This window comes from Homo sapiens, chromosome 11, assembly GCF_000001405.40.
Source record: "Homo sapiens chromosome 11, GRCh38.p14 Primary Assembly".
In the NCBI taxonomy this organism is placed as follows: domain Eukaryota; kingdom Metazoa; phylum Chordata; class Mammalia; order Primates; family Hominidae; genus Homo; species Homo sapiens.
The window spans coordinates 119,762,447-119,896,975 of NC_000011.10; the positions used below are offsets into that span (position 1 = coordinate 119,762,447).

Here is a 134,529-nt window from a genome sequence, read left to right on the forward strand (position 1 = left end):
GTGTCACACTGCATCAAGTGGGCACTCAGGGCTTACTCCCTCTAGCTAAGAGATCCAGCCCCACTTTCCCTTCCCCCTGCTTGAGACCACTCAGAAGCATTCTCTATCCCTGGGGATGCAGTCAGGGCCTCCTGGATGTCCAGCCTTTGGGAGGTGCCACTCCAAAGGGACTGAGTGTTCAATGTTGGGGGTGGGGTGGGAAGGCTTTTCCCTCAATAGTTTCATCTGGCCTCCCCGGGGGGCCATGCTTCTATTTCATGGTTTGGTGGGGAAGAGTCCAAGCTTTGAGGACCCCTGTCCATGGGCTCATCTCAAAGGTGGTGCTCGGCAGAAGCCCAGATGCAAGGGTGGGCTGCAATGGGGAGAACCTCAGATCTTGCTTCTGAAAGGAGACCCTCCTAGGCCTGCAGGGAGACCCGGCAGCCCATTCCTACCACGGTGGCCACTGCTGTACCTTGCTCATGTCCTGTTTTGTCTCTGCAGCTCTTCCCATTTCCTCCATACACAGCATTAAGTTGAGGCTGGAGGTCGGGGCAGTAAAGGGAGGGCAGAAAGGACTTAACGTTCATACCCCTGAGGGAAGGATGTTTTGGGCTCTGTGGGGTGCCCAGCATGCAGAGTGAAGGGTGGGAGCAGAGAGCATGAGCTGGGCACAAGCTGAGCCCCAGAGTGCAGGGGCCAGAGCTGCCTCACAGGGTCTGCCCAGCGCCCTCCCTTCCAGCTCCATTGCTCTGGACTTCACGGTTGCCCATCAGGACACAGGTCTCCTCAGTGCCCCCGCCTCCCACCTTACACTCTGGACCCCATTGCATCCACCAGGCTGCCGACACCCTAAAATGCTGTCCAGGTCTCCTCCTGGACACTAGCTCCCCATTGCTGACAGAACGACATATGAACATTTGAGCACAGCACTCGCTGCCTGTCTGGCGTCATGTTCCCTGTGTTCCTCTGCAGCCCACCTCTCCCTCCCCACATCGAGGGCGGTTCTCTGGTCATGAACTTGTGCTGCCGCTGATGTACCATGCTCCCTTGGTTCTTGAGACCTTGGCCTGTGCTGACCCCTCTGTTGGGATTGGCTGTACCCCTTAGCCACTGAGAGAGATTCCACGCATTCTTTGCATCTTCTCTGAGATCCACCTCCACTGAGAGGTCTCCCAGGCTTCTGCTCCACTGAGAAGTCTCCCAGGCTTCTGCCTCACTGAGCTGGCCACACAGTTAGGCACATCTCTTTGTTTTAACAATTAACTGCTTATGGTTTGGCTTTTTTTATTGATGTTTCTCTCTGACCTTTGATAGTGAGCAACTGAGAGTGGAGGCCATGTCCTAACCACCCAGCCCCTCAGCAGTAGCACTGTGCTTGACCTGCCCTGTGGATATTTAAATGTTTGGAAAATACATTTTTTCAATTAATTATTTTTTCTCTTTCTTTCTTTCTTTCTTTCTTTCTTTCTTTCTTTCTTTCTTTCTTTCTTTCTTTCTTTCTTTCTTTCTTTTTCTTTCTTTTCTTTCTTTCTTTCTTTCTTTCTTTCTTTCTTTCTTTCTTTCTTTCTTTCTTTCTTTCTTTCTTTCCTTTCTTTCTTTTTTTCTTTCTCTTTCTCTCTCTCTCTCTCTTTTTCTTTTGCTTTTTTCTTTTGTAGAGACAGGGTGTTTCGATTTTGCCCAGGCAAGTCTTGAACTCCTGGCCTCAAGTGATCCTCCTTCCTCAGCCATTGTGTGAGCCACCACACCTGGCCAGAAAATGTTTGAATTCACAAACTCATTAATGACTGAAGTCATTGGAGAGGTACTTGAGGAGCTCTTCACATCTGCCTGGTCCTTCCCCAGTGTTCCTGACACCTCCCCACAGGACTTGGGAGACAGGCCTCACAGCGCACAATCCAGGCTGCCCTTAAAAGGGCTTGAAAACCAGATCCAGGTGCCCAGAAGAGAATAGTCTCTCCAAGGTGCTACTAGTCCTGCCCTTAGTCCTGCCCCCATCTTTCTCTGATATCCCTGTGGACAGCATGCTATCCAAATTTCTGGCATTTAAGCTGAATCCAGCCTCAGAGCCAGCTTGCTAAGCCTCAGTCTGAGGAGCTGCATTCTCTGTGACATCATCCTCCTCGGCTGGCTCTCAAACTAGGTCAGGGCCTGCTGGCAGGAGCCGGCTAGCACTGACTGCCCAGCAGCCTGCCACGCGGTTGCAGCTTCTGGGTAGACAGAACAGCAGGGCTGCTGAAGTTGATGGGGAGGTAACTGGGGGTGGGGCAGGGCAGGAGAAGGTCTAATACTGAGGCCAGAGCAGGTGGGAATGTCTTCCTTACCTCCCTTGCTCCCATGAGTTAATTATTAATAGCTCATCAGCCATTCGTCCTTTCACTTGCTTATTCCACAAACAGGTGTTGGATGCATGCCTTGTGTCAGGCACTGTACTAGGTGCTGGGGTAGGAAGAAGAGATCTTTGTCCAGAGAGGGAGGAAGACATAACCAACCACAGGTGGCTAAGCCAGAGGGTTCTGGGTATGTCCCAGGTTCTCTGGGCTGCCCAGGGGAGGGAATGATGGAGAGGGTCTATGGAGGTCAGAAGGCAGCCACGTCCTGAGGACCAGCTGCACACACATATGCAGGACCAGCCTCGAAGCCCCCTTTTTCCACCACGCCCCTCTCACCAGTATGTGCTCTAGACCCTATCTCAAAACCAGATTTCAGAGGCCCCCTCCCACCTCCACTGCCACCACTCTGGCCCCAGCCTCCTTCTCCTGCCTGGTGACTGCAGTAGCCTTTCCACGGAGCTTCCTGCTTCTACTCTCATGCATTTGCAATCTATTCTCCATATGACAGTGAGAACGATCTTGTTTTAAATATGTATTTTATTTTTAGTAGGTAATACATGCCTTTTATACAAAATAATATTTTAATAGGTAATACATGCCTTTTATACAAAATAAAATGATTTTTTAAAACTCCGAATAATCAGGAACAGATCATGTCACTCTTCTATTTAGGATCCACCCAGTGGTTTCTCACCTACTTAGAACGTAAACCAAATCTCCTGCCTAGTCTGCAAAGCCCCACTGTCCTGGGTTCGTCTGCCTTTCTGACCCCGCCTTGCACCACTTGCCCCTCCCTGGAAATGAACCTGTCTCTTCCTCAAACAGGCCAGTCTCCTTCTCACCTCCTATGGCCTTGCCTGTGCTGTTCCTGCTGCCTGGAATGCTCTTCCCCAGACCCCCGCTTGGCTGTTACTTCTTGTCAATCAGAGCTCAGCTTAATGTCATCGCCTCAGGGAGGCCTTCCCTGATGAATAATCTAAAATGGCCACCAGATGCTCTATCCTATCACTGCATTTGTAAAAATAGCTTTATTGAGGTATAACTGACACACAGTAAACAGATGTATAACACTCAATTGGAGACATTTTGACATATGCATATACCTGTGGCCATCACCACGATCAAGATAGTAAGCATAGCCATCACCCTCAAATGTTTCTTCATCCACCTTTGTAATCCCTCCCCTTCTCTCCACCCACTGCCCCCCACAACCACTGGTCTGCCTTCTGTCACTATCGATTAGTTTGCATTTAATAGAATTTCATATAAATGGAATTATACAAGATGGACTCTTATTTTGGAGGGTCTGGCTTTTTTCACTCAGCTCAGTAGAGATTTATCCATGCTGCATGTGTCAATGGTTTATTCATTTATGTCTCTGAGTAGCACTCCATTATATGGACTTACCACCATTTTGTTTGTCCATATTCACTGGCTGATGAACATTTGGGTTGTTTCCAGGTTTGGCTATTATATATAAGGCTGCATGAACATTTGTGTACAAGTTGGTTCTCTTTGATAAATACCTAGGAGTGGAAGGGCTGTATTATACTTAACTTTTTTTTTTAATTGTATTTTTTGAGACAGGGTCTCCCTCTGTTTTCCAGGCTGGAGTGCAGTGGCGCCATCTCAGCTCACTACAACCTCCGCCTCCCTGGCTCAAGCGATTCTCCTGCCTCAGCCTCCTGAGTAGCTGGTACTACAGGCATGCACCACCATATCCGGCTAATTTTTGTATTTTTGGTAAGACAGGGTTTTGCCATGTTGGCCAGGCTGGTCTTGAACCCCTGACCTCAAGTGATCTGCCTGCCTTGGCCTCCGAAAGTGCTGGGATTACAGGTGTGAGCCACCACACCCGGCCCATACTTAACTTTTTAAGAAACTTGCCTGTACTGTTTTCCAAAGTGGTTGTACTATTTTACATTCCCTCCAGCATCCTTGTATGTATGAGAATTCCCATTCCTCCACATCCTTGACAAAAATTGGTATGGTCAGTCTTTTTATCTTTAGCTATTCTAATAGCTATGTAGTGATTGCTCATTGTGGTTTTAATTTGCATTTCCCTAATGACTAATAATGTTAAGGATCTTTTCATTTGCTTCTTTGCCATTTGTATATCTTCTTTAGTGAACTATCTATTTATATATCTTGCCTGCCTGTTTGAAATTGTTTGATTTCTTACTATTGAGTTGTAGGACATACTTTTAATATCTAGATACAAGTCTTTGATCAGATATGTGATTTGCAAATATTTTCTTCAGTATCTGGTGTGTCTTTTCATTCTCTTAATAGTGTCTTTCAAAGAATCGAAGTTCTTAATTTTCTTGAAGTCTAATTTATCAATTTCTTCCTTTATAAATTGTGCTTTTTGGTGTTGTGTCTGAAAAATCTTTGCCTAACTCATGGTCATGAAGATTTTCTTCTAGAAATTATATAGTTTTAGTTTTAGGCTTTACATTTACACATATGATCCATTTTGAGTTAACTTTTGTATTTTGCATTTATCGTACAAAACAATTTTGCATTATGAATATATGGCATGCTGTGCGGATAGTTCTCCTTTGCATATGATAGCCAATTATTCCAGCACAATTTGTTGAAAGGTTGTCCTTTCTTTACTGCATTGCCTTTGTACCTTTGTAAAACAGCAATTGACCAGACAGGTATGAGTCTATTTCTGGTCTTTCTATTCTGTTCCATGAACCTGTCTGTCTGTCTTGATGCCAATACCACGATACTGTAGTTACCTTAGCTTTATAACAAGCCTTGAAGTCAGGTAGTATGAGTCCTCTAACTTTGTTCTTTTTCAAAGTTGTTTTGGTTCCTCTAGGTTTTTTGCATTTCCATATGAATTTTAGAATCAGACTGTTAATTTCAATTAAAAATCCTGCTGGGATTTTGGTTGGGATTGCATTGAATTTATAGATCAATTTGGATAGAATTGATATTCTCACAATATTGAGTCTTTTGATCCATTAACACAGTATATCTCTGTTTTTATTTAGGTTTTCTTTAATTTCTGCAATGTTTTGTAATTTTCAGTGTACCTGTTTTGCACATCTTTGGTCAGATTTATCCCTAAGTATTTCATATTTCATGATGCTATTGTAAAAGATATTTTTTAAAGTTTCAATTTCCAAATGATTGGTGATGAGATACAATTGATATGTGTATTACTGAGCATATATCCTGCAACCTTGCTAAACTTGCTTATTAGTTTTTGTGGATTTTATTGGATTTTCTTTTCTTTCTTTCTTTTTTGTTGTAGCCCCACTCTCACCCACTATTGGATTTTCTACACAGATTATCCTGCCAACTGTGAATAAACATAATTTTACTTCTTTCTTTCTAATCTGGATACCTTTTATTTCTTTTTATTGCCTTATTGCACTGGCTAAAATCTCTAGCACATTGTTAAACAGAAGTGGTGAGAGCAGATATCCTTGCCTTGTTCCGGATCTTAGGGGGAAAGCAGTCAGTCTTTCACCATTAGATATGATGTTAACTGTATTTTAAAAAAGACATAGGTGCATTTTATTGGTCTGAGGAAATTTCTTTCTATTCCTAGTTTGCTCAGAGTTTTTTTTTTAATCAGAAATGGATTTTGGATTTTGTCAAATGCTGTTTCTGCATCTATTGAGGTGATAATATGGTTTTTCTTTTGTAATCTATTAAAATAGCAAGTTATGTTACTGACTTTTTTAAAAGAGATGGGTCTTGCTGTGTTGCCTAGGCTGGAGTGCAGTGGCCATTCACAGGCACAGTCATAGTGCATTACAGCCCTAAACTCCTGGGCTCAAGTGATCCTCCTGTCTCAGCCTCCTGAGTAGCTGGTATTACAGGCATGCAACACCACACCCAGTTAAATGATTGATTTTTGAATGTTAAATCAATTTTGTATTCCTGGTATATACCCCATTTGGTTATGATATATTGTCTTTTTATATACTGTTGAGTTGTATTTGATAGAATTTGGATTAGAATTTTTGCATCTATGTTTATAAGGGATATCAGTCCATCATCTTCTTGTAACCTTTGTCTGGTTTTGTATCAGAGTAATGCTGGTCTCATAAAATGAGTTTTTAAGTAGTTCCTCCTCTTTAATTTTTTGGAAGTGTTTGTGTAGATTTGGTATTATTTCTTCCTCAAATGTTTGTTAGAATTCACTAGTGAAACCATCTAGGTCTGAGGTTTTCTTCATGGAAAGGTTTTAAACTACAACTTCAATTTGTTTAATAAATATAGGACAATTCAGCTTATTTTTTCTTCTTGAGTGAACTTCAGTAGTTTACCATCACACTATTATAAATTATTTGCACAGCCCTTTGTATTATCTGACAAATTCTTGTTTTCTTAATTAATTACTTTTTAAGTGTTTCTCTCCTACAAGATTGAATTCCAGGACAGGGACTGTCAGGTTCATCTTTGCATCTAGCACAGAGTATGAGCTCAATGTATAATAGTGGAGTGAATAGATGCTATTTTAATCTTTCTGAAAATACAGAAACATGGATGTTCTCAGGTTATGCCTGTGAAAGCTGAGGCTTCGAGAGAGAGGTTAAGTAAATTGCCCAGTACCGGATAACCTACAAAGTGGGTCAAACCCATGATATTGCTCGTACATGGTTTTCCCTCTTGCTCAGTATTTACTTGGTAGCAAAGTATGAGAGTGATGGCTGCAGAGAAACTAGACAGGGCTCTCAAGCTTTAGTGTGCATGAGGCTTACTTGGGGCATTTATTAAATGAGCCAGGAATCTGTATCTTTGACATGGCCCCCAGGAGAGTTTGATCTACATCATCAAGAGACCGCAATTTAGGAAGCTCTGACCCAGCCTGTGCAAAATGCAGGGGAAGGGAAAATGCTACTCTGTTCAGAGAGGGAGGGGACATGGTATGGGTGGGCCTAGGGTCACTTTTTAGGGGGTGGCTATGAATTCAGGACCTCAGCCTGAGGTGGGGCATTTGCAGACATGTGCAAACAAGCCCCAAGGGCACTAAATCAGCCCCAGGAAGTTCTTTTTCAGGGTCAGTGGCTTATGAACCAATTCCTTTCCCCTGTACCCCTGTTTCTCAAGTGGCCAGAGGTAAGGCCAGTGCAGTTTCTCTGCTTTTAATAAAAGGATAAACTGTAGGGATCTTTCAAGCTGTCTTTGGTTAAGCTTTCAGAAACCTCACTGCCCCATCTAGTCCCATTCCTTACTTCTCATCTGGCTTCATGGGGAGGTGGGACCAGGATTGAAAGAAGGAAGGCAGGGAAACAGAGAAGTCCTGGGCTACTTACTAGAGGAAGGTGTAATTAGCAGATGTCTCTCTCAGGGGCTTGGGGACAGCAGCCCTCTTGCCATATTCAGGGGACGGGGGAGTGGGTAGGTGAAGAGACTCCGGGCCCTGGGAACTGTGCATAGGTTTCCTCACCTCCAGAAGTTCGCCCTGCTCACCCTCAGCCTGTGTGAATCAGTGAAGGAGTTGGGCTCCACATAGGAGGAAAGGCAGGGGCTGGGGGAGGTGCTTGGATAAGGGGATAGGTCACGTGCTCCACCTGCACACCCTCATGTGCTCTACCCACAGGAGGTTTCTTTTTTGGAAGCCTAACCAAAGAGAGCTTCCCAGGGCCTCCGTACAGGACATTCCAAAGCCTCTGCCGGTTTTCTGCCCCCTGCCCTCCAGTGTCACATTGGCTGAGACTCCTGATGTGCTAGGGCAGAAGTGGCAGGCAGAGGCAGAGAGGGCTTGTGTTCCAAAGGGCAGGCAGACAGGGAGGGCAGGAGGGAGGACACAGAGGAGGAAGGGCAGAGGGCAGGCCTCTGAACTGGGTGCTAAGGTGCTCCACTGTGGAAGGTGGGAGTGGGACACCCTCCTGGAGGCAGTTGACATAATGCCTGGCTTGGCTGTCAGTTGGCCTGGAAGCTAATGGAGCCATTTGCCTGCCATCACCACACTGGCTGGGAGAAGTGGAAGGGCACTTGTCCCCTGGGGTAGTCTCTGCCATCCTGTGTTGGCACTGGGCTGGACAGATGTCATTGCCTTCATGTGGGAAAAGGCAGCTGTCCTGGGTAGAGGAGCCACTGTCTTTGTGGCCTAGTCTCAGCAATTAGGGTTGGAGGGAGGGGTCCTGGTCAGCTCCCAAACAGCAGGCACGGCAGAGCACTTGTACTTGGCATCAGAGAGGATCCAGACAAACTCCTATTGGAAGATGCTATTTGGGTGGTGTTTTATTTGATTAGATATTAGTGTTTATTTTCTATGCCTGAGTAAGGAATGACCACAAACACAGCAGCTTAAAATGACATCCATTTTATCACCTCACAGTTTCTGTGGGTCAGGAGTCCAAGCTCAGGTCAGCAGGGTTCTCGCTCAGGATCTCCTAAAGCTGCCGTTCAGGTGTCGGCTGGTCTGTACTCCTCTCTGGAGCTGGGGGTCCTCTTTCAAGCTCATGTGGTTGTTGGTAATATTCAGTTTCTTGTGGTTATAGGAATGAGGTCCCATTCTCTTGCTGGCTGTCATCCCATCTCTCTTGGCTTCTAGAAGCTTCTCAGAGTTTCCCGCCATGTAGCTCTCACAGGCTTCCTCGCCTGGCAGCTCACTTCTTTAAGGCCGCCAGGAGACTCTGTCTGTCTCCATTCAGGAAGGGCCAGTTCCTCTTTTAAGGGCTTTCACCTGTTTAAGCCAGGCCCACCCAGGATATTATTCCTTTTAAGTGACTCAAAACAAACTAATCTGAGACCTTAATTACCTCACCCCATCATACGCATGAGGCCCACCCACACCACAAAAAAGGGGATTGTGGTAGAGCATCTACACAAGGAGGCAGGAATCCTGAAGCCATCTTAGATTTCTGCCTTTCACAATATTCAACTTCATTCGTTCACTCATTCATTCATTTATTTTGAAAGACGAAAGGGGAGAGAGAGAATATAGACAGAGAGTATGCGAGAGAGAGATAGAGAGAGAGAGAGAATGTGTTTGGATGTTTAAAGATGAGAGGGAGTGGCCAGGCGCGGTGGCTTATGCCTGTAATCCCAGCACTTTGGGAGGCCAAGGCGGGTGGATCACGAGGTCAGGAGATCGAGACCACCCTGGCTAACACGGTGAAATCCTATCTCTACTAAAAACACACAAAAAAATAGCCAGGCATCGTGGCGGGCGCCTGTAGTCCCAGCTACTCGGGAGGCTGAGGCAGGAGAATGGCGTGAACCCGGGAGGCGGAGCTTGCAGTGAGCAGAGATCGCACCACTGCACTCCAGCCTGGGCGACAGAGCGAGAATCCATCTCAAAAAAAAAAAAAAAAAAAAAAAAAAAAAAAAAAAGATGAGAGGGAGTGGTAGGTACTTGCTCCTTGTTAGCAGAACAGAATAGCTTTAAAGAGTCCACCTGCAATTCTGTGCTGCTCTGCTCTCCCCTTCCTTGCTTATAATGAAAACAGTTGATAAATCAGAATTTTTATTATAAACTGTTGCATGGATAGGAGCCAAAAAGAGCATTTGCTGTATGTGCTCATTTCTTACAGGGAATTGGTGGGAACCAACTCAACCAATGACTATTGCTGGTGGCCATCTGCTGGGACATGCAAATAGCTTATAGAACCAGAGAATCACAGACTCTTAGAACCAGAAAGGGCTCTGGGGATCTTGTAATCCAACCTAGTCACTGCACAGATGATGGAACTGAGGCCCAGAGAGGAGATGTGAGTTGGGCAAGGTCACACAGCTAGTGGGCAGCAAGTTTTACTGGGAACAAATCAATGCCTACTCATTCAGCAAGCAGGTCTTGGGTGAGGATTAGGAGGGGGCACACATGTCCTAGGCCAGCTCATGTACTTTCCACTACAACAGTTTGCCTCATTACACAGTCTCTGCTTCTCTAATGGGACTGGCTTCATAGAATTCTTAATGTGTAAAATATTAATCAGCAGTTGCCTTCCTTGTCCTCCTGGCCATGGGGAGTAGACAGAGGGGGCTGCAGCCTGAGCACAGATGGGGTGGCAGCAGGAGGAGGGGGCTCTGCAGCCTGTGGAATGGCAATGTTTGTGCGTGCGTGCGTGCGTGCATGTGTGTGTGTATCCAACTGAGATTAAGCCCTGAAAGCAGGACTCAACCTTGCCTCCCCCTCCCCCATGCAATCACATCCTGCCTGTGACTGTGTCACCTCCATCCCTCCAGCAGCCTCTATCAGTATCACAGATGCTGATTCACAAGATGCAGGTTGCGATGGAAGGTGATTAATGATGGCAGCTATAGTCCCTCTTACTCTCCCAGCCTCCCTGACCTTGTTCTTCCCCTCCTCTTTCCACTTCCCCTGTCCCCATCATCCCATAAGAAAAGAGATAAACATTCAAGACATGAGGGGAGTTGGGTCTTTCTGGAGCAGCTGCTATGAGCCAGGCACTGTGCCAGGCTCTTTTGTTTGTTCTCATTTAACAATGGACATAGAGAGATGCTGTGGGATGTCATGGGATGGGAGGAAGGCAGTGTTCTTCCCGTGTCTCCATAGAGGGCAGTGGCAGGCTGATTTCCAGCAGACAGGTTTGGCATCCTTTGGCACACATGTTGTTCATGTTGTTTCTGATGTGTATGTTGTCAGCGTGCCAGGTTTCAGGGTTACACATGGACTTGCCCTCTGAAGCTGGGCATGCTGACAACGTGCACATCAGAACCAACATGAATGGCATGTGCCAAAGAATGAAGCTGTCAGGAACCCTAGCAATCATTCACTTTACTAGCAGGGTGAGATGGAGGCCCACAGGAAACTTGACTTGCTCAAGGTCATGCAGAGCTGGCCTCTCCTGATTCCCATTCTAGAAGCCATTCTTATATCCAGCTTCCATTTCTCCTGCTGCACTTTTACTCTACTCTGGAAGCAGGGGCATGGTCACTGAGCATCTCAGAGCTTGCGGGTGATAAGGGCACAAGTCTTTAGCGAAGGAGATTTAAGCCACAAGGACAGCCTCTCCCAATACCATCTCTGAGCAGCTTTGCCCAGTTTTCTGTCTAAGTGATGGGCCTTGTTGTCATCATGACTGGAATGGATTGCTAGCCTATTGACTGGGTCAGGGATGTGGCAGAGCCTCTGACACTTAGGCAACCTCTATACGATGGGCTGTTTCCTCTGTCCCTTTCATTGTGTCCATGTGTGCCCATGTGAGTGGAGTGGGGTGGGGTGCAGAGTGTGTATGGCTGAATTACTAGTATACATGCAGAACTCCAAGCCCAATTTCTGATTTGTAAGATATGACAGTGGGGTCTTCCCTTCCTCTTATATTTTTGAGATGTCCAAGGAATCATGTAAATGAGTGACAGACTCTAACTCAGGAGGACCCAGGGGTGCTTTTTCCTGCCTCTGTTGGCTTCCTCTGGGTCAGGCTGGGAAGCTGGGGAAGAGGGCTGAGCCCAGCTCCTGTCATCCTGCCATCTGTTGCTTGGTCCTTCAGTGAGTTTGGTTGAGGGAGAAATTAGGTCAGAGGAGATAGGTCTGGGAACCCAGATCTGGCAGATGTGAGAATGTGGGCTAAGGTCTGTGGGCTCTGTTTTCTTGAGGCATATTGGGTTGGGTAGCAGAGTCAAGCAGTATTTCTTTCCTTTGGAGAAACCAGTCAGCTCAGTGAATTCAGCACCCTGGACAGAGCCTAAGAAGGCAGGGAGGCTCTTCATGCCCTTTGATGCCCCCACCAGGCTGCAGGCCTGGTGGTCATGGGTGCCAAGGCCCAGAGTTCCCAGGTGTGGGCCCCCAGACTACAGAGAGTATTGGGCTTTCCAGACTAGACTCTCAGAAAACTTGACTGGCTAGGACTTATCTGCAGGCAGGAGGGGGTATTGGGGGTTGGGCTGTTCCTTTGAGGAAGACTCATTGACTTGATGCCAGGGCTGAAATGGCTGGTCCTGGGTCTGGAAAGGTCAGTGCACAAGCACAGAAGTCTTCTGTCTGTTTGACTATCCCACTGTGAGCCCCTTGAGGACAGGAACCCAGTAGATCTCACTGCTGTTCTCCGCACAACTAGCAGATAGCCTGGCTGGGGGTAGGTGCTCTTCAATGACTAATTACTGACTGAATGTTGAGGAAACAGGCCACAGAGAGTGAAGTTTGGATGGAGCTGGATGGGAAGAAAGCCAGGCCCTTTGATGGGCCCCCATTGGGAGCTATCCCCCCATTCCTTTTCTCCTGTTCTCACCTGCCAACTCCTTCCCCACCCAGCCCTGTTTTCTCAGTGCACTTCACTCCCCCCACCATGAATGGCCGCCTTTTGACATTTCCCATCTCTGCCCTTGCCTTCAATGCTTTCCCCAAGGCCATCGCCCCACCCCTTCCTCACACTGCAGTGGGCCATCTCTCTCCTAAACGTCTGGTTGCTGACTCTCTGACCCCTTAGCACTAACAGGGATTTTGTCTTTGTTCCACAATTGGGATGCCATAGTTAAAATGGTTTTCTAAAAATTTAATAATATATTTTATTTAACCCAATGTATCCAAAATAGTGTCATTTCAGTGTGTGCTCAATATGAAAAATGTATTAGTGAGCCAGTTTACATTATTCTTCTCAGAATCCACGGTGTATTTGGTACTTGCCGCCTATCTTATTTCACAGTGCTCCAGGAGCCCCAGGTAGGGTGGAGGGCGTGTTTAGATAGCTTTTGGCTCTGGGAACTTGCCATCTGAGTGCATGGCACAGAAAGGTTTACCCCTGGCCTCTTTTCTGGGTGTCAACAGGTTAGAAAGCCCCAAGAGGCAGAATCTTGGATTCCTGCTTCATCTTTGCTGTTCCTCACTCTATAGCTATCTGCTGGGACTGGTCCTCATTGCTTCTGTCACCTGCTCCTGAGAAGGGGGTGAGGCGATCATTTCTGCTTCCTCTCTGTAGCACCAGAAGGCTCTAACCTGCTATCTCAGGATTCCCACAAATAGGAAGTGCTATATTTTCTTTTGCATAAAAGATTTTAGCCTATATGGCCCCACCTTCTACTTGCGTCACCCTTCTCTCCTCCCATACCATCCCCCTCGACAAGCTGTCCTAGAATATCGAGACGCTCTCATTCTAATTGGAATTGTACACCCACCGATGGGTGCCCTGAGTGGTACTGAGCTCTCCATTACTGGAGGTGACCAAAGTTAATACACTCTTGTAGCTGCCCTGACACAAAGGGGAATCCTGCATGGTTGAGAAGTTGAGCAGGAGAACTTGAGGAAGTCACTTCCCACCTTTAGATTCCATGATTCCTTCAAGTACCTAGCATGGAGCTAGACAATGGGAGAGACTTTGGAGAGAATTGAAGTGCAGTCTCTGGCCTCAGAGTATATGCAGTTCAGTTGGGGAGATAAAACAAATGCATAAGAGATCCCTAGAAAAATCTGGGGCCGGCACAATTGCCCTAGGACACAAAGAAGAAACCTGGACAGTGGGAAGGCATGGGAACCCTGGAAATAGCACAGAGTAGAGGTGAAAATGAGTCAGACCTCTCCTTCCTCATACAGAGTTGAATCTGGCCTCCCCAAACACTTCCCAGTGCCCTAGGCTGCTGCCTTGGGTCACTCAGAACAGAATCTGCACATTACATCTGCAATGGGCTGCCCCAGCTCTTGCCACTCTGCCTCTTCCCGCTGTAGGGTGAAGACTCCCTGTTGTCTGCTAAGCTCTTCTTATGAGGGTGGCAGCAGAGCGTGGGTTTAGGAGCATGTTTCTGGAGCCAGATCTCCCAGATTGGAATCTTGACTGCACAACTTCCTAGCAGGATGACCTTGAGCAAGTTATTTCAGCTTGCTGTGCTTCAGCCTCTCATCCCCCAAAGTGGGCTGATAATGGTGCCTGCCTCACAAGGGCAGAGTGAGTTAATAGTTGTGCTGGGGACTTGAAAGAGTGCTCAGGATACAGCGTCACATGTTTGTAAAATTAAATACAGGACATGACTTTAGCCCCTTCCCCCACATGCTTTCATTGTTCTCCTGCGGAGGTGCTGGGGGTGTCAGTGCCTCCTTTATGGTGGGAGAGCCGGGACTGAGCATGGAACTTCAGAGGCAAAAGACCTTGACCTCACTCAGTCTGGCCAATATTTTATCAGTGCAGCCCCACCCAAGATTCTCATGTTTAGATGATAGTGACCTCATCATGTTCTTACCGTGTCTCAAGCTGGCTTTCAACCAAAACTTGAGTCTATTTTCCACGTGTTGCAGAGAAACGGGCTCCACCCCTTCTTGTACCTGTACAGCCAAACATTTTTTCCCTGCTTTATTTTTATTTTTTAACCTTTGTTTTAGGTTCAGGGGTTATAACAAATGTGAAGGTTTGTTGTATAGGTAAACAACACGGGGGTTTGTTGTATGGATTATTTCATCACCCAGGTACTAAGCCTGGTACCCAATAGTTCTTTTTTTCTGCTCCTCTCCCTCCTCACATCCTCCACCCTTAAGGAGACCCTAGTGTATTTTGTTCCCCTCTATGTGTCCATGAGTTTTCATCAGTTAGCTCTCACTTATAAGTAAGAACATGCAGTATTTGGTTTTCTGTTCCTGTGTTAGTTTACTAAGGATAATGGCCTCCAGCTCCATCCGTGTCCCCGCAAAAGACATGATCTCATTCTTTTTCATGGTGCAGCCTAACTTTGTAAGAATAGAATTGTCCCTTTCCCACTCTCTGCTACTATGGGACATGTGAACTGCTACCCCAGCCTGTCAAGGTCTTTTTGGGGTCCAGGTCCTCCTGTTGGCCATACGGATGGGGTCTTCATGCCCAGGAGCATCTGAGAGTCTACAGACAGTGGGCCACTGTGCTATCCTGCTGTGCTCACCATGGTCTTAGACAGAGAGAGGCCTCTGGGCTGGGGTGGTGCTGAGAGAACAGACCCGGTTTTTCAGGTCTTCTCTTTGGTCCTGGTGGTCTGGAAACTTCCTTTGCCTTTACCAGAAAGCTTTACATCACTCACAGATCTTGTTCCAGTGAGGGACAGCCCTCGGAATGTTCTTGTTCCCTTGAGGTCTTTCTGGCAGGTGATGACATGGCCTGCATGCTTGCCACCTTCCCTGTTCCCAGCTGCTGGGCCTCGACTCTGGGCTGATACAAGTCTACCCTCTTCAGTCCCAACCAGCTCCTCTCTTGATCCTCCAGCAGCTTTTGGGGGGCTTTGAGCCCTTGGCAGAGAGCCTCCCCAAATTCAGAGGACCATGACCAAGCTCATCACTGCCCAACAGGGCAGGCCAGGCATGGTGGGGGTAAAAAGCTCAGCTCTTCTCTTGCTGCTTCCAGGAGGTGGACATTGCTGGATCTCCCAGGCCGAGCAGCATTGAGCGTGCCCGTTGTACCCCTGTCTGCTCCTCCAGCCCTCACTTAGCCCAGCCATCTGCAGTGCTAGGTGTGCAGCTCAGCCTTCAGCAGGCTGTGGGGCCCGAGGCTGTCAGACAGCGGATTCTCATCCCGCCTTCAGAGGTGCTGAGGAAACACGAGATGCACCACCCACCCACGCCACGGTGACATATGTGGCTCTTCCACATGCCAGCCTTGGGATTCTCTAGTCTGGACACCCTGGGTGTGGGTACCGATATAGTGACTTCCCTACCTTCCAAGTGGAAGGATCTGGTGCCTGTAGGGTAGCCAGAAGACAAGCAGGGTGAACTGGAGTTTTCTTCTGCCACTGGCTTCAGGATCACAGGCTCAACTTGACCTCAGCGGGGAAGGCAATAGCGGGCTTGTCATGCTCAGCAGGGAGACTTCCAGCTGCTGAACATCTGCAGGGCCCACCAGATACAGAGCACATTTGTGCAGGGCATGTCCTTAAGAAGACCCTGACTTGGCACGGTTGTGGCCAGGGGAGTGACGCCAGGGGATGAAAGGAATGACCTCTCAAGGCGCCTCCTCACATGAGGTGCTCAGGTGGTGCCCGGGCAGATTCACACCTGAATCTGTCTTGCCGGGGGAGTAGAAAGGTTCTGGGACAGACAGGGACACATGCTTCCCAAGATAGCACATCTGTCGTCTGAGCACCGTTCTGAGGCAGGTCGACACAGATTTATGCTGGTACACAAATTCAATAAACACCACCAGCCTCCTCCTTCCTGCAGGCAGCCTGCCTGGGAGGCTGAGGGCTCCACTGGGGTGAATTGGGACCCTGAGGCCTCTGTGGGAAGGGCACTTGAAGGATCCAGGTTCCAAGGGTAGGATCAAAAAAGCTGATGTGGCTCCTGCCTTCAGAAGTCCTGTGCGTGCCTCCGAGCAGGCCCAGATCTGGCTGGGTCACCTTGTGCCCTGTCTGCTCTACTGTAGCTCCAGCGCTTGTAAAATGAGGCTCGGCATTTCCAGTCCCTTCCTCTGTGGTCACTCAGTGTCCTGGAGTGATCCCTACCCATTTTCTTGTCCTCTTTTCACCCCACAGAGCCCTCTCAGCTCCTGGAAGGGCTGGGTGATGAAGACAGAACCATCCCATCCCGTCCCTCCTCTGGAGATTGTCCAGGGGCTCCTGCTCTGGAAGGGGGCAGTGAGGGCAGACCCCCTTGCAGGCCCAAGCTCTGCCCATCACTGGACGTTCTCTGTTGTGGGCTGGTGGGGTGGGCTGTGAGCAGGCCTCAGAAGTATCTGTCACCCTGCACTCAGCTTGCTGTTGGCGCAGAGAATCGGTCATGTCTGTGCTGCACTTCAGCCTTGTCATTTTACAGATAACATGATGGAGGCCAGAGAGGGAAAGTGACTTGCCTGAGGCCCCAGAGCTGTCACAGAGTGGCAGAAATGGCTCAAAACCCGGGCCTCCTGGGTCTTAGCGTGATAAGCTTGCTGGTGTCCTGGGACGCTGACTGTGCCTTCCTGCCCCGGGAGGGACATAGTTCTGGCAGGGGCACTCAGGGCAGCTCTGCTTCCCACCAGAACAGGGAAGTGGGGTCTCACTCTATCCAGCCCCCGCCGCACTCCATCCTGACATCACTGGCCTGTGCTCCCTCCCCCTCTCACCCGAGGCACCCGAGCTCTGGAGTTGACTATCTCAGAGAGGTCTGCGGGGAAAGGGTGGGTGTGCATTGCAAGGGGTGGGAACTCTGGCAGTGTAAAGGGCAGGGGTAGAAGCAGTGCCAGGGCATCAGGGCTATGGAAGCCCAGCATGCTATGCAGAGGCTGCTCCCCCAAGTCCCCTCCAGACTCCAGGGCCAAGAGCTTCAGATGCCACAGCTGCTGCCCTGCCGGGTGCCCCTCGCCTGCCACCACTGATTGCAGTATGTGCCGTTCCATTTTTAACAGTCCTGCCCGGCCCCGACTGCCTGAGCCGATCCAGAGGCGGGCCCTGCTCTTGATTGCGGCACTAAAAATACCGGCGAAGCCTCTGATGAGAGCAGGGGCTTGGTCTCCCCTTTGCCTGCACATCAGCTCTTTGCTGCCTCCCTGCAGAGTGGCATGGGGGGACCCTGGAGGCAGGGGCTGGGGGGCAAGGAAGCTCCATTACTCCCATGACCTTTGCAAGCATCTAGATAAAAAGCAGAATGGCTATCCCGATATTTGGAGACATGGCATCTGGGGCCTTTCTGAATGTTGGGATTCCCAGGTGTTTTGTGTTGGGTAGACACAGTCTCATGGTGTTTTGAGACTCCATGTGTGTGGTTTCCTGAGTCTGTGCTGGGGAGGGAAAGCTGGAAACTTTTCCAGGCCTCCAAGCTTTTTCCTCCTCCTCACTTCTCATTTCTGGTCAGTGGCCAAAATCTGAGGGTTCCACCTCCCGCATAATCCCTCCCACCTACTGCCTCCTTTCCAGTCCTGCTGCCTCCGCCTGGCTCTGACCTCTGGCTGAGCTTTCCCCTAGCTGCTAGGAGCCCCTCCAATTGCCCATACCTGTGCATGTCACCTGCTGCTGTCAGGATGATTTTCTAAAGCCCAGCTCCCATCAGCCACTGCTCCAGTCCAAAACCTAACCCCTTGGCCCAGCATATAAGACCCTCTATGATCTGAACTTGACAGATTGCTCTAGTCTGATTTCTTTTCTCTCTCTTTCCTTTTTCCTTCCTTCCTTCCCTCCCTCCCTTTCTTTTTCTTTCTTTGTTTTCTTTCTTTCATCTTTCTTTCCTTTTTCTTTCCTTTCTTTTTCTCTCTTTTTCTTTTCTCTTTCTTTTTCTTTCATCTTTCTTTCCTTTCTTTCTTTCCTTTTTCTTTTTCTCTTTTTCTTCTTTCTTTTCTTTCTTTCTTTTCTTTCTTTCTTTCTTTCTTTCTTTTCTTTCTTTCTTACAGGGTCTCTCTCTCTCTTTCTTTCTGACAGGGTCTCACTCTGTCACCCCAGCTGGAGTTCCTTAAAACTCATTGAGTGACCTCCCTGGGCCGGTTGGAAACAAGCTGTTCTCCCCGCGGGTGTCCAGGCCCTTGCCAAGGTATCTCAGGTTTGCCATCACTGGGCATGGGGGTGCTTCAAGGGAATGGGACCCAGGATCCACCCCTTGTTGGATTAACATGTTCACAGAAAGGGAGATGAGTGAATCTTACCAGATGGGGCTGCCTGGTCTGGGGATAGTTGCTCGTCTGACCCAGGCATGGTGTTTGGGAAGCCGCTGGACAATATTCTACTATGTAAGCACTCCACTCCCCAGCCCTCCCCTCCCCACCTGCGAGCACGGACCCTAGAATGCCAGAGCTGCCAAGGCAGCTCCCTCTTGTTGACATATGAGAAAGTGAGGCCCAGAGGGGAAAGGGGATTTTCCTTTCTTTCTTTCTTTTTTTTTGGAGTCTCACTCTGTCACCCAGGCTAGATTGCAGTGGCACAATCTCGGCTCATTGCAACCTCTGCCTCCTGGGTTCAAGCGATTCTCCTACCTCAGCCTCCCAATTAGCTGGGATTACAGGCGTGCGCCACCACACCCAGCTAATTTTTTTATTTTTAGTAGAGATGGGGTTTTGCCATGTTGGCCAGGCTAGTCTCGAACTCCTGACATCAGGTGATCTGCCCCCCCTTGGCCTCCCAAAGTGCTGGGATTACAGGCGTGAGGGGGCTAGAAAGGGGATTTTCTGAGTCAAAGAACTAGAGCTACAGCGAAGGCCTCCCAGGTGCTTGTGAAGTGGATCTCCCAGCCCCACCCTCCACCATGGCCTCCTGCCTCCTTCATTCCCTTATCTAGAATCTCCTTCTCTCCCACTGAAATCCTGCCCATTCCTTAAGGGTTTGTCTGTCCCGTGAGCTACTAAAGCCCCTTTCTGTGTATCCTTTGGTAAGGGCTCTCCACTTCCCATCTCCCCTGCTGGACTGTGAGCTCCTGAGGACAGGGACTGCATTGGTTTCAAGTGTGTAACCAGTTCAGTGTCTCCATGCATGTTTCCAGGGCTGCGTGCATGTTTCTGGAAGGAATCAATGAATGATCCAAAAGTCTGTTCCACTGAACTTGCATTTGATGGCGGGTGTGGTTCCTCCTGTAGGAATTCACCCCACTTTAAGACCAGATGATGCAAACGCAGGCAGTAAGAGCCGCGGATGCCTCCCATCCCCTTCCACTGGCTGTTAGCATCGCTGCCCGGACACTGCAAACACCAGCCCATAGAGGGCTGCCCTTTCTGTGAACGTGTTGTCTTTCCTGCTCACCTCTGCCCCGAGGGACGGGGAGGGTAATTATCTGCCGTGGTGTCAGAACTTTTATTTCTTGCTGCTGCTGGGCTTCCGCCACAGGGAGAGTAAGACGGAACAGAGATACCAGAAGAAAACATCAGCACGACAGTTAAGTGCCACATTTTATTTCTTTGGATTCGCTGGGTGTAAAGAGTATGTGTATGAATGTAGCACTTTTAGCAGAAGGTCCTCCCTGGTGGTGTTGAGAAGAGGCCGTGGTTCCTGCCATCTCTTCTGCCTCCTTCAGGTCTTAGGCGGGGAGGGTCTGGCAGCCTGGAGAGAGCAGCAGAAGCCCTCTTAAGCTTGCTGAAGGCCTGGGGGATTTATCAGAAGGATGCGGGAGTGCCTTGTGGGACCCACAGCCAGAAAAACATCCAGGTCTCAGGGGAGCTGAGAGGCTCCCAAACCCAGTGAGCTGCCTTCCCTCGCTATTTTCCCTCTCCGAGGCCACATTGGGTCTCGTCCCTGCTGCTCCCTCTGCTCCATTTTCCTGCCGTGCTCTGCAGATCTGCTTTCTTTGCTTACTCATCAACACACGGTCCTAAAATAGCTGCATGGGCCTCCCCCGGTCTACCCTGGCTGCCTGATCTCAGCTTCGGGCCTAGCCACAGACTGACTCCCCAGCCCTGAGCCCCTTAGTTCTAAGATCTTAAGACAGAGTATCTGATTGGCTGTTGGTCACCAAGAGGCTGTCTCCTGCTGGAGCAGGTATCCATTGGTCCAATTGTCTGAAGCCAGCAGGCAGGGGCAGGTGGCCCTGGGGCTGCCTCCTTGGGATGGATTTGTTGGAAGGAGAGGCTAGGCAGGCAGGCCTCCCCTCTGCAGCTCTAGTGTCACCCAGGCCCACTAGGATCCAGTGAAAGACAGCATCTTACTCTCTTTTGTGCTGCTATAAGAGAATACCTGAGACTGGGCAGTTTATAACGAACAGAAATGTACTTCTCACAGCTCTGGAGGCTGGGAAGTCCAGGATTGAGGGGCCGGCATCTGGTGAGGGCCTTCTTTCTGCATCATCCCATGGCAGAAGGGCAAGAGAAGGAGCCTATGCCTGAAAGCCCTTTTAGTAAGCCCTCCCGTGAGGGTGGGGCCCTCACAGCCTAATGACCTCTTAAAGGCCCCAGCTGTTAACACTGTTACATGGAAATTAAATCCCAACATGAGTTTTGGAGGGGACAAGCATTTAAACCACAGAAGGCAGTTTCCTTTTCAGACCCAAGAGTATTGGCAAGGGTACACCTCAACATGTTCCTGCAACTCATACCCGGGCAGACATGGAGCCCTCCTCCCCCTGAGCTATAGGCAGGGTGGCCCCGTGGCTGGGAGTGTGCAGTACCCCAATTCCTCCCCAACCCCATGCTCAGGCTCGAGTGAAGGCAGCCTCCTGGGATACTTGGCCCCTGATCCAGGGTAGCACAAGTGGCGTGATGATGAAGGCAGGAGTCAGGGACTCTAGCTGGGGTGAAGAGCCCTCCCAGGTGCTGTTGGGAGGGCCTCTAACATGCTGGTCTTGACCTGCAGGCTGTCTCCTGGGTCTGTTCTGAGCTCACCCATCTGAGGGTGTTTAATCCTTTTGCGGTGATTTAAAATATGTATGCAATTATTTGATGTTCCCTTTAAAAGATGGAGCCAATTCTCCTCCCTTGAGTGTGGGCTGGACTTTGAGGCTCAGTTTTCACAAATAGAATATGGCAGAAGTTATGCCATGTGACTTCTGAGACTAGGTCATAAAAAGTATTGTGGTTTTCTCCTGGCTCTGTGGGAAGCAGCTGCCCTGTTATGAAGACACTCACACAACCTCTTTATGAAACCTCCCCGTGGTGGGGAACTGAGGCGTCCTGCCCAGCACCATGCAAGTGAGCCACCTGGGAGGTGGATCTTCCAACCCCGGTTCTGCCTTCAGATGCCTGAAGCTTTGGCCAACTTCTTGACTGTGGCCACATGAGAGGACTTGAGCCAGAACCACCCAGCCAACATTCTCTCACAGCCTGTGACTCACACAAACTGAGATGATAAACATTTCTTTGTTTAAGCCAATAAGTTTGGGGATAATTTGTTACACAGCAATAGATAATGAATGTATCCCAAACTTGTTTGTTTTCCTCAGGTGTTTGGCAATTTGCAGGAAGGATTTTAACTCACTTTCCATTTTCTGCTAGGGGGAAATCAATGCCCATGGTGGCTGGGGCCCACCCACCTGTTTCATAAGGACCTGGGAGGCTGAGAGGGGGGCCGTGTTACCACTTCCTCCTCCAGCGGGTGTCATCCTCCACCTTTCTGGCCCTGCGAAGCAGGGAAAATTCTCTGTCCTAACCCTAATGCCAGCCGCAGCCTCAGCCCTATCTCCTAGGCACATGTGTTATCTGAAGGCCTTCAGCCGTGTTCACCCCAAACCCTTTTCTTTAGTTGAAAGAAAAGGGCCTCAGCTCTTAAAGCCTCCACAAAGCCTCAGAGGTTCCTTGGACTGCTGGGTTACATGCTGAACCCGATGGATCCCAGCAGGCAGGGGTGTACATGGCAGAGTGGAAGTCCAGTGGGGGAAAAATACAGATAGAAGTCAGAGAGCTTTAGTTATGCTGCTCGTGAGGTCCCGTAGAAATTGCACAATTTCTTTTACCCTTTTGGGCCTCTGTTATCTCATCTGTAAAATGGGGCCTATAGTATTTGTCCTGTGTACTTACAAGATTGCTGTGGGATCAAATGAGAAAATAAATGTAAAAGTGTTTCATAAACTATAAAACACTTGACAAATGTGAGGATCAAAAACAAACGATTACAGAATTGCAGGTTTAGTCATCATTTGATCTAGCATTTTGTGAATACTTGCTATGCACCAGGGCTTCACATGCATTGCCTTATTTAATCTTGACAAGCTATTGCTGACAAGGTGCTATTATTTCCATCTCCCACTTTTGGATTAGGAAACCAGGGCTCAGTGAGGTGAACTGACTTGCTTGAAGCCCATGCACCCATTGCCACATTTCCTAACCTGGGCCCTGACATGAATGACCACTCCTTGAAGAATTCAGAGAAATGGTGAGGCCCGTGAATAGCCCTGGGCTCTGGCCCCTTAGTTCCTCTCCCTGCTTCCTCCATCTGTCTGGCAGCTCCTCACCATCCTAAGTGTTTCCTTGGAGGCAAGACCCAGCCGAACATGCTTTATCTTGGGTGTGTCCTGGGGGAGCAGGAGCAAGATGTCTGCATAGCAAGCAGCAAACTGGCTCAGATTCTCTCAGGAACCATAAACCAAGCCCTGGTTTAGATGTGGTTTAGAACTACAGGAGGAGGCTGGGTGGGGTGGCTCATGCCTGTAATCCCAGCACTTTGGGAGGCTGAGGTGGGTGGATCACCTAAGGTCAGGAGTTCGAGACCAGCCTGGCCAACATGGTGAAACCCCGTTTCTACTAAAAATGCAAAAAAATTAGGCAGGCATGGTGGTGCATGCCTGTAATCCCAGTTGCTCGGGAAGCTGAGGCAGCCGAGATTACGCCACTGCACTCCAGCCTGGGTGACAGAGCCAGACTCTGTCTCAAACAAACAAACAAACAAAAACTATAGGGGGAGATTTGGTCTGTGAGAAGTTAAAAGCTCAGTTTGCAGCAGATAAGTTCTGGGAGATGGTCCCAGAGAGAGGTGGGTATCCATTAGCACTTGCGGCTTTGAAATCAGTGGTTTCCTGGGGTGGGGGATGGGGAAGGATATAAGGGAACTCTCTCAGGTGACGGAAATATTATGATGGGCTGGTGGTTACACAGGTGTACATGTTTGTCAGAATTCATTTTCTATACTCTTAAAATGGGTACACTTTATGTAAAGTATATGTCAATAAAAGTAATTTTTTAAAAAGGCACTTTTTCTCTTCTGAAATGAAGATAGTTTCTATTACTCAAATAAACAGACCTATCATTTGAACACGCACACACAAAATAAGACAAAAATGGGTGTGATTAGATATGTGTGTGTGTTTTCTTTTCTTTCTTTCTTTTTTTTTTTTTAAGAAAACCCCCCTGGCCTCCATCTGGAGACAAAATTGAATGGGAACAGGTGTTCCCATTCACTCGTGTGAGAAATTATCACACGAGTCCAGGCAAGCCAGGATGTCGGTGTGGACTCCAGTGATGGTGTGGATGGAGAAAGGGAGACAGAGGAACTGCTGGGACATGGAGCTTCCTTCCCTCTGGTCTAGGGACTATCCTTGGCCTTCCGCTGGGCTCAAGGTTGGAGACTGGTCCCAGGTGAGACCAGGGGCTGCAAGGGAAGGACTCACATTCTGCCAAGCGCACATTTGTGGGTAGACACGCTTCCAGGCCTCTGCCCTTGCACTCCTTGAGCCCAGGCAGCCGACAGGCACATGGGCCTTGCCTTCCCTCCTGCTGCCATGCTTGCTGGCTCCCTAGCCCAGCCACACCTCAGGCTTTTGCAGCCTAGAGGACTCGGGTGTGAATCTGACCCCCTCCCTTGTCAGCTGTGTGGCCTCAGTCAGTGGCAGTCCCTTGAGCCTCATTTTTCTCATCTGTAAAATGGCAACAACAGCCACAGTGCCTGCAGGGTGCTATGTAGATTGGCCGAGCCTAAAGGCAGAGGTAATTCATACCATTCCTGCATGTCACAAATGCTTGGCCTGATGATTTGCATTTCACATTCGCTCTCTCTTTCACTTACACTCCAAAATTAGCAGAAGGTGCAGCAGGGAAGGGTAATTCATTTCTCTACAGAATCGGTCACTTGCCCGGAGCACCCCTTCCTGTCCTGGGGTCCCCGCACCTGCTCTAGCCCCACCTCCCTTCTGGCCGGACCCTCCTGGGTTTGCCCAGGAGCCCCACTCACCTTGCTCGAGTGGGCATCAGCCCACCCTTCATCCTGTGCTCGTGCAGGTGGGCAGGGCTGGAGGCGCAGAGCACAGCCCACCCATGGAGGGCCTGACTCCCTCATCAGCCCATCCTGTAGGATTGCACCTGGTCCCCAGGAGCCAGGCCCGCTCCCAGCCCTCCTGGGAGGCCAAGGTAATTGGCTCAATTAATCAGCTCAATTAGCACCTTCTGGGTGAGCGAGCAGCTCAAAGCCTGCCCAGCCTCAGTCAAGGGTGCCCAGCCTGCCATCAGCTGCTGTGTGCCAGACCCAGTGCTGGGCATGACAGTAGGGGCAGAGGGCTCCCTGCCCCTCCCTAGCCCCCACCAGCCACTGGGGTAGGGGTCAAGCTACCAACAAGAGAGCACCTCAGGCCTCTGTCCTTGGAGAGGGCTCCCCACCACTGCCTGTCCTCGTCCCCACCACTCCCCTGCCAGTCCCTGCCAGCTCCTTTGTCCTTGTTGGGTCCAGCAGCCTCCCATGCTGAATCCCCAGTCTCTGCTGGTCTCTGCTCTGGGACCCTCGTTGTGCATTCAGAGCTCAGCTGTGGTGGGAAAGGTAAACTGCTCATCCCTGATTCCTGTTCCCTGCCCCCTGCCAGATGGATATACAGATTTTTTTTTTTTTTTTTGAGACGGAGTTTTGCTTTTGTTGCCCAGCCTGGAGTGCAATGGCGAGATCTCGGCTCACTGCAAACCTCCACCTCCCTGGTTCAAGCAATTCTCCTGTCCCAGCCTCCCAAGTATCTGGGATTACAGGCGCATGCCACCACGCCCAGCTAATTTTTGTTTTTGTTTTTTTTTTTCAGTAGAGACAGGGTTTTCACCATGTTGGCCAGGCTGGTCTTGAACTCCTAACTTCAGGTGGTCCATTTCACAGATAAGGAAATAGACTCACAGACATTTGACATCTCACATCACAGCACACAGCAAATAGGTGGGGGCTGGGAGGTTGTGGGGGCCTACTGGGGTCTGGAGTGCCCCAGCCCCAGGGGAAGCTGCCTGGGCCTCTGGTCAGCACCCTACATAGAGCGCTCCCCACCATCCTCACTGGGTTGGCTGAAGATAGAGAGGAGGAGCCAGGGCCTCTGCTTGGGGTGAGATGGGAGATGGGGGAACAAAGGGCAGAGGAGATACTTTCTCCTCCGGACACTTTTGCTGAACGTGGCAGCCAGGGGCCCTCTGTGGCTTTCGCATCGATGACTTATGACTGGCTGCACAGGTGACCCGTTAGCAAGGCCTTCTCTCCCCTCTGAGTGGGACACAGACCCCAAGTCTGGCCACCCCTGTATCTGATTCCGGTTTCCCTATCCAAAGAGGCCCAGATGGCCCCTCAGCCTCCTCTCCTGAATCTCTAACATGCAGCTGAGTCTTGGAGGTCTAGGTACACAGCCAGGGAGATGAGGTGGGCTGCCCCATGTGCTGGCCTTGGTCCCCGACTCTCCCCACTCCTTGGCCATGTCTCCTTTATCCAGAAGAGGGACCCTGGACCCCAGTCTGTGGAGAGACTCTGACCTCCCCGGATGCTGGCTGCCTGGGCAGAGTGGAGCAGAGAGCAGGCAGTCCCCAGGGAAGGAGCAGGCAGACCCTGCAGGGCGAGAGCCAACATGGGCGGGGGTGATGACGTGGGCCCTGGAGGTGAGGTCCCCTGGGGTGCCCACAGAAATGGTCCCCATGTGTTCCTGCTCTCCCAGGTGTATTCTCTACCCTCAAACTGCTGCTTCTTCCCAAACTTCAGAGATCTACCCTAGCGTCAGGACAAGGAAGCAGAGTGGCGAGGATTGTTTGGTTTCTTTTTTTTTTTCTTTTTTCTTGGGGGCTGGTTGGGTGAGTTATTTCTCATCTCCTCATGTCCCCAGGAGTCCTGTGCCCCGGGCCGGTGGGATGTTGACAGCTCCTTTGGTTGTCGAGGCGGCTGGGCTGAGCACATGGCGGCATTGGGAGGGCCTGCAGGAAGACTCATTTCCTGACTGACTGACAAACAGAGGTGATACAATCTCTCTCATCCCTTCCCCGGGGAGCCCGCTTACAGAGGAGTTCAGCCTGAGCCATCTCTGCCGTCAAACGCACCTCTCTGTCCCATGGAGATAAACTCATCACACTCGAAGGCAGGCAGGGAGGCCTGGGAGGGCTGTCGAGGCTGGCGTGTAGGGGGCACCACCACCCACGCACCTGCCCGCCTCTTGGCCCTGCTCTGGGTGCCTGGCGGCTGTCAGGGTGGAGGTCTTACCAAGAGCACTTCTCTCCTCTCCTCTGTCCTTCACGAAGGTCGTGGGAGGATGGCTGATGGTGGGGCTCCTCGCCCGTACTGGAGGAGTGGAGGGGCAGGTAGGAAGAGGAGGGGGTGAGCTGTCACCCCGGGAAGGGAGACAGAGACAGACAGCAGCTCAGCGTGCATGGGTCCACATGGCAGGCCCCTCTCTGGTCCTCTCTGGATCCCTAGCTGAGGGTCCAAGTCTGTCCCCGGGAACTGGACTGAGAGTTGGCCTTTCTGGGCCTCTACTTACCTCAACTGAAACATGAATGGAAAAGTAGGATGGCAACTTTGAGCTTTTGGGGGTCATGGATCCTTCTGGAATGAATGTGACAAAGGCGACAGACCCCTCCCTGTCCAGAGGCTCACGGTGCATGTGCGGACACGGGCGTGTGTGCACACAGGCACTTTGGCCTCCTATCTGTGGGTATGCAAAGACCCCCCAAAGGCCCACCACAGTCTCCAGCTCAGTAGTGCTAGACTCCATGGCTTCTGGTCTTGCCGAACATGTGTGCGCTGTGTGTGTGCAGCAAGACTGCTAAGGAAGCTGGGAGGCCTGGGCTGGCTGGGAGTCTCAGGTTGGCCTGGCCCAGCCTTGCTTTTGCTGATGGCATATGTGTGTGCACAGGCTGGGGTTGGCATGACTCCAACCCCAGTGTTGACACTGACACTTGCCATCAGGGCTTGTCCCCTCTTTCTAGCCACAAATCCTTCCAGCCCCCTCACACTCATTCCTGGTGGCCACACTAAATGTCCCACGGGCCATAGATATGCATTTGGGAGGTTGAGGCAGCTGGGGGCCTGTTGGAGCTGTGCAGGAGGCGGGGCTCTCTGTGGGAGCTAGAGCAAGCTAGCATGGGGGCTGTCACCATCCTGGGTGTGTCCCCGGCCCCGGCAAGACAGAGCTTGCCTGGGCTCCCCCTGTCTTGCCCTGAATTAGAAGATGACATTGCCGGAGAGACTGGACACTTTGAAAAAGCTCCTTGCTTTCTGAGCTGAAATCTGTCCTCATCTACATCATCTCTCTAATCTTTTATGAAGGGACAGTAATGGAAATACTGTTAGAGAACGCCTGCTGGGTACCATGTTTTTGTTTAATTCTTACAGTGACACTACAAGGGAAGCCGACCCGGAGCCCAGGCACAGAGGCAGGGAGGGGCTTGCCTGACACCATTTGGGACAAGAGTCAAACCAGGTCCATCTGATCACAGACTAGTGTCGTTAGCCGTGCACTGTCCCAGGAGCTTCTGTGGGGACACCAGGGAATGACTGAGGCCACACTCGGTCACCCCACAAGCTAGTACCATCACACAGATGCCGACAGGACAGCAGAATGATGGCATCAGACTGAAGCTGGAACATGAAGGCAGAGGCCCAGCACCGTGTGTGCATGTGGTGGGGGGTGTGCACACTTGCATACACACACACACACGCATAAGTGCATATCTGCATCTATTCTTGCGTTTGCATATGTGTGTATTGTGTGTGTGCAAATCTCACTTGAATACTAAAGAAAATGTTAATACCCAATTCTACAACCATATATGGTACTGCAGCTATGCCCCCTTAAGAGGAGGGAGAGAGGGCTGCCTGGACAAATTCTGGGGAGGCTTCTGGGAGGAGGGAGTGCTTAGGCAGGGCGTCAGGAATTGGTGAGGATCAGGGCTGCAGCTAAGAGTCTTTTTGTGCACGACAGAAAGCGCGTCCAGCAAAGCCCAGCTCAGGGCCCTTCTGGCTTTCATTTCAAGCTTGGGCTTTTTGTTTGGCTAATCCAGATCCTCCTCTTCCTGGGCCTTGTGTGTGTGCACATGTGGGCAGGGGCTGGGGTGAGGACAGGCGTGCTTCCAAGTTGAATGGAGGTTCCTCCCTTGGGGTGCTGCAGTGGTTGAGGCTCCCTGCCTGGTCCTGTCCAGACCCTCCTGTCCTCTGACAGCCAGAGAGTCTGCACATCCCTCACTGGTGCAGGACGGCTGGGGCAGGAGGGATGCACGGAGCTCCAGGAGTGCAGGCTACTGCCCTGACACTTGCCCCACTCACTGTCTGGGCACCCTTAACCAGCTTCCTGCTGTGAGGACCCTGCTGCTCACTGTGTGTGAGGGTGAGTGTGAGTGAGTGAGAGAGAGAAAGAAAGAGAGAAACGGAAATAGCTTGAGGGCATCTTGGTGTGGGGACCCTGGATGCGAGAAGTGGCTGACATGGAAGCTGGACGGTGGCCCCCTGCCCTTTCCATCCCTTTCTCTGGTCTGGACTGAGTGAGCGTTGTGTGGGGCCCCCCTTGCTTGGTTGTACCTCCAGAGGCAGCCTGGACCCAAGAAGGCAGCTCATGCAACCCCAGCCACAAAGCAGGAGGGCCCTTTAACCAGCCTCCCGTGTCCCTGCTCCCCCTCCCCTCCTACTGATACTCCATAACCTCTGCGTACAGCAAACCGAGGGGACAGGAGGCCTCCCGTGGAGCTGAACTAAATCCCACATGCCACAGCCCAGGAAGGCTTTTCCTCGGAAGGCACCGAGGCCCCAGGACTAGGAGCAAGATTGCAAGTCTCCTGTCTCCCCCATCTCCTGTGGCTGTGTGGAGGCTGGGCTGGGCTAGCTTCCCAGCTCAGTGGGTGGCTGAGAGTTACTCAGCTTCATCTCTATGAGCAAACAGCAGTGGCTCAGCAGGGAGGGCAGAGTGGGGCTGGCCCACCCTGAGCTTGTGTTGCCAAATTTGTTTGTGTTTATTTTGGTTCCTCTGCATGACATGGAAACAAATGTGCTAGGTCCCCCTTGCTCTGTCGGCTCCTCAGTGGGTGGTGACAAGGGAGCTCAGGCCTACCCCTTTCTTCATAGAGAGATTCCCTCACTTCTGCCCTGTTTCCAGTTCCCTAAGGAAAGGTTGGGGCTGGCGGGGTGTGGTGGCTCATGCCTGTAATCCCAGCACTTTGAGAGGCCGAGGTGGGCGAATCACGAGGTCAGGAGTTCAAGACCAGCCTGGCCAACGTGGTGAAACCCTGTCTCTACAAAAATACAAAAATTAGCTGGTGTGGTGGCGTGTGCCTGTAATCCCAGCCACTCGGAAGGCTGAGGTGGGAGAATCACTTGAACCCAGGAGGCAGACGTTGCAGTGAGCCAAGATTGTGCCACTGCACTCCAGCCTGGGTGACAGAGTGAGACTCTATCTCAAAAAAAAAAAAAAAAAAAAGGTTGGGGCTGCGGTGCAGGGATGGGGAGAAGCCATGCGGGTGGGGCAGGAGTCAGGAGGCCAGGGTTTCTTGCTAGCTCCCTAGGATTTTGAATAACAGGGGCTCCCATTTAATAAGCACCTACTAAGTGCTTTGCATTCATTCACTGAGACAGACTTACTATTACAAATACCTACTGTCAAGCTTGGTCCTGGGAGTACAGCAGTAGCAAAAAAGAAAAAAATCCTTGCTCTCATGAAGTGTATCTTTTATTGACCCTATGATAGACAGGGATTCTCTCCTCATTTTACAGATAAGGAAACTGAGGCTCAGAAAGATACCTGGTTTACTGGAAATCACTCACCATGGTCCTCTCTGGGCCTTGAACCCTCTTCAGCCTCCGTTTCCTCCCCCTGTAAAAATGAGGAGTCAGGTGAGAGGAGCTCCTGGCTCCCTTCCACCTCTAATTGTCTATGTGGAGGGGCTGAAATTTGGAGGGAGCATTTTCAAGGGGTACAGATGTGTGCCAGTGCTTGAAGAAAATGGAGGAAATGGCTTGGCACTGGTTTGGAGTGGGCGTTGAGCCTGGGACACAGCTTAGTGGCTTGTGCTTTTGGGGGCCAGGCCCTACTGCTCTGAGAAAGTCCTCTCATCCTTGAATCAACAACAAAATTCTCCCAGAGAAGAGGCTCTACCTTTGTTCTGGCCCCCTGCATTCCATGCTGTGCACCACGTCACCCCTTAGCTAGGAGGTCCCAGGCCCCTGGTTCTTAAAGAGAGAAGCTACAGGAAGAATGTCTGCCTGGGCCGTCTCTGCTTCTTATCCCCAGCCTCCAGCTCCAAATCCAAGGGCCTCTCCTTCCTGAATTGACCTGGTGTGGGGCAACTGGCAGTGAAAGGCCTTGCTTGGAACCCCCATGGGAATGGGTGTGTTCTGCTCCCAGGGTTCTTCCAGCCCGCAGAGGCATTAAGGACATGTGGGGAGGCCCACACCCTGACTCACTTGCATCCACCGGGCCCACAGCTGAGCAGTTAATTAGGAGCACAAGGGCTTGGGGAGCTCATAGACATGACTTGGAGGCTGTGGGGAGCCGAGGAGAAAGGTGCGGCTTTTCCACCTGAGGGATGAGAAGGCTGGGACACTGAGTGGGGTGAGTGTGTGGGGTGGCAGGGGGCCGGCAAAGGGAAGGCTCAGTGCTGCCCTGTTCTGGTGGCCCCAAGGTTAGCACAGAGCAGATGATCTGAGCTCCACAGTGTCAGGGTCAGACCGGAGCAAGGGCTCCCTGGCTAGAGAGCTCCTCGTGCTGAGCTGGGTGGAGCTGTTCCTGGAAGGTCTTTAACATTGGCTAAGCCCCGAACACCTGTGGCTATGAAAGCGCAGCTCAGCTGGGGGAAGAGGGCTGGAATTAGTGACCCCTGCTCCTTTCTGACCTCAGTTTCCAGGATTTTACCTCAAAACAGCATTGCCCACTTATTAGGAAGGACCAGTATTGGGCAGCTACTCCCATGGTGATGGGGTTCAATGACCTCTGACTCCCTCCTGTGCAGAGAGGGTCAGAGGGTCATTTCACCCACTCCTCTGCCTCTGCCTCCACTGCCCTCCAAGGCAGCCCAGAAACTCACCCGCTTTTCCAGAACCGCCCCCCACCCCCAGCCTTGCCACAGCTCTTCTCCTACCAGCTCTTCCATTGGGCAGTTCTTCTTTGGGTCTGCCCTGCAGCAACACCAACTAGTGGGGAATCCCCTGGTGAGCCCAGCCCTCCCCGCCGTTGGGGGTCTCGGGAAATGTATTGCTTGTGGCAGCGTGTCAGTGGGTTTGGAGTGGCACGGCTGGGCGGGCCTGACAGCAGAAATTGGAAGCCGGCTGCGTTTGACAGGTATATTATTCCCGCTGCCCTCGATTTATTTACCAAACAGCATGCGGAGCCCCAGAAAGCTCCCGGAAAGAAGGAGGGAGTGGAAGTGGAGGGGCTCTGCAAGGGAGGTCAGGTGGCCTCCGTGCTCCAACATTGGCACTGTGTAGGGAAGAGGAACGGGGAGCCGGGTGGGTGTGGGAGGCTGGGGCCCCCAAGAGAGCTCACCCCAAGTTTCTCCATCTGGCTTAGAGCTGCCTGTGGGACTTTCCTTCCAGGCCTCAGGAAGAGGGGCTTCCCAAGCATTTTGGGTCCAGGGCCAGGGGTTCTCGGTCAAAGTCAAGTGAGGGGCTATGTCTCAGAGGTGGTTTAGGGCAGGACCCTGCCATGCCTAGTGCACAGGGAAAGAGATGGAGATGCTGAGGAGGGCAGGGACCCCTCAGCAGGTGCCTGGGAAGAGCAGAGCGGCTATGCGTGCTGTACAGGTGCAGGTGCCCATGGGCACAGCCAAGGGGTGAGTGAGGTCTGAGCTTGAGCCCATGCTCTGGTTGCCAAGTAGGGCACATGGCACAGAGCTGTGTTGACCTGAAGAGAATGCCTCTTTCCAGTTGGTACAAACATGCTGTGTAGGCCGGTGACCAGCTATGAGGATAAGCAGAATATTTGAAGCCACACAGACAGGCATCCCTGCCCACCTTGGTTCATACAACCCATGGGACCCTGGAAAGGGCCCCCGGCATCTCTGAGCTTTCCTTTCCTCACAGTAAATGATAATAACCAAAATGCCACTTCTTGGGGCTATTGAGAGGAATAAATAAGATAATCTGCATAAGAATGCTTTGTAAGCAGTAAAACATATAGCTTTTTAAAGGGCATGTAAATGAGTATTGAGAAAAGGCAGCGTGAGCATTGCCGCGCGCATTCAGTGCTGGATGGTGTGAGTCACCGGCTGTGAGGCTGGGAATGTCTGAGTGTGTTTGGCAGGTCAGGTGGGGTGTATGTTGGAACGTGGGTGTGGGACTGTGTCTGCCCAGATGTGGATTTGCTCTGAGTAAGATGAGGAAACTCATCAGAAAAGTCCTTGGCTGCTGCGGACGGATCTGAGAGTGTGCGGCTGGTATCTGAGTGTGACCGCAGGCTGGTGTGCACGTGTGTACCAGTGAGGGTGTGAGGATGGGTGCCTGACTTTGCAATGGGCATGGCGAGATTGTGATTGGGCATTAGGAAGGCACAGGCCCATGGATGCAAGTGAGTCAGGGTGTTGGAGTCAGTGTGCAAGACCATCTGCAGGGTCAGGGGTGTTTAGTGTGCACATATATGGCATGCACACACGTGCACACATGCACACATGCACAGTGAAAGCAGGCTTGGCAGTGTCAGCAGTATACCTCCTACCTCTGAACCTGATGCAAAATTCATGGAGCATAGGATTCTAGAAATGCAGAGAAGGAGGGGGAGGCAGGCCCCTCCGGAACAGTGAGTCACAGGACAGCGAGGGGCTGAATGTAGAATCCCTTCCTCCCCTCATGAGCTCTGAGGCTCAGAGAGGCTGCCTGCCCATCTATTTCTTCCCAGCTTCTGCTCTGGGGCCTTCCTTGGGATGTCATAATGATCCATATTCTGTAACACATCAACGCTGGAAGTCTAGCTGCCCTTGGCCAGCGCAGATGCTGGGGAGTGGAGGCAGGGGAGAGAGGGAAGCATTGGGACCCCCCAATGGTCCCAATTCATACAGGCCTCTGGGCCCCATCAGATGAGCAGGTGATGGTACCAGGGCAGTGAGGCACCAAGGCATCTCTGGAATAGTGAGTACCCCCATGGTACTGGGGATCACAGTGGTAATTGGGGAGCAGCACCTTGAGTTGGGCAGTTTCCAGGGACCTCAGACAAACCTCTGTAGGCTCAGCACCTTCTTCTCTATGGTGGTCAGGCTGGAACGGAGACTCGGTGGAAGGTTCATCTATACCTGCCATTGGCCACTTTCCTATGATGGGGCAGGGCTCCTGGGCCTGACAGGGCAGGAGGACTTCCGGCCCCACACCCCATCCTTGCTCTAATGCTGGCATCCAGTCTCTGACTGTGGATCTGGCTGGGTTGTGGGGTGGGGCTGGAAGGGCTCCAAGATGAGCCAGGCGTGCTGACCCCCTTGGAGGAAGGCGCTGCAGAGGCCAGCAGGGGCACGCAGCACACCAGCTGGGAAGGAGACAGGAGCCCAGAGGGGCAGGGGCCCTGTCACGTCCATTTACACTCCATGTGCTGGAACTCGGCCCTCTAGGGAAGAGGAATGTGATGCCAGAGAGGCTGGGGGACATCTGTCTCCCCAGTTCAGGCCAAGACACACTCACTCATTGCTTGAAGCCCCATGGCCCTGTTCCTCCTGGGTCTCTAGACCCAATGGTTCCCTGTGTCCTCTCCCTCTGCCTGGCTGCTTGGCCATAGAGGCCATCTGCAAGCTTCCTGTTGGGCTCGGCCTGGGCAGTGCTGTATTTGTGTCTCTCCTGCCTGTCTCTGAACCAGCCTGCCTTCCCCCACCTCTGTCGCTGCCTTTCCCTCTGTTTCTCAGCCTTCATCCCTGCCTCTCTGTCCCTGCCCTCATCCTCCCCTCTCTTCTCTCTTCCCCTCCCCTTTCCTTTCTCCCTCCTTTTCTAATCTTGTCTCTCTCTGAACCTGAAGTGCTTTGGCATTAAATCCCATTCCCCATCCTCTCTTTAGATCCTCCCTGTGCCTCGGAAGGGTGGTAAATAAAGCGAGAGAGAGGCCGGGGAGCCAAGAGCCTTAAATGCTCCTCTCTGCACTGCCTGCAGCCCTTGTCTCCTGATGGGGACGTCACAGCCCCAGAGAAAAAGGGGGCTCCTGGGCCTCATGCCATCGTGTGCACAGGCACACACATGCACACACACGCCATGCTTTTGTGAGGAGGGGGAGGAGGCCTTCAAGTGGGAAAGAAAAGAAATCAAAGCACTCCCGGTGCTTCGTTTACATCAGGCTCTAAGTAGGTGGAGGGGAAGCAGAGGAGGGAGGAGCTGGGGGCAATAGGTCACACACGTGGCAGGAGGACTCAGCAGGGCAGGCACCTCGAGAGATCAGCCCCCAAGCTCCTGATCCTGAGGCTGTCAGCCTGAGATGGAGGGGTTGGGACCAGCCAGGCTGACCTGAGCACTGCCCGCGCCAGCCCCCAGACCCCTTAGCTGAGAGCTCAGAACCCTTCAGAACAGGCCCTGCCTTCCTCATCACTCCTGCCGTCCCCAGCCTGTATGCATGCCCCGTCTATGCGCCTGTCTTTTTATTGCACCTCACTGACATAGGATGCAGAGTTTCTAAAAACCCAAAATACACAAATAAACCTCCCCCGACCAAACACACACAGCTTGGGAGTCGGACAGCCAGGTTGGACCTGGGATGGGCTGCCATAAGCATACCTGGGCAGCCCGGTGGACAGCTCCACTCCCCTCTTTGTTTCTGGCCACCCAGCCATCTTCCCTTTGGGAAGTCAGCTCTCTGGCTGTCCCTTTTCCCATCCTGTCCTAGCCTTTTCTCAGCTGTGTTGGCCCTACTTTCCTGTTCCAGGGAGCAGGGGAGGTGCTTGACCCAGCCTGGCCAATGAGAGCTTTCATCGCCTGGACATGCAGATTGGTCCAGAGTCAGGGAAGTCAGCTTTAGAACATTTGCTGGGAATTTGGGGAAGGGGCTCTCTTTCCCCTGGCATTGCTAAACTGGTGGAAATATACCTGAAGCTGCTTTTTCACCACTCAGGAATACTCTTCCTGAGAATAAAGCCAGCACAGGACAGCAGGGCGAAGCAATAGAGAAAACAGATACTCAGTAACCTTGATCGAATGAATGCCTGGATACAACCATGTCTGAAACAATAAAACCATATTGTTTTCCTGGACTGCTCACTTATGAGAGCCAATTACTTTTTTCTTCTTGCTGAAGCCAGTTTGACTTGGGTTTCTGTCTCTTGCAAAGTAAGGGGTTAACTAATATAGAGAGGCAACTAAATTTCTTTGAACTTGAGTTTTCTCATCTGTAAAATTATCTCCCTTATGAATTCTAAAAGGACCGACTGAAGGCACTGAAGGATGCCTCGCAGGCCTGCTGTAAGGAGCACAGATTACTTTTGTGCAAAGCCTTTGGCCATTTCTATCTCACATGATCCTTTCACGAACTCTGGTAAGGTCTTAGGACTGTGATCATGCTGTCCCACTTTCAGAGGAAGAACCTCGGGGTCAGGATTGTTATAGGTGCCAGGGAACTTCTGTTAACCCCCAGATCCATGGCCATCCTCTGTCCCTGGTCTCTGCCCCAGGGAGCTGATCTGCTAGGACTGAGTCCACCAGACCCTGTGTCTCTGGATTCCCACTGGGTTCTGCCAATGGGAAGCCCCAGCAGGGGATCCAAAGGTTGGAGGAGAAGTCAAAGCATTTCTTCCCCCATATCCCTCTCCTGTGGTCACCTCAGGCTGGCCAGGTCCATTGACTGGAGGTCAGTGCTACTCACGTGGTGGCCTCTCTTTCTGGGTTCTGGTAACCACTCCCTTCCTTCGGACCTTGAGGTGTTAACAGCCCTGCTTCTGCCTACACCCTGCCAACACATTTATAAAATGTCGTGTATTAAACTCTTCCTGATTGTGAGCCATTGATATCCCTCGGAGACTGACTGACATTGGGTCGCCCAATGTCATCAGCTATTTGAATTCAAGTATGTAGGTTTTGTATCCTGTGTTTTTTGAACTCCCCGGCATTACCCACTGCTCCTGGGACCTCTCACAGTCCCATCTTCCGCTAAGGCCCAGGTGAGCCACACTCTCTCCCTGAAGCTTTCCCAAGTCCCCATCCTCCTGCCTCGTCCTTGTCCAAACCATCCTCTCCCGTCCCTCTTTCCCTCTGTACTCTGTTCATATCTCTATCTATGGGTGTGGGTGCCTGCCAGATGCCTGTCTAATCTTCCCCAGGTGCAGGGGCCATGAGTCATTCCATCTGTCTCTCCAGTGCCCAGCACCATTTCCCTCAGCCTCTCAGTGCCCAGTCTAGGAGCTGGCACATAGTAGATGCTCAATCTACCATGAGCATCTATTCATAGTAGATGAGTTGGCTGAATTCAATAATAGAACCTAGAGTCACTCTCTGTGATGGGGCCACAGGAGCCTCTGCATTAGTGGTGGTCTCTGCCCAGAACACCTTTCCTTCCTGTGGCTGCCCAGGGAACCCCTCCTCATCCTTCAAAACTCAGCTCAAGCAATCCCTCCTCTGGGAAGTCTTTCCTCACTCAGAGGTCTGGCACCAGTGGTGCATTGTATGGTTCTCCAGCTACTCTTGCCTGGCTCTCTCCTGTGTGTCCAGGCACCCCAAGAGCAGGCTAACTCACATCAGAGCTTCACACGGCACTGACGTGAGTTAGCCCTGCTCAATTCATGTCACCGCTTCTTTGCTAGGGGAGCGGTGTGGCTCGTGGAAAAGTGGCATGTGGATCTGGCCACAACTCTGACCAGAAGTCTGACCTCGCCTGACCTTTCTGAGCCTCAGTTTGCAGGTATTGCCTAACACTGTGCTTGGTGCATGAGGGTGATCAGTGGATGGTCACACAATGAACAGCTGTGGCCATTTCTTTTACTTAAAAAGATCTCCTTGTCAGGGTATATGGCAACCCCTAATGTATCCATCTGTGGTAGCTCCTGCTTGAATGCTGGGCTCACTGGGAAGTGGTCTGCCATGATAGTGTGGCCTTGGAGAGCAGCCAGCATTTCCCCTAAGAGCAGGAGACACTGCTCTTGTATCCAAAAAGGAAGGTCTGGGACAGATAATTGGAACAAGGAAGTCCCACTTGATGAGTAAGACTGACAGCTTGGCCTGCCTCTGCAGGTGCTTGGGTATCTGGAAGGTGTTCCTTGATGGCAGGGGTGGAGCTGGCGCCTGCCTTGTGAATGGCCCTAAGAGCCACCACTAATTGAGCGTGTCATGTGTGAGCCCTGTGCTTGGGGTTTAGCTCTCATGGCACTGTTATGAGTAAGTATTTTTGTCTCCACTTTCCAGAGGAGGAACTGCATTTTAGAGTGATGAAGTAGCTTACTGAGAGCCAGGGTCCAAATTCCAGCCTGGCTCTAATGCTTATGACCACAGCTGAAGTGGAAACAGAGGAGACCAGAGGGGGAGACCCTGTAGGCACCCCCAGCCCCGACAATGAGCCACTGTGGTTTGTAAATCCAATCACCTGGCTACCTGTGGTTCAGTTGTGAGTTTGTCTATGGGCCCCTGTGTGGCTGAGCTATAGGGACCCAATGGGAGGCTCATGTGGCTGGGCGTGGGCCAGAGTTACAGTGAAGCAGGCCCAGCATGAAGCCTGAGTGTGGGTCAGCTACAGACCCCAAGGGAAATGTGAGACTGGGGCACAGAGCTGTGATCTCTTCTCCCCCCAGGGCCAGGTGGCACAGGGCTAGTGGCCCCGGCGCCCATGTGGTCCTTCTTTCCTCACAATGCACAGCCTCGTGCAGGGCTGGGCTGGAAAGGGAAGACCCTCAGAGCATGTGGGCTCAGTGTGGAGCTGTAGACCTGACCTGAAATGTTCTAATCACAGAAAAACCACACCTTGGACCCCACCAGCCCTCCCGGCCCCCTGCCCTGGTAGCACTAGAGAAATGCCAACACATGCCCGCATGAAGTACAATGAGGGCAAATGGCCTGTTCTTTGCTCCCAGATCCATGTCAAACTATACAATTATAAACCAAACGAAAGTACATTTCTAAATGATGTGCTATTTTAGTTCTTCTGTTCCACATTGAGCTCCAAGTTGGTTCTGGAGGAGGGAGGAGTAATGAAGAAGTCCAGGGCTGGGGAGGCAGAGGCTGGGGCTGTGCCTTGGGTTCCCATCCACGTGCTCCCCTAAGACCCTGCAAAAGCACCTTGGGCAGCACAGAAGCATCTCCCTCTCTCCTGGGTAGCCCAAGGGAGAGGCTCTGCATCCCATGGGTAATGCAGTATCGACAACTTGCTTCTCTCTTCTCAACAACCAGCTCAGTGCATAACCGATCAATCTGCAATCACAGCTGCTTTCCAGCCTTAACACCATCGCCAGCACTCAAGGGCTGGTGTGAGGATGGTGGCGCCTGTTTTCCCACCTGCCTTCCACGACGAGAGCTAAAAGTGGGAGAAGGTGGAGCTGGGAGCAGTTGAGCTATCCAGGGGTGCTCCAGATCCACTGGGTAAGAATCTCAGTAGGGGCACCCGGGTGTTTGAATGGTTCACAAAGCTTCTGGGTGATTCTAATGAAATGCATGGGTATGACAGGTGGGGAAATTGAGGTTCTGAGAGAAGCAAACTGCCAAAGCCCCTGAGCTCAGTGGTGGGCCATTACATGAGTGATGGGGATTAGGTGGATTCCTGGAGGAAGGGTACTTGAGCAGGGATTGCAGGTAGGGAGAGGGGAGGCTTGCAGAGGGAGAGGGCAGGGTGTTCCTGCAGGGAGAAGGTCCGGAGTGAAGGCTTTGAAGTGGAACTGAGCACATTTAATTCTCTTCTGGAGAGGAACTGAATCCATGGAGAGAAAGATGCCCCAGTACCATCCTTGGTTTGTGCTCCAGAGAGGAGCAGAGAGGCTGAGGGAAGCTGCCACTCTGTGTTATGCCAAGTTCAGGAGGGCTTCCTGGAGGAGGAGGAGGAGGAGGAGGAGGAGGAGGAGGAGGAGGAGGAGGAGGGTAGATTTCAGGGGCTGGATGAATGGCAGACAAGGTGCAGAGCAGCAGGCAGATGGGAAGCAGCAGTTTAGTCTAAGGAGAGGCCACTGGGGGTTGGGTTTGGCATAAAAGCATCAGGAGTCAGCAGATATTCCCAGGAGTTCTGGTTCTGCCATCGTCAGCTACTTAATCATACCATGCCTCAGTTTCCCTATTTATAAAATGGGGATAAAAATACCAGTTCTCTGCCAGGCGTGGTGGCTCATGCCTGTAATCCCAGCACTTTGGGAGCCTGAGGCAGGCAGAATGTCTGAGGTCAGGAGTTTGAGACCAGCCTGGCCAACATGGTGAAACCCCATCTCTACTAAAAATACAAAAATTAGCCTGGTGTGGTGGGTGGTGTCTGTAGTCCCAGCTACTTGGGAGGCTGAGGCCAAAGAACCGGTTGAACCCGGGAGGCAGAGGTTGTAGCGAGCCAAGATGGCGCCATTGCACTCCAGCCTAGGCGACAGAGGGAGACTCCATCTCAAAAAACAAAAACAACAGCAACAAAAAAACCAAAAACCAGTTCTCTGTCAGGGTGAGTGTGAAGAGAAAATGAGACAGTGTAGGTGAAACTGCTCTTGAACTGGCAATTGTCATGTAAACATAAGGGGCTTGGGTCCGGAGTCCCACAGATAAGGATTTGAATCCCGGTCCTGCCTCTTCCTAGCTGTACAACCTGCAGACAAGTTACTGAAGTGTTGTCATCTGTAGCATGAGGATAATGAGCCTCTGCATCACAAGATAAATATGTGTGTTCAGTGAGAGAAAGTGTCCCTGGCACTTAGCAGCTCAATTCACGTCGCTGCTCCTTTGCTAGGGGAGCAGTGTGACTGGTGGAAAAGTGGCATGTGGACCTGGACACAACCCTGACCAGCAGCATGACCTCGCTTGACTTCTCTGAGCCTCAGTTTCTGTGTGTGGAAAATTGGAGTGCTAATGAGAACCTCAATGGATTGCTGTGAGAATTTAAAACCCTGAGCCATCCTAGCCTGCTGGAGGTGTTTAATAAATGATAGGGGCAGCTATCAGCCCATATGGCCAGATACAGGTAGTGATGGATCAATGGACCATGGAGCAAAGGAGCAAGAGACGCGGGATTAGAAGTGGGTACACCTCTGACCACCAGGGGCTGACCCTGGCCTGCCCCTACTCCCACCCTAGAGAGCAGCCCAGGGTACACTCCGGTCTGGACCAAGGCCCTGGGCCCAGCCCCGAGGCCAGTTTCTGGCCTCCCCACCTGGCACTGATGGATGCCCAGGCGGGTGACTGCAAGGGCTGCAGCCAGGATCAATACTCTAATCAACACCACATGGACCCTGCCAGTGTTTTTCCCTCCACCCCAAACTAGAGGGTAGGGACAGGTGCAGGGAGCTGCTGAGAGGAGAGATGAGCCCCAATGCCGATTTCTTCACTCAGTGAATAATGGAATCAGTGGGCGAGCAGGAGGAATGGGCTGGGGAGGACACAGGCAGGGTTGCTGAGGAGCCTCTCCAGTGGCAGATGGGAGCCTGAGGTGCCCCCCCGACCCTGAATGCTGCCCAGTCCTGAGGAAGAGGCATCTGATAAGAGCACAGGCTTAGATGGGGGACGATGACTGCTTCTCAGACCTTCTGCCAACAGCAAGTCTCCGCTGCATGCCCTGCCCCTTGGCTCTGATAGCTCAGTGTCCTCGTCCTGTCACCTTCCTCCTTCAAAGTCTTGCCCCAGACCTTATATCCAGGGCTCCCATGCAGACTCCAGAAACACCTTTCCTTCCCTGTAGCCCTGCAGCATGAGGGGTAGGTGGGCTGGCCCTGGGCCGTGGCTGGGGGCTTCTGTTTGAGTTTGCTTCTGTATGGGGTTCCAGTTCTTCCTCCACCCAAGGTCGAGAGCCTTCTGTCTTGGAGCTGACTGCTCTGTTTCCGGCCTTGCCAAGTTGGTGTCTAGGTCCTGCTGGCACACCTGCAGCCATTGCTCCATCTTCCTGCTGGCTTGCTTGCCAGGTGCCAAATGTCACTCTTCCAAGTGGCCACCACAGTGCTGTGTGCCCAAGGAAGAGCCACGGCCCCTTCCACTTTTCCTTAGCAGGTGCAAGGAGAGGTGGAAGGGGCCTTGGCTGCCCTCCTGCCCTGCCCCATGACCTCTTTGGAGGCAGCCTCTATTGCTAACTGGGCTCTGTATACACTCTACCACATCCCCAAAAGGAGGTCTGGGCATCTCCCTCCCCAAGCTGTCCCTGGTGCTGAGAGGTTCTCAGGCTGGGAATCCTGCCCTGCAGGAGTCACACCACAGGAAAGGCCTGGTCCTAGTTATGGCTCTACCACGGTTAAGCTGCGTGACCTCGGCTAAGTCACTTTATCTCACTGAGCCTCACATCCTAGATATACATGGGAAGGAACCCTCTCTGCTCTCCTGGCCCCACAGGGTTTCTAAGGGCAGAAAATGTGATGTTTCCTAATGGCCTGCAAAGACACAGCCAGGCAGTGGGGACTGGGCTCTAGCTCTGGCTGCTGACTCCAACCTCTTGATAGCAACCCACCAAACCCCATGGCCTCTTCACGTGGAAATATAGGAGTAAGAGACTGGAAGGATATGGGGAGACTTTGGGAGAGGTCAGGAGATCAGGAGTACCCTTGAATCGGGACTCCAGGAACCAGACTTCATCTTCTTTTGCCATCTGTCATCCGGTTCTTGCACACCAATTCCAGGTGTCCATGGAGGCCTGTGTGGTGCTGAGGTCAGGACTCAGGGGTAAGGGAAGTGTGGCCACAGAGCCAGGCTAGACAGGGAGGTGTGTCAGCGGCTCTCATGGGCTGCCCGGCTCAAAACAGCTCCTCACTCGGCAGTAAAGGCCACTCCTGGCCAACCTCCTTTACTTCTCTCCCCACTTACCTAGACTGTCATAGCCAGGAGAGGCCCCTTAGAGAACTTACAGGTAAGATTGCTTAAGCCCAGAGAGGGGAAGGGACCAGCTCAATGTCACACAGCAAGTGGATCCCAGGACCCTGACTCCAGGGCCATTACTCTTTATAGTAGACTTGTGGTTTGCAAACTGGGTTTCTGGGGGCCCCAAGGCTCTAGGGATGCCGTACGTGGGAGGGTAATCGGGGCTTGAGTGATTAGGGCTTTGTTCCCTCCACCGCATCTCCATCAGCCAGAGCTGCTCTCTCCTCTTCAATCAGTATTTCACTTCCAGGGAAAATGTAGGAAAAACAGAATTGTGTTGCAGAAAAACAGTGGGAAAATGGCTGTGTTGTACCCTACCACATCCCCCCGATTGACACCCAGTGCCGTCTCTGGAGCTCCCAACCTTACCTGACTCGGCCCTTCCCCCATCAACTGTCCCTGGCAGCCTGTCCTCCTCTGCTTTGAATGGTTCTGAGCTCTTCTTCCAGGCCACATTTCTGTCTATGCCTCTGTCTAAAATCAAAGTCAACCTTCTAACTAACCAACGCTAATGACTAATCTCTGCTGAAGAGCTCGCAGGCGAAGGCCTTCTTAGGTATCGATTGTCTTTTAACAGTGACCTTCTGGAGATAGTGCCTACATTTGTTTTAAAGGCCTGGGGGAAGCCAGCTGGGGAGATACTTCTGGACAAGAGGACTTTTGGGGTTTCTTCCCCCTACACTGTGAACCCCAATGCCTGCTGCCGTCACTGAGCCTCGGTGCCGTGAGGAGAGGGGTAGGGTGGTGGGTAGGATAGTGAGAGGGGCCCAGGCCTCGGGGCCCACTGCCTGGCTTCTCAGCCTGGCTCACTCTGATCTTCAGCAAGTGCTATGCCTTAATTCTCTACTTGGAAATGGGCCTGATTATAGCACCGCATCCACCTTCTAGGGTGGGCTTGAGGATCAATGATGTCATTCATGCGAAGTGCAGAGAACAACGCTCAGCAGATTTCGTGCCCAGCTGTGTTGGCTGTGATTGGTGGGGTGGGAGCAGAGGCAGGTGATTGACTCTCAGCATCCCCCCATTTCACAGATGGAGGAAAGGAGGCTCAGAGCAGGTCTGTAAACATTCCCTGGGGCCAACCCTCCAATCGCCACCGGGTCCCACCTCTCTGAGCCATCTCTAAAGGTGCCACAGGGCTGCCTGAGTCCAGCCTGTTCCAATGTCGGACTCACACCCAGGCTTCCCTGCAGAAAGCATCCGCTGTCTCCCCAGGTGTGCCCACTCTTCCTAGGCAGATGACACCCTCCCCAGTTCCCTCTCCTGTCTCTTCTCTAAGCCCTCTTCTTCTGGAACTTTGTTGCTGAGACGCTGCATCCCTCCATCTGTTCCGTTCCTCCTCATTTTGGCTAGAGGGCCTGACCTAGTTTAGGGGTGGCTGGTTAGGGAAGGCTGTGTGTGTGTGTGCACACTCATGCTTATGTGAAAGTGGCAGTGCACAGACAGGAGCAGGAGTGTGTGTAGATGTGTGTGTGTGTGTAAGTGTGTGTGCACATGGATGCCTTTCTGGGAGTGTGTATAACAGGGAACACATAGTGGGCTGTAAACAGTACCAGACCTGGAGGCAGAGCTGGGGCATCTTTGCCAGGCTCTGCTGATTACTAGCCATGTGCCTTTAAACTAGCACAGAATCTGGCAGGACTAGGCGCTCAGTGAGTGCCTCCTGCAGAGCCAAATGTGCTCCCAGTGTGGGCTCATGAGTGCAGTGTCCTGGGCAGGCCAGGGCGGGGCTCTTTTCTCCTCCCAGGGCAAAGTGTCCTTGTCAGCCTGGCTGTCTGCATGGGCTGCTCTCTGTGACAGTGGGAGTGGGCACCTGAAGCTTTCCTGACCAGTGCCCAGTGTGTGGACTTGTCCTGGACATGGAAGTGCCCTTCTGCCTGCCTCTGGTACCCTCTGTGGGAGCCACGGTGGAAATGGCTCAGGCCTCGGGCTCTTACGGGGCTGGAGACTTCCAAAGCCCCACACTGAGCAGCTGGGGGAGCCTGAAGTTGCCTAACTTCTCTGGGCCTTACCCTCCTCTCTAGCAAAAGGAGGCTCATGCTCTCTGTCATGATGGTCTCTTGAGGTTTTTAAGAGGATGCAATATAAAGAAAAAGGCCTTAATAAGTGGGGACTGTTCATTCATGTGATCTGTCATAGACCTGATGTGCTGCTTCCATGAGATGATGCATGTCAGCTCCTTGCACAGCGCATGACATGCAGCAGGAGCACCACAAAAGCAACAGCTTCTAGTAACTACATGGCCAGCTCTCCTCCTGGGGAGGGGGGCGCCACCCACCATGCGGCTGAACTTGGCTGACTGCTCTGTAGCCCATTAGCCATGCCCAGGAGCTATCTGGGGTGTTTTGTCTTCTAGGGTCCCTTCGTCCCAAGCAAATCGGACCCTGATTAACTTCCCATCAGGAGTGAGGTCAGCCTGTCTTTGGGACAAACTTGTCCCCAGTACTGTCTGGGGCATTGGTGGGGCTGGGCACCTGGGCTGGGGGAGGAACCATGTGGCATTTGGCTTTGGGGGATTAAAGTCAGCCTTTGGCCTTCACCTGCCACCTGGTGTGACAGAGGAAACTGGGTTTTGGAGGCCAAGGGGCTTGGTGGGAAGCACGTGCTGCTGTTGGCTCCTGGCTGGGGGTGCTGGTCTGGAAGGGAAGAGCAGCTTGGCCTCAGGAAGCCTTGTCTTTTTTCCATCCTAGAGTGGGGAGCTGGAGCCCGAGGTTGCGGGAGTCTGTGAGTCAGGAGACCTGAACTCCATCACTGACACACACCGGTGTCCACAGGCAAGGATGAGGTTAACTGGGCACCAGTTTCCCCACCTGTGGAAGGGGGTGAGCCCCAGCATTCTTGTTAGGCTCCTCAAGGGCTGAGAAGATATCAGGCACAGCAGACTCCTCTCCAAATGGCAGGTGCAACGGCCCTGGTCATCCTCTGGGCAGTGTTCCAGTCTCTTGCCTTGACATCCATATCCCCTGTGGTGCCTTCCACCCTCCTTCCCTTGTCCCATCCTGATGAGGGTCCTGGGCCACCAGCCTGTGGCAGGGAGTGGCAATAGGTGCAGACCCTCTCGGCACTCCCTGTGGCCACTGCCAGCCCTCCCCAGATAACCCATTTCTGCTCCATTAGGCCATCCTGTGACATGTGTGCGAGGGTTCCTGGTGGGAGCAGGAGCCCTTACCACAGAAAACATGCACAAAAGGAAACACTCAGTTTCCGCCTAGCCCAGGTAATGGCCGTTATGTTCTGTATTATCAGCCATCAGAGCACGGGGCTGGGATGGAGCAAGAGCCCGTTCCTCTCACGGCCTGTGGATAAACAACCCGGCTTGTGGCAAATAAAATGGGAAAGTTGAAATATTGAAATACAGTTGCCATTTCGTTCAAGTTGGATATTAATAGCTGCAGGGACAGGCTCATAAAGAAGGGGCGGGGGAGGAGAAGGAAGAAAGGGAACTGTGAACACTGTTAACATCCAATTTCCTCAGAGGATTGGAACCCTTTGAGGCTCTGGTCTCAGGAGCCGGCAGGCGGGGCGAGGCGTTGCTGTCAGAAGGTGCTGACATGGCAGCTTCCTTTTCCAGGAGGCAGCTCCTACTCATGGAGTGAGTGGAGTGAGGATGCTGCTGGGACAGGGAGGCCTGGGCATCATGGGGGCACCTAAACCCTCCCTGGCACCTCACAGTGCCTGGACATGTGTCCCTGGCACCAGCCACTGCTCCATGACATGCTGATGGCACATTGCTCCCTGACCATCCCACAGATACTCCTGGCCACAGGCATGACCACACTTGTGTAGAACGATGTCACCTGCCCATGTCCTCTTTAGCAGGCTGGTGTGCTCCTCCGCAGCTTCCCCTTGTGCAGAGACCTGTGCTAGCCTGGGAGGTTACCTCCAAACCCTCCTCACCGCAGCCATCACCCAACGACTGGCCAACTCGAGGCTACAAAGGGCTGAGCCCCTTGCTGGAGAGGGGATAACTTTCTCAGCTGATTAATGCCCCAGAGTGACACAGGCATCAGGCTAAGGGCTGACTGCCCTGAGCCTCCATATGCTGCTTCCCTCACTCCTTTATAGGTTTTGCTGAAGAGAGCTCCTTCAAGAAGCCACACGCCCCCAAATCTCTGCCTCAAGTGCTGCTTCTGAGGAGCCCAGCCCTGAGAGCAGCTGGGTGGCCTGGGGCAAGCCACTCCACCCTCTGAGCCTCAGTGCCTTCATCTGTGAAACGGGAAATAACACCAGATCATGGGATTGCTGAGACCATCCAAGGAGACGTTGTCAGCAAACTTCTTTGCCCTCTGTTAGGGACTTGGATGAGTGTCCCCTCGCTGCTGCAACAAACTACCACAAACTTAGTGGCTTAAACAATGCACATTTATGATCTTCTAGTTCTGGGAGTCAGAAGTCCAAATGGGCCTCGCTGGGCTCAAACAAACGTGTTGGCGGGGCTGCATTCCTTCCGGAGGCTCTGAAGGGGAGTCTGTTTCTTGCCTTTGCCAGCTTCCAGAGTCTGCGTTCCTTGGCCCTGTGGCCTCTTCCTCCCTCTTCAAAGCCTGTGAAGTCCGCCCCAGGCTGCATCACTTTGATTCTGACCCCCTACCCTTTCCTTCACTTATTAGGGCCCTTGTGACTACCCTGGGTCCACCTGGCTAATCCAGGATAATCTCCTCATCTCAAGATCCTTAACTTAATCATATCTGCAAAGTCGATTTTGCTGTGGAAAGTCACATATTCCCAGGCTCTGGGGAACAGGAGGTGGATGCTTTGGGAGGGACTTTCTTCTGCCTACCACAGAATGCAGTAAGCCCAGGTCAATGTCTATTTATTTCCTCTCCTCAGGCATGCTATCGCACCCCTTTGAGACTATTTCTACCTCTTTAAAGACCATTGTGAGGATTGCTGTGTATAATGGGTGTGAGGGGATTTGCAAATGGGGCTATGGAAGGAGAGAGTCTTCCAGCTTCTCAATCCCCCCATAGGGCTTCCTCTACTGATTCTGCACCCAGCTGTGCCCTCCTCTCTCCTGAAGCTCTTCTCCTTGCTGTCCTGTGACCAACGTTTCCTGGAAATGCCTTTGTAGGAGAAGCAGCTTGATCTGCTCTTGGCAATGGGGTCAAGAAGTCAGGGCTTCCAGGCCTGATTGTGGAGAGGACTGAGGGGTCCAAGCCCATTTCTCACCCACCGCTTGCCCAGATCTTGTCCGCCTGGTGCTACATTTTAGGAAGGGATGGGCATCAGAATGGAGAGGAAGGAATTGCTGCAGAATAACTGGGTTCTGTGGGATAAGGAAGCACTCGGGACTGAGTTGCTGGTCTTGGCAGGATCAGAAATTTGGCCTGTGGCAGCCAGACTTCTGGTATCTTCTTTGTTTAATCTCTATAAAGTTCCATATAAATGTGCAGCCTGTGTTCATTGTGCTGATGGGAAGAAAAGGAAGGGGACTGGGTTTGGGAACACGTGGGGCCAGAGAGACGGGTGGCAAGGGAAGGGTCCAGGGGAGTGGGACAGCAGAATTACAAGTGGGGTGAGCTGGGCAGGGTGTCCCCTCTTCCAGACAGTCGTGCCCTGTCTGGGTGAGCCTCCCCTACTTGTGTCAGCCTATCGTGGTGATCTGGGCAGGCCTCTGCACGCCCTGTTGGATGGGGAGTCCCCGGAGAACAACGGCGCTGTCCTATTCCTCCTGCGTCTCAGCACCCAGCATGGGCCAGGCACAGCGGGGTGCTCAGTATCCACTATGAGGAGCACTGAACCCATGAGGAAGTGAGGGGCTGTCCATGCCTTCACCGTACCTGCTGCCCTGGTGGGTCCGTCATGGCCAAGTCTCTGTAACTCCCTGGGGACAGAGCTCAGCCTACTCTAGGGCCAGTCATATACTTTTTCTAAAAAGCTTCTTGGAACTTTCCATTTGTCTTGAAAAGCACAGCGCGAGTACTGGCCAGGGAGATGGGATATTTAAAGTCAAGACTGTACTCTCAGAATCCTCTGACAGACCTTGTGTGAGTCACTTCCTCTTTCTGGACTTTATTTTCATCATCAATTAAATGACACTTTGGTCTGAATCAGTGGTTCTCAAATTGTAGCTAGCTTCAGAATCACCTGGAGGGCTTGTTAACCCAAAGACTACTGGGGCCCACCCAGAGTGTCTGACTCAATAGGTCAAGGATGTGCATTTCTATTAAGGCTCCCAGTGATGCTGATGCTGCTTGTCCAGGACCACACTGAGGATCATTGGTTTTAAGTGCATCAGGTGTACCTGAGAAGTTTGCTGAGAAAACCTTGATTCCCAGGCTCCACCCCTAATGACTTGGACTCCATTCTTTTGTGGGTAAATCTGCATCTTCTTAACGAACTCCCTGGGTAATTCTGACGTGAAACACCATTTGGGAACACCAGGCTGCATGCTCTCCAAAGTTACTCCTGTTTTTTCTTTTGGTTGTTTTTGTAAAACAGTTTTATTGAGGCATAATTGACATAGTGCACATGGCACATACTCAGTGTGTTCAATTGGATAGGTTTTGACTTATGGATACTGTTGTGAAGTGTCAGCACAACTAAGATACTGAACACATCCATCACTCCCCAAAAGTTTCTTCATGCCCCTTGGCTATCTTTCCTGTCTGCTCCTCCCCTCTCTAAAGTTTTTAACCACATGTGGTTCTAAATTGGGCTGATGATTTCCATTCTGAAGGTAGGAGTGAGGGTATGAATGGGGAGGCTTCCCTTCTCAGGCCCTGTGCACAGCTTGGAAGCCTCTCCATAGGGAGAGGGTGGTGGTGGGTTTGGGGAAGGAGGCCTGGAGAAGATGCTTGATTGGCAAGGCTGGGAGTTTGGTCCAGTGATCAAGCTGTGGAGGACAATGAAGGCGAGAATTACCTTATATTGAGAAAGGGGCCACTGTCCCCAGGTGAAGGTGAGGAAAGGGAGGGAGTGGTGCTGAGCTTCAATGGGAGCAGAGAAAAGGGGCCCAGGAAGGGGAGGAGGCACAGTGAGGAGAGGGAGGTGGTGACAGGGTCCAGGCAAGAACAGGCCCAGTAGACTAGAAAGTAAAATTATCCTGGCAAGGGTGGGGACTCTCAGCTTTGCTTCCTTCCATTCAGGCAAATTAAAAAACATATATGAAGTACCTACAAGGTGCCAGGCACTGGGCTAAGCCCTGGGGAATGCAGTCTCCTATAGGAGACAATATAGATATGGACACTGTCAATCAATGCCGTAATTGCCTTGGTAGGAATAGGCACAGAAGAGCTGGGGCACTGCTGGGCTATGTACCCACAGCCTGGAAGTTCTGCAAAGATGTCCTTGTCATGAGTTTTGTGCAGGTATGAATATCCAATCTGAAGATGTTGAGAGATAGCTCCTCCATTGCAATAACCACCGCCCCAGAGTCTGATGGTGATGGGAAGGCAGTTTGAACCCTCGGGGGTTGAGACCAAAACCATATTATCTGGTGGAGGTGATGAGTAGCACAACTATTCAGGAGAGGTGGAGATACTTGGGCATCATCATACAACCAGGAGACTAGGGACATCCCTGGGAAGAAATGGAGAAAGACTCCTAGAGGGGATGAAACCTCCTGAATGAAGATCCTTCCTTCAGGTCCTCCCTGCATGGGATTTGACAATCCTCTGCATCATGCTTAGTGTGTTTGTGTGTGTGTGTACATCCATGTGCATGTGTGTGTATGCGTGTGTGTATGTGTGATAAACCATATTTCAATCTTTCAGACATTCATGTTTCGTTCAATGAGTCAGCTAATTCATTTACCTGTTGCAAGCGAAACACTCTGCTGGGTCGGGTACGATAGTGAACAAGACAGGCAAGTTCCTTACCCATGGTATTCCTACTATTCTAGTAGGAACCTGACTCTTAAAAACTCTCTTTAAAGAGCCAAAGAAAGGTGCCTCTGGTGGACAGATTTCGGGCCCCACATTATATACCCTCAGGTAGAGGCAAAGGGAGAATTTGAAACGATGGTTGTACTACAATATTCCCTCACTCCCATGCTGTCACTACATACACATGAATTGCATTGTTATTAAAAATGAAATGGGTTGCCAATGTTTCTCCAAGTGTGACCCAGAACAAGGAGACTCACTTGGTAGCTTGTTCCAAAGGTAGGTTTTGGGACAATTCACCTCTACTTACCCCACCTTCACTCATTGATTTGGGATTTTGAGAGGGGCCATAAGTGATTCTAGAATCTGAACTTAACAAGTCTCCAGATTATTCTTGTTAATGGAGGCTTTTAATTGAAGGCCGTGTACATGAAGGTGCATGTTTGTAAATGTGCAGCTGAATGGATTTTTGCAAGGTGAGCACACCTGGAAAATCAGCATCTGATCTACAAACAGAAACATCTCTAGACCTCAGAAATTCCCTTTTGCCTTCTTCTAGCCTGTCTACCTCCCTCCACCAAGGACAACCGCCATTATGACTTCTAACTTCATTTTATCCCCCTTTTTAAAAACTTTATATAAATGAAACTATACACTATGTAGTCACTTGTGTCTGGCAAAATTTCCCTAAACACTGTTTTTGAGATTTATTTATATTGCATGTACTTGTAGTTTGCGTGTTCTCATTGATGTGTAGTATTCCTTTGTATGACTATACACAATTTATTTTTCCATTCTTCTGTAGATGGGTATTTGGACTGTTTCCAGTTGGGCTATTATGAATAGTGCTGCCATGAACATTCTTGTATAATATTTTGGTGCTCATATGCACTCAGTTCTGCCGGAGTGGGGTTGCTAGGTCGAGCATATGCTTGTGTTCAGCTTTAAAGATGTTGTCTGTGGTAGCAGCCTCTACGATGGCCCCCAGTGCGCCTCTCCTTTTTGTCTTCACATCTTTGTGTAATCTCCTCCCCTCAAGTGTAGGCTGAACTTACTGACTCATCTCTGACAATAGAATATGGCAGAAATAATGGGACGTCACTTCTGAAATTAGTTAGGAAAACGCTGTGGCTTCTGTCTTGTGTGCTGTCTCTTGCTTGCCCACTCTGAAGAAAGCCAGCTCCTATAGTGTGAGCTGCCCCATGTAGAGAGAGGCCCACATAGTAAGGAACTGAGGGAGACTTCCAGCTAACAGCTTAAGAGGAACTGAATCCTCCCACCAACTATGTGAGTGAACTTAGAAGCTGACCTTTTCCCAGTCGTGCCTTCAGATAAGACCACAGTTCTGGCTCACAGTTTTGACAGCAACCTCATGAGAAACTTCGAACCAGAGGTACCATGCTTGGCCTGCTGCATTCCTCACCCACAGCAACTGTGAGATAATAGATGTTTGTCGTTTTGAGCCATGTGGTTTTGGGGTCATTTGGTACATGGCAATAGATAACTAATATACAGCAAAACTATCTTTTTTTTTTTTCTGAGATGGGGTCTCACGTCGCCCAGGCTGGAGTGCAGTGGTGCAATCACAGCCCACTGCAGCCTTGACCTCCTGGGCTCAAGTGATCCTCCCACCTCAGCCTCCTGAGTAGCTGAGACCACAGGTGTGTGCACCACTGTGCCTGACTATTTCTTTTTTTTTTTTTTTATACTTTAAGTTCTAGGGTACATGTGCACAATATGCAGGTAAAACTGGCTAGCCATATGCAGAAAGCTGAAACTGGATCCCTTCGTTACACCTTATATAAAAATTAATTCAAGATGGATTAAAGACTTAAATGTTAGACCTAAAACCATAAAAACCCTAGAAGAAAATCTAGGCAATACCATTCAGGACATAGGCATGGGCAAGAACTTCATGTATTTTTGTTTTATGTTTAGTAGAGACAGGGTTTCACTATGTTGCCTAGGCTGATCTCAAACTCTGGGCTCAAGCAATCCTCTTGCCTTGGCCTTCCAAAGTGCTGTGATTACAAGTGTGAACCACTGTGTCCAGCCCATAGACTCTTTTCTGAATGGCTTGTGCTAATTTATAGCCCCACCAGAAATGACAAGTTCCAATTTCTCTATTTACTTGACCACACATGGAATTGCCTGCCTTTTAAATTTTAACCATTATGATGGGTGTATGGCAATATTGTGTCTTGGTTTTCATTTGCCTTTCTTTGATGGCTAATGAAGTTGAGCACCTTGTGTTAATTAGCCATTCAAATATCCTCTTTGGTGAAGTGCTCCTTCAAGTCTTTTGCCCATTTTTTTTTTAGTGGATAATTTATCTTTTTCTTGTTTGTAGGAATTCTTTTTATATTCTGATTATGAATTCCTTGTTGGACATCTGTATTGCAAATATTTTATTCCATTTTTTGCTCTCTGGAGCAAATACTCCAGAGAGTATTTGCTGTTTCACTCTCTATTTTTAAAGTTATTTTGGAATATTTTCAAATTCACTGACAAGTTACGAGAATAAAAGTAGTACAAGAGTTCTATAATAGCCTTAACTCAGATTCACCTTTTGTTACCATTTTACACCATTTGCTTTATTATTTGTACCCTCTTTCCATACCTGTCTCTCTATACACACACACACAAACACACACACACACACACTCACGTTTTTCTGAACCATTGCAGAGTAAGTTGCATACATGGCAACTCTTTACTCCCAAATAGGTCAGCATGTAAATATACATTTCTTAGGAATATTTTCTTATGTGACCATACTACAGTTATCAGCTTCAGTCAATTTCACATTGATACAATACTTTGATCTGATCTTCTGTGTTCCAATTTTTTTCAGTTGATCTAATAATGTACTTTATCATTTTCCCTTCCAATACAGAATCCTATCTAGGATCAGGTATTGGACTTAGTTGTCATGCCTCCTTAGTCTCCTTTAATTGGGAACACATCATAGCCTTTCTTTGTCTTTTATGACATTGACATTTTGAAGAATGCAGTCTCTCCCCCACTTCCCTTTTAAATAGAACATTCCTCTTTTTGTTTGTCTGATATTTTATTATGATTAGAGGTAATACTGCATTGCTGAATGGAATAATATATAAATGATATGTCCTTCTTAGGGTCGGACACCTGGAGCCACACAATGTCCCTCATGACTGATGTTAATTTTAATCAGCCTGTCAAGGTGGTGTCGTTTTTCCATTGTATAGTTACAATTTTTTTCCCTTGAAACTAATAAGCAACCAGTGGGGATGTGCAGGTTGAGGCCATGCAAATATTCTGCTTCTCATCAAAATGTCCTCTGGATTTAGCATCCACTGATGATTCTTGCCTGAACCGATCTTTACTGCGATCGTTCCAGAACGATGATTTTCCAACTCTGGCTCTCCTCCCACGGTTGCCAGTCGGCCATCAGCTTTACACTGGGAGTAGGAATCTTCTCTTTGAAGATTTCTTAATTTTAACATAATCTAACTTATTGGCTTTTTTCTTTCTAGTTAATGCTTTTTAGATCCTGTTCAAATTTTTTTTTCCCTACCACCACCTCTTGAAAACATTCCGTTTCCTTCTAAAAGCTTCATTATTAGGCCTTTGACACTTAAGTCTGTGATCCATCTGGGATTTTTTGTTGTTGTTGATGATGTGGGATAGGGGATGAAGATAAACATCTTTCCATGTGGAAACTCAATTTACCTAAGTGTCTTTATTAACAATTACTATTTATACAAGAAATGGATGAATGCCTTCCCCCTTTTAAAAATTCAAAGAATTACAGAGAATGCTAAAAATCCCTTTGACCCTCTCTGCCCATCTTGATCATTTCCCCTTCCCTGCAGGGGGTAACTCAGAAGTAACCGCTGTTATCAGCTTTTTACATCCTTTCAGACTTTCTTTAAGCATTTGCAGACATGCATGCACTGTGTTCTGTTTCTCCCCATCCCTCACAGTGTATGAGTCATTCTGCAACTTGCTTTTCCACCCAGCAATATGACTTGGTGGACTTTTTGTGTCGGTACATATAGACCTCCATGTAAATGGTTGCACTGGATTACATGTTATGCATGTCATATGTGATAAACTGGGTCAGACCACATGTTTGCAGCTTGCTTAGTCATTTGTGGATTTTAAAGTTGGTTCTAATTTTCTGTTTTGCTACTCTGATGATTTTTTATGCACACTGTATGAACCACTTGCTGAGTTGCACCGTTATGAAAATTGGGGTGAGTGAGGGATGAGAACTTGAGTCTGGAAGGCACTGGGCTCTTCCTAGATTAAGGACAAACAAAACGGCTCAAAGAGTCTGGGTGACTTACCCAGGCTCACACAGTTAATTAGTGGCAAAGCCGATCACGACACGTGCCTTGGGATGCCAAGTCCAGGCCTCTGCTCTCAACACAACCCTGCCCATGGCCCAACTGACCTCCCCAGCCACCCAAATTCTGAAGCTTTCCTGTCCTCTTCTGGCTTCTCCTCCCCGTGGAGATGGGCCTCCGATATGGGATACCAGGGGTGTCTGTTCACTGCTCCTTCCTTACCGCCAGGGACAGGGCACTTACTCACCTCCCAAGGCCCTGTGGTCTCCTCTCAAGAAGGCAAGATGGCACTTCAGTTCCAGAGCCTGCTCCTAAGCCTCCCCTCCTCTCAACCTCCATTTATCTAAAACTCGTCCAGCTTCCAAGATCCCCCTGTAGGACAGACAAGAACAAATTTGGAAGCCAAAGAAGCTGCAGCCCTTAAATCACATGTTGGGCCAAATAATCAAAGAATCTTCCCCATATTTGTCAACGGTGGTGCTGGGCCTAGCTGCTCAGTAATGACTCTCACTTGATGACAGATCTCAAGAAAATGCGTTTTGGAAGCAATCAGTATATGCTGAATAGGACCCTATTTTACAAGCATTTTATCTACTCTTAAGGACATAGGAGATGAGGAAAACAGATAAGCCTCTCTATTAATATTGATTAGACCATTATATATCTGAGAAAGAGATTTTAGTCAGAGACGATTGCATCTCACCAGAGCAGCCTGTCTTCTTGAATCGAATCGTTTAATTTGCCACTCAGAGCTTGGGGGTGTTGGGAGGGGGACACATGCAGGCTTTGCTCCACCACGCTGGGCAGAAGAGGCAAGAGAGGGATGCCGAATGACAGGGCATTTATGTGCTTTCTCGCCAGCCCCACAAGGAGCTCAATAAGAGGAAGCTAAAAAAGGAAACAGCAGCAGGAAGGATTGAGGTTAGACTTCAGGAATAAATGCTTACTTCTAGAAGAGTTCAGAAGCTGAGGCCCTTTTCTGGAACAGCTTTAAGAATGAGGTCATGAACAGGCCTTTTTATTATTGATCACGAAAGAAGACTGGTAAACATTAAAAATGTTCAACCTCACTAATAGTCAAAATAATGCAAATCTAAATAGTCAGCTATTATTTTTGCCATCAGATTAGCAAAGATTGCTTTTAAAGCATCATGCCTGATGCTGGTGAGGATTTAGTGAAACTGCATTCTCATGCATTCCTGGCGGAAGGGTAGGTGAGTGCAACCTTTTTAGAAGACAATTGGATGATGTTTTCTGAGAACCTACTTTTTGCCAAGCACTAGGTTAGAACCTGGGAGGATAGCATCGACTGAAACTAAGTCCTTGCCCCCACAGATTGTACCATTTATCAGGGGAAACTTGAAATTAACACATCAAAATGCAACTAAATATTTACAAAATGTAAAGAGCCTTAAGAAGGAGCTGGGCATCGTGGCTCACGCCTGTAATCCCAGCACTTTGGGAGGTCAAGGCAGGCAGATTGTCTGATGTCAGAAGTTCGAGACCAGCCTGGCCAGTGTGGTGAAACTCTGTCTCTATTGGAAATACAAAAATTAGCTGGGCCTAGTGGCACGCAACTGTAGTCCCAGCCACTCAGGAGGTTGAGGCAGGAAAATCGCTTGAACCTGGGAGGTGGAGGTTGTGCCACTGCACTCCATCCTAAGTGACAGAGCAAGACTCCATCTCAAAAAAAAAAAATGCCTTAAACATTCACTCTCTCTCTCTCTCACACACACACACACACACACACACACACACACACACACACACACGCGGAGCTGAGGGGAGAGGGTGAGTGAAGGGAGGTCAGCGAAGGCTTTTCCAAGGAGGCAGCTTTGAGCTGAGTCACAAATACTAGAGAAGAAACAAGCCACAGGAAGAGAATAAGATGTCACTGGCAGATGGAACAGCATGTGCAAAGGTCCTGCAGTGGCAGAGATTTTTGGTGAGCTGAGAAGAGGCCAGAGAGGCAGAGCGGGTGAGGGGAGCATGACGGGAAGCAGTAGGAGAAATTGGCAGGTGGGCGATGCATTGCAAATGCTGACTTGCCTCGGGTGTTGGGGGCCCTCCTGGGTTTTCAGCAGGGGCAGCACACACAATCTGCCCTTACTGCTTTTTTTTTTGAAAACTGCCGCCGTTTTGTAAAATTATTATTTATTGTTATTTTAAAAACATATAACATGAGATCTACCCTCTTTAAAAATTTTAAGTATACAGTATAGTATTGTTAACTGCACAATGTTGTACAGTAGATCTCTAGAACCTTTAAATCTTTTTTTAAAAATTATTATTTTTTTAAGTTCCAGAGTACATGCACAGGATGTGCAGGTTCATGACATAGGTAAACGTGTGCCATGGTGGTTTGCTGCACCTATCAACCCATCACTTAGGTATTAAGCCCCACATGCATTAGCTCTTTTCCCTAATGCTCTCCCCTGACCCCACTCTTTTTTTTTTTTGAGACAGAGTCTCACTGTGTCGCCCAGGTGTGCAGTGGTGCAATCTCCGCTTACTGTAACCTCTGCTTTCTGTGCTCAAGCAATCCTCATACCTCAGCCTCCCAAGTAGCTGGGACTATAGGTGTGTGCCACCATGCTTGGCTAGTTTTTGTATTTTTTGTAGAGACAGGGTTTTGCCATGTTGCTCAGTCTAGTCTTGAACTTCCTGAGCTCAAGGAGTCCTCTTGCCATGACTTGCCAGGGGCGGTTAATAGAGGAAGCAGGAAGGACAGGTGGGTGCCTATGGCAGCAGGGAAGGTGAGAGGTGACAGGGGCTGGGATGAGGGCTTTGGCAAGGGACGTGCATCAAACACCTTACAAAAGTCAGGATGAGCAAGGCCACTCCAGGAGATAATCAAATGCATGCAGCAGTTTACATACACACGGAATTCATTACGGGCTTAGTTATAAAGACAAAACCCTGGAAACAACATAAATGTTCACCACGAGAGGGCTGGTTAAATGATGGCGCCCACAGACCAGGGGTGCCATGTAGTTATGCGAATTGTTGTTTTAGAAGAATATTGAACAACACAGGAAGATGTTTACATTGTATCTTAAGTGAAAAAAATCAGGACACAAAACTCAATGTATATTATGATGCTGGTTGAAAAAAGTGGTGTTTTTCTATCTAAAATAAACACGGAAATGTCAGCGGCAACTCTCTGGGTGAACTGTGGGTTATTTGAATTTTTTCCTACATTTCAGTGTTTCTCAAATGTCTAACAAGCATCTACTTTTATAATTAAGAAAACAGTTATTTTTTATGCCTATCATCTCAGCTACTTGGGAGGTTGAGGTAGGAGAATCACTTGAACCTGGGAAGCAGAGGTTACAGTGAGCTGAGATCACACCACTGCACTCCAGCCTGGGCGACAGAGTGAGGCTCCATCAAAAAAAAAAGCATAGTTATTTTTTAATTAATAAAGTAAATCTCTCTCAAAGAGGCAAGGGGCAGGTGTGTGAGTGAGAAAGGAAGGCATGTGGAGGAGGAAAGGGTTAGACAAAGTGAGTGTTAAATCTGCATCTCTGTGTAGACAGAGCTCCCCGTCTCAGCTTAAGACCCTCCTGCCCTTGAAGAAGCTTCCTAAAACCAGCTCAGATCTTCCTCTTCTGTTCCCCTGCCTCTTTGCATGTTTCTGGAAGCCCTCAATAGTATGAGTATTATGCACACCCTGCCTGTGGTTAGGCCACTGGGAGGCTGAAGAATGCAGATGCCTGGGCCCCGACCCTGGGGGTTCCCACCCTGGGACCACCCCCCTCCACCCCTAGTCTTCTCCATCTCACTAAGTGCTCAAACCTTTCAATAGAGGCCATTAGTGTCGCTACGGGGAGTGTGGATTCTGGAGCCAGACCCCCAGGGTTGGAATTCTGGCTCTGGCACGGCCTTGCTGGGCTCAGTGCCCTCAACTATGAAATATTTACCGTATATAATATGAGTCTAATATATATATATGTATATTATATAGCATATAATAAATAAGTATAATATATAATATTATCTATATATATTTTTTGTTTTTAGTTTTGTTAAAAAACCATTCTGACAAATCAGAAATGGGGGTTCAGGAGTGGTGGTGATGCAAAAGAAGGAAGCCATGGGGTGGGGGCTGTCAGGGGTGGGGGCACTGGTGTCTCCTTCACCCCCACCCTGATGTGTCCTCTCCTGAAGGACAGACGGTCATATTCTGCAATGTGTCCTCTACCATGTCCTTTACCATGTCTTTTCAAAGCAGGAGAAGATGTCTCTCTCATCAGGCAGATCACTACGATTGACCTCAAAGCGATCCTGCATGTCATTGAGGATCTTGGCATCATTCTCGTCAGACACAAATGTGATAGCCAAGCTCTTGGTGCCAAACCGGCTGGCTCTGGCCACCCAATGCAGGTAGGTGTCAGAATCCTCAGGCATGTCATAATTAAAAGCAATGTTCACCCGCTCAATGTCCATTCCTTGGCCAAATAGGTTGGTAGCCACAATAATTCACCATTGAAAATCTTTAAACTGCTGATACTGAGACAGCCTCTGCCCTGGGGCATCCCGCGGTGGATGGCAATGGCTGGGATGTTCTGCTCCACCCAGTAGCTGGGCTGAGGCAATGCGCCGCTGCACAGACTTCAAAAAGATCATCACCTGGTTGAACTCAAGGACATTCAGAAGGTCATAGCGCTTCCAGTTCTTCTGGTTGTCCTTCAGTTTCATGTAGTACTGCTGCAACCCATGCAGCATCAACTTCATCTCATTATCCATGAAGATCTCCACTGGATCTTGCATGAACTTGTGGCAGACTGGACGGATCTCTTTGCTCAAGGTAGCCCTGAACATCATGACCGGCTTTTCACGGTGGGGTCATGCGAAAAATTCCCTGGACATCCCGACACATGTTGAGCTGTTCAAACGTCTTATCACATTCATTTGAAATAAAGTGTTTTATGTGTTTGAGGTTGAGGCTCTTATTTCCAGCCAGGGCTAGGATACGGCCTGGAGTCCCCACGACGATATGCAGGCAGTTCTTCTTCAGCACCTCTTCATCCTTCTTGATAGACCACCAAAAAATACAGCAACCTTGACATTGGGCATATATTTAGAGAACCGACCATGGCTTGGGAAGCCAACAGCGCCTGTTCCCCAGAGTGGAGGAGCAGAAGTGGATGAAAACATGCATAACCCGTGCAGCAGCATCTGATGCACGGCCATCCCCTGTAAGTGGTAGCTGTTACTACTTTTCCGGTTACTAAGGCTGAAAACCCAAGGGTCATCCCTGATTCCCCCTCCCCTCATTCCAGCACCCTCGCTGCCATCCCATGCAGGTCCCTCCGTTTCTCAGCCTTGCACTGCCTCCCCAGCCCATGCGACTCTCCTCTCTTGCCGGCACTGCTGTCCTTGTCTCCTTTCAGTCCAGCCTCCTCTCGCCAGCCAGAGGGACTTGTGAAGATGAAAATTGAATTATGCGACTCCTCTGTTGGAGTTCTGAAGAAAGCCCAAACTTTTTGCCATGGCCTACAGCAAGGCCCTAGCGAGTCATCCTACAGGAAAGAAATAGAAATTTAAACAACAAAACAGTATTTTGCCTTCAGATTAGCAAAGATTTTTAAAAATAAAAATAAGATGCAGTGTTGGTGAGGATGTGGTAAAACTGCAGTTAGCCTGAGAACCTCCCGTTCCAGCATTTTGAGGTCAGGGAAAGATGTCTGACAACGGGACTGAGAAGGAGTTGGAGAGGGGAGAACCAGGCCAGTGGAGGTTAGGGAAGCCCAGAGGAGAGAGTGTTTCCAGAAGGAAGGGGGTTCTCTTGGGTCAAAGGCCACTGAGAGGTCAGAGAAGATAAGGACAGAGAACTGACCATGGCTTGGGCCATAGTGGTTCCAGTGGAAGGGAAGAGGGAAGCCATATTGCCACAAAGGCAGAGAGAGAACCCCACGAGTGGCGAACGCAGAGTGTGTGTGCATGCACGTATGTGTGTGCCTGTGTGTGTGCACGTGTGTGCGTGCACGTGTGTGCGTGCACATGTGTGTGCGCACGTGTGTGCACGTGTGTGCATGCACATGTGTGTGTGCACGTGTGTGTGTGCACGTGTGTGTGTGTGCATGTTGGTGGTGGCAGCTGAAGCAGTCGAGGAGATGGTAAGGAGACAGCAGCCCAAGGAGAAGTCTGGAAGGTGAGGGGAGCTCTCTGGGAGGTGCAGGGAGAGGGTGGGTTGACTGAGAGGGTCCTGAGAGCCTGGCTGAAGAGTGGTAGGAAGTGGGAAGGAAGGAACTTCAGGAAGCGGCAGGCTTTGCTCGGTGTCCCAAGGGGAGCCCAGCTTAAAACTCATTAGAAAAAAACAAAGGAAAGCACCTGAGTTTGATGAGTTTGGTTCTAGATGGCAATTCCTCCTGGAGCCTTCTTAATTTCCTTGGTAAATAAGATCGCTTTGATCACTGCCTCAGAGAAAACTTAATTCTGATATGGAATGTCTTGAGTTTGTATCAGTTTGCGGATTCTCCACTGGAAAAATGAGCTGGTGGTGAAAGGGTCCCACAAGAGGAGAAGACAAACATCTCTCTCTCTCTCTCTGTGTGTGTGTGTGTGTGTGTGTGTGTGTGTGTGTGTGTGTGTCTGTCTGTCTGTCTCCTAGTTCTAGTTAGAACTAGGAGAGCAGGTAAGGGTATTTTGAGTCCATTTGTTGGGACAGGGCAGTTGGGTAAGGATGGGGTTAGGGACTATTGTTTGGAGCTCAAAGACAGTAAAATGCTTTCAGTTTTGGTGACTCAAAATGTGGGTTATGGGGAGCAGCATATAAGAAAACCCCTTTCCTTGCCAATCTGAGTTCCACATTTCCTTCCAAATCCTGCTTAGAGTTCGCCACCTCCAGGAAGCCTTCCTTCCTACCTCACCTCAGTCCTGGCTGTGATTGGTCCCTTCTTTGAGCCTAAGTTGGCCTGGACAGATTCGTATCTTTGGACCAAGGGTGGATGCTCACACTGCAGCATCTAGGGGAACCTCCCTCTCTCTGGGCCTTGATTTCATCATTTATACATCAAAGAGGATGATGGTGACTCTGGCCCTTGCAGTCTCTGATACTGAGGGCACCCAGGGAGGGTGAGAGTAGGCAGGGTGGGGAGAAGCAGCAGACATCCCTGTTATCTATGGGATGTTATGCTAGGGCTTTTTCATCCATTACCTCATTGAACTTCACAACAATCCTATGGATCTGGAACTATGACCATTCTCATTTTACAGATGAGGAAATAGAGGCTTAGAGACGTTAAATGATTTGCCCAAGGTTGGTCTCACAGGAAATGGCCAGGCTGCATTAGACACAGTCACCTGGCCTAGGCAGGGAGGCCTTGCCAGGAACCTGGGGAGGGGCCGGGCGGACCCTGTGGCACATTCCCCCAGGGTCAGCAGGAGCCTCTGAGATTTCCCCTGCCTCTCTGATCTCTTGCTCTACTGACTGTGTGCTGTCTGTCTCAGTCTTGGAAACTCCTAGGGATCGGAATTACACACTGTCTTTTCTCTAGGTCAAGGACTGAAAAATTAAATTCTTACAGGGCTAGGCAGTAATTAAGTGAAGTGGGCAGAATAAGTGCAAATTTGTTTGTTGCCTGAGTGGTGGTAAATGCAGCTCCTGAAGAGCACTTGCTTCTCAGGGATGGCTGCTTCTCAGCTCCAGCCAATTGTTACCTCCTGGTATCAGGGCTCAGTGTTATCAGAACCTCTGATCTTTAAAGAGAAGCTACATTTCCTGATTTCTAAAAGTTGGTCTAAATCTGCTGGTTCTGAGCAGTACTTTAAAACAACAAATGAATACATGAATAAAATACATTAACAGACTGAATGTTACTCTGCCAGGTGACAGTTTTGCAACCTCTGAAGCCTGATTTCATCCTTGCCTTGTCCAGGCAAGCTTGGTTGAAAGTCTCCTCTTCTATGGTTGCTCAGGAGGTGATGCTGATGCCTTTGGGTGGGACCATGGTTTGGTGTTTGTGATGAAGTGGGAAGAAGTCTCCCAGAAGTCTCTTACCTTACCGCTCCTCCATCCCCACTGCCCCCACAACCCTCAAGCACACTTCAGTACTTTCCAAGAGTGGGACAGGTATTGACAAGAGTGGGTCCCAGTTTCAGACCTCTTTGAGTAGTTTTCCAACTGGACTTGGAACAACAATGTGAAATGGCATCCTGACAGGAATAGCAGCCCGTTGAAGTTATGTCCTCCATCCTCAAAGTTCTCTGAGGAGATTAGGGACATAGTAGCTGGGGTGAGGTGAACGTCATACACACATTCTAAGATGACCAACACATAAGGGAACAAGACACTTTGACCAAGTACCAGTAGAAACAATAGACAATAGAAACAGAGTCATGCAGGCTTCAGATATTGGAATTATCAGACATAGACTATAAAATAACTATGCTTACTATGTTCAAAGAAATAAAAAACACCAGCTTGAAAACTTCAGCAGGGAACTGAAAACTATTAAATACATAACAAATTTTTAAAAAAGGAATTCTAGAACTAAAATGCAATAGCTAAAATTAAGAAATTGATGGGTGAGTTTTAAAGCAGATTAAACACAGCTAAAGAGAAAATTACTGAATTGGAATTAAGGTCAGATGAAACTGTTCAGTGTAGCACTGAGAAAAAAAGATGGAAAATACAGAAAAGAGGGTAAAAGACAAGGAGGACAAAATGAGAAAGCCTAGCGTATATTTAATTGAAGTCTCAGATGAAAGGAGAAAGAAGAGAGAGAGAAAACCAGGTGGAAGAAATATTTAAATTTTCTATTACAGAGGAAAGACATCAGTTTATTGTTCAAGAAGGGTTCAGTGGTGGATTGATCTGTACCAGACACAGGAGGGTTCAGCCATTCACTGGCTCAGAGGGGTCAGAAATGACTCGCAAATCACTGGGCCTATATGGGAATTGAGCCAGAGGTCTCTAGCCTAGGAGAAATGGGATTTGGGAGAGTAACAGAAGTGAAGCTTTCATTCATTTACTTCACTAATTTACAAATTGATTCATTTGTTCACTTACTTATCAATTCAATATCTATTTTTTGAGCACCTAAGAGGCTTGAGTCACTGTAATTGGCATTTGATCAGAAAATGAAGAGTCTTCATTTTTTTTTTTTTAATTTTTAGAGACAGGGTCTTGCTATGTTGCTTAAGCTGGTCTTGACCTCCTGGGCTCAAGCTATCCTTCCACCCCATAGTCCCAAGTAGCTGGGATTACAGGCATGCACCACTGTACCCAGGTGAAAGTCTTAGTTTTAAAGAAAATGTTTGCCCTTGAATGAGGCAAGATGTTTAGGGAGTTTAGTGTCTGGGTGCCCAGAGGCAACATGGCACCTGGAGCCTATGATGATGGGAATTAGAGGCTGGTTTGGGGACAAAGGTCGTTTGATGGGAAATGACCAAAACTAGTGCCTATGAAGATGTTGGCCCATCTGTGAAGATAGCAGTCACTCTAGGAAGAGGTAATTTGGACTCCAACTCAGCAGCTTTGCTACTTTGAGTGGAATTGGTAGGATTTTTGAGAACCTGACCAACTTAATGTTATTTTTGTTTTATTCATTTTCAATAAGATTTATTGTAATAAAAGGAGCCTGCCTAAACTATACTAAAAGGAAGAGTATGCTGGTATCAGCTGCAGAGAAAGGTGACACAGCAGTCCTGTAAAGGTGACACGTGGGCATTAAGGAGGGCATTCCAAGGTACATCTTCAGGGTACAAAGCCAGGACTCTGAGCAGCTATCCCACCTGGGGATTTGGGAAGGCTTAGAACACTTGAGCCACATGTAAACTTGGCCACTAGCACCCTCTATGGCTCTCTCTCAACTTTTTGGGCTCTTAGACCCCTTTGAGGTTGCAATGAAGCCTGTTACCAGAAAAGCACACTTACAAACAACAGTGCAAATTCAGGGGATCCCTGGATCCTAGCCTAAAATCCTTTGATCTATTCACCCCTTTATTGTAATTTGGGAAAACTGAGGTCTTCATTGGTAGTGGTTGTTTAAATTCATGCAGTTGGTGGTAGAGTTAGGGCTCTGTTTCAGGTGTCTTGCCCTCTGGTTTGCTGCTTCTCCCCACTTGCTCCTCCCCTCTCCCCCTAGAGCTCTCCTGGGTGGAGTCCTGCCGCTGTGTTTTGTGTGAGAGGCAGCACTCTCACAGGACATGGTGTGGGGGAAGGTCAGCTCATTAAGTTGCACGGGGTAGAATAAGGTTCCTGAGAGGTTTTGGGGGAATATCAGTAGGTGGAAGGCCCAGAAGGGGATACCCTTCTGGAGGAAGGGATCCTTCTCCTGCAGGACCTGGGAGTACTAGCTGCTTTTTAATCCAAAAGGCACTGGAGAGTATGCGAAAGCACTTGGATAGACTAGGGATGTGATAAAAGTGTTGTTAAAGGAAGCTGATTCCTATAGTCATGTTCTTCCCTCTCTCATAGCAAACAGGACTCCAGGGCGACCCAGTGCTTGGGAGACAGCCCAGATTCCCAGTGTGACCTTAGCCTCAGTTCATCCTTCCTGAAATCCACCATACCAAAGCTTTGGGGGCAGGTGGAAGGCTCTTGGAGACCCCAGTTTTGTAGGACAAATTCCCCTCTGATTTGCTCTCCTCTCTTTTCTGTGTTGCTCTTTCCTCTTGTCTTCCCTGTCTGTTGCAGGGAGAGCACAAAGAGGAGGTAGGGCACAAGCACCACCCATCAAACTCTCATTTTCTTTCAAGAAAAAATTACAATTATGAAAGATTTCACCATTGGGTCTAAAAACACCACAATGCAAATGCCTCTGTTCCCCCAGTCCTCTTCCCTCTCTCCTCATCATCGTGTCCCTTTCTTCATCAGCACCGCTGATCGACTACACTCTGGGGGAAGGGGGTTCGTGCGGAAGCCATTGGGATCTTCAGCAGCAGAGAGGAGAAGTGAGGACGGGGAGGGGAGAGGCGAGGTGTGGTCAGAGCCAGGTGCAGCTGGGAAAGAGGGAGGCTGGAGTACTAGGAGTCCACAGCTTGCTCAGACCAATGTGCACTGTGGGAGGGGCAGTGAAGCAGCCTCCAGCTCTTGCTGCTGAATGGTGAGCAGTTTCCTGGCGCACTTAGCTGGAGGTAGCCTTCTCCCTCTTCCTGGTGAAAGTGTGATGTGGAGTTTATTGATTCCATTTACCACAGTATTTTCCTTAAATATTTTTTTGAGTCTAATGCACACCGTATGCACCCATAATGGCTCTAGCTAGCCTTGTTTTTCTGTAGAACCAATAAAGCAATTTGGAGGAGATGAAATTGAACTCAGAGGCATCAGGAGAGGGTGGCTGGAGATGTGCGCAGGGAGGGAAGGATGAGCCTGAGATAAAAGACCCAGGCGGTGGAGACATTCAGGATTGAGGGGCAATACAGCACTGTGATGACAGAGAGATGGGAAGGAATGGAAAAAAGAAAAGAAGTCAGGCAAGCCAGGGGATAAGGAAACACTAGAGGGGGAAAAGGGAGGGAAAAGAGAGATTGAAGAGAAAAAGGAAAGAGAAGGAAAGATGAAAGAATATATTATAGCCAACCCACAATTTTGTGTGACCTTGGGGATATGGGAGAGTTAAGTCTATGGGTGGCCTTCAAATTACTCTCCACAGTCTAAGTCTAATTCTAATCTCTTCTCTCGCTCACCCAGCCTTTCATGAGAAAAGCAAAATAGACATCTGTGTTGGACTGCAGTGTTGTCTACTTCCCCAGCATCCATTCACCCCTCTCTCACTGCAGAGCAGCCATGTTACCTGAGCAGGACTCAACTTCTGGGTTGGTCCCTAATGGGCTAAGCCAATGACAGTATTCTTACCTTCCCTGGCCTCAGTGATTGGGTAAGGAAAAGGCATATAACCCAGCACCAAGCCAATCAATGCATAGGATTCTCTTGGCCATGGTGATTGGCTTGAGAGCTACCTTGTGATGTAAGTTGGTCCAATCAGAGAGAAAGTTGGGATTTGTGGTAAAAGTTGGGAGTAAGAAAAGCCTTTTAAACCTCCGTGGTTATGAAAAAGGAAGCATGTGACCCCGGAGGTGCTAGCACACATTTTGCTATTGTGAGGGAATTCAATCTGAGAATGGGCCTGATACATTAGAAAAGGAGAGTGGAGAGAATCACAAAGCAATGTAGCCAAGGATTATGAGACATTACCAACCTCTGGGTGAAACTCCTCCTGAAGCTGACATTTCCCCTGGGGATTCCAATTTCATGAGTCAATAGATTTCCTATTGGTTAAGTAATTTTGAGTTTGATTTTCTGTTATATACAGTGGACAGTATAATATCTTTACATTTGATTCCTTCTGTTCTTTCAGCTACAGGCCTCGTGAAAGCTTTTGCAGAGTGTATCTGCAGGCCTGCGTTGGGCAGGGTTCCAGGGGAAGACTGGGCTTCAGATGAACTCCTCTCCCAGAAGCTTAACTCAGTCCCCAGGGTCAGGCTGGTAGGGGGAGGGAAGGAGGGAGGAGTAAAAGGCCAGAGAATCCACATTCTGGAAGGTCAGGCCCTTTCCACTCAGCTGGGCAAACTCTCCCTGCTCAGCCCCGAGTCAGTCTTCAGAGCACCTTTCAGCTCCAGGTACAGATTCCCCAGACTGGGATCCAAGACCGACCCTCCTGGACTCATCTTCCACTGCTCCCCTCTGTGTACCCCACTGCCAGCCAGACTCCAGCACACCACCCCTCTCCTCCCCTGCCCATCTACTTACTGGGGGTCCCTTTGCCTGGAAACTCCCACTCCTATCTGTTTGGATGTCACTCATCTCTCAAGCCCTGCCTCAACACCACCCCTGAAGCCTCCCCTGACTTTAATAATCCACCCAAAACCCTCTTCCTCCTGCGGGAGCTTCATCTGAATCTGTGTGAATTGTGGTTGGGTGGGTGGCATGAGAAAATGTGTAGTTTGAAAAGTCATACTCAACATGTCTATTGTTTTTGTCCATAAACTGCCAAAAGTTAGGTTAACAAACTGCTCTGGATTAATGGAATTATACTTCAGACAGCAAGAGAAAGCATTGCTGGGGTCATAGGCTAAAAAAAAAATGTTGAGAACTCACACTCTAATTGATGAATCCTCTTCTCTGTTCGACTTCTAAGGGCCCTTGCACCTTTCTGTAGCACTCGATGGGCCCTGCCTTACACTGCAGTTGTTTGTATATTGATCTTGCTCCTTTGCTAGGTCATAACCACCACTGACTGGCAGAACTGGGAGGGCCTTGGGATATCACCGGATTCAGGGATCCACCACCTCTTCTTCACGAGTTGCACGTGAGCAATGGTTCACCTTTGCAGTGAGCTGCTAAGGTTATTTTAAAAACTGAGTTTGAAAGCTGTCACCCCTCACCTTTCTTTCATATTCAAGAAAGCATAAAAGAAACTGAGTGATTCTGGAACAAAGAGGTCACTGCGTGGCTTTTAAAAGGCCTTCGTGAAACCATGGTCTTGACAGCTTAATTTGTAGAGATAAAATGCTTTTTGTTACATTTATGAAACAACTCTTTGCATCAGCAGCACCAAGCTTGGAGGCCTGGGCATAGCTTTAAGCTAGGGCTTTGTGTTTGTCCGTTTGCATTGCTATAAAGTGATACCTGAGGCTGGGTAATTTATTTAAAAAAGGAGGTATATTTGGGCTCAGGGTTCTGCAAGCTGTACAGGAAGCATTTTGGGAAACCCAAAGGGATCCCCCAACAGCAGGAATGGGACAGCTCTTCCTGGCTTCTTGGGAGGTAGGGGAGGCTGTGAGCCTCCTTCTTCCTCCATGTCACCCTCACTGGGTCAAACTTCAGAGCAGGGACAGGTGAGAAATAAATATTCCCAGGTAGGTGTGGGGGACCTGAGAATATTGGGGCTTGTGGACTGCCTTCTGTGTGTGGCCTGAGATGAAGACAAACCTCCCAGAGAAGGTCCGGGTTTGGCGTGGCCCTGGGTCAGACGTGGTGCAGCCCTGGTTGAGGGAGCTGTGCAGGGCGGTTCTTAATCAGTGTTCCTGGCTGCCAATGCCCTGTATCCAACACAGCAGAGGATCTGGGAGTTCCGTGTGTCTCAGAGGGGAGATTGCAGAAGTGTGAAAGAATTGTGGACATACAGGCCTGGAGTTAGGATGAGGAGGACACGTGAGGGCAGATGGTGGGAGAGGCTGGGACCTCATCTGGGAGTGCTATCCGATGTCAGAAAAGATCAGCTGCAGCCAGAGGGCAACAGGTTGGACACCCAGAGATAGGTGGCCCAGGGGAATAGCTCATGGAGGCTGACAATAACCCAGAGGACAGCAGGTGGGCTGGGGGCCCTGCCCTGGCCACCACAAGGAGACACAAACTTCCCCCATCCCAAGGCCATCCAAGGAAGGAGGATGGAAGAAATAGTGCTAAAAGGGACTTTTAAATGGAATTACTGTTTAATGGTAAGTTGATCACCACCCCCTCCATCCCTTAAGACCCCCACACCCACCAAACTGTGAGCAGGGATGGACAACCTGGATCAAGAAGTGGTCAGCGATGGAAAATAAAGTAACTTTGTCCTACCAATCTGAGTTATTGTGTGTACATTCCATCCCTTATTGCAGTAATTGTAATTTTGATGAGTGAGAAGAAAGGGAAGCTCAAGGTGCTGTGAGAATATGTACTGGGACATCTGACTTCGTTTGGGACATCAGAGAGGTCTGCCCAGAGGAGGAGAAGTTTAAGACAAATTCTGGAAGATGTATATGTATAGGGGTTCATGGGAGTGCAGAGGGAGAGCAGTGTTCCAGGAGTGGGTGACCCTTGCTTCTTTATCCTATATGAGAACCCCCTCAGAGTCCCTGGGCTGGGCTACCCTAGCCGATCTCCCCATCTCCTATCCAGGGCCAGGAGCAAGGGGACTCTTCCCAGAGGCCCTCGGGGTCTGCTGGAAGGGATACATGTGAATACAGCCTGGGCTGAGCCTCTGGCAGGAAGTCTGACAGTTGGTTGTCCCTGACCTCTCAGCCAGCCACAGCCCCTGATGCCTTTGCTAACTGAGCAGGGTTGGGGTAGGAGAACTCCCAGCCCCCATGTCCCCTGCTGGTCCACATGCCCTGCTGCTCAGCCAGGAGCTGTGTGTGGTGTTGGCTGCTCCGCTTAATGGTCGGGAAAGGAGGCAATCATGTCCCTTCCTTCTGCCGGCTGAGAGCCCGTGCAGAGGAAGCCCATTGGCAGCCCCTACTCATGTGCCAGCCTCAATTAGCCTAAGCGGGAGCAGAGGGCAGCACGGGTAATAAAACCTGCAGCCAGGCAGCATGGGGCTGGGGATCCCTGGAAAGGCTGGGAACCCAGGAGAGACCTGGGTGGGGGCAAAGATAGCATTTGGAGGGATCTGTGAGGGTAGACAAAGAGAAAGGCAGGTATCAGCTATTTCCTTGCTCCTGCTTTGAAAGAAAATGTTCCAGATTGGAATCAAAACCGCAGGACCAGAAGTTCTCATTCATTGAAAGCATCTGGACCCAGGCTGAGTGAAAGCAAATGGACTCCAGTTCAAGAGGGCAGAGGAAAGCGTACCAGGAAGTGGATTCTCAGACTGGAGGAGCAGGGATGGGGGTGGAGACAGGGCTGAAGCCTGGATTGGCTGCAACTCTCCAGGAGCAGCGCTGCTAGTGAGCTGGCCAAGGACAGTGGGCGTGGGGGAGCTCCGGCAGTGGTGCTTCATATGGGGTGGGTGGGAGCTGAGGCCACAGCCTGGGGTTTCCAGGGAGCACAGGGACCCCCTAAATAGACCTTGCAGAGCACCGGGTGGACGTGAGGAGCTGTAGGCTGGGCCCTGGCTATTGGGGAATTAATTTCTCCATGATTCCCCCCATCCTTTTCCAGGATTCCCAACCCTCATAGAACAGCCAAGGAGCGGGTCACCGGCTGCCTCGTTAAAGTTGAATTTCAGGTAAGCAACAAATAAATGGATTAATATAGGTATGTCCCACACAATATGTGAGATATATTTACACTAAACAATGATCCATTACTTACCTGAAATTCTAATGTAACTGGGCACTTTGGGTTTTTTCCAGAGAGTGATGGGGGACCTCCTCCCAGCGTGGGGTCTGCATCTCTCCTGGAGGAAGGAGGGTGTCCTGTGCTGACCGCTGGCTCTCTACCCCAGGCCCATCCCGGGGGTGTGCAGGCCACTGTGAGAGGTCACTGGATTCCCTGGCTGACTCTGGTGGGGCCCTCCTTATACAGGCAACGGAGGGGAGACTGCTTCATGAGGGCCACCCAGACCTCTGGTGGGCAAGACAGACAGACAGACAGAGGAGGTCTGGGGAGAGGGGATCCTGTAGGAAAGAGTGGAGGGCCCAGGCCCATGGGAGGCCCGTTCTCACCAGCAGGGCCCGCAGTGTCTCTGGGTTCCTGCGGCTCCTTGCTCCGCTGTGCTGCCCTTGGTTAGCCGACCAGACTCAGTGATGAATTTTCAGAGCACAAATCTGACCATGCCATTTTCTTTCACAAAACCCTTTGGCGACTCCCTTTACCTTTAAGTCAGTCAAAATTTCTTAGCATTCTGGCCCCCTGCCTGGCTCTCCATCCTTATCTCCGTCCACACTGTGTGCCATTCTACCCTAGCGAAGTTCGGCCACTTGCAGTTCTGTAAACAAACCTTGCTCCTTCATGCTACAGGCGTCTGCCTAAGCTGTGGCCCTTCCATGGAATTCTTGACTATACTCCTTCCTCACCCTTCCATGCTATTTGCCATTCAAGATCAAGCTTAATGAGTATCTCTTCTTAGAATCCTTCCTTGGCTCCTCTTCATCCTGTCCTCAGGAGAACTCAGACCTGGGACAGGCTGGATATGCCCAAATCATACTCATGCATTGTGCTCCAAAGTACTCTGGCTCCTACATTCCCCACCTCAGTGAACAGCTTCCCCATGTACCTGGCATCCAAAGTAGAAACCCCATACTTCTCATTCACCCTCCCCAGTTACCCTTGGTCCCCACCCCATTCAAGTAGCCATCAAGTCTGGTCATTCTCACTCCTAAGGATGGCCCAGGTGGGGCCATCTATTTTGTCTGCACCCTGCAATTTTCCTCACGAGCACTTTACTGACCACCCTGAAGTTTCATGACATTTCCAGCTGTCTGCCTCCCATTCTAGACTGAAAACTGAAGGATCAGGAGGGCTGGGCTGTCTATCTGGGACACCACGTGTCTCCAGTGCCCTGCAGCACCTGACATGTGTGTAGGAGCTCCATGTTTCTTGGGTGAACCACGCATGCCCTTCACAGGGAGATTGTATCTTTCAGACCTCCAAAGTGCAGGCTCGGTCTTGTCACCTGATTACCCATCCTTCATCCTTCAGATCCCAACTCAAATGTCACCTCCTCCAGGAAGTCCTCCTTGAGCCCCGGGTTAAGTCAGCTCCCTGGGTTACACACTCCACAGCACTAAATGACTTTCCATTGCTGGACTCACCTGAGAGTACTGTAGGTGCACACTTACACCTAGGTGATTGTTTACGAGTGTCTGCCTTCTCCACCAGGCTGTGAGCTTCATGTGAGCTTCCAGGAAACATGTCTGTTTTGAGTCACTCTTGTACTCTCAGTGCCCAAAGACAGTAGGTACTGCATAAATCTTTGGTGAATGAATGGACAATCCAAGAGTAATGGATGAGAGAGGGATTTGCAAACTGTAAAGTTCCAGTGTTCTCCACCTTTCTGAGGCTCCTCTCATGTAACATTGGCCCTCCATGTGGGTGCGTTCTTAAATGTTGTGTGGTGGGGCAGGGGAGCATGGCAGACTCTCAGTGGGCAAGGAAAGGGCATGTGTAGTTTAGAGACAGCCCAGAGTAAATTTGATACTTTCCCCTCCCCTGCATACATGTTCTCTCTCTTCTTTTCTCTGTCTCTCACATCCAGGGACATTGAATTGATACAGGTTTGTGTTGCTGTTGTTGGCAGTGTGTTTTACACCTGTTAGTTTCAGCAGGTCTATCTTAGAGTATAAACTCCCAGAAAGAAGGAACTGGGTCTACAAGAGTCTCTGTAAAAGGTCTGAGTACTTAAACGGAGTTGGAAAATGAATCCGTGTCTAGCTAGTAAATTGTATGTAAAACCCTTTTCATGTGGGAGGTGGGAAGGGTATGTGTTACTGTGGCAGAGGCTGGGGGAGAGCATTCAAAGACTTCCCCCTCCAGATGGATCGCAGCAGGAAGGCCTAATGGAGGAGGTGAAACTCCCCCCAGCCCTCCCCATGTTGTCTCTGCTTTGGGGAACAAGTGCAGACATAGATGCAGGGGTCTGATTCTTCCCAGAGTCCTGATGTTGGACGAGACTTTGGACATTGTGACTTAGTTTCTCTTTTATAGCAGGAATTCTTCCAGCAGCCTCCCTGGCAGATACCACAGAGTCAGCATTGGAAGGGGCTTTGGACATCGAGGTTTGGAAAGAACCAGCTTAGTTCCAACACTCCCAGAGTCGGGGAGCTCACTACTTTGTCCAGTAGTTCATCCCACAGTTGAATATCTCATCGTTAGCTCTTTCTTTTTCTGAGCTAGTTGTACTTACTTGTTCATGTCCCTCCTGCTTCTGCTTGAAGAATAATGAGCCTGATGGCTCTCCCGGGGCAGCTCTTCAAGGCTGGGATGCCTCTCCGGCATCGTCCTGGTGCAATCTGCACTCCTGTGGCTGGGCCCTCCTGGATCCTGGATCTATCTCCCTCTTTGGAGGACAGGGTGGGATGAATCAGTGGGTCTGGCTGGGGGCTGAAGGTTCCTGTGTTGATCCTCCCCTCATTGTGTCCTCCCCCCAGATCAGGAGACTTTCTCCTGTGGGCTCTCCTCCCGCTGCCCCAGGCCCGCGAGTCTGTCACACAGCTATGACTTACCTAAATGTGTGTCACCCAGAGGACAGGAACATTTGATTGCTGGGGAAAAATACTTATTTTTTCCTAACGCCTTTCAAAAAATGAGTCATGATTGGTCTAAAAATAGTCCGTGGAAATCAGAAGAAACAAACACACACACAAAATGATACTAAAATTCAGAGTACCTAATTATAGGAGAAAGGAAATGGTTTGGCAAATTGGGATTCCAGTAATGTTTTCATATTTTCTTTGAATCAAACATCATGCAGGGAGAGTGAAATACATTCGGCATTGTTAATAAATTTTCTAACCCAGAGACTCATCGTCCCTCTATCAAGCTGTTTACAACCTCCATGGGCATTTCTGAGTTTGTGGTTTTTGGACTTACTCCCCTCTCTGCTTTTCCCCGGGCAGCTCCTGTTGACTAGCATAAACCTCACAACCGGCATGATCAATCAGGCCGCCTGTCATCATTGCTCAGTCCAGACACTGAGCAAGCACCTTGGGTGAGAAAAGCACTGTAGAGGGCACTAAACAAAGATTATTTCTAACATTAAGTCTTTAATCCGTCTTGAATTAATTTTTGTATAAGGTGTAAGGAAGGGATCCAGTTTCAGCTTTCTACATATGACTAGCCTGTTTTCCCAGCACCATTTATTAAATAGGGAATCCTTTCCCCATTTCTTGTTTTTGTCAGGTTTGTCAAAGATCAGATAGTTGTAGATGTGTGGTGTTATTTCTGAGGCCTCTGTTCTGTTCCATTGGTCTATATCTCTGTTTTGGTAACAGTACCATGCTGTTTTGGTTACTGTAGCCTTGTAGTATAGTTTGAAGTCAGGTAGCGTGATGCCTCCAGCTTTGTTCTTTTTGCTTAGGATTGACTTGGCAATGTGGGCTCTTTTTTGGTTCCATATGAACTTTAAAGAAGCTAGAAACCATCATTCTGAGCAAACTATCAGAAGGACAGAAAACCAAACACTGTATGTTCTAATTCATAGGTGGGAATTGAACAATGAGAACACTTGGTCACAGGGTAGGGAACATCACACACTGGGGCCTGTCATGGGATGCGGGGCCAGGGGAGGGATAGTATTGGGAGAAATATCTAATGTAAATGACAGGTTGATGGGTGCAGTGGGCCAACATGGCACATGTATACTTATGTAATGAGCCTGCACGTTGTGCACATGTACCCTAGAACTTAAAGTATAATAAAAAAAAAAAGAAAAAAGAAAGATTATTGAGTGGATCGTTCATGAACCCGTAGGAAGAAAAGGAGCGATCACTAGGAAGCATCTTGGGTTCACCAAGTGGAAGTCCCGCCACAATAAACTCCTTTCTCCGGCTGCTGGGTTTTCTAGACTGGTAGACGTGCAGGGCACGATGAACATGGCATATCTGGATTTCAGCAAGGCATTTTGTAAGGACTCTGATGTAATCCTCAGGGACGAGATGGAGAATTGTGGATTAGACAGTAATAGAGTTAGATGGATTAGCAAACCAAGAGCAATGTGAGCCAACAGTGGGGTGAGGCTGCCAGGAAAGCAATGCAATCTTGGACTATATTAATCAAAGCACAGAGTGCAGAAGATGGGAGATAATGGTGTGGCCCTCTGTGCTTGGCAGTGGTCAGACCACATCTGGAGACTTGCGTTTCATTCTGGGAGCCACAATTGAGCAAGGACATTGACGAATGGGATAGCATTTGGAGGAGGGGGCCTGGGATGCCCCAGGGTCTTGCTGTCATGCCAGACAAGGAGTGGTTGAGGGAGCTTGGGACTTTAACCTGGAAGAGAGAACACGGAAATGGATCCTGACAGCTGTTTTCAAATATTTAAAGGTCTGCCCTGGAAGACTGAGTGGAAATATCAGATGCAGTGTTAGAAACTCAGCACTTGACAGCCAGGCAGATTTTGGTTCGGTCCATAGTACCCTAGCAAGAAGTGGGAGGCTCTGAACCCTGCAAGAGCCCTGGAGGAAGAATTCAATGTGGTCTTGGCCTGATGCATCCTGTTCTACACTTTTCTGTCTTACCAAAAGTAAACCAATAAACCCTGTGCTAAGCCTGGAGGAGGATGGAGGGGTACAGTGGCGCATGGGACCCTGGCCTCAAGGAGCTTCTGTTTGAGTCAGAGTTGGATAAACAAACAACTGTTATTCATGGAAGGATCTAACTGTTTATAGGAGGAAGAGCACTTGATTGTAGGAAAAGAGGCCTGTTTACTGGTTCCTGTTCAGCTGCCAATTAGCTGTGTGACCTTGGGCAAATTATTGCATCTTTCTGTGTCTCCAGTTTCTTGTGTGTCAAAACAAATTTCTGGGGTGTGGCCCTCGACCTTTGCAGTGCACACTAACCAGCTAGGAAACATGTAACATGCAGCCCCTGCCTCACAGCATCAGTAGTCCTGGGGCAGGGTGGCCAGGTGATTCTAATACAGGAGGCTCACGGATCACTGGAAGACACTGATAGAGTGAAGAAATAACATGGCCTTTATGAGAAGTTTTTCATTTGTTCTTGAGAGTGAGGAGGTGGGCTGGCAGAGAGACTGACCAGTTAGGAGGTGTCCTAGTCCATTTGGGCTGGGCAGGTTATAAACAACAATTTATTTCTCATGGTCCTGGAGGCTGGGAAGTCCAAGATCAAGGTGCCAGTAGATTCAGGGTCTGACACTTGCCCACTTCCTGGTTCATGGACAGTGGACTTCTGTGTCCTCACATGCTGGAAGGGCCAAGGGAGCTCTGAGGTCTCTTTTATAAGAGCACTAATCCCATCTATGTGGCCTCCACCCTCATAACCTAATCACCCGTACCTCCTAATACCATCACCTTGGGGGTAAGGATGCCATCATATGGATTTTGTCGGGGGAAATAAACATTCAGTCCATTGCAGGAGGCTACAGCCCCGAGCTGAGGAGGAAGGAATGTCAGTCAGACCTAGGGCAGTGGAAACCAAAGCACAGGGAAGGGTCTCATTGGAAAGCTAGAAGTAGCACGTCGTGGCATGTGGGAAGAGGAAGGGGACACATGAAAGATGACTTTGCATGATGAAGCTTTACAACTGGCCTGGCAGATAGGCTTTCTTCCTTAGAGGTGGGAATGATGAAGGACCACAGCCGATGACCTGGGACTGGAAATTCTGACCACTGATCTGGTACCCTCTGGGGAGGACAGTCCCTGCTCACAAACTTCCTGGCAGAGGGGATAGGTTTTTCTCTCACCATGAGCTCAGGGAAGTGGGGACCTCCGGGGAAGAACCCTAGCTGAGTAGGTTCTTGCCCAAGCTGGTTCCACTGTCTGGAGTCTCTCCTCTCCCACCACCCTCCCACCCCCACCTCACTCCCTTTCTTTCTCTCTCCCTCCACCTTCTTTCTCTTCTTTCTCTCTCCTCCATTCCTTCTCCTTCTCTTTCTTCCTCCCCTGCCTCCTCCAGGCAGCAGCAGCAGGGAAATAATGAGGTTGCCCAACTGGCGGTGCACGCACCATCAGGGTGTAGAATGAAGACGGATGACTGTAGCTAAGAGACAATTTGAAAAGGGATAAATACAGGCAACAAGTTATTCACCACGGCAATTTGTAAAGAGCGTTAAAAACCTGCAGATGGGTTGTTTCACATCATCTCCTTTTCCATTTGCAGGCTGACAGGCCCGGGTAAACGACAGTGATGGATGGCTTTGAGCTGGGCCCCTTAATCTACCACTCTGCCATTGATTAGTTTGGCTCGCACTGCACCCCGGGGTGGTGGACATGACCTGTCTCCTGGAATCGAGAGCCTGAGCTGGGCCTTGGACTTGGAGGGGTCTCCGTGGGGAGAGGGGGTGCAGGGCTGGTGGGAAGAATGGAGTGAGGAGCCAAGGGGCTGCCAAGGGTTTGGCACCAGAGACCCAGAGGCTGGCACAGAGCAGCAGGAGGTTTCTGCAGCTGAGGATTTAGTTGATCAGGCAGAGATATCGGGACAGAGGAATAGCAGAGGTTGGGGATCAGAGTACAGCCCTCCAGCCCCAGCTTCCAGGAGACGCCTTGCCCCACTCCATTGTGGCCTCGTCATGCTGCCCAGCAAGGGCTGGTGCTGAGCCCTCAAGGGCCCTTTTACAGACTACTTTTTGACTCTGTTTCCCAAGTTCCTTGCTGTGAATGAATCAGAAGGTAACATTGCACCAGTGTTATAAATGAGAGGAAAGAGTCCCACGGAGGAGGGGGTTATCATCTTCTGGGTGGGGGCTCGTTCCAGGCTGAATTTAGGATGTCCAAAGTAAAGAGAGTATAGACAGAAAGCCCCTTGAGATGATATAGAGGCGGGAAGGGCACAGGATAGCAGGCTGCTGCAGAAGGGATCAAAAGATTACGAGCCATCAAAGACTACAAATTTAGGGCAAGGTGAGAATGCACAATTCCCTGTAGTGCCTAAGAAATTAGAGAGAGAAGAAAGATTTGAGGAATAGATATGCTGCTATATTGGAAAAAGCATTACAGTAGGATTTGGGGGAATTTGGTCTTGCCTCTGCTCCCCATATAGCTTACTGTAGGGTGCTGAGCAATGGCAGAAACCTCCCTGGGCTTCTGCATCCCAAGTTTCAAAAGATAAATGTGGAAAATAGTAGCAGCTCTCACTTGTAGTGTGCTTTGACATTTACAGAAGTGCTTTTTTTTTTTTTTTTTTTTTTTTTTGAGATCATGACCCCATTTGATCCTCTTAACAATCCAGAGAGGGAAGAAGGTAAGTATCACTGTTTCCATTTTAAGGTTGAACAAATAGAGGCTCAGAGAAGTTAAGTAACTTGACCAAGGTCACACAGCTTATAAGTGGTAGAGCCTGAGCTCCACCTCAACCACACCATGTGACCACATGGCTGTGCAACTCCAGTGCTTAAGAGAAATGGGGCTAATGAAGTGCAGGTTAATCAAACTTCAAGCAAACCCTTACCTAAGTTTTAATCTTTAGAACAAAATATGTTTTTGTAAAACCTGGGAAATTATTGCCCACTGGTCCATGAGTCTGAGTGCTCCTGAAATCCCCGGTCTTGCCAGAAGGATGATGAGAATACAGATCAGGATTAGTTTCCTTAGAAACGGATTGAACACAGAATGAGGTGACCAGTCCTGGGGTCTGGCATCCTTACAGCTTGCTCCCTATTTGAAGCCTCACTGTTCTCTAAAATCTGGTTCAGGGCTCACCTCCTCCTTGAAGACCTCCCTGACTACCACAGCCACAATGAGGACTCCTCCTCTGGGAGCTCACAGCCTGCACTAGTGAAAGCAATGGTTGATCACATACTGCTTGTATTGCTGGTTAGGCCAAATGTTCTGGGATCTGCTTAATAAATGCAGCTGCCTGTGCTTATGTTGGAGAGAGTTGGGATCAGGGGCTTTTATAGCACCCCCCACCACACACACAACCCAAGCATTGACCCTGAGAGAATCAGGATTAATGAGTTGAACCCTCTCTGGGCAACTAAGTACCTGTCTGCCCTTGAACAGGTCACTTTGCCCTGCATGGGTTTGTGGTTCTTGCCTTTAAATTATAGGGGTGATGGTGGTATAGAAAAATGACCCAGGTCATTGGCTGTCGGCCCTGGCTGTCCATCAGAAACACCTGTGGGGTTTCTAAAATACAGAACACTGGGTCTGATTTCAGCCCTCCTGAATCAGTGTCTCAGGAAAAAATTGGCCTTTTAAAAAAAAGCTTCACAGCTGATTTCAATGTTCATCAGGGTTCAGAAACAGCGACCTCCAAGGAGAATCCCAGCAGCCGTCATCAATTGAGTTCTCCTGTGAGTTGGGCACTGCACTAAGCCTTTATACACGCCTTATCATATTTCACTGACTACAGCCTGGCTACTTTCTGAGGTCGGGTCCCCCCAGGAAACAGACTCTGAGACAGAGTGTTGTGGGCAGGAAGATTTCTGGGGAGCCCTCCCAGAGAACAACATCTGTACGGGAGCGAGGGATGCAAGATTGGCCAGAGGAAGCAGGTGAACTGTGTTTAGAGCTGTGTTGTAATTAAGCATAGTTAAAGGCCTTATCCCATCCCAGTGCTGAGGCTGGGATAGTCTTTCAGTAAAACAGAGGCAGCAGAGCCAAGCCTCTGTGTCTCACATGGACCAGTCTTCTGGGACAGGCTGCTTTTGGGTGCCTACCCTGAGGGAGGATGCCTACTGCTGGGGAGGGCAGCTTCTTTCTGCCAAGGCCTTCCTGCAGAGGATTCCACTGCGAGCCAGCAGCAGGTAGTGCCAGGCAGCTGCAGGAGGCACCTGAGAAGGCATCTGCATGGCTGACCACAACATCCGCTAGGTTATGACACCTATGGATGGAAGTGAAGGTGCAGAGATGAACTTGTCTAAGCTCACAGCATTCATATGGGGCGGAATTGAGATCTCAGCCTAGGTCAACTCCGAATCCTATATTCTTTTCTCATGGTTCAAAGCCACACAATTATATCAGAAACATTTGCATAAAAATTGAAACACTAGTTCCCTATCCCTCCATCCTTCACACACACACACACACACACACACTCTCACACACGCCATGTTAAAGGGAAGCTAGAAGGGCCAAGACTAAAGTTGCAGGAATAAGGGACTAAAGAGATTAAACGAAGCTATGGCAGCAATGGTAGGACAAGCCTAGGTCTGTCAAACTCAATTTTGTTCCAATATTAAGTGTATCTTAATAAAAAGTATTTGCGACTTTGCCTTAGCTCACACACCACAGCAGGATTGACTGTTATTCTTCAGAATAACATGCTTTAACATTTGTGTATTTGCTGGGCCATCTCCAAGGGCATTTGATGGAGCCCTCTGAAGGCTGCCAGGGCCTTTGGTCCCACTGATGGGGGCACATGGCCTGATTCCTTCTTCTCCAGGTCCCCCTCTCCATGCCCTGGCCTGAGGGGTGATTGGGGAGTTTAGGATGGTTGGCAGCCCGCTCAGGTCCCCTTGCTGGGCCACTGATGGGGGCTTGCTGGCCCCCTATGTGCAGGCCTGAGCAGGCTGGGTCTCAGCCCAAGATGGCGGTAACAGGGCTGCACTGGGCGTTTCCATTTGATTCAAGGCCGCTGAAGGCAGAATGGGAGAGGAAGCAGCTGGGAGCAGGGGGAGGCAATCAGCTGGCCTAGTGCAGACACCAAAATAGATGTGGGGGTTGGTGGAGAAGGCAGGGGCAGAGGTGTGAACACACCTTGGTGAAAGCCAGCTCCAGGGGAGCCAGGAGAGGGAGAGCAGGCCTGGGGGTGGTCTAGACAAGGCCTGAACCCCCTCAGCCAGGGGGACACTGTTGGGGTCCCCAAAGGCCTGTGCATTCGAGCACTGTCTGGTCCCTGCTCATTCTCATCTCCCCTGTTCCCTCACCCTTCTTTATTTACTCACTTGTCCCAGCATGATGAGGGGCCCTGAGTGCAGGGGCAGGTCTGTTGGAATCCTCTGAGTCCTCATCACCCAGCCCATGCCTGGCATACAGTACTTAGGAAGTATTTCTTAAATGAGTGGATTTCCTCATTTATTCATCCACTTTTATTCATTCAACTATTCATTCATTCATTCATGAAGCACTTGAGTCTTCTAAAGGCACACTGGCAGCTCCCAAAGGCATTTAGAGCATGAATATTGGCCCCTTGGGGTTAAAATCTGGTTGGGGAGTTTAGGATGGGCTTGGGCGTGAGGGGCTCAGAGGTGAAGTGAGTGAGCTGCTCAGCCTGAGAGTCCAGGCAGGGGTGAGGGGCAATCACTGCCAGCTGGCCTGGCCTGGGAAATTCTCCTGCATGAAGCTGGACACAGCAGCATGCAGGATTTGGGGAGGAGGAGGGGGAAAGGGCAGCCCAGGTAGGAGTCAGGAATGAGTGGGAAGAGGCCATAGATCAGGTGAGGCCAGGAGGGGAGGATGCAGCATCTTCCCTGGCTGTCCTAGCAGACGGCAGCCTTGATCTCTGCAGACTGCCTGGCGAACTGCTTTCTCGAGTCTGCCTGGGCGTGGACTAGAATTGGGTGTGCTCACCCGGAAGCAGCACACACCAAGCAGGGTCTGTTCTGAGGGCCTCAAAATGACCTAGAAAGTGATTTTGAAGAATATGCATCCCAGAATGAGCAGGCCCGTGGAGAGCCAGGTGTCACTGGCAACCAGTCATCACACTGGGCTGTGACTGCCTGAGAATGACTCATGGGTGACCAATCAGAAGGCAGCTTTGGAGTGGATAAAAATGACCTCCTCCCAAAATGGAAGAGAAAGCATCTGGTCACTCAGACCCCCCTGCCCCTCCACCCCCTGCCCCTGCCCCACCCTGTCCTCAACTATCAGGCAGGCATGAGCCTTTACATCCACATAGTCACTGAGGTTCTAGGAGTGCCAGGCACCCATGCTGCTGTGCTGTGGAGATCTAATCCTCTCGGTGTCTTCCCACCTCCTGCCTGGGGGGATTCTAGCCAGCCACCTACTTCTCATGGAGGAGGGTCTGTGGGGTCCCTGACTGAGCCTGCTGGAACGCGCCTGTGTCTAGGTGAATTCTAACTGTGCAGGTGAGGGGCTGTGCAGCTCATGTCCTCACCCCCTTCTCATCTCTTCCACCTTCTCGGGAAGCCAAGTCACAGGGAAGAGGGTGGGAGATTCAGACCCCTTCACCCCCACTAGTTGGCAACCCTCAGAAAAGGGCAGGTTTCTTCATTGACCTCTGGGGAAATGACTGCTTATCCCCAGTGAATAGGAGAAGCAACTGGGCGTGAGCTCCAATTCCAGGCTCCCAGGTAGGGGTTTGCAAAGGGCTATTCTCTATCCCGGGCCCCTGTTTCGGTCTTGCCAGGATGCATGGACAGGGTGGCCCAGGGAAGGAGGAAGCCTGAAATTCTTAGGGCACCATACTGCAGAAGCACCTGCCCAGGAGGAAAGGGGTACTGCTATTCTCTCTCCACCAGAGTCAACCCCATCCCCCACTGCCATTTCTCTTCCCTCCAACCCTATCCACTGGCCGAGACCCAAGTTTCCAGCAAGGGCTGAGCTTGCCTGGTCCCCTGAGCAGTCAGGATCGTTGCCTGGCTGTGTTTCTTCCATAGGAGGCAATCTTGTCATCGGGCACACTTAGCACCCCCAGGGAACTCCCTGAGCCCTTAGCCTGAGGGGGAGGTGGAGAATTTTATCACCAGAGCAAAGGCCACCCACAGCAGGAGGGGAGAGAAGGGGAAAGGTTTCTGGGACACACCACTCCGAATAGCTTTGGCAGTTTTGAAGGTCACTTTTTTCCCCTTCCACCAAAGAATTTAATTAGGCTTCCATAAAGCAGTTAGATTTCGGAGCAGAACATTTTTAGCTCCCCTGCTAGGTGTGCTCATGAATATTGAAGACCAGGAAAGAAGGCAAGAGGCAGGAGCGGCCAGCTCACACCCCTGCCTTGATTCCCTGGGGACCGGGACGCTTGGGCACAGGAAGGGGGCAGCTGGGTTCCTGGGTTGGGGGGCCCATGCAGCCTCCAGCAGCCCCGTGTCATTGAGCATTGGAGGTCACATCTTATTCCATCAGTCAGGACCTAGGGAGGTGCACCCCGCAGTGCCGCATGGCTGGTGAAGGCAGGGTGGTGCGGGCCTGTGGGCACAGGTGGCAGCAGAGTGTGCCGGGCCTGGAAAGGCCACTGAGGACTTGCTCCAGGCCATCGCCTATTGATCCCACCATCCTGGGAAGACAGGGCTGTTTGCCGTTAGCAGTACCAAATGCCAAGGGCAGGCTTTGGTGGGGGTTCCTGCAGCAAAGAGAACCCCCCTTCTCCAAATGGGGCATGGCTGGGTCACTTCAGAGAGCAGAGGGTGATCAAGTCAAATTGACTCCAGAGGACACAAAGATAGACCCAAACATGCCTTCTAGAGGTTTCTGGTGGAGCCCAGAAACAAGACACGCTTCCCAGAGGTGTCTAACAAAGCAAGTGGACAGGCCCAAACATGCTATAGACAGTGGGTGGATTCTTAGGTCCGAGGAATGTGGGTGGGTGGGGAATGGTAGAGAGAAAACTGCTCCAGGGCTCAGAGCTGTACACTGCCAGCCTGAGGAGCCTCCTCCAACAGGTCTGCTGTGAAGCCGGCTGGACCTCAGCTTCTTGCACATTCCCACAGTGCATTCTGCTTTCCAGGCACATACCTGCACATGGTCCCACGGGAGCCTCACTCACAGTATCCCTGAGCAAAAGATGGGGACACTGAGGTCTTGTGGATGTCATCTCTGGGGCACTCTGATTCCATCCCTTACCTGAGGTCATGGAGCTGATAAACAGTAGGACTGGCTCTTGAACCCAGGTTTTGGGCACCCACCCAGTGCATTTTCGCCTCAGTAGTCACAGTTCTGTTCACAGACAAGGCGAAGACTCTGGTAATATGGCTTTAGGATATGTCAGGGGGAAGTTACCACTGTATCTTACAGGGCTATGTCCAGGCTGCTATAGCAAAATACCCCATACCAGGTGGCTTAGACAACAGACATTTATTGCTCACAGTTCTGGAGGTCAGGCAGTCCAAGATCAAAGTGCCGGATGATTCAGTTCCTGGTGAGGGGCCACCTCCTGGCATACAGATGGCCATCTTTTCATGGTAGAAACAGAGCACGAGCAAGCTCTGTGGTCTCTTCTTACAAGGGCACTAATCCCATCATGAGGGCCCCACCCTCATGACCTCATCTAAACCTAATCACCTCCCAAAGGCAAATACCATCACATTGGAGGTTAGGGCTTCAACAGATGGATTTTGAGAGGGAAACCATTCAGTCCTTAGCTGTCTACTAGATCCAGACCCACTGGCCAGCGCTGATTCCATGTGATAGAAAGTAACACCCCTGCCCCCAACCACCCTCCGCAGCAGGAAAGCGAGGCTCAGAGAGGGGCCAGGGTGCAGGGAGCCCGATTCACATACATGTTTAGCTTTATTTAGTCAGCAAATCCTAAGCACTCGCCAAGGCCAGACACTGTGCCAGGTGCTTAGATCCTAGAAGTACAAGGAGCCCAAATGATATGGAATGGGAACACAGTACATCTGTGAACCTGGAAAAGGGGGAAGGCTTCCCAAAGGATGGCATCCAAGTTGTTGGTTCTGATGCATGAAGCTCAGGCCCAGCATTGGTGGATGAGGTGAGGGGAAGGGAGGCAGCATATTTCTGGGCTCAGAGTTGGGGCTGTGCTCCCAGGTGGCTGCCTCTCCCTCCTGATTTTACTCACCTGCCTACAGGGGCCCTCCTGATCCCCAGCCCAATGCAGCATGGCAGGAGCCAATGGTTAGGTCACTGATCCAGGAGAGGAGAGGGCTGTAGGAAAGACGGCTGGTTTGCTGGGGTGCTATTTGCGCGTTCAGCTTTTTGGTAGTGCACTGAAGGCCCATGCAGTAATAAATCTGTCCCTCTGCTGAGGCTAGGTTTGAACAACTGAGCAGTGTGTGCAGGGTGTCTGAGCTGGCTAGGGGCTGCCCAGCTGCTGCAGCCCAGTGGGGCAATGGTGTTGTCCAACCAGTTCAATTTTTTATTTGGGAAATGGAGGCCTCACCAAGGTCTTGGGATGTATTATTCGTGAATGTCAAAGAGAATATATTTTACCCTTGGTTTCTTCATGGCCTTGCTTTGTGATCTGGAGCAGAATTCCTACCCTCTCTGGACCTGTTGTCTCTTGATGACAGGATGATGACAAGAGCCCCAGCAACACCTGCTTCTGAGCACTTGAAATTTTTCTGCAGTCTTGGTTTCTTCATCTCAGTGAGGCCTTGCTCCCAAGGTAGCCCTGCCATTTGGGCTCAGGAGCCTGAGGAGCCCTGAAGCTCCACCCAGGTCTGTATTCAGGGCCCCACCTCTCCTCTCAAAGACATGTGTGATCCTGGGCCAGAGGCTTGCCCTTCAGGGTTTCCTCCAGCTCCTGAGCCTTCTGGGCAGACAAGGGCCACACTTGCAGCTGTGGACATCCCTCTGGGTGATGTCGGGAGATGCCTACAGCTCAAATTTGCAGAGAGCAAACAGACTTCCATAGCACAGAGGCCCTTTGCCCACCTGGGAAGCTGCCTGTGGCTCCTATCCAGCCCTCCCCCTCTGCCCTCCCCTTCTCCTGCTCACCAGCTGTGCTCCCTGGCCATCCGGCTGTCTTGCCTATGGAAAAGCCCATGGCACATGCTCCCAACCTTGTCAGCTTGAAATTAAAGACTTGCTCCACAGAGCTGGTCCTCTCCAGAGACCTGCACTTTGATTATCCCCTCGGAAGGAGCAGCTGATTTGGTTTCTGCGTGGTGCTCCAAGGAGTGGTGTTGGGAGGCAGGGGAGGGAGAGGGAAGAGGCAGAGGCGTGAGGGGCTGGGGCGATGTTTGCCTCCTGGAGCACAACACCTTGCAGAGCTGAGGAACTTCTGCAGCAATGCCAGGCGTTGCCAGGAGCAAACTGACCTCACGTTTTTTGATGATTATTGGGCCAGCTTGAAGGAATATTGCCACGAAGTGTGTTATGAGGTTGATTAGAATGGACTGACTTGATGATCCTAAGAGAAAGGCTGGGTGTGGTGGCTCATGCCTGTAATCCCAGCACTTTGGGAGACCCAGGCGGGTGGATCACGAGGTCAGGAGTTCAAGACCAGCCTGGCCAAGATGGTGAAGCCCTGTCTCTACTAAAAATACAAAAAAAATTAGCCAGGTGTGTGGCGGGCGCCTGTAATCTCAGCTACTCAGGAGGCTGAGGCAGGAGAATTGCTTGAACCTGGGAGGCGGAGGTTGCAGTGAGCCAAGATCGTGCCATGGCACTCCAGCCTGGGCGACAGAGCGAGGCTCCATCTCAAAAAAAAAAAAAAAAGAAAAAGAAAAAGAAAAAAAAGAAAAGAGAAAGGATCTCAGCTTGGGAGGCCGAGGCGGGCGGATCACGAGGTCAGGAGATCGAGACCATCCCGGCTAAAACGGTGAAACCCCGTCTCTACTAAAAATACAAAAAATTAGCCGGGCGTAGTGGCGGGCGCCTGTAGTCCCAGCTACTTGGGAGGCTGAGGCAGGAGAATGGCGTGAACCCGGGAGGCGGAGCTTGCAGTGAGCCGAGATTGCGCCACTGCACTCCAGCCTGGGCGACAGAGCGAGACTCCGTCTCAAAAAAAAAAAAAAAAAAAAAAAAAAAAAAAGAAAGGATCTCAGCATACCTGTGTTTGTCAAGGAGGCTGACTTCCCACCTTTGCCCCATCTTTGCATTTCTGAAAAGTTTCTTTAGAGAGTAAACACAGTTCAGTCAAGAGCCATGTCCTCTCCCCACACATGTGGCTCACAGCCCTAAGAGGTGGAAGGGCCTTGCTTTAGGGCGCAGTGAGGAATGGCTGCAGGTGCTTGGTGCTGGGCATGTGTGTTTTGAGTGCCCGGGTGTGTTTCTGTCTGTGTATGTAACACACGTGTCAACTGGGACCTATGATGCTGGCTGGAACTCCCTTTTCATATCCTAGGGAAGTTCAATGTTTTATCCTGAGATTTCTAAGAATTTCCAGAGAGGGGAGTGAGCTTGAGTTCTCATGAGGGTCTTGGCTCCAAGCTGATGCTCGTGCTGAATTTGTTCAGCTTGTGGATACATTTCCTCATGCTGGTCCACAGCTGCAGTTTGACTTAGATGTAGGATTCAATCTCTCCTTCACATTCGACCCCAAAACAATTCCCATAAGGCATTAACATCAGCGTCAGACTGGACTGAAGGTGTGGTGTGGGACAAAAGAAACTGTTTTGGGGGGTCAGTATCTGTTGAAAGGTGGGGAAAAAATAGCACATGTAAAAGCATGAGAAACAAAAATATTTGGATTGAATTGATATAAACCACTTTTTAAAACATCTTAACAGTGTATTAAGGTATAATTTAAAAAACTGTCCATATTTCAAGTGTTCAATTTGCCAAGTTTTGACATCTAGATCTAGATCTCTATTTAGATATACACATATAGATATACACACATTCCTCTGAACCTGAGTCAAGAGGTTCCTCTTCCCTGACACGTGGCTCACAGCCCCAAGAGGTGGGAGGGCCTCACTTTAGGGTGCAAGGCAAAGAGGAGAGGCTGCAGGTGCTTGGTGTTAGGTGTGTGTGTTAACAAGGGCACCATCCCCAGAAGTTTCCTCCTCTCCTCACCCTGGGCAACCACTGATCACTATGAATTGGTTTGCATTTTCTAGATGTTTCTATACAAATGGAATCATGCAGTCTCTTTTTGAGACAGAGAGGTTTCATATCTCAAAATCTGCAAGCAGTTCCATGTTGAATATTTGACACACTCATCCTTAGAAAGTCCTCTGCCTCTGTCTTCCACCTTGGTTCTCTGCAGCACCCACCCTGCTGGGCTTTCTTTCTTTCCCCTGCCCCCAAATTTTGTCTCAATTTCAATGCAGAGCAGTTCAGCCATCTTTTTGTTTCCTTGACTTTTGCTAATCCATATCCTCAGAGGCTTATCAAGGTAGTTTCCTGAACAAAAGACACTTTCCTCCCTAAGATCAATTCCACTGCCAGCTGTTAGGATAATGTTTTTTTATCCTCTTCTGCACTGTGTGAGTGTGTGCCCTTGTGTGTAAGTGTGTGCCTGAATGGGCACTGTCAGAGAGCGTGTAGGAGTGTTTAGTCTGTGAACATCTGGGGGTATAAATGTGGGTGGGGCAAAGGGGGGCTATTTTTTTAAACATTTATTGGTGCCTACCTGTACCAGAACTAAGCTAAGTGCTTTTGTATATTATCTCATTTAGTCCTCACGGCAAACATGTGACCTAGGAATAATGATTCACTTTAACAGATGGGAAAATGAAATTCAAAGGGGCTAAATAAATTGTCCACAGACACACAGCAACTAAATGGCAGAAGCAGAGCTAAACCTGAGTCTTTTGGGCTCCAGCCTCAGTGCTCATTCCTGTGCACTGGGAATGACGAATAGGTTAACGCTGTGCCATCACCAGGTGATTGGGAAGGGCTGCCTGGAGGACTACTTTGGGAAAGGCAGTGAAGCTGAGTCTGCGCTCACCAGAAGGAATGGCATGATTGATTAGTGATGTCTGCCACGGGTATGGGTGTGGAAGTGCTGTGTGCATGTCATCCTTGCCTTAAACCATGCTTCCTTGTCCTTCCTGTAATGGAAAAGTGAGTTATTATTACTCAGCAACAGGTGATTGAAAGCCTGGGTCTCTCTAGGAGCACTCACAAGGGTGCTCTAAGTTAGCTGGCCCTATTGGATGGCTTAACTCCAACAGGGTTTCCTCCACCCTCCGTCCTCACCCTTGAGGAGCTGTCCAGGGGCTGCTGGTGTGAAGGGTCTCCCCATGTTCTTCTCCTGCCCTTTCTCTGCAGGCCCCTGAGACTGCCCTCTTGTTTCTCTCTCCAGATCCCCTGCCATTCCCCTAGTTCAATCACCATCCTCTCTCATCTGCCAGAAGCCACCTTCATTCTTCCTTCCCTCCCTCCCTCCCTCTCTGTCTGTTTCTCTCTCTCTCCCCCTCCCTCCCTTGCTCTCTCTCTCTCTTTTTCTTTCTTTCTTTTTGAGACAGGGTCTCTCTCTGTCACCCAGGCTGGAGTGCAGAGGTGCAATATCAACTTGCTGTCACTCTGCCTTCTGGGCTCAAACGATCCTCCTGCCTCAACCTCCCAAGTTGCTGGGACCACAGGCATGCGCCACCACACCCGTCTAATTGTTGTATTTTTGTAGAGACGAGGTATGCCATGTTGTCCAAACTGCCTCCATTCTTGCTTCCCCATGGCCCATTCTCCAGGCAGCAGGAAGTATCCTTCTAAAATGTCCTGGGATCCTGCCAGTTGCCCCCCTCAGACCTCCCATTCTGCTAAGTATACACTGTAACTGCTCACCACGGAGATCTCCAAAGTGGGCCCTGCCCTGTTCTCTCAGCTTGCACTGTTCTCCCCTCACACAGCACCTGGGCCACTGGGCACTTCTCTTCACAGTTTGAACACACCAAACCCAGGTTTGCCTCAGGCCTTCATGCCTGCTTAGATGCCACCTCCTAGGCCAGGTTCCCCTGCTCACTAGTACTGTTACTTACTCACTTTCCTGCACAGAACTTACCACAAGAGTACAATATGCCAGACCACAAGCTCTCCAGAAGCAGAGATTCTGTCTGTCCTCATTTTCCTTGGAGTCTAGGGCAATGCCAGGCACACAGAGAGCACCAAATGTCTATGGAAGGAATAAATTCAAAGCATTTTGATACAAGCTTCCTCAAACTGCTTGCGAATCAGAGGAAAATATAACTAATAAATAGAAGGCCAGGCACAGTGGCTCATGCCTGTAATCCCAACACTTTTGGAAGCTGAAATATGAGAATTGCTTGAAGCCAGGGGTTCAAGACCAACCTGGGCAACAAAGCGAGGCCCTATCTCTAAAAAATTAAATTAAATCAAATTAGGCTGAGTACAGTCACTTACTCCTGTCATCCTGACACTTTGGGAGGCTGAGGTGGGAGGATTGCTTGAGTCCAGGTGTTTGAGACCAGCGTGGGCAACATAGTGAGAACCTGTCTCTACAAAAAACAGAAAAAATTAACTGGACATGGTGGTGAGCACCTGTGGTCCCAGCTACTTGGGAGGCTGAGGCCGGAGGATCGCTTGAGCCCAGGAGGAGAAGCTGCATTGAGCCAAGATCGCTCCACTGCACTCTAGCACTGTAGGCTGGATGACAGAGCAAGATCCTGTCTCTCTCTCTTTCTCTCTTTCTCTTTTGTGTGTGTGTGTGTGTGTGTGTGTGTGCAAGTGCTCACATATATGTTTAGGGGACCTTGGGCTAGCTGTTTAATCAGCTTGGGCTTTGGTCTCCTTATTTGCAAAATAAGACATGGTGCTTGTCCTGCACACACGACAGGACAGAGGGCTGGTGTCAGGGCATAGGAAGCACTATACCCAGGCCTGGATCACCATTAGGCAAATCTTACGAATCTGCCTGGGGGTAGGGGCAAGGGTCACTTTCTCTTCCTCAGTAACTTTGGTCTGGTTCCAAGTGCTCCAGCTTTGGGCCTCTGAGCTGCTTCTGTCCTCCTTCCCTGCCCTGGGGCAAAACTAGGGGCTGGAGTAGCATTTCCCATGCCCCAGCCAATCTCCCTCTCCACTCTCCCTGTCCAATTCCCACCTTCAGCTGAGAGTTTCTGTCTCCTTCATGTGCAAGAGACTATTCCTGGGCATCTCTGAGAGCTCAGATCAAAGCTGTCTGGTGCTAGCACATCCAGCACTATGGTGGGGGAGGAGGGCTGGGTTCTGTATATTTAGGAGAAGAGTCACCACCTTCCTGGAACCTGAGAATGGAGTTTCAGACCCTCAGGCTCACAACCTGAGAACTTCTGGGCTCTGCCCCTCAGAGCAGCTCAGTGGGGGCACATTCCCCCTCCTCCCAGGGCCACCTCTATTGGCCCCATGGCCCACCACCTCCCACCCATTCCTCCTCTCTCCTTTGATGGGAGGAGATAGATTTTACATCACAGAGAGGCTCCCAGTAGGAACTGTAGATGGTTCTGTATCAGGCAGGAATGGCTTTCTTCTGGGGGGCTTCCCACATACTAATGGTTTCTTCTTTTTTGATTTTGTTTGTTTGTTTTAGAGACAGGGTCTCACTCTGTTGCCCAGGCTGGAGTGCAGTGGCGCAATCAGGGCTCACTGCAGAATCAACCTCCTGGGTTCAAACCACCCTCCCACCTCAGTCTCCTGAGTAGCTGGGACTACAGGTGTGCACCACCATGGCTGGCTTAATGATTTCTTCTTAAACGACCGCTCTTTGAGCAATAGTCTTTGGGCCTTGGAGGATTCCCCAGAATGTGGTCTGGAGAGACAGGCTGGCTCAGGGAGCCGGCCCGCAGAGCCCTCATCACTCCTGCTGACGGAGTCCCTGAGGAGCAGCTCTGCCTCTGTGGCCTGTGAGTGGGAGCCAGCGTAGCCTGTGGCTAGGTGGCAATGGGGTGTCAGAGACTTGAGGTTCCACCGGGGGACAGGGTGACCGTGGGCCAGTCGCTGCCCTCTGTGGGCCAGTTGCTGCCCTCAATTCTGTCTGCTGGTAAATGTGGGGTTGGAACACGAGGTCTTGGGATTATGTGTGGCCTAAGAGACCAAACCCCGCCTAGAGAGAAGTTTCTATCGATTGCTCCTCGTCTGACTCAGGTGAGCTGCTTTTTGAGCAGTGCTTGCAAGGTGAGGACGTTGCGGCTTCTTCAGTTCCCTGGTTCTCAGTGTGGGCAGGGCCACTCTGACTTGGCAGTTGTCATCACTGCTACTCTTTGCTACAAAGTCACTATTCACTAGCTGTTTCCATGCCTTCCTTCACTCCTCTGTGCAGTAGATAAAATCCACTTCCCAGTGGATGAAATTGAGATGCAGAGACATAAGTAAAGTTGGGAATAACCAAGCCAGGGTTTGCCCTGTTGCCAGGTCCCTGCTCATTCCACTCCATTCCTGCTCATAATGCCAGATAGGACCACTCGTCCCCGGGGTCTCTGCCCTGCTAGTCTCAAAGACCCTTCCACAGGGCAGGACTTTGCATAAATGATCCACAGCGGGTAGCAGATAAGACTAAGGGGCTGCCTTTCCCCAGACACTTTTGAAGAAAGGACTGGCAGCTCCCTTTGCCTCCTCCAGGGCAGTGGGCCCAAGACCCCAGTGTTGCAGAGACACAGGTGCTGCTATGGAAAATGTTGTCAAAGAGCAAATTCGCTGGCAGCCGTGATGTGTTCCTTGAGGTCAAAGGGCTAGCAAGACAAGCATGATCCAGAGATGCCGTAGGGACAGGCCTGAGCAAGGATAAACAACATGTTGGTTGGTGCAGCCGGGCAAGCAGAGAAAGTGAAAGTAAATAAGCAGACAGATGCTGTGCGCAGGTACCAGGGGACCGAGCTGCAGCAGGAGGGTGCCGGGGCAAGGAAACTTGCTTGTGGAAAAAGGTGGCATGTGATCAACTAGGACAGGTATGAAAGGGGGTGGGATGAGCTTTCTAATGCTTTCTCATTGCTTGGAGACAAAGGGAGATGGGGTCTCTGAGCCTGGTTAGAACCATTCCCCAAACCCTTACAGCTCCCAGATGCTTGTTCTGAAAAGCCCGAGAACCAGAAATAGCCTGTGCCCCTCTTGGAAGCAGAGGTAGGGTCTCTAGCCATCACATGACAAACACAAACTTCAATATCTAAAGGCAGGGGATAAAGAAGGCACTCAACCAATCAGAAGCCAATAAACCAATCAGATGTTTCTTTCTAAGGCAGCCTTGCAAATAAGAACAAAACGTACCAGCCTAAAAATAAGTCTTCCTTTGCCCTCCACTGTAGAGCAAGAGGGAGTCAAAACAGTGACATGGGCCTTCTTTGCCTGGTGGAGTTTATGGAAACTTAATAACATGCCAGGGTGTGGGGCTGAGTGCCAGTCCATTCTGCAGCCTTTGAGTTTGATATTGTGGTGGCCAACATAGTGTTTCCAAAACATCCCTTAGGACTCCAGCTAGACATGGGAGAGACCAGGGAAGAGAGGCTAGAGTCTCTTTAAGGTGACACCAGAGTTCCCCGACAGGGAGGTGTCACTCAGGGGTCTCCAGGGACCTCTCCAGGGACAGCAGGCTGGGTGTCAGCTGGGGCAGGAATTCATCAGCTGTAGATCTCAAGAAAACACCTCCATCTGATTGCACTGCCAGTTCATTCATATCCATTTAGTGTCTCCTCAGATCCTGGGATTTATCTTCATTAGGGAGGGAAAGAGACACTTTTTCTGATGAGATCTGAGGGATTCCTTCTTCCTGTCTCTTGTCTCACTTGTCCCTCCCTAAGAAGAGTGAAGAGTCTCTGGACAAAAAAGCTCTCTGGCTTCAGTGTCTCCAGGGCTTTTCCTACATGGAGATAAAGAAACCTTAGAAGAAGCCAAGAACTGTCCAGCCCTTGGCCTGGTGGCTCTGCCTAGGACATTATGAAAACATGAGTGCCCTGTGTCTCAGGGAGGGCAGATCTATTAGCTATCTACTGCCATGTAACAAATCACTCCAAAACGTAGTGCTTACAACTCCAACAGTCATTGGTTATCTCTCACAGTGTCTGGTGCTCTGGGGCAGTGTGGCTGGGGCATTCAACTCAGGGTTTCTCAGGAGGTTGCAGTCAAGATCTTGCTGGGGCTGAAGTTATCTGAAGGCCTGATAGGGGCTGGTAGGTCTACTTCTAAGGTGGTCCATTCATACGGCTGGCAAGTCGGTTCCTCTCATGTGGGCGCTCTGCAGGGCTGCTTGAGTTCCTTCCTAACATGGTAGATGCTTTCCCCAGAGCGAGCAATCCAAGAGGCCAAGGCAGAAGGTGCAGTGCTTTCTATGACCTAGCCTTGGAAGTCACACACCATTACTTGCACTGTATTTTATGGGTCACACAGTCCATCCCTGATCCAATGTGGGAGGGGACTATGCAGGTCTGAATTCCAAGAGGATCAATGAGGGCCATCTTGGAATGTGGGTACCATGGCAAAATGCTTAAGGTAGGGGTGACATCAGGATTGAGGCTTGCCACAGGATTGAGAACTCCAGGGAACAGGGGTAATGGAAAGAGCACCGACCTTAGAGTCTGAGAGACCTGGGATTGAAACTGAGTCACTTACCAGCTGTGTGACTTTGGGCAAATAACCTGATCCCTCTTAGCCTCCACTTCTGTATCTGCTAAAAGGATGTGGTTCCTGAATTATACACCTGCCTGAGGCTTGACTGAGAGTGTTCAACGCATGGTCAGCCTCAAGTGATCACCCCTTCTTTCCAGGGTTCTATCCTCCCCATGCCAAGAAGAACCCCACGAGCTTTTTGGTCACCTGACATCCACCTTCTGGGGCCACTCACCAGGGCCAGGGGATTCACAAAATGTTACTGGCACCTCCCCAGGAAAGCTCCGTGGAGCCCCAGGGCCTGGGGGCAGAGGAGATGTGTCTTCTTCCTCTCCTGGTATGGTCAAAATACCTTAAGATGAACCCCAAATTCTTCCCTCTTTGCCTGTGAAGTGAGCCGCCCACCCCAGGTGATCTCAGGCTCCTTCTCCACCATGCAGCCCTGGTTAATCCATGGAATGCTAATGCCTGCAGAAGCAGCTGCTTACACAGTCCCGGAAGAAGCTGCCAGGCAGTCAGCCCCAAGTGAGGACACTGCAGGCTGCAGGGGTTGCAGGGAGAGAAGAGAGCAAAGGAGGGAGGTGGGAAAGATTGGAGAGGGCAGACTCCAGGCCCCAGGGCCTAAGCTTGTGCCAGGCAGCAGAGGTGGAAGGAAGTCCATGGGCTTTGATTTCAGGGACCCTGTGCTCTAGTCCTTCATTTAGCCCATCCATTCAGTGCCTTGTGCCCCGGGCTCTGCAGAAGGTGCAGAGTTCTGGGCACTGATCATTCACTGATCGTAGCTCCAGGGCGCAGCCACAAATGATGTCATCCTATGGAGAGAGCTGCTGGTTTCTGGCAGACCTCTATATCAGAGCAGCTTGGTGTGTACCCGGAGCCTTGCTCCAGACTCATCCAAGTTCCCGTGGTCCACATCCATGCCTCAGCAAAGTTAGTGCGTGCTAGAACCACTGCAAATTCTGACCTACCTCCTTGGGAGAGTATTTGTAGTGACCCAGAAGACTCCATTCAAGTCTACTTGACATACTTTTCCTGAGTACCTCCCTGGTTAAGACCTAGCCTGTTCTTGCAGAAGCCAGGGATGCAAGTAATTATCATTTTGTATAAAGAATTGTGGGAGCTCAGTGAAGAGAAGATTTAGCTCTGCTCTGAGCTAGTGCAGGCATGGGGCCTGCCAGGGAAGTCATCCCAGAAGGGATGATATTGGAGTTGGTCCTTGAAGGATGAATAGGAGTTTTTCAGGTGAAAAATAGAGTGAGAGGTGGGGAGGAGCACACTAGGCAGGGAGAACAGCATAAACAGAGCCAGGGCCTGGGGGTGTGGAAGGAAATCACTGATAGCCAGTCCTGTGCATCTGCAGTGGGAAGTTTGTGGTTCTAAGAGAGTAGGCTGGGGATGAGGCAGATTGGAGAGAGGCTGCGAAGGACTCTTCCCCAGATGAGCTTTACATCCTTTGTTGGGGGGTCAAGGGGAACCACAGGAAGTGTCTAAGAAGGGGAACGCAGCACAGCCCCAGCTCTGCTTTAGAACACCCGGTATGAGGAGGGCCTGGCTCCAGATATCTTCTCCCCTCCTCCTGCTGTCATTATGTGCCTGTTCTCGGCCACCACCCAAACTCACCCCATCACAGAAGGGCTGATGGAGCTGCACTGCCGAGTTAATACAAAACTCCGGCCCCGGTGCTACACCAGCCCAGGAGGGAGGCAGCCGTAACAAGAGAGGAAATTACAGATAAGAGTGGAGAAATGGCCACAGCAAGATGAAGGGAAGGCAGGCGCCGGCAGAAAACAAACCAAGGTGTCAAGACAGAATCAATAACCATCACTGAGAAGAGGAGAAGATGGGATTCATTACAGAGAGGGTAAAACAGACATTACCCAGCCTGCCCACGAGGCTTGCTGCACATGCGGAAGAACTTTCAACTCGGCAAGTGCTGACGGTGGAAATACTTGACAACACAGCAACTTAGGGGAGAGGCAGGGAGGGAGGGAGACAGAGACGAGGAGGAGCAAGAGAAAGAGACATACGGGGAGTCTGAGAGAGACAGCGAAGCACACAGAGGGAGCTGGGATCAGAGTCAGATGGAGGTGCGGAAACTGGCAAGCACGGGCTTGAGCTGGACTTATTTCGTGCCTGGATTATGAAGCCAGAGGTATAGGGAGACAGGGACCTCTTATTCCACAGGGAACTAGGACAGACCTAAAACTGCTGAAGGCATGGAAGTCAAGGAGGAAGATAAAGGCACAGAGAAAAACAGAGCGGTATATCCAAAGAGAACTCATGTCTTCTTGGTTGAGGGGCCGAGCTGAGCAGGTTGGCTTCAGCCCCATGTATCCTAGAAGGGGAGTGAAAAATCTGACTTCACTTGGTGAAGGACACCAAGTGTGAACTCATGCGAATATGTGCAAAGGAGGGGAGTCCCCCGTCCCAGGTCAGGGTCTCATGGTCCTTCTACCCCATCCATCCTCCCACTTGGGTGGGAAACTCACACTGAGCAAAGTCTTCAGACCACCTGAACTGCAAAGGGAAAGGTGCTGCCAGGTTCCAAAAGGGCTGGATTCTAGGACAGTATCCTCTGCAGCTGGACCAGACAGTGAAGCAGGGTTAGGATGAGGGGGCAGGGACAAGGCTTTTGGGGTAGCATCCAAGATGTAGTAGCAGGTATCCTGACAGGTGGGTAGAATGATAGAGGGGACATCAGGCAGCCTCAGAGGTGGGGGGTCTGGTACTAATGGCAAGATTCTCAGACCTCCCTGGAGAGGGGATCTGAGACTAGCAGGGCAGAGGCCCAGGCCTTAGAAGACCAGGGTTTTGGGAAGGTTAGCAAGACAGGGTCTTGCACACCAGCAGTAATGCAGACACTATGTTATCAGTCCCAGGACTCCCCAGACCAGCACTGGGGACCATGATGGGGTAAGCCAGAACATCAGGGCAGAACAGCTAAGATCTCCCATCCCTAAAACTAGACCTGGGCATAGGACAGAGCCTTCAGATGGGAGAGGAGGGGAGACTGAGAGGTCCCAGCCTTGGGAAGAAGAAGGCTGCAGAGGCCATGACCCAAGCAGGTACAGGGACTTGAGGCACCACCCTGGGGTGCTGAGGCTGGCTGGCTGAGTGCTTGCAGAACTGGGAGCAGGGCAGCTGTGGGTAGGGGTTTGTGCACACTAAAGACGAAGGGATCCAGGAGGCAACTCTGGCTGGAACCCTGTTCCCCCATGCTTCCTGTCCCCAGGAGGTGGCACCTGATATGGCTTGCTGGGAGGAACCTAGAAGCTGCACTTGGTGGCAGTGTTTAAAGCGTGTACCTGTCAGGGCCAATCTGGAGTGTGAGCAAGATGTGAGCTGGGAAAGCATCCAGGCCCTTCCTGGTACACTCACACTGGGAGAGGACGAGGTCCTCAGGCAAGGACTTCTCTGTTCAGTCATGGCTCTCCCAGGCAGGGAGGCCAGGGAGCAATAATGCTACCAGCCAATGGTGACCATGGTACACTTACTGCGTGCCTGTCACTGGGTGCAATGCTTTATATGCTTTATCTTATTTGAGCCACACAAATAATGTTCTGTCCATTTTAAAGAGGAGGAAACAGATTCAGAGAGGTGGTGGAACTGGACCAAGGTCACACAGCTTTGAAATGGTAGAACTAGGATGTGAACCCAGGCAGTTTGGCTCCAAAGCTGGACACTTCACCTCATCATGTTGTCCTTGCCTAAGGGTGACCCCCTAAATTCTTCAGATGTCTCATTCTCAAAAATGTCTGTGGAAGGCTCTTCTGAGCTAGCCTGGTCATATTCCAAGTTCTCCAGGTCTCCAACACCCAGCATATAGCTTCTCCGCATAGGCTCGGGGTGGCAGGCCAGCTTCCCCTCCGTGCTCCAGGTCTCCCCTCTCCTGGGTAGTTCCCATTCCCTGAAAGGAGGCTGTGGGGCTCTATGTGCCCATGAGAGTAAGGGCCAGCTGGAAGCAAACTCAATGAGCCCTGAGTCCCCAACCCATCTCTGTCTCTGTCTTTCCACCTGTGTCCCACCTTTGTGTCCCTCCCACGAGGCCACGCAAGTCCCTTCATCCATCCTTGTCTTGGTCTTTCTCCTTGTGTTCTGGTTCCTCCTTCCTTTTGGTCAATCTTTCTCTGTTTCCCTGTCATTGTCCGCTGTGTCTTTCTTCCACGTTTTGCCCCTGTCTCCCTGTTTTCCTTCTGTGGTTTCTGCATGTCTAGATCTGCCCTGCCTCCTCCCATATGTGGTTTGCACACACCTTGCAGAAAAGCCATGGCTATCTGGGGTGATTTGCCTGGCAGAGCTTCTAGACCCTGGCATATCCTGCAAGCCATGCCCCACTTCTAGACCCTGGCATATCCTGCAAGCCATGGCCAGCGCCCTTCTTATTTCCTGATCTGGGCCCAGAGCTGGTGAAACTGGCAGGGGCAGCCTAGCCAGAGCAGGGGGAGGCAGCAAAGCCATGGACTTGCCAGAGGAGCTTTCAGGGGGGTTAAGGGCTTTTAAAACAGCCCATCAGCATGGAGCCAGCATCCTTGGCCTTTGGAGTGATGGACTGGGAAAGAATGGGGGGTAGTTTAGTTGACAGCATGTTGATACTAACATAAATCTCATTAAAATAATGAATTTGTCAAACATAACCATGTCTGTCCCCTTAACAGTTTAGGGTGCAATGGCTGTGCCCCTTTATGTCCACGTAATAAGGATGCTGAAGCCCAGTCTCCAACCCATGACTGCCCTGAGATGGCAAATCCAGACACACCCTCCCCATCCTGGGCCCCAGGAGGCCCTGGGCCTAACGAGTGTTTGGAGGGGCAGGACCAGACTTGCTGGCACCCAGGGCCCTTGCACTTGCCTGCCCCCTGTCTGGACTGCTCCTCCTGAGATGTCTACATGGCTTGCTCCCTCACCTCCCACAAGTCCTTTGCTGGGATTTTACACTTGCAGCCCGGTGGTCTCTGGAAAGACCATTTAAAATTGCCCCTGACCTGGCCATCCCTCCACTCCCCCTCTGCCGTGCATCTCCCTCCCGTTTAATCAGTCATTGCTGTGTCCTGACACCTGCCTGTAATGGTCATGGGGACAGGGATTTCTGTCTGTCTTACCGTACTCCCAAACCTCCAATGGTATCTGGTACATAGTAGGTGCTCAATACATATTTGTTAAACATTCATTTGCACCTGGGTTGGGAATTTTTGTGTACCACAAGGAGGGTTTTGCAATCTTTATCTGTTTTTAGATATGTTTACTTTTCAGAATTTATCTCCTTTTGTGTTTTTGATTTCTAATTCACACTCAACCTCTTATTCCCACTCTGTACTGTTTAGGATAATATAAATGATAATAAAAAGTGGGAAATAACCTAAATATCCAATAACAGGGATTAGTAGGAAACATACATAGTCTTACAAAACAGAATGTATAATAAGATTCTATTTTTGTAAACTAAATCTGTAGATACATATTTATTTCTCATTATTTGGCAAGATTTTTTTTTTGGAGACATGAGTATGGACATTAATAGCTACCTGGTGAAAAAACAGCTTCTGGATTCATAGAGTTTAGGGAATGGCAAAGTTTAAATGGGTTTCCTAACTGAGGCTCTCTATAGAGCTTTACATGCATTTACAATGAATATTACAATAAATATTCATTACAATGAATACTACAAAGCTCCAAGAAGAGGGTAGAATGTACAGTACTTTTTGAAATTTGACCAGGTGTGTTGCTGCTGTTTGTGTTGTTGTTTTATAGCTCAAGGGACTGAAGTTCTAGAACCTTCTTTGGGAAGTGGTAACACACACATGCTGGGAAGAATGCAGAGGTGCAGGTGCCCAGGTGTTCTCAGTGGCTGTGTCTGAATGGGGGCTTACACTTCTTTATGTTCTTTGTGCTTGTCTGTATTTTCTATAATGTGCATTTTATAAGTTAAAAGCAGCACAGCCGGGCGTGGTGGTTCACGCCTGTAATCCCAGCACTTTGGGAGGCCGAGACGGGCAGATCACGAGGTCAGGAGATCGAGACCATCCTGGCCAACACGGTGAAACCCCATCTGTACTAAAAATACAAAAAAATTAGCTGGACGTGGTGGTGGGCACCTGTAGTCCCAGCTACTCGGGAGGCTGAGGCAGGATAACGGCCTGAACCCAGGAGGCAGAGCTTGCAGTGAGCCAAGATCGCACCACTGCACTCCAGCCTGGGCCACAGAGTGAGACTCTATCTCCAAAAAAAAAAAAAAAAAAAAAAAAGCGCAACCCAAAGACAAAAGTATAAAAAAATTCTGGAATTTTTCAAATTGGGGTCCTCCTCCCTTCTTTTTAAACATTTCTAATTTGTTTTCAACCTGCTCGGCTCAGCTTTCTTGGCAGTGTTTTTATAATTTTTTTTATTTTGAAAATTAGTTGTAAATGAACGTTTCCAACCAACAGCTCATGTTTTCTTTATGACCAGTTCATCATCTTGGCCAAATAGTCATTTCTGGACCAAATCAGAGAGATGGGAGGAGGGACCTGGAGTGGGAGGTAAGAGAGAGAATGGGAATAGATAAGGTAGGAAAAAGACAGGGAGCAAGACAGGGAGAGGCAGAGACCAGAGAGGTGAGACGGAGTGGGAGGAAGAGAGGGAGCGAGGAGGAGAACTCAGAGAGACCAAGAACTCAGAGAGACCTTGGAGCAAATGAGAAGCAGGATGAGGAGGATGGACATTCACCAAACACTCATTCAGCCCTTCCCATGGACCGAACACCAGGTGAATGGGGCCAGGACACTTGCCCTTGCAAAGATTACAGCCAGCGTGGGGGAGAGGGGTAATAAACCATTTCCAAAGAGGTTTTCGTGTTGTAATGCAGGCAGGCCGCGGAGCTCTGGGGCAGCCCTCCAGCATAGCTCAAGGGTGCGGCAGGTCACAATGTGGCTGCAGGAGCCACTCTCTGATCTGCCCTTTTTCCTAGAGGAGAGGAGCTGAGGCCTTGGCTCCTGTGTTTCCACTGGAGAGGCTTTGGGGGTGCCCAAAGGGCAGGAGCTCCCAGGGTGGGGGTGGGGAGGGCTGGGCCCCTTGTCTGTCTGGAAGCTGCGTATGTGTCATATGCATCGTGCATGGGCAACACACACGGTTTTTGCAGAGACTGTTTGTTATAAACTGACAAAAATAGATTGTTTTCTAAGAAACGCTCTTATTCACATGCTTTTCATAAGATTGAAAAATGTCAATTGCCTACACCAGAAAATATATATTATTACTTTGATGTGGCGACTGGTGGAGATTACGCAGGGGCAAAAGCAGCCCCCATCCCTATCCCTGGACACAGCCTGTGTTCGGAATCTGTGCAGTCGTTTCCTGCTGCAAGCCAGGAGCAGGGATGAAAACGGCCTCTGGAGGCCCCTTCCAGCCTGCACGTCCTTTAATCTGCATGATTTGATGGTGGCCAGCGCCCAGCCTGGGCTGCACCCCCGCCAGGCCCCCTGCCTTCCTCCTGCCCTCATCACAGTTTCTGGGCTGCACTCCTGGCGGGAGGATGAGCAGCCTGCGGCTAATCCCCGATTAATATTTCATGCTTCTGATGGAGGGCCTGGGAGGGGAGGATCACTGAGGGCTGAGCGTGGAGGGAGAGCTGGAGAGGTCCGGGAGTTGCTTCGTGTCTGAGGATGAAGGAGGGGCATTGATGAGAATGGGGAACTGCAGCCTCTCCCACAGACCACCCCAGGCCCAGGGAATCTTTAGAGGCCATAAGGCAGCAGCTGCTCCTGCTCAGCACCTGTGGGCGGAAGAGAGCAGGATAAGCAAGGGAGCCACTTTCAGCCCTGCTCAGCACCTAACACCACCACCTCCCCCAGGAGCCCCACCCACCAGCTCTTACTGACCTTCGGAGTTTACAGTCCAGACGGAAAGGCAGGTGTTAAACAAATGCACGGAGCAATAAATACAAATGTGGCAGGGACCTTGCTCTGAGGAAGTGGAGCATGTCATAGAAGAGCCAGGTGAGAAGGGGAGGGCTCAAGCTCCCCGGGGAGGGGCAAGCCTGTGCACAGGCCTGAGATGAAGCACGTGGCTTAGGGTCCAGGCTCTGGAACCAGACTTCTGTCTTCAAATCCTGGCTGCATCATCCCCCATGACCTTGGCCAAGTTCCTTTTCCATACCCTCATGCCTCGGCTTCCCCCTCTCTCAAAAGATCATAATCGTGTCTACTTCACTGCATTATCAGTTAGGAGTAAATGCTCTCATGCAGGTAAAGCGCCTGGACTGGTACTCAACACATAATAGGTTCTCAGTAAATGTCAACCAGTAGTACTGTTACTGATATTATTTTACCTGCCAGGAGGAAAATGTTTGTGAGCCTAAGAAGAGGACCTGCCCCCTGAAAAACTGGGCTGGAGATACCTGCTCCTTCTCCCCTGCCTGGTTCTCATGGCCCCTTCCTGCTTCGGGTGGACCATCAACTGCACATGGCCCAGGGGCACCAGGGAGGATGCGTTGGAAAAGGGACAAGGGCACAGCGCCCACCCTCCCATCCTGCCCGGAGGAGCCCCGGCCGGCAGCTTGTGACAGATGGCAGTGCTTTGAATGACTACTTCAATTTTAACTCTTTTCGATAATCCAGCACCCAAAAGCCACATACTTTAAAACTGTCCCTGGATCATAGATCAGCCCAAAGAGACCAAGTCCAACTCAGTTAATAACCTCTGGAAACACCATCAATCACTGGGAGAGCCTCTCCTTAGGGCTCTCCATACCAACTCCTGGCAGAGATGAATGAATGGGCCACTGTGCTTGGCAGTGGCTCTGCCTCTTGGGCTATTTGCATCTCACCTTCTTGCGCTAGAACTTGGACTTTTTGGAGCTGACCCCAGGGTGGAGACAGGAGTCAGGCCGCTGGGCAGGAGCAACTGAGTGACTGTCGCTTGGAGAGAGGAGGCTGATGTCTCTCCCTGTCCTGCTCAAGGGAACCCCTCCCCTTCTTCCTGATCTCTCATGGCCTTGGTGGTCTCTGTGGCCTCAGGTGGGCTGGCCACAACCCCAGATGGCCTCAGCCTCTCCTGCGGGAGCCCCTTTAAGAGTCTGCCCCCTGGGGAGCCGTCACACAGGAGTCATATGGAGAACACAGTGTGCTTGAGCAATACCTGCTTCTCGTTGGGTGGGAGCTGCCACAGGCCGACAGCCATGCTTTGGACAATTTTGTTCCACAGAGGCTGGGCCCTCCCCTGGAAGCTGGCTGACCAGGGACTGCATCCTCTCTGATGGCGACACCCTGAGGCCTATGAGTTCCTCCTTCTGCTGGCTCTCATACCCAGCCCTGCTGCCTGCCACTTAAGTACCCTGCCCACACACCCAGCCTCCTAGTCTGTCACCTCCTGCTTCTCCCTTCAGTCCTCCCTGCACACCCTGCCAGAGGCCTCCCTGAAGCCTGATCACATCACTCCTGCACCTAAATCCAAGTTTCCTGGCCTGGTGTTCAATTCCAAACTAACCCTGCCAGGGACACTGTCCCTGTTATTTACTCCTCAGCCCAAACTCTTGGCTCAGGCCCAATGAATCATTCCTCCTTCACCCACCCCACCTTGTGCATTTCAGCACATGGTTACTCATAACATGCATGAAGCCTCCTCTCTGTCCTCTCTCCACCTATTAAAATTCTACCCATTCTGGTTTTTTTTTTTTTTTTTTTTTTTTTGAGACGGAGTCTCGCTCTGTCATCAGGCTGGAGTGCAGTGGTGCGATCTCAGCTCACTGCAACCTCCGCCTCCCGGGTTCAAGCGATTCTCCTGTCTCAGCCTGCCGAGTAGCTGGGACTACAGGCACGTGCCACCATGCCCAGCTAATTTTTTGTATTTTTAGTAGAGGTGGGGTTTCACCATGTGGGCCAGGATGGTCTCAATCTCTTGACCTCATGATCCACCCACCTCAGCCTCCCAAAGTGCTGGGATTACAGATGTGAGCCACCGCGCCCGGCCTAAAATCCTACCCATTCTGTAAGTCCCAGTTGAAGTCTCACCTCCTCCATGAAGTCCTCCTTGACCACTCCAGTCCCTACTTCTGGAACTAATGGCATGCACTGTCACTAATATAGCCCTAGGCACTGGGCATTGGCAACTTTGTATTGCTAGGTTCATGCTTGACTTGGAAGCCCTGCCTTATATGTCTTTGAACCCTGCACAGACATTCTTTTCTTTGTATCTCCCACCCCAGACCTATCTTCACATGTCCAGGTATTTCCCAGGCTTCAAAGCTGCCTCCTTTGGAATCCATGCTCTTGGGAGGGTGATGGAACCAGATGAACAGCTCAAGAGGCAGGAACCATGCTGTCCTCTTCACTCCTGTGTTCTTAGTGCCTCACACCCAGCCTTTTGTTCAGAGAGCAGATGAAAGTTACTGGCTGGATTGGATTGCTTTAGACTTCATCTTCACCTCTTCAGTGGCATGTGTTGCTCTCTGCCTTATGTTATAAATGATATTCTCACACTCATCCTATAACCTACTCAACATCTTGTTTCCCCAGCAACATCTATCAAGGTACCTTGCTGCAAATGCCAAACACTTGGATGAAAGCCTGGATGAAGTCTCCTCCAGCTACCCTGGGAAGTGCTCTCTGGCCTATGGTAACCTACAGGTGGAACTTGAGGTGTGATGTGCCACCTGGGCTTGGTAAACAGCCCCTCCTTATGTGTATATACCACATTTTCTATATCCACACATGCAGGTGGACATTTAGACTGCTTCCTCATCTTGGCTATTGTGAATAACATTGCAGTGGAATATTACTCAGCCACAAAAAAGAAGGCAATCTTTTCACATTCAACAAAATAAATGAACCTTGAGATCATTATGCTGAGTGAAACAAACCAATAACAGAAAGACAAATACTTCATGATCTCACTTATATGAGGCATCTAAAGCAGTTAAACCCACAGAAGCAGAATGTGGAGTGGTGGTTACCAGGACCTGGGAGGAGGGGGAAATGGAGAGTTACTATTCAAGGAGAATTGATGTTCATAGAGTCAGTCATGCAAGATGAGAGAGTTCCAGAGACGTAGATCATTGTGCTTAGTGTTAATGATAATGTATTGTACACATAAAATTTTGGTGAAGAGGGCAGATTTCATGTTATGTGTGTTTTTCATAATAAAATAGTTTCTAAAGGAATTAAAACTATCCCACACTATACCCCTCTGGCCCCAGGATTCTTCTTCCCTTAGTTCTTTCTGCCCAGAACCACCTGAAGACTGGCAGCTGAGTGTTCTGAAAAAAGCTCTAAGCTTGGGGGAGGGAGATCCAGGTTTCTTGACTGTACTTCTTATTGACTGTGTGATGCGTGCAAAATACTTAAACTCCTTTCTCCACGTTTCCTTATCTTTGAAAATGGAGCACATAGAAATACCAGTCTTGGCTACCCTGCAGAGTTTCTGGGAAAATCTAATGAGCTCATGTTTGAGGAAGCGCATTGTGAATAATAAAACACGATACAGGTTGCTATTATTATTCCAGCGAAGTTTCTGGCCAGATGGAGGCAGGGGGGTCAGAAGCTGTAGATCCTCTTTCTGTTTACTCATTTGAATTAGGAACCATCAAGGTTGCTACAGAAAGTGGCCCCGGAGCTTGAGCCACCTGGGGTGTTGTGCTTCCGTTAGGATTGGCTTCAGCTACCAGTGACCAACACAACAGGGGCTTCTATAGATGAGAGTCGAGATTTCTCTCTAGTGAACACCTGGAGGCAGCAGGGAACGTCAGGGTGCCATGATCCTGCCCACTGGCTGTTCCGCCATCTCTATTGTGTAGCTCTGTCTTCATGGTTCAAGACGGCTGCCATCATATCCATGTCCTGGGTGGCTTCATGGAGAAAGAGACAAGTAAGAAAAGGCAAAGGGCACATGCACCAGCCGTATTTTAAGGGAGCCTGTTGGCAGTTCTGACGCAATACTTATGCTTGCACACCATTGGCACTTGGTCACATAGCCGTGCTTAGTTGCAAAGGAGGCTGTGCAGCCTTCCTCTGGTGGCCATGTGCCCAGGGAATTTCTATTGCTTTGGAAGAAGAGAAAAATGAATATTGAAAGGAAAACTATCATGTCTGCTGTGGGATGTAGGGCAGTTGGGAGGGGAGGAGAAGCTGGTCAAAATTCCCTTGTTTTTCTATTGGATCGTAAAGCCCTTCATGACTGTGTTTCTTTGAGCCAAAGACCTGACCAGAAGGTGACAGTTTAGACACTTGGTGTCAACAACTTCCTGCCATTCTCTCCCCACCCACAGGCCAAGCAGCCACCTGGATGCCCCAATTTCAGGACTGAGAATTTAGAAATGAGCAATTTCACTGTTTTCCTGCCTCCGAGGAAAAAGTGGCCAAATTATGTTTCCTGATAAAGTAGGAAATAAGTAAAGGTGAGAAGCATTGTTTGCACACCTATCTCTAGCTGTCTGTCCGTCTCTCTGCCTATTATGACAGATAGACTGTGAACTCATAAGACTACCTGAGCCCTAAGTTATGAGTTGTGGAACAGATGCCTGAAAAATCATAGCACCAAGTACTTTACATGTTATGGTCTCCATTTTACAGATGAGGACACTGAGGCACTGAAAAATTAAACACCTTGTCCAAAGTCACACAGCCAAGCTGTAACTGAGCCAGGTGTGAACTCAGTGTCCTGCCTTCATAGTTCCCATTCTGACCACCACCCTGGACTCCCTGTGTGCACCTGCCTGTGTGTCTTACTTATCACATGTGGCTCTCTGTACCTCCCCCTCTGCCTGCCTTGACGGCTCCAAACCAGCCCTTTTTCCAGACCAGAAAGTCCTTTCCCAAGCCCTGTATTTTTCAACCTTCTTCTTACAATTTGCTTCCTCCACAAAGCCTCCCTTTACTAACCCACTTGGTCTGGCCAGTGTGAACCCCTCTGTCATCCCCTTCCACACTGTGTCTGTCACTCTGCCCAGCAGCAGCTGTTGGGCCCTAGTTCACATGCTTCAGTTGTAGGTGTCCCATGCATTTTCATGTGTCCCTCTCCTGGTCTTCCCACCCTGGTGAGCATCACTGGGCTGCAATCATAGTGTGAGCTCTGGTCTCTCCTCTCTCTGCCCCACACACATCCCTGCTCCGCAGCGTGCATCTCCCTCCTGCTCCACCCCAATGGCTACACTCCTTTAACCATCCTCTCTCTGCCTAGACCTAGAGCCCACCCTGGCCTCCCCTGGCCCTTTCCCTGAGCCCATAAAGATGCTCAGGTCATCCCATGTGGTGAAACAAAACTCTTGACCACTAGGATTCCTTTCTGGTTAATGCCCTCTCATTTTCCTCCCTTGCTCAGCCAAGTTTTTTGAAAGAGTGGTCCGTACTTGCTGTTGCTTTTCTGCTGTTTCCCATATCTCCTCAACCAGCGTAGCCTGGTTTCTGCTCTTGCATGACAGACTCACATCCAGCCAAGGCCATGGGTGGTCACCATATTACACACCAAATGGGCCCTCCTCAGCCCTTATCCTTCTGTTACTGCCCCTGGCATTTGACACTGTTAACTGCTCCCTCCTTCTGAACAACTGGATCCTTGCCTTTATTACCATGACACCCTTGTCTCTTGGTTCTCTTTAAACGTCCCTCACCAGTTTTTCTTAGTCATTATTTCTTATTCTCTTTTCTTACATGTCCACACTCCCCAGGGCTCTGACCATTTTTCCTCTTCTTTTCTCACTCTACACCATCTTCCCAGGTGATTTACTACACACGCATTACTTTAAATGACACTATCGCGCAGCAGATCTCCATTTCTGGTGTGCTGCTGAGACCCACACCTGTGTATCCAGCTGCCTGCTGGTCACCTCCTCTTGGATGTGCATGTCGTCTCAACCTCGGCATTTCTAAAACCAGCTCCTCACCTTCTCCCAAACCTGCTTGGCCTGCTGCATTTCCTTTCTCAATCAGAGGCACTAACAACCACTTGGCCATTGAGTCAGGACCTGGAGAGCCATCTGGTTCCTTTCTGTTCCCATTCCCCCCACCCAGTCAGCCTCCATGTCCTACCAACTCTGCATCCCCATCTGATTTTTTTCTCCATCACCTCCAACTTTGCCTTCCCGAGTGACAACATGAAGTTCCCAGGTCACCCACTGTCCCCATGGCTGTCCCTCTCCATTTCTTTTTCCTCCCAAAGTGACCCCTTTACAAATTCAAATTCAAACATTTATACATTCAGTGAATGTTTCTTGGGTGCCTCTTAGGTTCCAAGCATAACACTTATGTCCTAAGTGTTAGCGATATAGAAATGAATGATACAAATAAACTCTTTCTTCCTGATGGAATTTACCTTCTAGTTGGGGAGGTAGGAGTGGGGGAGAACAGACAGCAAGCAAGTAAACAAGTAATTCTATGTCAGGTGATGGTAAGTTCTAAGAAGGAGAATAAAGAAGGATAAGGGAATAAGAGGTGACCATGAAGCAGTGCTGTTGTGGAAGGGCTTGGAAAAGATGTCTCTCCAAAGGTGATATTTGAGCAAAGACAAAGGAAGTGAGAGAGTGAGCCTTGTGAGTATCTGGGGTGTGGGGGGAAGAGCATTCCAGATGGAGGGAACTGTGTGCTTTCTGTGTTTGAGGAGCAAAGGGGCCAGCATAGCTGGAGAGGAGGATGGACAGAATGAGGGTATAGAAGTGGTGGGGAGGGCAGTGGGCAAAGGACCTTGTAGGTCATTGTGAGGACTTTGGCTTTGACGGTGAGTGAGGTGGAAGCCATCTGAAGGTGGGGAACAGAGGCCGGCAGGATCCAACCTTCATCTTAGATGGGTCACGCAGGCTGCTACTGCAGAATAGTCTGCAGGAAGATCAGTTAGAAGGCAGGTGCAAGAATTCAGGTCACACAGGATGGCAGCTGGACCTGGGCCACAGCAGTGGAGTGGTGAGAAAGGTCAGATTTGAGAGATGTGTTTTGAAGGAGAGTTGATGAGGAATTTGTGACAGATTGGATATGGAGTGCAAACAGAGAGGAGTCAAGACTGATTCCAAGGACTTTGGCTGGACAGCTGGAACTGTGGAGTTGCCACTTTCTTACATAGAGAAGACAGAGGAGGGTTTGGCCAGTGGTCAGGGAGAGTATAGTTTGGACAGGTTAGGCTTTGGAGACCTTAAACTCAAATGGGGATGAACTTGGATACTCAGGGGAGGAATTGAGGCTGGAGATGTCCCCCGCTGCTGAAAGTCCCAGAATGGCCCCCCTTTGCCCCAAGGTCAGCATTTACCCTGAGAGAGTGGGGTAGAATAAAGGGCTCTCCCAGCAAGACAGAGGGAGGGAGTTGGAAAAGTCAGAGGATCAAGTAAAGCCACTAGGAAGCCAAATCCAGCACCAACGAAGGGAGTTGCCATAGGTTATCAACACCACAGGGGGCAAAAGCAAGCATAATATTCATTTCTATTTGTCTAACAGTCTCAGCTCAGTTTTTGTGACTTCTGGAAAGCTTTTCCCACCTCTCTAAGTAGGTTAAATCTCTCTGTTATAAGCTTTTATAGCACCAGGTAGGTAGCACTTGCCATAATTTACACTAGATGTTTATAATTTTTAAAAAACTACATTGATATTACATTTGATATTTGTAAGTTGCCATTGCACATTTAATTATTGGATTCATGTTTGGCTCCTCCATTAGACTAAAGCTACATAAGGGCAGGGACTATTTCTGTCTTGTTTTTTTTGCTGTAATGAGAGAACGAATGGATTCCTGAGTGCCCAGAGCCTGGAATTCCAGAGGCAGAGGGAGAAAATCAGAGTGGTCGAGGTCAGAGGCAATTGTCTGGAACTCACGTCGTGGTCAAAGACTAGTTTTTATGGGCCAGCCAAGGCGGAGGGCATGGGTGGGGATGGGGTGAGTATACAGAGACCCCCAGGCGTGGCATTCACTACCCTCCATGGCCTGGCTCCTTCCTGCCCTCCAGCTTCATCTCACCCCTTCTTTTTCTCCATCTCTGCGTTCATCTTTATAACCCCAATGGACCGCTTGTAGCTCCCATATATTTGCTATTTCACACCCCCAGCCATTACTCACGCTCTTCCCTCTCAACCTTCTGTTCTCATCCACAGTGAATTATTGCTTATCTTTCAAAACTACACTCAGATGTCAACTCCTTCAGGTGGCCTTTGTAAATCCCCCCAGACTTTCCCTCTTTCTTCTGCTCTACACATGACAGGGTCATTATGTGTAAACTAACAGGCTGCTGTCCAAAGGCAGGGGCCGTATTCCAGTCATCACTACACCCCCAGCACCCAGCATAGTGCCCAGTACAGAGTAAGCGCTTAACAAATGAGCAAATGAGTGATGAATGAATAGCCATCTACCCCAGATTTCCTGAAACAGTATAGATGTCATCCGGCCTGTCCCATCAGCCCCTACATCTATTCATAGTTGTCACACCATGAGTCCTGGCTTTTCTCCTGAAAATTGTGGTCACTGCAGAATAGTGCAGTAGTTCCCAACCTAAAGTCCTTGGACCCCCAGGGAAAGCAGTAATAAGGCTCGGAGAGCTTCTGTCGATGTCTGAAATAGCTTACAGAAATCACACTGTTATCTGCACTCAGGCTGCACAGCCTAACTAAAACATCAGATTTCTCTGCTTTTAGCTGGGATTGTGTCGACTCGGCGACATGCTAACAGTGGTTATCTTGTGCGAAGCAGGAGTGCAGATTGGCTGGGAATGACATCATAGGAGTCCCTGGGGCCGTTGGAAGGAAAAGCAATAAATGTGGTCCTGGGAAGTGAAAAGGTTAGGGCCATGATGATGGGGGATGGAGCTCTGGGCTCAGAATTAGGAGACATGAGAGGCGGGCGTGGCATCAGTTCAGTGAGCCACCCAACTTCTCTGGAAAGTGGGAATAATCACATCTACCTTGAGGATCAAATTAGGTCAAAACGTCTCCAAAATGGTGCAGAACCAAGCGAGGGACAGGCTTACGCCTAGCCTGGGCGGTCCTGAAGGGGTACACGGGCAGCGGTGGAAGGAGATGACGTGTCTGGAGAAATAAGCTGTTTGCTGAGGTTGGAGGGGGCTATATGGAGAGAAGAAGAGTTGGGTGGGAGTTGGGGCAGTTGGGGCAGTCAGGCGGGCACCAGATTGTGAAGGAGCTGTGAAGTTCATGCTAGGAAATTGAACCATATGGTCCTTTTGGTATCAAGAAATCCAAAGTTGCTATTGGCCCTCAACTAAAATGGAGGAAGGGACTAGAAGGTGTGGATCCCAGTGCCCCTGCCCCCATGGTTTTGAACACAGACTCCATGCCTAGCCCACCTCCTTCAGTGTCACTTTCAGCCTGTGGCTCTGAAGGTTCCAGCCTAGCTGTGGCTTCCCGCAGGTGGAGCGCCCTTGAGTCCTGGCTGCTTGAGAGTACGCATTCCTGCTGGGCGATGCTCCCAGCAACCGGCCAGGTCACTGGGTGCAGACCTTCGCACCACGGTAAGGAGGGCCAGATGGACGTTGAGCCAGACAGAAGCCCCTGTGGGCAATGGGAGCCTTTGATGGGGGCGTGACTGTGTCCCGGCTGAACCCCAGAACAGGGCTAAGGTAATATTATGCTTGAGGGCTGCCACCTCTGCCACCACCCCCACCGCCTCCCAGGCTTCTCCTGAAAAGCCTCCATTCCTCAAGATCAAGGGAAAATGCTGCCTTCGGGGGGAATCTCTGCCCTCCCTGAGTCCCAGCTTGGAATTAATTCATCGCCTCTCTGCACTCCCGCTACGTGTTGCAGACACCTCTACTTCCTACTTATTTTGTTGGGCTTCACATTGTGGTGATTTCCTTTCTTGCCTGTCTCCACCAGGCTGTTTGTGAGATCACCTCTCATCTACAATCACTCTCCCGCCCCTGATGCCAAACCTGACTCCTGCAGCTGGGGCCCCAGAAACGTTATTGACCCAGAGAGAAAGTGTCTTTGATGGCCAATTCTGATGGCCAATTCTCATGCCCAGTTCGATCCTGCCCTGGTGTTCATTTGTCTGAATTGAGTGCCCCGCTGGCCCCTTTGTGTCCTCTCAGTGTGAACAGGGATAAAGGTTGAAACAGTACCCAGAGGGCTCCTTAAGAGAGAGTTTCCATCAAAGCATCCAAAGATATCTCTGGGGAGGACACAACGTGGAGGCAGCCGCAGAGAAATGAATGTCCTATCACTAAAATTTCCAGAAAAGGAGATGATGTCAGTGCTGCCCTTAGGCCCTGCTTTGTACCTATCAGATTTTTGGAGACAGAAAGCCCTTCGAGATGGCTTCTCGCTTACTCAGCCCACTAGAGCCGCCAAATTGCTCTCCCCTCTCCACCTGGAGTCAGAGGGAATGGGCAGAAGCCTAGAGCGCTCCTTCAGCAGGGTGGGAGACTGTCTGCCACCCCCTCCATGGGTGGGGCCAGCTTCCGGCCCCTTCTGCTGGTGACCGTGCTGCGCTCCTTTCTAGCAAACAAGGGAGCGTCTGGCAGCTGCTTTGTCTCCCTGCGGCCCCTCCAAGTCGCTGCTCTGGAAAACACTTGCCTCTGTCACCAGGCTGCACCTGTAAATAAAGCAGAAGATAAAAGAGGCCTTTCTGTTTTTCAAACTGTGACAGGCACATCCCGGCAAATTACCTTCATGTTTTTTTAATAGAAGTAAAAAGGTTTGGGTGGCTTGCGTTGCCTGATACAGAAGCACTTTTCTCTCATTCAAGCCGCCACAGATGGGATAATGAACGCATTTTTATCTCCATCTCTAAACAAGACGCAAAGAACCTGGAGTTAGACAAACTTTCCTTTACGGCATTTTGAGGACAGAGCTGGGAGTGGTGAAAAGCTCTTGGTGCTTGGGAACTAAAGGCCGGGAACTTGTTCAGGCTAGAAGTGTATTTGCCTCCTGTATGCAGAGACCCACTTGTGTATTTCAATCTCAGTTTATTTATCTACAAAATGGGCGTAAGGGACCCTATTTCCAGGTTTGTTGAGAAAACCCCTGGCCCAGCCTCGCCCCAAGGAAGCTATTCAATAAACTTCACTGAAGCCCATCCTGGTTGTTATCCAGATGTTCATACCACTTGGCCAAATGTGCCCACCAAGAAGCAGCCATTCAAGGGCCCCTATCCCAGTGAGGAGAAGCCTGGGGTCTATCTCCACAGCCTGCTGGACACATGCCTGTGCGTCTGGCCACTGGAGCCCCTGCCATGCCCTGCAGCCCTTCCCAGGGACACGGATGTTGGGGTGCCTCCCTCCATCAGCCCCGCCTCTGGGCTGTCACTGTGCCTGTCTCATGTTGCTATGCAGTTATTTATCCACACATTTCTCCTTCCTCAAAAACTAGGAGAGAAAAATCACAGAGGGCAAGTCTCATCCCCTGCGGATGTTCTTATCCTCAGTGCCCTGTGCGATGCCTGGCACACAGTAGGTGCTCAGAGCACATTTGTGGGTGAATGAGTGGCTCAGAGAAGCTTGACCCTCACACACCTGGGCTGAGCAGGGAAGCAGGCTCCCAGGAAGCAGGAGGCTCCGCAGCCGAGAGTGGTGTTGGGCCCACCCCTCACCCAGGCTCCCCACCTTCCATGTGTCTGGACTGGGCCAGGCCTGTGCCCGTGTTTCCAACAAACCTGGAAATAGGCCCCATACCCATATTTTGTAGATAAAAATAAATTTGTGAAACTGGTTTTGTAAGCTTTGGCTCCTCATCCACCTCAAGGGTATAAAAATACCACATGAGAGGCTCAAGAGGCCTGGGGGCCCCCTCTGCAGTGAGCTGTCTGTGGATGGAGGAGGCTGCCTCCCATCCCCTAATCATGAGGGAACCTCAAGAGAGCTTGGCTGAGGCCTGAGAAAATTTGAAGGAGAGCTAGACTGCCCGAGAAGGCAGGGCAGAGAGGGTGGGGGCCCCACAGGCTTCTCTCCTGGAGTTTGGCAAGGCAGGGAGGGAGCCTGTGTCCTGCTGGCTGGGGTGGATCTCCCAGAGGGATGCCAGGAAGTCTGAAGGCCTCACGCCAAGGCCAGAGGCAGGGGCGTGCCCTCTTCTTCAAGACTGGAGAAGTTGGATGTTCCTCAGCAGCCTTGCTCACATCAAGGGAGGTACAGCTGAGAGAACCCACACAAGCCCAGGACAAGAGAAAGACTTGGCATGTGGAGTCTGCCAGGCCCAGAGGGCACAGGTACCCTACCACCATCCTACAAGTCAACGAACACTTTCCCTGGCCCGTATTTCTCCCCCAGCCCCACCCTATCTGACCTGGGGGGAGGGGGCAACGAGTCAGGGAAGAGTGATAGAACTGACTCTCCCTCCTCCCCCTCCTCAAGGTTCCAACTTGAGCCAGACCAGGCTGCGGGGTGGCAGTTTCAAATAGGATAGGATGGAGGCTTTGCTAGTAGACTGGCTTGGGCCTTTTTTTTTTTTTCTTTTTTAAATCTGACAGTAGCACCCAAAGCTATGAGATATTCCAAAGTGGTCCTCCAATGATCAGGGAGTAATGTGCTGGAAGGGGCTAAGTCAAAAGAACGCACTTGCATCCTGTTTGTGCCCAATCGAGTCCAGCGCCGCCAGTGGACGGATTCTATTTGGATTAGAGCTGTGTGCCCCGGGGAGCCGAAGCAACTCCTGAAGACATGTGCTAAGGCTTTCGGTGCTCAAGCCGCCCTTCCTCATCTGGCCTAACTCAGAGTTCGGCGATAGAGGAAAGGGGGCCTTCTGATTTCATCCTAATCGAGGTATAGCACATTTGAACCTCATTAGAAGATAAGAAAGACACCAAGAGAGTTTAGAGGGAGAGGGGCACATCCATTTAGGCTGCTCCGTTCATGATTCCTACCTGGAGTCACCTCCCAGCATGAAGTGGCTCTTACTAAGGGGGAGGGAAGGACCCCTGGAAGATTAGGCTTTGAGTTGCAACTTTATTCTTTCTTATTATTTATTTTCTTTTAAATGTTCATTTTAAATTTTCTTTTAAATGTTCATAATTGCTGGATAATCCAGAGACATGATTGTCTTTTTATTTGCATATGGAAAGGCCCCCAACTCATTCAAACACCAAAAGCCCTTCTCTTTAAATCAACCACAGTTTCACCGCTTGAAGTTGTTCCAGAAATTGAGATCTTGCAATCTTTATTTACTGGGTTGGTTTAACTCCTTCTGGGCTGCTCCTTCCTTTAATTCTCTTCCATGATGAGGAGGCTCTAGGATAAGAGAGAAAAATAAACCCAGAGAGGGCTCCTGTGGCTGGGCTCGCTGTTCGCTGAAATGGAAATGTGTTTACGGTGTGAGAACAAAACGATCTTGGGCAGTGAAGTTGGCAAAAAGAGATAAAGGGGATTTGGTTAGAAGCGAGAGTTAAATGATAGTAAAGGTCTAGAGAAGCCATGATCAATAAATATAAAGTTCAACCTCATTGCTTTTTGCCTCTGAGAAGGGCTGAGCCCCGCCTGCCTCCCCCACCATGGGCCTCGGGCTGCAGACTCTGCTGGTGGATTCAGCGATGAGGCCCTCAGACTGTAAGCATGAAACTCACTCTGTCCGAGAGAACTCTCATGGAGGCAGGGAGGGGTGGATCCAGCCCTCCTGCTCCTCTTGCCGGGTGCATACAAGACGGGCACTCCATGTGTTCTGTGGCTGCCCAACCAGCCCAGGGCCTCCAATGGGGGCACTGTCCAGAGAATCCTAAGTACTTGCATTGGACACCCCATTTTCAAGACAGAATAATCTCAAGAAGAAAACTGTTTATTATCACTATAGAATTTAGGGCAAATCACTTGCTTTGTGAACAACAAGTACATACTTTGAAGAAAAATGGAGTGAGAGAGTCTCAGAAATGATCTTCAGCTCAACGAAGGGCAGATGCCCACTCATTTCCTGCCATCTTAATGCAGGGCTGTATATGCAGAGGAAAGAGCATTGGTCTCTGTGTAGACCATCACGGTGGGATTCTGAACCTAGGTCTATGGATGCCTTTCAGTGCCCTTCAGTAGTATCTGCAAGCCACTTGTTAACAAAATTGTACACTTGTACACTTTTCTGTGCACAATTTTTTTCTATTCTCAAAGAAGCTTGGGTTCCTCCAAAAAGAAGAACAGCTGGCCCATCAGGTGCAATGATGTCTATGAAGATTCTCTGTTTATTATATTTATTTTATTTATTTATTTATTTATTTATTTATTTATTTATTTATTTATTTTTGAGACAGAGTTTTGCTGTTGTTGGCCAGGCTGGAGTGCAATGGCATAATCTCGGCTCCCCGCAACCTCCGCCTCCTGGGTTCAAGCGATTCTCCTGCCTCAGCCTCCGAAGTAGCTGGGATTACAGGCATGCGCCACCACGCCCGGATAATCTTTTGTATTTAGTAGAGATGGTGTTTCACCATGTTGGTCAGGCTGGTCTTGAACTCCTGACCTCAGGGGATCCACCCACCGTGGCCTCCCAAAGTGCTGGGATTACAGGCATGAGCCACCACGCCTGGCCAATTCTCTGTTATAAATACACATATAGGCCAACAGAATTATGACTGTTGAAAGAGTAGGCAGCAGGAAGAACTTGTGTTGCATTACATCTTAGAAGCTGGGGAGGATGAGCAAGGGAGGTGTCTTAGTCCATTCGAGCTGCTATGACAACACCATAGACCGGGTGGCTTATAAACAACAGAATTGATTTCTTACAGTCTCGAGGTTGGGAAATTCACAATCAAGGCACTGGCGAGTTCAGTGTCTGGCAAGGGCTCGCTTCCTGGTTTATAGACAGCTGTATGCTCACTGTGCCCTCACATGGCAGAAGGGGTAAAGGGAGCTCTCTGGAGCCACTTTCAAATCCCATTCATGAGGATTCTTCCATCGTGACCTAATCACCTCCCAAAAATCACCACCTTCTAATACTATCACCTTGGGGGTTAGGATTCTAACATAGGAATTTTAAGGGGACACAAACATTCAGTCCTTGGCAGGAGGCTTTCCATCCATCTGTCCAGTCAACCATCCATCATTCATTGACGTGTGTCTAACATGTGTCATCACTGTGTTTTAGATACAGATGACACAGTGTGGTGGGGGAGATGGATGTGTGACAAAATGCAACCCCGTGGAGTAAGTTCTGTGACTGATGCACTTTCACCAGACAGCTGGAGACACAAGGGAAAAAGCTCCACGGGGAAGGAGAGGGGGGCTCTGGAGGGCTCCACAGAGGCTATGATGCTTGAGCCAGGTCTTAAAGGATAATTAAACATGATGAAATCTTTGTTCTTGGGTGTCTTTAAAAATAAATGTAGGTGCAAGTTGTTGGTTTGCATGAATTTAAAAATAAATACATAAGAATAAGAATAAATGTAGGGAAAGATTCAGGTGACCTCTGGGCCAAAGGCAGGGGCTGGAGAAGAGGACTCAGAGCGATCCTCTAGATCTGCAGGGTGAACCCTGGAGGGCGTGTGCATGCTTGTTTGCACACATGGCTGGGTGTGGGTTCTGGTACCCCTCAGGGAGCAGGAATGGGAGGAGGACTGGAGAACAGGAGACTTTGCTCAATCTTCTCAGGCTTCCTCTGTCCCTGGGTCCAATCAGAGAGAGAGAGAAAAGCCTGGGGCTCACAGATGATGGACACGTTTTTTGGAGGAGAGCGACAGGCGAATGGCATGGAGAGCAGCAGGAGCGATTTGGGCAGGTATTGCTCCCTCAACTCCCATCTACAGCTGCGTCTCGGGAGACAGGGGCTGGTGACCTGGCTGGCCAATAGACTGGCAGTGGTCAGAAGTGATTTTCCTCTCCTACTATCTCTGTCCGCCCTCCAGAGGCAGGGCCTGTCCTGGAGGAGGGAGGATCTGAGTAGTTTACTCCTCCCTGAGAAGCAGGTGTAAAGGCAGGCCTGGGCCCAAGGAGGAGTAGAGGCAAAGCGTTGCTAACCTTCTGCTCCTTTTGGTGTGGTTCAGAAGTCATTTCCCAGCTGGCTTCTAGGAAGCTGCCAATCTCTTGCTAACAAAGACAGCTCGGGGAAGGGCCAGCTCAGCCCTTAGCAGGCTCAGGGCCACAGGGGAGCTGCTGGCTGCCCAGAGGTAGGGGCAGCCTTTGCTACTTGCTAACAGGTGTGTAGATGGGGACTAGGAGGACAAAGACTTAATCAAAGAGGTTAACGGGGGTCGTTGTTCACCTGAGTGCACAGCTCTAGTGAGTACACAGCTCTAGTGAGTACACATAGATATGGGAAGGCAGAGAGGAGAGGAGAGGGGAGGAAACTCATGCTCAGTGCTGTTTCTCCTGTAAGGGAGGGGTCACTGCAAGTGTTTGGAAAAGACAGGCGATCCCTAAACCTGGTGTTAGAGTAACATTTTCAAACTTAAAAAATATATTTTAATGCCCAGTGGATCTGATGTTCATTCAGTTCTCCCAGGAGCCCTGCAAGAAGGTATTCTTACCAGTTAGCCCTCTTTACAGATGGAAACACCATGGCACAGAGGGATTCATTTGACCAAAGTTGCATAGCTAGCAAGAAGTGGGGGCAGAACTCAGGCTTTGGAGTCTTCTGGCTCCAAAGCCCACGTGCTTTGCAACCACACCGTGCCCAGCCCTTAGAGGATTCTGGGAATCCGGAGCCTTCCTCAGGTTCGCCAGGAAGCCCTGGTGGGGAGGAACCAGAAACATGTGCTTCCTTCATCCAAGGTGGCAGAGCACAAGGTGGGTGAGCCAGAACATGCGAGTGGCACGCCCTCAGCAAGTGCACAAAGGAAAACTAAATGTTTACATTTATTTTTAACTATAGGAGGTATATATAGTTATATTTTAAAAATACACATAGTACTGATAAAGCCTAAGTGTTCCCTTTCTCGCTCCTTCCCAGCCCCCTTCCTAGTGGTGACTAGGGAATGACTGAAGCCTCACAGACAGCTGCCTATGCATTTTACATACACATACAAATAGAAACATGTAGGATCTTTTGTTTGTTTTTTATGTAAATGTTAAAATGTGGTACATATGGTTTGCAATTTGCTCTTTTCACTTAAAAATATGACTTGGAGCTATTTCAATTCCACTACCTATAGATCTGCCTCATTTTTATCTGCTAAATAGTATTCTATTATGTATGTATACGTATGCATTTGTATATACATATGTCTGTATGTATCTTTAATTATTTTCCCCTCTTGGACATTTGAGTCACTACTAGAAACAATATAATGAAGAACATCTTTGTCAGCGCTTTTCTGTAAACATAAAGGAGTATTTCTCTAGGATAGACATGAAATGAAACTCCTGGCAGAATTAGTTGAGTAATGGTATATTTAATTTGAACAAATACTCTTTGCCAATTTACAGTCCCAACAGCGTATCAAACTTCCCATTTCTCCACACTCCCTGGAGCCCTGATTATTACCAATATTATAATTTTGACCAAAATAAAATATATGATTTAATTTGAATTTCCCTAATTTTAGTAAGCATTTTCATACTTACTAAAAATTACATACACTCACTGCTTATTTATGCATCCTCTTCTATGAATTCCATGCTCATTTTTTTTTGCCTATTCTTATCATTTTGTAGAAACTCTTTCTATACCCTGGATATTGATTTATATGTGTTGTGCATGTTTCATCTATTTCTCCCAGTCTTTAAATTATTTTTCAGTTGTTCTTATAGGGTTTTTGTTTGTTTGTTTGTTTGTTTTGGTTAGACAGAAACAATTTTGGCAGTCAATGTATCCATTTTTTTATTTATGGGCTTATTTGTGTGTGTGTCTCCTTAAGAAGGTCTTCTCTATCCCAAAGTTTAAGTGTATTTTCTTCTAACAGTTTTATAGTGTTCACCTCTCTTACGTAGCTCTTTAGTCAATTTGAAATTTATTTTGTGAATGGTGGGAAATAGGGCCCCAATGTATTTTTTTCCAAGTAGATAGCTTTGGAGCCATTATTGCTGGCCCACTTCTTGTTTATTCCTCCCTTCCCTGTCTTTTCATTTAGGCTTTCACCTTGTGCCCATTTATCCCTCAGGCTTTAGGGCTGGGCTTTATTGGTTTAAGGGTAATCCCATATACCTCGCCTAAACATCAGAGCATGGCATGAAGTTGGTCACGGTGATTAGTTCAGGATCAGTGCATGACCCAGTTAGGGTGGGGGCAAGTTTACTGAGTGCATCTGGGAAAAATATTTTGCTTACTGCTAAAAGATGATCCCTGGGGAAGAGCAGAGACCCGCTTCCTTCCTTTGGTCATGATGCTTTGTAGATGTGGATCCAGGAGCTGCCATGGCTCTTTTGCCACCATGAAAGAAGCCCGCCTGAGGGGGAGGCTCATGTATAGAGGGTCCTGGCTATGCATGAAACTTCAAGGGATGGAGCCAGGGCCATGGATTAGGGCAGTCTGGAAGCCTCATTACCTCTTTATCTGTCTTGGCCTTCCTTACATGAGCAATGTTATTTTCTTATTATTAAAGCCTGGTTGAGTCAAGTTCTCTGTTATGGGCAGCAGGCAGCAGTGACTAAACTGATATAACAAGTAACTGCTCCTGTGCTATCTATAGATGGTCCAACACTTGGTCATTAATTAGAAATGCTATCATATACTCCTGTACACACATGATCTGTTTCTTATCTGTTTGTCTATTCTTAGGCTAACGTCTTGCTGTTTTAATGACTATGGTTTATGTAATTGTAATATATTTTATGCTGGTTGGGTAAATCCTTCTTCATCATTCTTCTTTTTCAACATCTGCCTGGCTATTCTTGTTCCCTTTCTCTTCCAGATGAATTTAAATTACCTGCATTAAGTTCCATAAAATTGCGCTGGGATTTTGACAGAGGTTGCTTTGAATCTGGGGAGAACTGACGTCTTTACAATGTTGATATTTCCCATCTAGGAATATTAGATGTCTCACCATTTATTTAGATCCTCTTATGTGATACTCAGTAGAGTTTTATAGTTTTTCTATAAAAGTTTCGTTCATATTTTATTGGGTTTATTCCTTGGGACCTTAAAGGCATTTGTTGTTATTATTTGTTCTTTTTTTACGTTTGAATGTATCTATTTTTAATTGGTGGCATGGAGGGAAGCTTTGAGTTTTGGTTGTTGCTCTGTTAACTCTACCACTGCGCTGGAATCTTATTATCTAACAGTCTGTCATTTCTTTCCGCTGGATTTCATAGAAGATGATCATATAATCTGAAAATAATAGTTTTCTCTTCCATTCTTCTTTTTCTTCTCTTAAATCGTGCTGGATAGGAGGGGCATCGCTATATTGTTTCCAGACAGAATGGGAAATGTTTCCAAGGTTTTTCTGAATGTTATATAATTAAGACAGCTTAATTTTCCTTCCTGCTTTGTTGAGGCATCTTTTAAAACAGGAAAAGTATATAGAATTTTATCAAATGTTTCTTGATGTGTAGTGACATAACCATATAGAATTTTCCTTTATCATCCAGTGGCCTATTTTAATATATATTATAATGTTGAATTAGCCTGTGTTACTGGGATAAAGTAATCCCTGGCGAACCCTCCAAGTTTCCTGCCCAGCCGGCGCCCTCTCTTTACATCAGCCTCCCCCTCAGGTGGGCTTCCCTCATGGTGGCAAAAAAGCCATGGCAGCTCCTAGATCTACATTTACAAACTGCTTATGAGATTCTGTTCTTTTAATGCATTGCTTATTCTATTATGCTACTATTCTCATGTGGATCTGGGCAGCTGTATTCAAATGGGGGATGAGTCTGTGGTTTTGTTTTTGGGCCTTCCTTGTCTGGTTCTTCTGCCTTACTGGTCACTGCTTCTCAGTCCCTTAGGCTGGCCCCTGACCCAGCCCCCATCGTGGCTCAGGCCTCTGCCTCCTCTCCTCTCCTCTCTCTCCCCAATCCCAGTTGGTGTCCCCCAGACCTGTGGCTTTCATACCATCTAAATGCCTACAGCTCCCAGATGCCTCACTCAGCCCAGTCCTTGCTCCCAAATTCCAGACCATGCATACCTACTCAGCACATCCAAGACAGCATTCCTACTTTCCCCTCTCAAAGCTGCTCCACCCGCTATCTTTCCCAGCTCCGTAAGCCACAACACCATCCTTAGTTGCTCAGGACCTGCAGCCTTGGAATCAGTCTTAACTCCTCTTCTCTTTGTCTTTCATATCTCACATCCACCCCATCAACAAATCCTCTAGTTTCCCTTTCAATAGATGGCCAGTGTCTGACCCCTCAGGACCTCCAGCTGGTCCAAGCTATCACCTCTTCCCTCAGCTACTGCAGTAGCTTCTAACAGTGCTTCCAACTTCCGCCCTCACTTTCATTCTGCTTATTAGCATGGAGGTGTGGTTCCTACTCCCTGCATCTGGGCCACTCTTTTCTGTCCATGCATCCCTCCATGCCTCTTCTCAGACATGCCCGGTGTGCCTCAGCCTCGGGGCCTTTGCACTTGCTGTTTCCTCTCCCGGGATCTCTGCATGTCTCTATTCCTTCAGGCCTTTGTGCAAAAGATTTCTGATACACCTGTAATCCCAGCACTTTGGGAGGCCAAGTTTGAGGCCATGAGTTTGAGACCAGCCTGGGCAACACAGGGAGATCCTCGTCTCTACAAAAATAATAATAATTAGACAGGCATAGTGGTGCATACCTGTGGTTCTAGCTACTTGGGAGGCTGAGGCAGGAGGATTGCTTGAGCCCAGGAATTCAAGGCTGCAGTCAGCCATGATTGCACCACCGCACTCCAGCCTGGGACAGAGCAAGACCCTGTCTTAAAAAAAAGAAAAAAAAAAAAAAACTCATCTGAAGGTCTTCCCCAACCACCCTACATACAACTGTAATCCTCACTTCCAGCACTCCCTACGTGCCACAGCTCCTATCAGACAGCTATCCGCAGGCAGCTGGGCTCTTGCAGGGCCAGTACCTGCTCCTTCTCTTGCTCCTCCAGGCCCACAGTGAGGGAGGGGCCCTGCTGTCGTCCTGTTCTTTTCCCCAAACCACTTATCTCCACTTGACATTACTGTGTATTCGTTTGTCACTGTCTGTCTCCTCCAACTAGACCAGAACCTCCATGAATGTAGACACCTGCCTATTTTGTGTGCTGTCGTGTCCCCAGCACCAGGAACAATGGCTGTACTTTGTAGGTTGTTCAATAAGAATTTGTTGAATTAAAGAACAATTTTTCTCTTGCATTTATGGGTTGACTTTTATGCCAAACAATGTCATTTGTGTGTACATGTGAATACTTAACTTTAAAATTGTTTGTAATGAAAACAGAGAGATAATTATTTTTGACCATTTTGTTACTTTTTTTCCCCACAAATGCGAAAACTGAAGTCCAGAGAGCCTAAGGCATTTCTTAAGGTCAGGAGCCAGTTGATGGCCAAGCTGGGCTAGAATCTGTCCACACTGTAGACCTGAGGGACTTTCAGAGTACCAGAGGCTAGGGAGCTGCTGGAGCTGGAAGCTTGGATTGAGTGGGTTACACAGACCCTACGACCTGTCCTCTTTTACCTCCTGTCTTACTTTCTTGGAGATAAGTGATTTGACAGAAGACATTAGTAAGAGCATGGCCATAAAAATTGGCTTCGTCATCAGCTGTTGACTTTGGGCACTTGTAAAAGGAGTCACTCCTATCTCCTGCATGTTGGCCACCTGCTGCCTACCTCTCTAGGTCTACTCTCTACCTGCTCTGCCCCTGGCCCCACACCCAAGGCTTCCCCAGCTGGATGGCATCAGTGAGCTCCCTTGCTCTCTGGCTTCTGTCTGTGTCAGGCCAGTGGGTAGCACCAGCAGAACATGGGGGAGAGAAAAACAGGAAAATTGGGGATTTATTTCCCTAATTCTTTCCCTGCAGGGTCCTCATAAGCAGGCTGCATCCCTGGATCAGACAGCCCTCCCCAGGCTCCCCAGCCCTCCCCAGAGACCTCCCCTGCTGGTCTCTGCAGGGGCAGTACCTGCTCCTTCTCTTGCCCCTCCAGGCCCACGGTGGGGGGGTAAGGGCCCTGCTGTTGCCAGGCAAGGACATGACACTACCTTTGGCTGGTTTCCTTAGACTCCACCCACACCTTTGTAAACATTTCTAAACTCTCTTCATAGTGTGGGGTGTGAGTGTGTCATTGTCCCCTAGGGTCCCTGTCTGCCACCATGGATGAATAAGGGAGCTTACGTGGCTGGCGCAGTCCATTACAAAGCAGGGGCTTTCCAAGTGTTCATTCCTCTTCTTCCCAACTAGGAGAACAGAAAGGGTCTGTCAAAAGACATGACCTGGGAGATGAGCTCTCAGTTGGGGACCCCAGCCCTATGGCAAACGTAAGCATCTGCAGATCACAGATGCCCCTCTTTGTCCTCACCCATTTCCTGCAGGGCTGCCATCCATGGGGTGACCCAATCAGACAACCCCAGTGCTGGTGGCTCCTGAACACTGGGGCTGGTCTTAGAGCATGAGGTGTGTGGTGAGGGTGCCAGGTGGGAGGTGGGCAGGGGAGTGCCGGGGGACTTCCTACAAACCTGCTCCTCAGCTTTTCTGTCATTTAGCACCTCTGGTCCTCCTGGCCTCCCCAGGCCATGCCCAGGCCGAGACACAGCTACTCCTCCCCACTCTACCAGCAGCCTGCAGCCTCCGTCCATGCCCTGGGCTGGCGGCGGGAGAAAGCGCTGTCAGATCTCATCATGTCAGTGCTCCAGCTAGAACTCCAGCTGGGCCGAGTGACCTTGTAGGTTTTGAGGAACACGGGCAGCTGGGAAACAGAGGAATGGACTGGCCAAATTTGTACCATCTTCCCAGCTGGAGGGAGGTGGGAGCCGGGCCTCTTCTGAGCTCCAGCTCCTCCGTCTCACAGTTGCTGTTTGGGTCTGTCCCTTCAGCAACCTGGCCACAGCTGGGTGTGAGATTAGACTTTAGCGTGGCTTTTCTCATTCTGCGAGCTCCAAGGAATTCATTATCAAGGAAAGAGGGGATTTCTTCTCCAGGGTAAAGAAGGTTCTAGCTCCTCGTGGAGCCTGTGTTCTCCGATGAGTGGCTGAAAAACCACAATTCATCTCTACCGAGCACTTTGCAGTTGTAAATGCATGATCTCTCTGGAGCTTCACAGTATACTCACAAGAGAGGAACATTCAGCTGTTTTTATTACAGTGGAGGAACCAGAAGCCCAGGGATGGTTACATGAACTGTCCAAGCCAATGCCACTGGGCACCAGCAGAGAGGGGACCCAGAGCCAACCTGGCTGACTCCATAACCAGATGAAGACTTTCCCCTGAAGGTTATTTCTAATGGTGAGATCATTTCCTTGCCTTTCTCTTCCTCCCTCCCTCCAGCTCATCGATTGTGGGTAGCCTAGAAAACAAAGTCAAGATTTTGGCTTAATCTCATCGAGGTCAACTTCCTGAAAAAGGTGGGTTGAAGGCAGTGCAACAGGCAGGAACCCTGACTGGGGCAACTGTCAGGGATCCATCAGGACATGCCCCAGGGTAGCTTTTGATTATCATGGAGGACCCTTCCCCAGCTCTTGGTGTCTGTATCTTGGCAAATCATCTTCCTTGTCCCCATCCCTTTGCTGTCTTGGCAGCAGAAGGGATTTCAGTTCGACTTTGGGAAGAACATCCCTGCTCTCCCTTTGAGAAGAATCTTGGACAGGTTCCTATTCTTTCAGGGATACCACAGTGTGGTCAGGTTGCTACTTCTTGACACTGCGTTTGGGTTAAGCCCGTTCCACTCCTGTCTTTTGTTTTTGCTTTTTCCCCTAATCGTCTATAGACTTCCCTGGTGCAGAGCAATCACCCTATGGAGCATGGCCCTGAAGCTGAGGGGTGCAGTGGAGGCCATGTTCGGGGTCGGTGGTGACATAATCCTGGAAAAGCTCCATCTGTCATCTCTGGCCTTTTACTGTTGTAACAGCACTTATGGTCCCAGCCAACTGCTGAGGAATCTGTCTGTGGTTTAATTAGCCTATAACTCCAGCCTCCCCTACCATGCAAGAAAGCAATAAACAGCTTCCGTCCTCTTAGAGGGACTGGGAAGTCACAGCAGGGGGAGCTCCATGGGGCCTGAGGCCAACAAGGTCTTTGAGGACAAATGAAGGACTTGGGGACCCACAGGGGACTCTTGGCTCATGCCTCCTTTCTCTGCTTGGGCCGTGGGAGGCCAGCCAGTGGACCTCAAATGAAAAATAGCAAAAGTAGCAAAACAACCCCTCATGTTTACAAAGAGCCTCTCATCCATCAGGAGCGTTCTAAGACAAGATCTCAGTAGGAGCCACTGCGGACCTTGGTTTATTCTTATATAAATGAGGCCATTGGGCTCAAGGATTCCTGAAGTCTCTTCTCCGACCAGACTTTTTGTGGGTTCCATGGTCCTAATAGAATTCTGGTGATGTGATGACACCTGGAGCTGGTGTCATTAGCCTCATCTTAGAGTTAAGAATGCCAAGGAGCAGAGAGGGAAGTGACAAGCCACAGCCCATTCAGCGAGTCCTGCCAGAGCCAGACCCAGACCCTGGTGAGGTGGGTGGTGGAAGGAGATGGACCCTGATGTCTGTCTTCTTAGCTCAAGGAGATGGAGGTGGGAGGATGGGGGCCAGAGGCCCTGTAGCTCTTCCCCTGATCCATTTTGAGGAAGGGTCTATCCTATCACCCTGCAAGAGCGGGAGGCTGGGGAGCTTATCTGGTGATGGTGGGGCATCTGGTCCCCACATGTGCAGACCAGGATCCATGCCTGAGCCTCTCCACTAGCATACCTACTCCAAGAACGTGGTCTATTTTGTTTCCTGTGGTATCCCCAGTGCCTAGAACAGTATCTGGCATAAGATGGTACCCAAGTAATGCTCGTCATTGAATGACTGAGAGACAAGTCTAGGCCCCTGGGATGCCAGGGCCCCCATTCCCCACACCCTGATCCTCTCTGCAAGTCCAGACACATGAGCAGTGTAAGCATTGCTAGCCGGGCACTGGGCCACAAAGGTTTCCGAGATCCAGAGAAAATCCTCCCCTGCTTGGCTCCCCACTTTTTTCTGGTTGCATCTGAGCACCCCCTGACTTTCTGCCCCTTTCCCTCACCTTACCCAGTCCCCTCAGTGTGTGATGGATGTCCTGCCAGGGACAGAGGGTTCGATCTGGATTTCCAATCTCCTCTGGATGCACCAACGCCAAAATACAATACACAATTACAGGGACACGATACATTAGTGATCACTGAGAGAAAGAAGCCCCTTTTAGGCAGCAACGCCAACGGCTGTGTCTAAACTTATGGATACAGTCAGCTCAGAGTCCCTCCAGTCCCCGGGCAGGAAGTGAGCAGTCTCCAATACCCCATACCCATCCTCCCTCTGGGAGTCCTTCCAGGCTCCAGAGCCTCAGTTACCTCTACCTCTCCCATGTAGCCAGCACCATTCTGTCCCTTGGGGTTTTCTCCCTCTGGCTATAGCAGAGGACTTGGTCTCCCAGCACCTACTCTGTGCTGCCTTCCAAGCATGTACAAAAGCCCTTTTCCTTCCAAGGGACCATCTACTGGGCCATTTAGGGAACAGAGGGGGGGTGACAGATCCCACAAGATAAGAGACAATCATGTGGGCTGCCACCTGCACCTGCGAGTCACCATCCCTGGCCTTCACTTCTTGCCTCCACGGTCACCACTGTTTGCCCTGCTGGCCACTGGCTTCTCTTTCACCCCAGATACCCAGAGGCCTGGAAACACAATCTGGGCAGTACAGGAAATGCAACTGCCCTCCCTGTCTCTAGGGCCGGACCAGCTCCAGACGGCCTCCTGCCTGGGCTGCATCTGTCTGCACAGGGTGCACCAAAGAGAGGATCACCCCCTCCTCTCCAGAGTTTTGAAAGCTAGGATTCAGGATCAGGATCTGTAAGCCCCTAAAATTACATGACAACTTGGTGTCTATGTGTATCTGCACTTTTTCTGGAAAGAGGTTTTCATAGCCTTCAGATTCTCAAAGTCCTTTAGAACAAAAAAAGGTGGTCCATGCCTACAAGGGTGGTGACAAGAGCCGAGTGGGTGTGGGGGCTGAGCTTGCTGAAATAGTAAATAGGAGTTTGGAAGTTTATTTTATTGCCTTAAGCCCGGAATTACATTTTCTTTGCATGTGGATGAGTCTGCTTTTCTGGTTTGCCAAATAGGTTGACCATTGATGTCCAGGTGAACACACAGAGTTAGCCCAGCCCAGACCACGGCATAAACCCAGGGTGTAATTCAGCCCCAGAACAACCCCCAGGGCAGGGGCCAAACACCTTTAAAGCAGAGCCCAAGCTATCGCAGCCACCCAACCTGAACACTCAGTGCGCAGCTGACAGCCAGCTGGACGTGGGGCTGAGTGACCTCAAGCCTAGGCTGAGGGTCCCTCAGAACACAGCCCCTTCCCTCAAACCCTTGGGGTATTGGAAGAGACTCCGCTGAGGCCCACTCCCAGCTACCAGGTGAGGACTCCAGGCACCTTGCTTGTGATCAGGCCTCCAATCTCTGCATATTCCAGGAACATGAGTCTGAGCTTGCTCGTCTCACTGAGAAAGCACGCAGGCCAGGAGACCAAGAAGCAGGTGGGAGGTAGGTGATAAATATCACAGCCCCTCAGCCTGCTGAGACCGTATGACCTTTGTTGAATCACCTAATCTACTTGGCTAATTATGCCCATTTCCCCTTCTCTCTTTTCCTCTTACTTTTCCTTCCTTGTCACAACGTGGTACTTCAGAAACTCTCTCGGAGGAATTTCAAGGAGCTGGCTGGGTCTCTGTGGAACACATTGCATTATCTCATTACGATCTCGCCTGGTGATCGGATTCCGTTAGCTGACTCTCTTTATTAGCAGGCAAAAGCAAACTTATGAAATGCCTTTAAACCTGGATTTCCTTAACAATCTATCACTGGGGAACTGACAGCTCTCGCTCGCTTCCCTCTGCCAGAAAGAATTAAGATTGTTCCTAATTTAATCTCTCTTCCGCATCGAAGGCGGATATTTGTGTTTCAGCAGCAAACTTGTATTAAAGGCTCTTGGGTAGGAGGCTTTGGATCGTCACAGACTAACTCTGATAGGTGTCTGTGTGCCTTCGTGCAGATGGGGCTGGCCCTGGCTTCAGGGGCCCTGGGCAGAGGCTCCCAGATGCTGCCCTTGATGAAACTTGCAGCCCTGTGGCCCTGCTGGGAAAAGATAAGAGGGCAGATTTGAGAATCACTGGCTTTGTAGTGTCAGCGTAAGGGTGTTGGGGGATGGCTGAGGCTGTCACAGACACTGCCCATTGTACAGCTGTCTGGCACGTCGGCCCTCTAGCTTTCTACAAGTCAGAATCACCAGGCTGCTCTTGACAGCATTCCAGCTGAGCTGTGCCCTGGCTGTACTCCCATGGGCATGGTGCAGGGATGTTGGTACCCCCCCAAGTCCCCTTTGCTGGATGGGTGCAGCCCATCCCCCAGCCCCTGTGTGTGTTGGCCACTAAAGCCCCCAGCTGCCCCTTCTCTGGATAATTCACCTGAGCTGAGTAGGAGCTGCCTGCCATCAGAGGCTAGCTACATGCCTTCTCAGTTCCCTTGCCCTAAGCCAACAGCTGATGACCGACTAACAGACAGTAGGGAAAAAAGACCGGGCCCCTTGCCTCAAGGTGAGCCTGACCTTGTGGTATCATTTGTGCTCCTAAGCTCCCGGTGGATTGAGACTGAAGCTGATCTCGGGCCCAGACCACATCCTTATTTCCTTCCTTCTCCCCATTTCTCCTGAGAACGCTTCTCCAGCAACACTTTCACGAATGTCTGCTTCTGGGATATGGTTGCCCTTGGGCTGCTTGGGCTTCTGGGCTCTGATGTGCCTCCCTCTGGGTCAGATTGGGCATGGAGGGACTTGCTGTGGACAGTCGAGGCTGGTGGTACCCTGCAGTCAGCCGTGAGCAGTAGCCTGGCCCCACAGGCTGCTTCCTGAGGACCTGGCACTTCCTGAGAACCCCCACACACCCACCCACCATGGAAAGGTTTGGCTGTGGGTGCCTGCCTGGGACACCCCCCATCCTTACTTGTGGAGCACATAAGCTGCTCTCCGACACTGCTCTGAACCATGGCCTCTTAGACACGCATCACCCCAACCAGGACTGTGGAGCCTGACGTGGCGCTCCCTGCCAAGCACATCACGTCCCCTCCAGGCACTCTGCACGGAGATTTGGGTGGCTGCAGATGAGGGGGAAAGAGCTGTGTTGGAAAATCCTATTATCTAGCCAGGCCCCCACTGTTAGCCCATGCATGAAACCAATTTACAAAGTGTGAGTCAAAAGCCTCCAAGGACCGCCTGTTCTTGCGGGAGCCCAGCAATCACCCTGCCCGCGGGCCTCTGCAGACGCAATGCCGTCTGCGCTCCGTCCACTGAAAAGCTCTGCTCAGAGATGTCAGTCAGTGCCCTGGGCCGGCCACCCCCCTGCTCTGCTGGATGTCGGGAGAATGTATTACTGAGAGAGAAGAGAAACACTCTGAATGGAGCATGATTATTTTCAGATCTCCATTTTGCTGATGGCTTGAGCAAGCCCAGGTGAGACTCCTCGGGTTACAGAGGTTTTCTGAAGGTCATACTGTCTGTCCATCTTCTGTCGCCGGGTGCAGGCAGGGGCGAGGAGGCTCGGACCATAGTTGTAACTGGGGCAAGGCACTTAACCTCCTCTGAGCCTGGGCTTCCTTTTCTATAAAAGGAAAACACCTGCAGAGGGCTAGCAGGGCTCCATGAGATGACGCACACAGAAGTGCCCACCACACAGTAGGCCCTCAACACATGTTTATTATCATTTTTGCCTGAAACACAATAGTTTCTACAAGGGTCCCAGGAAGGAGATGCTTCTGTTTTCTTTGTAGAATAATCTTACGTGTCTTAGCCTGTGTAACAGGCAAGAAAGTTCTCTGATCTATCCAAAGTGTCGCTTATGGAAAAAGAAATTACTCTGTCTCAGAAGAGACCTGTTACTACTAGCTAACACTGACCGAGTACTGCCTGTGTGCCAGGCACTGTGCTGGGTATTTTACACACATTTAACTGTTTAAGCCTCACTACGACCCTGGGTGCTGGATACTGTTATTATACCTGTTTCACAGATGGAGAAACTGACAAACAGAAATTGCCCCAAATCACACAGCTAGTAAGTGAAGATGGGATACAAGTACGATGTAGAAGATGTTAACAGAGGGACACCATGAGATGCTTATCTCAAATTCAGTCACCCAGCGTGTGAGACCAGAGTTGGGGATTCTCTGCTCTGCTTCATCTAGGGAAGCTGCGGCTGGAGAAGTGGGCCCACCCTCTCCTCACACCTTCGTCCCCCTCCTCCTGGCTCCCCATATCAGATTTGAACAGAAATTGGGCCACTCCATCTTTGACATTAGCCTCCTCCTCAAATGTCCCAGCAGGCTGGGGAGAGCCTCAGAGATGGGAGCCGGCTTGGGCCTACAAATCTCGCCTTCCTGCCCAAACCGGGGTTCAGCCCACTAGGCCATTTTCATCCAGCGGGTCAAAAAGGGCATTGCCAAGGCTTCTCTTCCCCCGATCTCCTGCTTCTAGGTGTCCTGTTTCTCAGTGGACAGTGTTGATCCAACCAACTACAGAAGTCTGTCCTCCATTTCCCAGGGACAGGGGTTCTGGTCCCTTCCAGGGGCAATGAGAGTGACCTCTAGGTCTTAGTGTGAAGGATCCTGGAGGTCACACAGAACACAGCAATGACATGTGTGGGCTCTTGAGTCAAGTCAATGTTTGTATGTACTGGGACCTCACTTTCCTCACCTGTAAAATGGGGAGTTGGGGGGATTTAATGTGTACAATGCAGTGGCTAAAATAGGTTAAATAATGGCTACTACAGTGGCTAGACCCAAAATTAAAATTTGCCTTTCCTGTTTGGATCATCTGGAAAATTCACTTTTTTTTTTTTTTCTTGAGACAGAGTCTCACTTTGTCATCCAGGCAGGAGTGCAGCAGTGGCACGATCTCAGCTCACTACAACCTCCACTTCCTAGGTTCACGTGATTCTCCTGCCTCAGCCTCCTATGGAGCTGTGATTACAGGTGCCCACCACCACACCTGGCTAAGTTCTATATTTTGAGTAGAGATGGGGATTTCACCATGTTGGCCGGGCTGGTCTCAAACTCCTGACCTCAAGTGATTCACCCACCTCGGCCTCCCAAAGTGCTGGGATTACAGGCATAAGCCACTGCACCTAGTCTCACATTTCTACTCAAAGCAGTCGTAAGGTTCAGTGAATCAATGTGAGGGCTTTGTCTCTCAGCTTGATCTACAAGTTTTTGACAAACCAGAGGTGAGCGGAAAGGAGAAAGAAGCTGAGGTGAGCAGGCAGGTGTGGGTAGGGATGGCCAAGAGGACCATGAAGCCAAGCCGGTTATTTGTCTCCAGGTGAGCCTGGGGAGCCCAGAGCTCATTAGAAGCCCTTGATCAGCTAGCAGTGGACGCAGCCTGGTTAGACAACTAGGCCCTCTCTAACGGGGCCTCCAGGGGGCTGCACCACCCTGAGTGGAGGGTATCCTCTGGTCACGGGTACTCCGTCTCGTCCTATGTGGCAGTCTGCAGAGTGTCAGCACTGGTCCTTCCCAGCCCCACCCCGACCCTTGTGGGGTAGGGTGATGGTGGAGAGCCCTCAGGCACTACAGAGAGAACTGGGCTGTCTGTAACCTCCAGGCACCATGGACCATGCTTCAGAATCCCCAGGACCTGAAAACCTGCCCTCTCCATGGGACGCACAGGACCACGTCATCAGTGGGTGACAGATGCTCCCAAAGAGATCCTGCACCCCTTCTATGACCAGATAGGGCTCCACTAGCCCTTACCTGGTGCTCTGCCCCCAGAGCTGGGCACCAGCCCCTTTTCTACCGTAAGGGTCCTCAATGTAGCCCCTTCACCCTGGCAAAACTCCAGCATGGGTCTGATAGACTCTCTCCTGAAAGTATTTCCTGACCAGGACAGACACTGGGAGCCCACCTGTCGATGAGCCAGCCAGCCCTGGTGAACTTCCAAGGGTCACTGAGGGCCCTCCAGACCGTACGAAGTGTCCATTCTCTATGAAAGGGGCCTTTCAGCCCCACAGACAAGAAGGTCCCTGCACATGTGGAAAGCACTGTGGACCCAACGAAGGCTTCCACAGGAAGGCAAGCGGGAGTCCTTCCTGCCTCCAGGTCTTGGCTTGGAGGAAGGAGAATGGCAGAGAAGAGATCACAGGGCTGGTCCTGCCTCGAATAGTGTTGTGAGTCTTTCTGAGCTGAGTTTAGAGGCAGCAGTTCAGAAGGAACTACAGTTTCCCTCCTCCTGCGCAGGCCCACAGGGGTGCTCACAGGCCAACAACCTGCGCCACTGGTTGGAATCACCCGGGAGCTTTCCAGAACCCTAATGCCTGGAGTCCTACCCAGAAATTCTCATTTTGATTGGAATGAGGTGTGGCCTGGGCACTGAGATTTTTAAAGGCTCCGATCTAAAATTTTTTAAAGATTTTTAATCTTCAGCCAAGTTTGAGAACCCTGGAGTCCACATGCACATAGAGACAGCAATGGCCCCAGATTCTGGCTTTGTAACGGTGTCTCCATCGTCTCAAATGCTGTCCTCAACTTCCCCAAATAGTTTTAACATAGCTTACATCAAAAGAAAATATTTATTATAAGATTATTTGGGAAGATATTGAGAAATTAGGCAAAGAATGAAAGGTATAGTAGAGAATTCCTTCATGATAATTAAGTCTATGATTAATTGTACTCAGCTGTGGGCTGATGTCTCTAGAGGGTGGAGTTAAAGGTCCGTTCATCAGTGGTCTGAAGCAACTTACCACTCTACATCCTTGAGGCCTGGGAAAACCACAGACTTCTTAACTTTTTACTTTGAAACAATTATAGATACACAGGAAGTTACAAAAATAGTAAGAAGAGGCCCCACATACCCTCTCCCAGTGGTAACATTTCATATAACTATATTTGATATCAAAACTAGGAAGTTAACATGGATGCAATCCACAGACCTTACTAAATTCCAAGACTTTTTGTTGACCTTTAATTCCTTGGTTTTTATTTATTCATTCATTCAAAAAACTTTTATGGAGTCACTGGCATAATAGTTATCAAAGTGTGTTCTGCAGAGAACCTATATCAGATTTACCCAAGAAACTTACTAAAAATGCAAATTCCTAAGCCTCAGTCTCAGACCTATTGAGTCAGACCACATGGGGGTGGAGCTGGCAGGTGGCGCGGGGTGGGGGTCAGTGTTTTAACAAGTTTCCCAGGTGATTCTTAGGTTCACAAAAGTTAGAAAGCCACTAAACCGCTGGCCAGCAGGCATGGGCTCAGCACGAGAAATACACTTAAGAAAGACTGGTTGCTGCCCTCACCGGAGACAGATACAAATAGCAACAACAAGGCTGGAATCAAGTCATGAACAAACACAGTAAGACACTCGGGAAATATCTAATCTCCTGGGGTGAATGGGGAGGAGTTTTGGAGGCTGAGCATATTAGAGTTGGGTTTTGACAGGTAAGTAGGAGTTTGATAGTTGGGCAAGAGAATAAAATCTCAACCATAGCTTTAATATCTGGTCTCCCTCTACCTTTGAAGCAAAATTTCTGAGATGTAATCTCCTTAATGGCGA

At 49.8% G+C, this 134,529-nt stretch overlaps 1 long non-coding RNA gene and 1 pseudogene across 2 annotated transcripts, besides 11 other annotated features; one reads left to right on the forward strand and one right to left on the reverse strand.

The window, feature by feature from the left end:
• Nucleotides 23,735-24,558: an enhancer, noted in NCBI's record as "H3K4me1 hESC enhancer chr11:119656890-119657713 (GRCh37/hg19 assembly coordinates)". NCBI's record gives its function as "activates a minimal SCP1, AML or CMV promoter by ChIP-STARR-seq in primed H9 embryonic stem cells {active_cell/tissue: H9 hESC(primed)}" and the evidence as "EXISTENCE:reporter gene assay evidence [ECO:0000049][PMID:30033119]".
• Nucleotides 24,559-25,381: an enhancer, noted in NCBI's record as "H3K4me1 hESC enhancer chr11:119657714-119658536 (GRCh37/hg19 assembly coordinates)". NCBI's record gives its function as "activates a minimal SCP1, AML or CMV promoter by ChIP-STARR-seq in primed H9 embryonic stem cells {active_cell/tissue: H9 hESC(primed)}" and the evidence as "EXISTENCE:reporter gene assay evidence [ECO:0000049][PMID:30033119]".
• Nucleotides 25,799-26,336: an enhancer, noted in NCBI's record as "H3K4me1 hESC enhancer chr11:119658954-119659491 (GRCh37/hg19 assembly coordinates)". NCBI's record gives its function as "activates a minimal SCP1, AML or CMV promoter by ChIP-STARR-seq in primed H9 embryonic stem cells {active_cell/tissue: H9 hESC(primed)}" and the evidence as "EXISTENCE:reporter gene assay evidence [ECO:0000049][PMID:30033119]".
• Nucleotides 33,195-33,816: an enhancer, noted in NCBI's record as "H3K27ac-H3K4me1 hESC enhancer chr11:119666350-119666971 (GRCh37/hg19 assembly coordinates)". NCBI's record gives its function as "activates a minimal SCP1, AML or CMV promoter by ChIP-STARR-seq in naive H9 embryonic stem cells {active_cell/tissue: H9 hESC(naive)}" and the evidence as "EXISTENCE:reporter gene assay evidence [ECO:0000049][PMID:30033119]".
• Nucleotides 47,683-48,183: an enhancer, noted in NCBI's record as "H3K4me1 hESC enhancer chr11:119680838-119681338 (GRCh37/hg19 assembly coordinates)". NCBI's record gives its function as "activates a minimal SCP1, AML or CMV promoter by ChIP-STARR-seq in naive H9 embryonic stem cells {active_cell/tissue: H9 hESC(naive)}" and the evidence as "EXISTENCE:reporter gene assay evidence [ECO:0000049][PMID:30033119]".
• On the reverse strand, nucleotides 58,766-59,874 carry LOC390255 (DExD-box helicase 39B pseudogene; annotated as a pseudogene).
• On the forward strand, nucleotides 70,436-105,238 carry LOC124902771 (uncharacterized). 2 transcript variants are annotated; one of them, XR_007062920.1, is made up of 2 exons: nucleotides 70,436-70,640; nucleotides 104,574-105,238. It is a non-coding gene; the product is annotated as an uncharacterized LOC124902771 (long non-coding RNA). The 2 variants fall into 2 exon arrangements; XR_007062921.1 differs by lacking the exon at nucleotides 70,436-70,640 and adding an exon at nucleotides 92,334-92,435.
• Nucleotides 71,964-72,146: a silencer, noted in NCBI's record as "fragment chr11:119705119-119705301 (GRCh37/hg19 assembly coordinates)". NCBI's record gives its function as "represses an EF-1alpha promoter that drives an FKBP-Casp9 reporter gene in an ReSE screen in K562 erythroleukemia cells {active_cell/tissue: K562}" and the evidence as "EXISTENCE:reporter gene assay evidence [ECO:0000049][PMID:32094911]".
• Nucleotides 77,400-77,899: an enhancer, noted in NCBI's record as "H3K4me1 hESC enhancer chr11:119710555-119711054 (GRCh37/hg19 assembly coordinates)". NCBI's record gives its function as "activates a minimal SCP1, AML or CMV promoter by ChIP-STARR-seq in primed H9 embryonic stem cells {active_cell/tissue: H9 hESC(primed)}" and the evidence as "EXISTENCE:reporter gene assay evidence [ECO:0000049][PMID:30033119]".
• Nucleotides 113,602-114,476: an enhancer, noted in NCBI's record as "H3K4me1 hESC enhancer chr11:119746757-119747631 (GRCh37/hg19 assembly coordinates)". NCBI's record gives its function as "activates a minimal SCP1, AML or CMV promoter by ChIP-STARR-seq in naive H9 embryonic stem cells {active_cell/tissue: H9 hESC(naive)}" and the evidence as "EXISTENCE:reporter gene assay evidence [ECO:0000049][PMID:30033119]".
• Nucleotides 118,609-118,784: a silencer, noted in NCBI's record as "fragment chr11:119751764-119751939 (GRCh37/hg19 assembly coordinates)". NCBI's record gives its function as "represses an EF-1alpha promoter that drives an FKBP-Casp9 reporter gene in an ReSE screen in K562 erythroleukemia cells {active_cell/tissue: K562}" and the evidence as "EXISTENCE:reporter gene assay evidence [ECO:0000049][PMID:32094911]".
• Nucleotides 124,476-124,975: an enhancer, noted in NCBI's record as "H3K4me1 hESC enhancer chr11:119757631-119758130 (GRCh37/hg19 assembly coordinates)". NCBI's record gives its function as "activates a minimal SCP1, AML or CMV promoter by ChIP-STARR-seq in naive H9 embryonic stem cells {active_cell/tissue: H9 hESC(naive)}" and the evidence as "EXISTENCE:reporter gene assay evidence [ECO:0000049][PMID:30033119]".
• Nucleotides 126,575-130,503: an enhancer, noted in NCBI's record as "VISTA enhancer hs1915". NCBI's record gives its function as "enhancer in: midbrain (mesencephalon)[6/9] | heart[4/9]" and the evidence as "EXISTENCE:transgenic organism evidence [ECO:0001131][PMID:17130149]".